This window comes from Mustela erminea, chromosome 3 (genome assembly GCF_009829155.1).
Source record: "Mustela erminea isolate mMusErm1 chromosome 3, mMusErm1.Pri, whole genome shotgun sequence".
In the NCBI taxonomy this organism is placed as follows: Eukaryota; Metazoa; Chordata; class Mammalia; order Carnivora; family Mustelidae; genus Mustela; species Mustela erminea.
Genome location: NC_045616.1, coordinates 122,532,586 through 122,651,102, shown reverse-complemented (window position 1 = coordinate 122,651,102; position 118,517 = coordinate 122,532,586). Strand labels below are relative to the sequence as shown.

General features: G+C 52.5%; 3 protein-coding genes and 2 long non-coding RNA genes across 16 annotated transcripts; 1 reads left to right on the top strand and 4 right to left on the bottom strand.

Moving 5' to 3' along the window:
- Positions 1-5,736: 5,736 nt before the first annotated feature.
- ARSI (arylsulfatase family member I) lies at positions 5,737-12,504 on the bottom strand. The gene is made up of 2 exons (XM_032337329.1): positions 11,614-12,504; positions 5,737-8,003 (listed from the first exon to the last, which is right to left on the bottom strand). Exons 1-2 carry the CDS (start codon positions 11,931-11,933, stop codon positions 6,596-6,598), a joined length of 1,728 nt encoding a protein of 575 aa, XP_032193220.1. The 5' UTR covers positions 11,934-12,504; the 3' UTR covers positions 5,737-6,595.
- Positions 12,505-55,165: 42,661 nt separating this feature from the next.
- On the bottom strand, positions 55,166-57,194 carry LOC116585642. The gene is made up of 3 exons (XR_004283740.1): positions 56,891-57,194; positions 56,372-56,468; positions 55,166-55,885 (listed from the first exon to the last, which is right to left on the bottom strand). It is a non-coding gene; the product is annotated as an uncharacterized LOC116585642 (long non-coding RNA).
- Positions 57,195-61,853: 4,659 nt separating this feature from the next.
- On the top strand, positions 61,854-99,538 carry TCOF1 (treacle ribosome biogenesis factor 1). 11 transcript variants are annotated; one of them, XM_032337319.1, is made up of 28 exons: positions 61,854-62,070; positions 64,445-64,500; positions 67,294-67,439; positions 69,515-69,588; positions 70,333-70,519; positions 71,125-71,198; positions 73,176-73,406; positions 74,607-74,819; positions 75,038-75,259; positions 75,424-75,588; positions 75,752-75,928; positions 76,086-76,337; positions 76,428-76,634; positions 80,992-81,129; positions 81,321-81,506; positions 81,589-81,774; positions 81,937-82,077; positions 84,234-84,341; positions 88,596-88,782; positions 90,285-90,418; positions 92,000-92,113; positions 92,418-92,640; positions 93,125-93,210; positions 93,709-93,889; positions 96,002-96,547; positions 97,483-97,580; positions 98,348-98,391; positions 99,056-99,538. In XM_032337319.1, exons 1-27 carry the CDS (start codon positions 61,963-61,965, stop codon positions 98,372-98,374), a joined length of 4,467 nt encoding a protein of 1,488 aa, XP_032193210.1. In that variant the 5' UTR covers positions 61,854-61,962; the 3' UTR covers positions 98,375-98,391; positions 99,056-99,538. The 11 variants fall into 11 exon arrangements, with proteins under 11 accessions (XP_032193210.1, XP_032193215.1, XP_032193214.1 ...); XM_032337318.1 differs by having other exon boundaries at positions 61,855-62,070; positions 84,231-84,341; positions 93,128-93,210; XM_032337320.1 differs by having other exon boundaries at positions 61,855-62,070; positions 84,231-84,341; positions 93,709-93,868.
- Positions 68,615-69,582, bottom strand: LOC116586851. Its single transcript, XR_004284172.1, has 2 exons — positions 69,482-69,582; positions 68,615-68,851 (listed from the first exon to the last, which is right to left on the bottom strand). It is a non-coding gene; the product is annotated as an uncharacterized LOC116586851 (long non-coding RNA).
- A 1,096-nt stretch (positions 99,539-100,634) lies between the features above and the next one.
- Positions 100,635-109,655, bottom strand: CD74 (CD74 molecule). 2 transcript variants are annotated; one of them, XM_032337326.1, is made up of 9 exons: positions 109,405-109,655; positions 105,026-105,198; positions 104,738-104,817; positions 104,200-104,262; positions 103,423-103,518; positions 103,013-103,097; positions 101,990-102,181; positions 101,488-101,550; positions 100,635-101,232 (listed from the first exon to the last, which is right to left on the bottom strand). In XM_032337326.1, exons 1-9 carry the CDS (start codon positions 109,479-109,481, stop codon positions 101,222-101,224), a joined length of 840 nt encoding a protein of 279 aa, XP_032193217.1. In that variant the 5' UTR covers positions 109,482-109,655; the 3' UTR covers positions 100,635-101,221. The 2 variants fall into 2 exon arrangements, with proteins under 2 accessions (XP_032193217.1, XP_032193218.1); XM_032337327.1 differs by lacking the exon at positions 101,990-102,181 and having other exon boundaries at positions 109,405-109,644.
- Positions 109,656-118,517: the final 8,862 nt, after the last annotated feature.

Here is a 118,517-nt window from a genome sequence, read left to right as displayed (position 1 = left end):
CCCCCAGAGGGACCATGGAGATCTGGTCTCCTGGGGCTCATGTCCCAGTTTCTGCTTGTGCTTCAAGTCAAGGTGAAAGAGGCGGAGGCGGCAGTGGGGAGGGAAACATGGCCTGGCATGGAGGGGAGTGGCCATGGGCCTGCCCTGAAATCCTCATTCTCTCTTTCTCATTCCCCTTTTTCCCTGCCAAGTTCAACTCTTCAGGGCAGCAGCCAGATCCATGGCCCCAAGATCTCACTCAAGCCTGGGGGTGGGGCAGGTGTGGTTTGGAAGAAAAATGGTTGGAGTTTAAGGATCTGAGTTCAACTCCAGTTCTGCCGTTTGTGAGCTGTGTGACCCTGGGAACGTCACTGCCCCTCTCTGATCCTCCGGCGTCCTTTTCTGCAAAACAGAACAAAGTTGCCACTGCAGAGGAAGGCTGTGAAGAGGGAGTGGGTTAAGGGCTGTGGAAGCCTTTGGGAAGTATGTAAACATGAGGCCTCTTTTTAGTTTCTGGAAGAGGAAAAGGAAGGTCTAAAGCGGGACCATGACCACCCCCATCACTCTCGCTTGGACTCAGAATTTCACACCCACCTCCTCCACTCAAGCTCATTTCACAGCCCACCAGGCTGAGGTCTCATGCCAGCATTTGCCCACAAGGAGCCCAGGTGAGATAAAAGGGTCCAAGATCCCAACCTTCTGAGCTGCTAACCCACCCCTCTGAACCTTCCAATTGCCTTACTGGTCACCTCACTTGCTGAACATATTGTCCACTTCTTGGTAATCCCCAACCCTAGCGGGTCCCTGACTCACTACCTTGGGTCCTGGGGCCCCTGGAGACGTCTGGGTACCCTCTCCCACAATTCTGCCCCTCTCCCTGGGCATCAGGGGTGGGAGAGAATGATGGGATTGGCTCTCCAACTCAGGACGTAGCCACTTCTTCCCAGGAGAGAAACAGGAGGGAGGCCGAGGGGAGGGAGAGGAGGCGAGCTAGGGAGGAGGGGTAATGGCTTAGCCACTAATTGCACCATTACCACCTTCAGAAAAAGGAAAAACCACTCCGTTTTGTTTCTGCGCACAATATGCTTCCTGCTCCTGCCGCCAACGTTGCAATTCAGAGGCAGAGAAGAGAGGCCTTTGCTCGGGGCCGCACAGCTGGTGGGAGCGGGCTGGGCATGGAAAGCTGAGGCTGCCAGGGGTGAGAGGCAGATGCAGGGGAAGTGGGGGAAGGGCCGCACGGCCACCATCCCGCCCAGACCCTCTAGCCCTTCCTGGGAGAGGAATCCATTCGTGAAGGTGTTGCAACAGACCTTAGTGACCTCTGAGGCCACCTCGGTCACTGTCCAGGGAAGAGGAGAGGGACTCCACCATTTATAGGCTGTGGGATTTTAGATGAGTTGCCTAACTTCTCTGTGCCTCAGTTTCCTCATCTGCAAAACAGAGTTACTAATATTCCCTACCTCCCGGGCTGTTAAGGAGGAAGGAGATGAGCAGATGAGCACAGCCACTGACACTGTAAATGCTCAGAGATGGGAAATTATTACTATTAAGAGACTCAGAAAGAAACCTTCTCTCCTCACTCTGCTCTGTCTGAATCGTGGAAGCACGTATCATGTCTTTGCTCCTAGCACTTTGCAGTCCCACTGGAGTTGAGTTCCTGGTTTAAGCATCACCTGGCCCCAGCCAGGTCCAAGCAATGCCTGTAGGACAAAGGGCAGGGGCTGGGATGAGAGGGCTCAGAGACCTCTTAGCTCACTTAATCATGCTTTAGAAGTTAATACATTAAACAAATGGCAAACGGGTCCCTGTGGCTATATGAATGGGAGTCTGAAGTTCCAGGTGAAAGTCCTGCTCAGCTGGGAGCTGGCCTGACCATCCGGTTCCTGGGCTCGGGGCCCCAGCCCCAGCCCCCCACTGGTGAAGAGAAGCAGGTAGAATGCAGAACACCTGTCTGAAGGTCTTGCCCTCAGGTCACTGGAAGATCTAGGGGGACAAGAGGGTCAGAGGCTCATGGCCAGCTCCCTCCCTGTTTCTGACAGCAACCATGGAGGTGACCTGTGTGACTTCAGAGAGCAAGGGCGACCTAGCCCTGTACCACTCCATCCCGCCCCCCACCCCTCTTGGTCGTCCTTTCCTACCTCTGTCTTCTTTTTCACTCCTCTTTTCCTCTCCTTTCTCTTTCCCACCTTTCCCCCACTTTCCTCCTTCCCCAAAGTGCTTTCTTCTCAATCCTCCCTATCCTTCCAGTGCCTTCCCCCGCCCCTTTATTTCTCCCTCTCTTCCTCCTGCCTCCTCTTGTCCTCCCCAGCCCAGACCCCGTGCAGGAAGGTGGGACACGGCACGACACGCAGGACCTGGTGCCAGAGAGATGGCTGGAGAGGAGGGAGAAGACCCAAAGGTCTCCTTGGCAAACTCTCTCTTACGCACACACCCACTTGGAATCTTGGAGAGCTTAGCTCAGGGTATGGGCACTGCCTTGGACGGGCCCTCCCGCCCCATCCTGGATTTGACTGTTGCCCCCCACAACAGCTAATTTACTGCCTCCCCTGTGCCCACAAGCCTGGCAGCTCTGCCTGGTGGTGGCGGGCAGTGAGGAGCCAGGCCTGCCTCTGGGATGTGGAGAGAATGAGCCGATTGCATGGGGGGGACCGTTCCTGCCAGACTGCCCACTCCCCAGGGCCATGGCAGGCATGCGAGCCAGCACGTGTGTGCCCATCTGCAACACGCCTGTGGTACTCGAGAGCTGGCCTGCCCGCCACAGGCTGGTGGCTGGGGGCGGGAGCCCCAGAGGTCGCTGAGCACAGCCCCAGCATGCTAAGAGAGGGAACGGGAACACAGCTATACCCCATGTCGATGGGATGGAAAGGAAAAGAACTAGGGCCAGGGCCAAGTTCCTGGGCCATGGCAGCGGTGGGGGGTGCAGGGGGAATCAGAGCTTGGGAAGCATTGTGCCAGCCCGCTCACATCCCACCTTGCCCAGCCCACATGTACACACTCGCACACACACACCCGAGTGCTTCAGGGTCCTACAGGGCCTGGGCAGGGTACCACAGAGAACATGCCATCGGAAGGTCCCCACGAGGCCTGTTCCACTAAGGGCAGTGAGCGTGGGGGGCAGAATCGGTGGAAAGTGGGCCAAGGGAGAAATGATCCTGCAGGGGGTCTGTCTAGGTGGAGGGCCATTTGGTTCATGAATGGCAGCAAGTAACGCCAGGCTTACACTTGGGAGAGAAGTCGGGGGGCAGGGGCCAGCACTGTCCCCTGCAGGGTCCCCCGTAGGAGGCACTGCTTGCAGAGCAGAGGGAAGCAGGGAGCCGGGGGACAGAGGGCCATGGCAGTTAGAAGACACAGCCTGCAGTTAGAGGACTCAAGTTCAAGTCCGACTGTTGGTTAGGAATACTTATGGCAGGTCTTTTTCCCACTGGGGCCTCCATTTCCTCCTAAGAAATATGGGGACAAGATGTTCCCTCGCTGACTCCAAAAATATGAAAAATAGTTATTTCTGTTTAGAGCCAGGCCCAGTGCTAAGCATACTGCACAATTTATGCCTCACAACACATATCTGTGGGATGGGTTCGGTCACCGCCTATTTTGCAGAGATGCGACAGGACTTGCCCGTGTAGGGTCTGGGTGACTTCTGCACCTCCGTCCTATGTTCTTTGGCCTGCATGAGGACTGGAGGGGCCCTGACAGAGCCCAGATGGAGACCAAGGCCCAGAGACAGGAAATGGCCCTCCCTCAGTAGCAGAAGTCAGGACCAGAGTCAGGACATAATCCAGAATTCCGAACTCCCGGAACAGTGCTCCTTCCCTTACCCTGCTCTGCCTACTCCCTTCCTGCTGCTGCCAGGCTGCTTGCCTGAGGCCCAGGGTAGCTAGTCGGTACCAAGTGAGAGGAAGAAACACTGCCAAGGTCCAGGGTGGGGCTCAGAGCCCTGCCCTCTAGCCATGTCCGGGGCTCCCTCCTGGTTCCTGGGGGACTGGTCATGTCTGCTCAAGACTCCACAGGCAGGGCCTAGCTAGGATAGGGCCATCCCTGGCTCTAACCTGGCTTGCTGGGAGATGTGCTGCCATCTGATCCAGCCAAGGGGGAAACCGAGGGTCTGTCTGGCATCTCTAGGCTCCATTCCCTCAGATCAGTGACCCAAGGGGCCAGAGCTGCCTCTGGTCCACCCTTCCTCCCACTCCTCCCTACCATAGGTGTATGAGCATCTGTTCAGCAGTAGCAGTCAGGGGCCTGATGCAGAGTCCAGAGCCAGGTGCTCTGCCTGGAGGAGAATCTCAGGGGCCATGGGAGACAGGAGGTGGGCAAAAGCCACACTGTCCGCTGGACAGAACAGAAACCACGACAAGGAGGCTGAGCCTTTCCTCCCAAGGCCCTAATCCTGGAGGCTCCTTATCCCAGTCCCTTCCCCCCGTCTCGGCCCTGGGTAGGCAGGCTTGGGGACAGCCGGACTGTGGACCAGGTTGCAGGCTGAAGCTTCAGTGGGGCTCCTGGGCTGTCTGCTGGGTTCTGGGTTATGCAGGACTCTGGGCCAGGCCAGCTCTAGGCTGGGTTTGAGATGCTGCAGAGCTTCCTCCCCGGGGCAGCCTCAAGGCCCAGCTGGACTCTGTTGAAGGCCAGGTTAGCCACAGGGGTTAGCTGTGGTGTCCAGGGAGGTGCAGAAAGGGTCTTTTATGGTCCTGCTCTCATGGCCCCAAAGGGTAGAGGCCCAGGGAGAGAAGCAGGGCTGCAGCTCAAAGTTAGGCCACCTAAGGGTAGTCTTAGGAGAGGCCTCCAGCGAACTGGTGGGAGCCGGGTGCTGCAGGAGAGCCCGGAGCCACACCATTCTGGAAGGGCACAGCCCTACAGCTGGGGAAGCACCCAGTGGAGCTGGTGTGTCCTGGAGAACGGGCAGACTCTGACCAACCCATCTGTGGGATATGCTGGGCCCAGGACAGCATCCCAGCGGACGACTTCTTCAGTCTCCCTCCTGAGCAGGCAGAAGCGCTGGCGGTGGCCGGAACCCAGAGGCCTCAGCCAGTCCCGGCCCCTGTGCTCTGTCCTGCACAGCGCAGGCATCGACCTCCTAGAGACAGAGAAAGATCCCGCTGGGGGCAGAGGAAGGGGCCCAGGCTATGGTCCGTCACCTCGGCCCTGCAGCCCCAGGCTAGACGCTCGCTGCTGGGCTCAGCTAGCTCTGCAGAGGGGATGCACTCTGGAACCTGTCCCCAAACCCCCTCCACTGCACCGCACCCAGCCCACCCCGCCCCGCCCGTCCTGCTCATCCACAAGCTGACGAGTCCTAACAGGCCTCCTTTGCCAGTGACAAAAATAACTATTTTCAAAATTCACAGCAGGGCTTTCGCCTACACACGCTGCACCGACTGGAACCTGAAGGGAGATATGCAGAACGCAATGTGCGGATAGAGGCACGCTCTGCAGCAAGCAGGCTCTGAGCCCCCTAGGCCCCTCCTCCCGCCACTCAGCCCATGCTCCCCACCACACACGTACAGGGGTCTCTGGAACGACCAAGTCGGAAGGGCTCTTAAATCATCCATTGTACACAGGGGGACACTGAGGCCCAGAGAGGCTCTGGGATTTGCCAGAGGTCGCCCGGTGGGCCTGTGGCAAGGCTGGGCCAAAACTCGTACATTCTGCTTCCCCACCAGCCTGTCTACCTCCTCTCCCACAGACTCGGTCAGTGGTGAGCTCCTACTTGCCCTCAGGAAGCACACACCCACACCGGTGCTCACAGACAGCCCTGCAGCCTTGGCGTCCATGTGACTGCATTTTAATCAAGTTCATGGGCTCCTCCACAACCATTACCTTGGCCGGTATATCTCTATAGCCCTGTGAGGTAGGCGGAGCTAGGGCTAACAACCCCATTTGCAGATGGGGAAATCAAGGCCCAAAGGGGAAAGGTTGGGTCCAAGGTCAAAGCAGCACCCAGTGTCCTGATTGTTAGTTCAGAGCTCTTTTCACAGCTGTTCCCATCACCCTTGATCCTGCTGTAGCTAACAGCCCAGTCTGTCCTCTGGGTGCTAGGGGCCAGAAGGAGAGCTTTCTCCCATAGCTCCCAGCACTTGTCTGGCCTCGAGATTGGCCCAAGCCATGGGAGGACCAGGAAAGTCAGCCCCTATCCCTCCACTTCTGCCCTCAGCACTCTGGCCCGACCACCATGCCTCAGCGAGGGTCCAGGCCTAGAGACGCCTCCATGTGGCCCCTCACCCAAGCAGTATCCCAGAGGTGCAGGCTTCAAGGGCAAGGTCCTCGAAGAGCTGGGAGGTGGCAAGGTCAACGGGAACTCCATCATGGCCCCAGGCGCCAGGTTCACTCCACGGAGCCACCAAGTCATTACAGCTCTTTCACCGAGCAAGACACGGAGGCCCTGAGAGCTCACGCAGGCCACTTGAGGTCACAGAGCAAGTCAATGGAGAGGTGGGACTGGAATCCAGGCAACCGTGTCTAGTTTATTCTCCCCCAGGCCAAGCTCCCCACCCTTCAATGGAGGATCTCTCTGCCCCATTTCCCTACAGGTGGGGATTTGACCTCAGGCCCCTTGGTGGGGTGGGGCAGGGCCAGGCCTGATTGGGTAAGTACATCTAGGGGGACAGAGATCATGACGTCCCCCCCATCAGATCCGCTGGGACATCAGCCTGGTGTTGAGTTTACGAAAAAAGGATCGAAGCTTGCAAATCTTGCATTTTTTCTTGCGGTGCCCTCGGGAGAAGCTTCGAGCCCTGCCTTCCTCTTCCTCCTCTTCCTCTTCTTCCTCATCACTGGCCCAGGGCCCCCAAGCACCCCCATTAAAGTCGGGATGGGCCCGCGGATTCTCAGCTGGGTAGCGCACAGGGATGGCTGTGCGGTTATAGTCCACCAGACGGGCCAGAAGGGCACGGACCACATCGGGCCGTTGGCCAGCCAGGTCCTCCCGTTCGTAGGGGTCAGCGCTGATGTTGAAGAGCCACACTGCCTGGCGGGCACTGGCCATGCGCTCGAGGTTCCACCAGCTGCCGGGAAAGGCGGCCAGCGTCTGCGGTGGGATCCAATCCCCATAGCCAGGGTCCCCTGTGAGCAGCTTCCACTCACCCACGCGGATGGCAGCCTGCACAGCCGTGTTCCAGATGCCAAAGCCAGCCTCCAGGGAGCCATGCCGGGCATGGTTGTAGAGGGGGTCGATATTGTGCAGGATCTCTGTGCGCGGCGAGGCCCGGCCCTCACTGATGGTGGGCCACACGTCATAGCCGTCTAGCCCATCCGCCGCCGAGGCAGTGCCACCTGCCAGACCCACCAGGGTCGGGTACCAGTCAGTGATGTGCACCAGCGCCCGGCTTGTCCGGCGCTTTCGCTTGAGCAGGGGGCTGTGGACGAAGCCGAGGCCACGCACACCCCCTTCCCAGTAAGTGCCCTTGCGTCCTCGCAGCGGCCAGTTGCTACCCCCGGAGAAGGTCTGGCCACCGTTGTCGCTAGAGAAGATGATGACACTGTTGTTGTAGAAACCGTAGCGCTTGAGGGCCCCGGTGATGTTGCGCACGGCCTCATCCATGCAGGTTACCATGGCCGCGTACTTGCGCCGGGCCACATTGCCCATGCCGCGGTAGCGGTACAGGTACTCGCGAGGGGACTGCAAGGGCGTGTGCACGGCCTGGAAGGCCACGTAGAGGAAGAGGGGCCGCCGGGGGCTGTGGCTAGCGAGGATGTGGCTGACCCGCTGGGCGTAGAGCATGGTGGAGTACTGGCCGCTGAGCCCCCAGGCCACGCTCTCGCCCTCGTGCAGGTCAAAGCCACACACCCCGGGCCCGTCACAGTTGTCGTAGGTGTAGTAGTCCACGTTGCCGGTGAGCGAGCCCAGGAAGGTGTCGAAGCCCCGGCGAGTGGGAAGGCACTCCTTCCGGTAGAAGCCCAGGTGCCACTTGCCCACCATGTGGGTGGAGTAGCCTGCCTCCTGCAGCTTCTGGGGCAGCGTCACCTGGTCCAGGGGCAGGCAGTTAGGCTGCCGAGGGCGGATGATGGAGTGTTGAAGTCCGGTGTGGATCTGGTACCTGGTGGGAAGAGGACAGCGTATGGAAGGCACAAGGAAGCTACAAACCACCACTCGGGCCAACCAAGCCCCCAGTGCCCTCCCTGAGGGGGGCTCTGCTCCCAGCACTTCCAGCAAATGCACAGTAATAGGCATGCAAAAAGCACTCCAAATGCGTTGTCTCAACAGAATCCTCAAAATCCTCAAAATCAATAGAAGCTGATTATTTATTGTTTGACAGATGAGGAGCCTGAAGCTTGGAATGGTTCAACCACTCATCCAGGATCACGCAGCCAGGAAGGTGGGGGAGTTAAGAGTCGAACCCAGGTTAATCATGACAAAAAAAAATAATAATAACTAATAACAAGTCCTCTCTCTGTGCTCGGCATTGTGCTAAGCCCTTTATACTAAGCATCTCACCAACTCCCCACTAACCTAGGGAGTGTATGCGTGTCATTATTATTCCCATTTTCCAAATAAGGAAACTGAGGCTCAGTAAGTTAAGTCATTTGCCAAGTGATTCAAACAATTAGTAACTGGAGTGGGGATCTAAATCCCAGGGGTCTTCAGAGACTTCAGAATTCCTAAGTTCTTTCAAAGAATGAGTCACTTTTGTTTCTGGGTTAACATTTAGTACACATGATCATCATCCTATGTGGCCATTGGGTTCTGCTTAGTTGTACGTGCTCGTGGGTCCAGTGGTATGTAATGGGGCTGTCCTTTACTCAACTTTGTATTCCCGGCATTCAGGTGATGTTTAAACAATCCTCAATTACGTCTGGAAGGAAAGAAGGAAGGAAGGAAGGCAGGCAGGCACTCAGGATTTTAGAGGCAGAAGGAACCGAAGTCAATTTCTAGTGTATTTATTCTGTCTTTAAAAACACAGGTCCAGGAGCACCTGGGTGGCTCAGTTGGTTAAGTGTCTGACTTTCACTCAGGTCATGATCTCAGGATCCAGGGATGGAGCGAGGAGTGGAGCCTTGCATCAGGCTCCGCACTCAGCAGGGGGTCTGCTAGTACCTCTCCTTCTCCCTCCGGCCCTCGCCGGTTCGTGCGCTCTCTCTCTCTCTCATAAATAAATAAAATCTTAAAAAAAAAAAAAAAAAGACAAACAAACAAACAGAAACCCCATGTCCAGAGGAGGGAAGGGCCTTGCTCAAGGTCACTCAGTGGTCAGGGGCAAAACCAGGACTTGAACATAAGTCCAAGCAGAGTCCAAACCCAGACTTGTCTCCAGCAAACTCAGCTGCCGTGTCTCTTCCCCCATGGTGGCCTCAGTGAGCTCACATAGACGGGTGAGCTGGGTAGGACGGCAGGTCTCTGAAAACCCTCCAGTTCCCAAATTTTATGAGACCAGTTCTCACGTGCCTGCCTATACATTCATGTGGCCCCTGGATCTGGGTCACTCACCCAGGCTGACGCTCTGAGGCAGGAGCAAATGGGTTAGCAGAATCCTGCATTCCTCATCTATTCATTCAAATCCCTTCTGCGGTCAAGGTCCCCATGTGATCTGCTTGTGGTGTCCAGCCTTTACTCAGGTCTTAAAAGCCCAGAGTAAATAAGAAGGCTAGAACTTCACAAGAGTCTTAGAATCCCACAGCTTTTTCTCACCCCAGAGGAATCCTAGTTAAGCCAAGACCTGACAACCTGACTCCTTTAACCCAGGCCTGGGGCGGGGGGAGGGGCTCTCCTATTTTTGGTTTCCTTAACTTAGAGCTCTCATCCTTAGTATCACTAGCTACTGTTGCCATTTTTATATTTGTCTCTACACCACATATATTATTTAATTTAAACTTCATTAAAAGCTACAGGGAAGACTATTATTATCCCCATTCCACAGCTAATGAAACTGAGGCTCTCAAAAGTACAGCACGGGCCCAACTGCAGACGGCTAGCCAGCAGGGGCTCCGAGCTTGGAACCCAGGTCTACACAGCTTGTGCTCAAATCCTCTCCGTGATGCTGGCTCTGCAGCCCCCAATCAAGCTAATGAATGATTCCATTTAATATGGGAAGTACCCCAGGGCCAAGCGGTGGCGGGGCCTCATCACAGGGCTGGGTACCTCAGAGGACCTGTTTGTAAAGTGGGCGGACCAGCTATGGGTCACCGAAGCCCGGCTGCAAGGGGGTAACATGAGAAACACTGACTCTCTCCAGCATCGCAGAGCACGACTGGATGCCTTAACAAACACTAATGAGAGTCGTCAGCATCAGTCAGATGGAGCCAGCTTGCAGGGGGCGGAGGGCAGACGCTGCCCAGCCACGCTCAGCTAACTTCCCAGATCAGGGGGTTGGAACCCAGCCCTGCCGGCTGCTCATTCCCCTGCTTCAACCGAAAGTCACCTCTCGAGAGAGAAATGCTAGCTTGTGCACAATTCTTGGAGATGCAGGTTCTTTTCCCCCTGCTGGAGGTTAGTCCACATTTGGCCCTCGCCAACACTACTGACGCCCCAACCCATAATACATACACCAGCCCCTCTTCCACACTTCCCCAGTTCTATCTCCCTCCCTCTCTGTTCCTGGAGCTGAATGCTGCGCTGCGAGCGGAGGAAGAAAAGGGACCTATTCGACTCCCAGCTCTGGGACCCCTGCCAACCACCTGGCCGCTCAGCCCCCTCTCCCACCGACCCCAAAGTTGGGCAGAGACATGAGTTGGCCCCCCACCCCCGACTCCATGCCTCAGTTTCTCCCACCCAGGGAAACAGGGAGAGCAAGGCTCTGGTTCCTGAGATCACGCTAATGGCTTTTGGGTAGAACTTTGGAGAAGGCATGACTTGGACCCTATCCAAGGAGGATTAGCTTCAGTCTTGCCAAAGGATTTTCTCCTAAGTGGCCAGAGTTTGCCTTCCACACCCCCACCTCCTGTTACCCTGCTCTTTTAATCCTGTAATCCAGCCGCCTTGCCTGTGGACAACTCCTTACGGAGAAAGCAGCACGTCTCCTGGGGGCTCCCAGCCAACTTAGGAGGATTTCGCAGATGAAAAAACAGAGGTTTGGAGAAGTGAAGGAACTAGTCACAGGTCAAAGCATCCTGTGTGTGTCTTTCTGCCCCCGCTACACGTTCCTTGGTTTCCTTTCCATGCAGCCCTCGGTTTGGGAACCCTGATCCCTCCGGTGACCTAGAAGCTCCCATTTATTATAGCCAAGCAGGATACATACAATTCATCTCATCCTAGCCTTCTTCAGGATAAACCCTGCCCTCCACTCTGTTTACGGACAGAGAAGGAAGCAGAGGCTTAGAGAAGCTGAATGATTTGCTCATGGCCTCCGGGTCTGTAATTAGAAGCAGGGTTAAAACCTAAGTGTCAGAGACTGCTGTGTGCCTCTCACAAAGGGATGCCCAGGTGTCTCCTTCGCATGGTGTACAGTGTGTGTCCTAGAACATCAGAAGGAGGAGACCTCAAAGATGATCCCATCCATTCAGTGTACAGTTGGAGAAACTGAGGCCCAGAGAGGGCAAAGGACTTAACTAATAATCACACAAGGCAACTGGAGATAGAATTGGCGGAGTCCTGGTTTCCCAGGTCCCAGAGGGGTTGGGGGTAGGGGGGCTTCTGGGAATGCAGAGGAAATCGACAGGCGGGATTTATTTGGGGCACACGGGGCCAGTCCCAGCAGCCTGGGGCATACCTACCTGCCAGTGAGAAGTTGGCTCCGCGAAGGCGTGCAGATGGGCTGAATATAATAATTCTCCAGCTTGACACCCTCGGCTGCCAGCCGGTCCAGTGTAGGGGTCTCGATATCGGAGCCGTGGTAGCCCACGTCGTGGTAGCCCTGGTCGTCGGTGAGGATGAAGATGATATGGGGAGGCTGGGGTGGAGCGGCCGTAGGCTGCTCCACACCGGCCTCCCCAGGCCCGTCAGCCACCAGACTCGGCTTGGCCCAGTCCCAGGACAGGTAGCCGAAGCTGAGCAGGCTGACCAGCGAGAAGCCAGTGAGGGCGTGCATCGCCATGCCGGCCCGCGCGTCCGGGCGCACAGGGTTCCCGGGGCCTCACCGCCTCGCGCGCCCAGGGCGCACGGCCCGCACAACGGCCGGCTGGCCCGCCTGGACGCTGCGAGATCGTTCAGCGGCCCCGGGGGCAGCCCAGAAGTTGGATCAGGACCGGAGGGGGGACCTGCGCGGCCGCAGCGGGGCGCTCTGGGGAGGTCAGGCCCGCGTAGAGCTGCCTCCCGCCGCCCGCGCGCCCGCCCTGCACCGCCCTCGCTCCCTCTTCCCCAGCTCAGCCGGGCCAGCCTGAGACTCGGCGTGGCTGCTTCCAAAAAGTGCTCTCCACCATCCTCTGACTCTCCCCTTCCTATTAGCCCTCGATTTCTCCCGCCTCCTAATTTCTCTCGCCTCTGCTTTCCTTTCCTCCTCCTCCCGACCCTCCAGCCCCCGGCCCTGCCTCTCGCCCCGCCCGAGTCCTGAGAACAGTCGGGCTCCCCGCAGGGAGGCGGGCAGGACCCCAGCGGGGAAGGGGAGGGAGGCACGGGTTGGGCGGGGCTGGGGGCGGGAGGGGACACCGCGGGAGAGAATGCGAAAAAGTTGTAACATCTGCCGGGGCAGAACCCCAGGTGGAGGGGCGGGACGGGGAGCAGCGGCTCCGCCCCCCGGGCGGGAAGCCCAGGCTCGGTCGGCCCTCTGGCTCCCTGGCTCCGGCCCCCTCCCGGACGTCCCGGGCGGAGAACAGGAGGGAGAGGGGCTGCTTGGAATTCAGTGGAACAGCTCCGGAATGGCCCGGTCAGACATTCCAAGATCTTGGAACCTTAGCACCTCTGTGTGCCAGCCCTGGAGGGGTCGCGCATCGTTTTCTATTCCAACCCGTTCGTTCTACAGTTGGAGAAACTGAAGCCCTGAGATAGGTAGAAACTGGTGTAAGTCACAGGGCATGTTAGTAACTTCTTCCCCGGGGGCTCGGTGGCTGCTAGAGTGGCAGTAGAGACCGCAGTGGAGAACAGGGACGCCTTTAGCAAGCGCCTGAGGCTGGAAATCAGGAAACAAGGTTCTTGACTTTGCCAGCTTCCCTCTCCCCATCCCGACCCCTCCCCCTCTTCATTCTGCCCTTCGGGGATAGAACGCCAGCGCTAAAATCCAGAGGGCTGGGGCTGTTGAATACATCTTGTATCCACAGGGTCCAGAAGTTAATCAGCACGTGTTGCATGAATGAATGGATGAGCGGGCCTCCCGCAGGAGTGCAGGCCAACTCTCACCCAAGGAAATCTCCCCAGCAGAGAAGGCAAGCTGGAGGACTTCTATGCCAGACAGGTATCATAAAGGGGTAAAGCAGGGGGATGGCTGTGTTGCCAGAGGGAAGGCAGGGGCTCCGGAGAGCCAAAGACAAGCCAAAGACCTCAGACTTGTGTCCTGCGGACCCTTGTCATGCAAGAGTGTGGGCCAGTGTTTCCAGATCTTCTGATTTTCCAAGAACACCCAAATCCGGATTATTATGAGAAATATCCCAACTGTTAAGTGCTAGCAACTAATGTAAAGCAAATTTAAGCACTGCACAGGCCAACTCAAACCTGAGGAATATGTTAGGCCGTCAGGTGCCTTTTGCCACTTCCGTTCTGCTTTATTGTTTTCCAAAGTTGTCCTAGGCTGCATTTTTAAATGGGAGAACTGAATTAAACAAAAGCAGTTAGGCTCCCTTACCACCAGCACTTCAGATGTTGGCTATGCTGAGCTCCAGGAGGGGAGCTGGTAAAGCTGTATTTTCCAATCTTATGTGGCCAAGGACCGTCCTTTCCACAGGGCTTCTAGAAGGGCCAGTGTCTGGGGAATTGAGGGGAACGAAGAGTGCCCAGGTGTGTCTTCTCTGCTAGCATCTTTCCCCTGCCAGTATGCTGTCATAATCTCTTCCCTCTTCCTTAAAACCACTGTGTGTGGGGAAAGAAACCAGACCTCCGGAATAGCAGCCGGAGTGAACCCACATTTTTTTGAAATGAGGGCTGCATGGAGCCAGCAGCTCCCGTTTACTCAGAGCCCCATAGTGAGGGTGACCAGATTTATCAGAAGGGAAAACTGAGCCTTTTGTTCTGGCCAAAAAAACGTTGAGGACAGACAGGAAAAATACAGCCTCCTGAGGGGAAATGCTGCTAAAACGGTGTTTCTGGAGGCTTCAGCCTGAAGGCTGTGCTGGAGGTCAAAGTGGGACAAGTCACGAGGGTCAGACGGACTTGGGTTTTGCAGTCTTCGCATTGTCCCAGACCTCGGTCAGGAGGAGTAGAAGTGGCCCAGGGAGAATGGCAAGGGAGGTGGGGTGGGGAGGGATGTAGCCTGGAAGGAAAGAGGCCTGGGGAGGTGGGGAGGGGAGATCACAGGCTGCAGATCTCGGGGTGGGGGTGGGGAGGGGGTGGGGTGTCAAAGGTACAATACAAGCTGAATTTCTAAGACTTCAAGACGGTGGGCTCTGACATCAAACTGCCTGTGTTCAAATCCTCCCTTTTATTTGGGATCAGGCCCTAGGGCAGATTATTTGGCCTCCCTCAGCCTCAATTTTTTCTTCTATAAAATGGGATGATAATATAAACGAGACACAGTACAGTGTTCAGGAAAGTGCTCAGCCCAGAGTAAGTACTCCGTGAAGGTGAATGATTATGATGGTTGTTCTCTGCGGTTCAGGAGGAGAAGACTAAGTCCTGTGGTTGAATGTTACCGGGAGGCAGATTTCAGGCCAATTTAAGGGATTACTTTTGTAGGAAATCTGGCGGTTTTCTTAATAAAAGGATGGCAGTGATGGGTGAATCAGCACATGGAGAGGAGTAGGTGGGACTCTGGGGCCCAGCTCATGTTCCCCAGCATTCTTGTTTAAGGGCCCCTTAGTACTCCCCCAAACCCATGGTGGTCTCAGGGGACATCTTTCCCCTCTAACGTTCTAGGCAAATGGACACTGGCCAGCAACTCTGAATGCCATTACACAGCCGGACCAGGCTGGAACACTTAGGCCGAACATTTCCAAAGGCTTAAGGATGCCGGGGCAGGGGAAGGGGGGCAGGGAATAAGCAAGGACTAACGTGAATCAAGTCGTATCGGTGTTAAGACGTGACTCACTCATCTTCCCTTTATGTTCCCTACAGGATGCCTACCTGCCTTCTTCCCTGAGACAATGTCCATCGGCCCTGTTGCCAACCAGATGGATTCAAGAACTCGAAAATGTCTCAAGTTCAGGCCCAAAATAAGTCTCAGAGAAACAGAAGTTCCCTCTTGAGCCAAGCTAGCCTTTGCAGTTTCTGTCTCAGGACCTACCTGTTTCCGAGGTGAATAACAGCAGAAACATCCATCCCCTACAGAGTGGGGAGATCTACCCCCTCCTTCACACAGGTGCACACTTCCCCATCACCCACAAAGAGCAGCTGCATTAAAACAGGACCAGAAACCTAACACCTGCTCACAGAACGCAGATCAGACAAGGTGGGGGTATAGCGCTGTTATTTCCCGCCGGACTTCAAAAAGCTCTGAGCTCCGTGTTACTAGCACAAGGCAAAAGGGGCAAAAAGTGCCCATCTGCCCAGAAGGGATAGAGATTCTGAACTGAAATGGGGAGCAAAACTGAAGGACTTTGAAAGTTCTTTCCAACTTGAAAATGTTATGATTTGGATTATTTACCCATAGAAAACTGTTTGGGATGCGGAGATCTAAAAGTGAAAAAGTGGGTGGGTCCGTTTTGTGGCTTTGTCTTTCATTGCTGTGTGTGTGGTGTAGGTGTAGGTGTGTGTGTATGTTTGGCCATTTTTGAGCTAAAATTAACTCAGTACAGATAATATTTTCTTCTGACTTAATTGACCTTGGCAAAGATCTTTTGCACAGATTATGCATGCTCTTGTCCTCTGGAGGTCAATTTGTGTAAACTGGGCCAAGTCAAGGACTGGAAAGATAACACAGAAGTCGTCTGGACAGTCAAAAATGTCTTAGAATTCAATTCCTTAATTCAGAGTAGAGCTCTTCAGCCTTTCCCCAGTCCAGGCCTACTGACTCTTGCTTTGTATGCAATAGTTACAAGACTAACGACTGTGTTTCCAATCTGAGAATATTGGAGAAAGTTCAGAGGGAATAAAGTAGACGGTGGCTCGAGGCACTTGCCTGTTTTGTAGTAATACAGATTCACAGTGAAAGTGTCAGGGAGAAACAAAAGAATAAACATAAAAATCAGACAAGTGAATTTCCCCAAAGCGGGGGAGATTAGGGCCATTTGGTGCCCAAGCAAAGAGCTATGTCCACGGGCACCACCAAATCATGGCCATGCCACAGAAGGGAATGTGGGGTCACCCTTCGGCACTTAAATTCTGTTCAAGATCCTCTTTTTAAGAAAGCTGGAGAAAGGGGCGCCTGGATGTCTCAGTGGGTTAAAGCCTCTGCCTTCGGCTCAGGTCATGATCCCAGGGTCCTCGGATCCAGCCTGGCATCAGCATCGATGGCATCAGCATCAGGCTCTCTGCTCAGCAGGGAGCCTGCTTCCCCACCCCCTCTCTCTCTGCCTACTTGTGATCTCTGTCGGTCAAATAAACAAAATCTTTAAAAGAAAGAAAGAAAGCTGGAGAAGGCATCCGCGATGTTTTAAGGTTTCTATCAAAACTGGTTACTTTGAGTGGTTCCTGCTGTAAGCCCAGGTTCAGCTTCAGCTGGAGAGCACCTTCCCCAAAGATTCAGGCTCAGGCAGCGGTTCTGCACTGAGGAGGATGCAGCTCTGCCCAGGTGCCGGAGGTCGGGCTCCCCAGCAGCAGGCCGGGCTCAACGGCCTCCTGCCTCTCCTCAGAGCCCTTGGAGGCCAGTATTCCATTCCTCGCACTTAAGCCCTGCAAGCTCCTGGGGCTTGAGAGGGCGTGGGGCGTGTGGGATGTGGCACTCAGCACACTGAGTGGGAGCCCAGAATTCGGCTCCTGGCATCCTTTCCAACAATCAGACCGTCTCCTCCTAATGAGCAGTTTCTCTATTTGCAAAATGCCTCCCCCAGAGAAAATTCCACAGGTTTCTTTCGCCCTCCAGTCTAGTGGCCACAGGTTCTCACTTTAACTCCCACGCTTGACTGGTGCCTCGTTAGTTACAATGAATGAACGATCCTAGGTGAGGTCAGAGGTGTTTTAGGAAGCCGTGCTGGGTGCAGCCCACAGACGACTGACCGCCCAGAGAAGCCACTCTCTCCGGGGGTAGGGGTGGGGGCAGGCTGAGGGGCATCCAAGACCCAGTCCTTGCTGGATATTATTTGGACAAAATGGTTCTAGGAGGAAGAGCATTTTCCCTCTTGATGGCGGTACACCTCCTTCTGTATTTCTGAGCAGGGAGACACACTCCCGACCCTTGCTTCCGGTCCTCTTGGTGGTCTCACCGAGTCCCCCTTGTTTTAGCATCAGGATCCCCGTATCAGACTTCTGAACCGCGAGTGCCAAGAGCCAGGGCACCCTGGTCCCTTGCCTTTAACCCTTCACGGGGCCCCAGTCCTGGGCATTTCAATGGCTCCTTTCTCTGGCGCTCAATGAAACATTCTTCCGAGCAGGTTATTGAAAGCAGAGCTCCGGGTCCACAATGGGCGCTCTGTGCTCACAGCCGCTGCCCAATCTGTTTGCCCAGCTCGACTGCGGCCTTGCCTCTCCGCACACTCCCCACCCTCCACCCACCCGACCCCGGCCCCACCTCGAGGCCAGCTCAAAGGGAGGCCGTATGAAAGGACTTGTTCTCCACCTTCTCAGAAGTTCCCGCCTGGCCTCTGCCAGCCTTGGGAGGAATTAGCCCAGCGGGACCCAGGCTTGCCTCCAGCCCGTCCATCCGGGGCTCTGCCCACTTTGATGTCCAGAGGTTTCCGTCCTCCCTGGTCAGCTGGCTTCTCTTTCACACGCTCACACCAGGTGGGACTTTCAGAGAAAGAGGTGAAGTCCCAGAGAGTGAGACTGAAAGTGAGGGGCCCTGAGATCCAGATAAGTGGAGGGGCTCGCAAAAGTGAGGCTGCCCGGCTGCCCACTAGCGTCCCCCCACCCCAGGTTCAGGGAAGGAAAGAGTGCCCGGTTGAGACCCCGGGAGCCAATGGCTGTGTTCCAGCCCAGCTCTGCCATTGGCTAGCTGTGTGACTTAGCTACCTGAGTCGACCTCTCGGTGCCCCGGTTTTCTTGTTTGTAAAACAGGAATAATTATAGTAGCTACTTCATAAGGTTGTTGTAAGGCTTACAGCAGACAAGGCATGAGCCTCTCTGAGCATGAAGACTGGTGCCTTATAAGCTCTCATGAAAAGATAGCTGTTGTTATTATTGTTACTATATTTAAATTCTATTGTTATAATACTTGGAGTTTATTCCTACAAGTCCATAGCCTCAGGGACAAAAATCTGCATTCCCTTGATCAAGCCCTTTTTCTCTTCCAGAATTTTCCATGGCTAGCTATACACAGTCTGTAGTAATAATGCTATAATAGCCTACATACTCACTATGTACCACATACCATGCGTGATGACATCATCTCACCGAATTCTCGTGGACACAGGTAAAATTATTACCATCACCTGCATCTTCCAGATAGAGAAACTGAGAAGCAGAGAAGGAGGAAGTAATTTGCCCAACCTCACACAGCTAGGAAGTGTCAGAGCAGGATTTGAACACAGGTCTGGGATCCAAGGGCTGTTGTACTGAATGTGCCACTATTCCCTCTCCTGTTAGAGACCCTCCAGCCTCTCACTGGGGTCTTCGCTTCCGGTTCCTCCAGTGCCCTTGGTGCTTGGACCCCAGCTCTCTCAGTGCACTGGAATCCCCTGGCACTCCCCAGGGGTCCTGAGAAGCAGCCTCATATGCTGGCATCTAGGATAGAGCTCCACCGCTTGGCCCCCAGTGTCCCTTGGCCTTGATCCCTGCCTTTTGCATCCCCTCCCTGAGGTCCCAGTGCCTGCTCCAGTAGCTTGGGGATATCCCCCGAAGTCCTTTGAGGCAGAGGCTTCCCCTGGCTGCCTGACTTCTCAGAAACAGATATCACCTGTCACCTCTGTCTCCCTGTGAAACAAGAGCCTGTCTCCCAGGGCAGCTGTATTGCAGGGCTTTTCTTCTAAGGGACAGTGCAGCCCAGCCCCCGCTGCCTCCTGGCCCTGGCTAGACAGCTCCAAGCCAGGGATGCTCACTAATGACGGGGAAGAGGCTTGCCTCGGTTTCCATGGGAACGGCTGCGCTCTGCTTAGTCAATCACTCTATGAATCTCCTGCTGGTCTGAGAGTTATTTTGCATAGACATGCTTCACTCTTACCCAGGAACTCTGCACTGGCTCTTCAGATCCTTCCAGATAGCTTATAAAGTTCATTTTCTCTTTCCTTCCTTGGTCGAAGTTCCTTTATCTTGAAAGCTCAGCTCAAATCCCACCTCTTCTAAGAGATCTTTCCAGGTCCCCTCCTCTCACCCCTCCCCAGGTGGAGTCAATCTCCTGCACCCCACTCTCCCCTGGGGCATGTTTATGGCTCTCTTAGATCACAGTCTGCCTGTTTCACAGTTATTTATGTGTCTCCCTCTGAGCACCCCGTGAGTGATCAGCCCATAGTAGGTGCTAAACAAACATTTGTTTGAATTTATTTGAGTTTCCCTTTCAGGGTTTTAAAAAATTACTATTATTAACAGTACAGACCCTTACTAATAATCCCTAAGCTTGTAAAATTATTTACAGTTTATATATAGCTTCGTGCTCGAGGGCTTTAAACTTTAAACCCCAGCTCCTCCTTTGCGAGCTCTGTGACAACGTATAAGCCCAGTGACTGTTCTCAGCTTGCTTCTCGTCCGTAAAATGGATTGTTGTAAATATTAAAATAAACGTGTAAAGAGTTTACTTAGCACAGGGCCAGATGCTCGCGATGCCTCAGTGAAATGTTAGTCATTATTCTAACCACAGTCTCATTCGGACCCCACCAGAGCTCTAGGATGAGAAGAAGGGCAGGGTTTTTGTCAATGTTGTTCTTGTTGCCCAGGACACGCGAGAAGGCTGAGGCTTGGAGACATGAAGATTGGCCTAAATGTTCAGACCTCTGCCGAGTGCTACGGTGGGTGCCCGTTGTCAGCCGTGGAGCCCTCTCCCCTTTCCTGGTGCTGGAAGCTGCATTTCCCTGTGCAGAGCCACTCCTTCCTCCTGGTGGGTCCACTCCGAGGCAGGCTTGGCTAATCAGAGCATCAGATGTCCCTGGCCACAGTGATTAGTGCAGGGACAGACGAGGGGACCCAGCTCAAAGGGAGTCCAATGAGACTCACTTCTGAGGTTTTGTTTGCATTTCTGAGAACGAGATTGTCTCTTTGCTGCTGGACTGAAAGCCTAACTCTAGGCTGACTCTAGGGGCCAACTCTAACAGAGAGGAAGGCCAAGTGCAGAGGTGAAGACAGATTCATCATATTGTCAGTTGAGCCGAGGAATTCCGAACAAACAACTCTCTGCGGACTTTGGCAATGGGAATGGGTACAGACCTTCTATCTTGCGCCAGGTTGCATTGGTGTCTGTCACCTACAACTGAACAAGTACCAGCTATTGCAAATATCCTGTCTCCTCCACACTGAGGTCAGGGGTCTCTCCATTGCGTTCGTTCACAGGACAAACACTGAGCACTTGCTATGTGCCATCTACTACTTCCCAGGGCTGAGACTGCAGGGATGGGCAAGACTAACCACCCAGCCCTTGGGGTGAGCTAATGGTCCACTGTCATCCCACTTGACATAGGAAGAGACTGAGACTCAGAGAGGGGGACATCGCCAAAGTACGTGTCCTTCAAATGAGTCAGGGTACCATAGTTCAGAATGAGGCTGGCCAAGAGCTGGGACAGGCAGCTGGGACTGGCTAGTCACTGTCAGGAAGGTATGGTTGGGGCATTCATGAGTTTCTGCTTATCCTAGGTCAAAGCAGGAAGGTTCTGGACCCAAGCAAGAAGTGGGACACAGAGGCTGAGACTCTAGACCCCCAGCTCTAGCACTCCCAACAGGGGATGTTTTCCTGGGAACAGTGTGGTCTGTTTTGGGGGTCTGATTTGGGGGATTTGGCTCCCATGCTCCAGGCTGAGTGGATAGCCTCTCCTTCTGGGCTAGAACTTGATTATTAAAGGCTCTCCAGCCTCAGGATTATCCCAAGAGGAGATGTCTTCTCCTGGGATCTCTCACTACACTTCTCAAAGTAAAAGGCCCACTTTCCAGCCCAAGCTGAGACAAGTTTTTCTCCTCCATCTGATGACTCAGCCCCTGGGAGAGACCAGTCTCTCCAGGGCTGGGCCCCTTGGGGAGGCTGTGATGTCTAGAAGTTGGATGTGCTCTCAGCTTGCTTTGTTTGTCTCTGCCTCATCTGGATCTAGAGTCTGACATATAATAGATGAGTGCGTTTTTCTCGAATGAATGTTTGTGGGTTTTGGTGTGCTTGTTTACTTGTGGGGGGTTTTCCGAAGGAGAGAGTGTGCCCATCCCGAGGCAAGCTGACTGTGAAGCTAGTATGGTTTAAGCATGCAGACCCTTCCCTGGCACTGACCCCTCTCTAAGCCCTGGGAAGGGACCCAGCCATGGTCACGTGCTTCTATAAGACTTACACAAGGCATTTGAACTGCAATCAGTTGAGATCACTCACTTTTTCCATGCTGCCCTCCTTACTGTCAGGTCTTCCTTTTGTCCAGTGCCTTGAGAGTAGCTGTGGAATTTGGGGGATCTGGCTAAGAAGAAGTGGAGTTGGTGATACCTTTAGTTTGCATCTGGCAGCCGTCTAGGTTTTGCATATAGTTCAGTCAGCTGTTTCAGGTTAGGAACGTCCTGAAGGACCCCTTGCTGTCTCCCGAGCCCACTCACCTGGCATAAAGACACAGAGATGAAGGCTCCGAGCTACATGGTGCCATGAACCTGTCCAAAACAGGTTCTGTCCACAACAGAATTGTGTGTGCTGGACAGGAGGGCTTGTTTGAAATCTAGGAAGCTGGAAGCGAGGCTATAGACAGTTCTTCCGATGATCAGGCCTCTACGATTGTAAGCAGATAAGCCTTCCCTTCTTTATTTGTGGCTTATGGTTGAACTGCATCCCTCTGAAAAGATCTGTTGTTGTCCTCATTGCCGGTACCTCAGAATGAGACCTTAGTTGGAAACAGGGTCTTCTTGGAGGTAGTCAAATTAAAATAAGACCCTTAGAAGGAGCCTTAATCTGATATAATTGTGGTGACCTTATAAAACGGGGGAGGTTTGGACACAGAGATGGACAGACAGGGAAACCCCAGGTAGAGATGAAAGCAGAAATCAGGGTGATGCTTCTAGAAGGCCAAGAACACCGAAGACTACCAGCAAACCCCTAGAAGCCATGACAGGGGCCTGGACCAGATTCTTTCTCACAGCCCCCGGAAGGAACCGATACTGCCAACACCTTGATCGCAGACCTCTAGCCTCTAGAACTGGGAGACAATACATTGCTGTGGTTTAAGCCCCACAGCATGGAACTTGGTTAAGGAAGTCCAAGTAAACAAATCCACATGGGGAACAGCAGTCATCAGAAGACCTGTGTGTGTGTGTCCCAAACCTGGGGCTACACCACACACAGTGAGAACAACCATGTGTGAAGTCCCATGTTTCGTGCATTCTAACTAACACAAATCAAAAGGAAAAATCCAGTTAATCCTGCAAGAAGGAGGAGCTGATTATCTTTCCATTTTCTTTCCAGGAGTATACCTTAGATGACACCGGTGCCCTGCCCCCCACCCTCCAAGAACTACACGGCTCCCACCATCTGGAACTTTCTCTCATTGTCTGCAGCTAGGACTTCCCTACCTCCACCAAAAGGGCCTCCTCCCATTATCTGTGTGTGCTCTCCCACATCATATTTAGAAAACAACCGGCTGGACTCTGCTTCTATGGGCCCAGATCTCAAATTGAAGATTCTAGAGGTTTTAAGGGGTAGAGTGACCTGAACCCTGTCCCCCAAACCACCCTTCCTCATCAGTTTCCATTCCTTCCCCCAGCCCAGAAAACCAAATCAGAGTTCTTTCCTCTCAGACCCTGAAGGAACATTGCCTTCATGTTTGGCCCCAGGCGAACATTCTCAATTACCCTGGAAAGGCCATCTAAACATTGGCGATTCTGCTGGGTTTTTCTTTCCACCTTTTCCTCCTCCTTCCCCTGGCCTGGCCTCCAGCCTCTCTTCCATATTCCCTGCCCCACGGTGTCCTCAGGGGAACTCAGCCCTCCCTCTTCCTCTGCAACCCACCTCCCACCTACACTTACCACCAGCCTCCTTTCTCTTATCAGATGACCGGCCACTCGGGTTGTTTTTCTTAGGCATCTGTCTGAGGCTCTTGGCTAAGGATGTGGGCAGAAGCAGAGGGAAACTACAGGGTGGTTCGTCTGTAGCAGCCAGGTAGGGATTCAGGGGCTCACCATGCGGAGGGTTCTAGAACAACCTCAAGTACAACTTGACTCATCAAGATTCTGGACTTGGCACTCAGAAAAGGGGATTGATCAGGACCCTTGGAGAGACAGAAACCCATCTTGCCTGCTTAATGCAAAAAAGGGGAGTTTTTTGACTGATGGAGCCATGAGGAAGAAGAAGGAGGGGGTGCCTGGGTGACTCAGTGGGTTAAAGCCTCTGCCTTCGGCTCATGACCTGAGGGACCCAGCCCAGGGTCCTGGGATCGAGCCCTGCATCGGGCTCTCTGCTCAGCAGGGAGCCTGCTTCCTTTCCTCTCTCCACCTGCCTCTCTGCCTACTTGTGGTATCTGTCCGTCAAATAAATAAATAAAATCTTAAAAAAGAAGAAGAAGAAGAAGAAGAATGGGGCTTCTGCGGGGACTTACATTCTCCCATTTTCACCTTTGCCCCCTCTGTAGCTGTCACTTTTATTTTTCCAGGCTCACCAGGAAAACACTCACAGACCCTTCCTTGGCCCAAGTTATAAAGTCCCAGAGAGCTCACACATTACTGGTGGGAATATTCAGAATGGTGCGGCCACTGTGAAAAACAAAAGTCAACGTGGAATTACCTTAAGACCCAGCAATTCCATACCTAACTGTATGCCCCCCAAAATTGAAAATAAGAACTCAAACATGTACTTGTACACAAATATTCATACAGCGCTATTCATGATAGCCAGAAGGTGGAAACAACTCAAACATCTTTCAGTGGATGAATGGGTAAACAACTTTTGGTAAACACATGCCATGGAATATCACTCAGCCATAAAAAAGGAATGGACTACTGAGACATGCTCAGTGTGAATGAGCCTCAAAACCAATATGCCAAGGGAAAGACGCCAGATGCCAAAGGTCGTGAATCGTCTGATTCCATCTGTGGGAAATAGCTAGAAGAGGACAATCCATAGAATGCAATTTGGTGGTTGTCAGAGGAATTGGAAAAAGGAAATGTGGAGCTTAATTGCTGTGGGGTTTCTTCTGGAGGTGATGAAAAGGTTTCTGAATGAAGCGGGGGTGGTCGTCCAATGTTGAATTGCTCCCTCACCTTTAGAAAGTTAATTTAAGGTCATACTCATTTCATGACCATAAAATGTAATAGTCCCTGAGAGCAGCTCTAGTTGGCTTAGCTTGGATCACGTGCCCACCCTGGCCAGTCAACAGGGATTAGGGGTGGGATCTACAAAGACAGGGCAGCTCGCCTTGGAGTCACATGGTTGCAGTTGGGGGAAGTTCCTTTCCTGAAGAGGTGGGAAACAGAGCCCTCTTCTGAGACAATGAAACCTTAGTTTCATAAAAGAATCACCAAACAGCAGGGCTAAAAGAAAATCTGGAACTACACCATCTGTTTGGTGGCTACTAGTTAAATATGGCCATTTATTTATTTTTTAGTATTTTATTTATTCATTTGAGAGAGAGAGACAGAGGATGAGCAGAGGAAGAGGCAAAGGGAGAGGAGAGGGAGAAGCAGACCCCCCACTGAGCCGGGATTCCATATCCCAGGACCCTGGGATCGTCACCTGAGCGGAAGGCAGACACTTAACCGACTGAACCACCCAGGCACCCCACGTATGGCCACGTAGACTTAAATTAATTTGGTTTCTAAATGGCATCAGCACCTTTCAACAGCTAGTGGCTACCATATCGGACAACAGAGATACATAGAACTTTTCCATTATTGTAGAAAGTTCTACTGGACAACACTAATTTAGGGATCATGAGTCCAAGCTCTTCATTTTTCAGGTGCGGGAAATGAGACCTAGAGGAGACGACTTACATCAATACACACAATATGGGGTGCCTGGGTGGCTCAGTGGATTAAGCCGCTGCCTTCGGCTCAGGTCATGATCTCAGTGTCCTGGGATCGAGCCCCGCATCGGGCTCTTTGCTCAGCGGGAGCCTGCTTCTCTCTCTCTCTCTGCCTGACTCTCCGCCGACTTGTGATCTCTCTCTCTGTCAAATAAATAAATAAAATCTTTAAAAAAAAAAATACACACAATATTTTAGGGCCATAGCCAGAACCAACACTCAGGCTTCTTGAGTCCTACTCCAACGACGGGCTTTCCCTACAGGGGCACCCGCTGCAGGTGCCGTCTCTCCTCAGGGGGCTCTCAGTTTCATGGGAGAGAAGACACGCCCACAAGAAATGACTGGGCAGCCTGTTTGATTCCATTCCCTGATCGTCTTGAGAGGCTCTGGGGGGCCAGGCACCCAGTCACGCCAGGAAATCAGTGCACGCCACAGAGAGGATGATTGGCAAAAGACCACACAGACATAGGGGAAGGGGAGATGAAGTTCTTAATCGGAATGAAGCTCTAATGTCTTTCTGTTTATAAAAGCAACATGCTCGTTGCATACAACTTAGAAAGCCTCGAAAAATATTAAGGAAAAATAAGTATCACCACAATCTTCATGACTCAGAGATTGTCATGGTTAACATTTTTATATATATCCTTCTAGGCCTTTTTTTCTCTCTGCATTTCCAATTATAGACACATATATATGGATCAAAATGCATTTTATACACTTTATTCTGTCTCCTGCTTTTTTCTGCTTAATATATTTTGTACAGTTTTTTGTGTAATCAAATGTAGATTCATGTCATCACTTTAACATCTGGGAGAGTTGGATTTTGAATAGGAGGTTCTGCAGGGCTCCTTGATAAAGCAGCGTTTGACCAGGCCCCTGAAGGATCAGGAGGCAGACAGTGGCCACGGATTCCTCAGCAGAGGGGATGATGTGGACGAAAGTCAAGTCAGTGTCAGTCCACTGTGCCCGCCGAGCTGGCCATCGATGGATGAGGTCATTGAGGCCCAGAGGCAGCAAGTGGTTCTACCTAGGTCACATGTGAGTTTGTGTTCAGGGTGAGACTTGAGCCGAGGACCCCCACTCTTCCTCCAGGGCATCAGTCCCCTCAAAGTCCAGCCCAGAGTCTCCCCCACCATGGGGCACTCAAGGCCCTGTACCTCCTGGTTCTTGTTCCCTTTCATTGTCTTAGTGGGAGATGACATCCCATCATGGATCATTCTGGGCCTCAGCTTTAGGCACCGACAGGGAAATCGAGGCCCACGGAGGGAAGGGCTGTCTGGGTCACCAAGCTCGAAGATGATGACTGCTCTCCTGGAGAGAGCCCTCACGCGTGTCAGGCCACGAGCAGGGGCCTGGCCTCCATTCCCACCCAGGAACCTCTCCTCCCCTCCCAAGGGCTGTGCCTGCGCCACGCTGAGTCACAGTCGGCCTGGCTGCCGTGAGTCAGCAGCATTCTTGGGGGCTGACAGCGCCGTGCTGTATCTGCAGGCCCTGCCTTGTGCCTCGGTGAGCCTGGCACCTTCTCCAGAGAGGCGAGACGCGACAGAGTCAGCCAGATGAGTGGCCTTGGGTCACGGCCTGACAGCCTGGGAGCTGACCTGTAGGGGCCTCAGGGATTCGGATGACTCAGAGAATCCCCAACTGCCTCTGTGCTGCCCAGGAGCTGGACGCTGACCCTACATGCTCTCTCCGGAGGAACCCCGGGTGAAAGGCCTCAGCCACTGTCCTGGCTGGGAGAGGCTGTGGGGGACGCAGTGAGAAGATTCCCTGATCTCCTCTCTGCCTCAATTCGGGCAAGTCACTCTCCACCACCGTGTGTAGGGGAGATGTTAAGAGCACAGGCGTGGCCATGAGACAAGCTTGGGTCAGGATTGGAGCCCCAACTTGGCCTCCTACCACTCGTGAACTTGGCCGGTTCCTTAACCCTACAGGGGAGCAACAGGATGAAGTGAGACGATGTATGTGCGGCACTTGGCACAGGGCAGGACACAGAGAGGACACTCAAGAATTGGGAGTGATCGTTAAGGTCGTAAATACTGTCCGGGGTCTTTTCTGGCTTTCCCCTTGTGTGCACTCACCCATTCACTCCTTCATTCATTTAACCAGTATTTACTGACCGCCTCCAGGTGGGGACAGAGCTGGGAACAGGGCTTTCCAGGGAGCGGAGGTCACCTGCTAGCTGACATTCATGGTAAAGGCCAAGAAAACACAGATGTCGACAGTCACGGTCCCTGCATCTTAGAACTTAACATTCTAGCGGGGAGAAGAGAGACCGCTCAAAGTTAAATGTATAATAAGAAAGACAATTGCAGCTGTACACTTGAGGGCGGCTGGGAGAGGGGGCTCACGTAGATGGGGTGGCCAGGTGGCATCTCTGGGGAGGGTGATGTTTGTGTAGAGACGTGAGGGCGGATCCGTGAGAAGAAACCAGCCTTGTGAGGAGGCAGGAGGAGGGCCTCCAGGCCAGGGTGAGAGTTAGGCTGAGGACAGGTGCCAGGAGACGGTCTGTTGGGGAAGGCACGTCAAGGAGGGGCGTGGTGCTGCTCTGAGAAGGGGAGCGGCTGAGATGAGGACAGGGAGTGTCACAGCCTTCCAAGCCATGTGAAAACATGTTCATTTTCTCCAAAACACGATTCCATGCTTCTGGAGGCCAGGGTTCCCTAGAGGGCAGGACACCCCAATGCCTGAATCAGGACTAAAGCTGGCAAGAGGCTGGCCATTTTCCCCAAGGGGGCAGCCTCAGTTCTGTCCCCACTGCTGTATCTCTGAGGCTTCCCAGCTCCAGCAGGGCCCGTGGAGGTGAGCCTCTCCTGGAACAGAGACACCATGGCAAAGCCACCTGGAGGCTATTTCTGGCGGGGGGCCGAGCCCTCCAGCTGCAATCCCGGAGCAAATCTGCCTTGATAGTTGGTCCTGAGGAATGCAGAGTCCACATCTACCCTAGACACAAGGAGCCTTTTCTTGCCCAGGCCCCTGGGGTGAGGGTTTCCAGGGATGGAGGTCACCCGACCTCTGCTGTTCACGGTGAAGACCTGGGCTGAGAAGAGAAAACACAGCTGTCAGCCAGAGGCCCAGCAGGTGTTGACCTGCAAGGAAGGACCTGGACAGGGGAGGGGAGGTGGCTGCCAGGCTCGCTGGGTCCTTCCTCACCTCCCAAAGTTCAGTCACACCGATGACCTGTATCTTCCTTGCCTATTCTAAGTAAGGTTGACAGCCTGCCCTACCATAGATCATCTCCTGAACCCACTTCAGAGACAGGGAAACTGAGGCCAGGGAGGGGAAGGGCCACCCAGCTAGATAACACCCAAACATTGAGAACTTGTCAGGGGTCAGGAGTGTGGTAACAGCTCGACCAACATTTCACAATAATCCTAGGATGCAGCCATTCACGGTACCGCCATTTTCCAGATGGGGAAACTGAGGCTTAGAGAGGTTCACTTACAGGCCCAAGGTCAAGGAACTACTAAGAGGAAAAAAATCTAGATTTGAACTCAGGCCTTCTGTGTGACTCTAAAGCTCATGCTAATTTTTTTTGTTGTGTTTTATTTACATAAATTAATTTTGTTCTCAAAGGAAACTTACTACTACTACTAATGAAAAACCCATCTTGGGCAAAGGCAAAAATAAATGCAACAAAAATCAAATAATGTCAGTAAATTCTAACTAAAGTCTAAAAATACTGTTGCTGTTCAAAGACCTGAACCTGAAAGGTGCTCTCAGTGGATGAGAGAGATAAACGCATGTCAGAAAGGGGCCAGTGATAGGCTAGTACCCAAGGGAGGTTCCTCCTTGAAAGAACCTCAAAGCTAAATGGGGTTGAAAGGAGACCAGCTCTTCACCACATGCTTTCTTGTCATTCGGGACAGCTTAGCTACGCGGTTCTCCTGCGTGCTGTCCACCAAGCATTTCTGGGTTTCTGCCTCCGGGGCATGAGGAAAGAGATGCTGCCCCGTCCCTTTGTGGTGAGATGGGACCACATGACCACAGCTGTTTCCAGAATGTACCATATTATGAGTTGGGACTTTGCACTGCTGTGCCCTCCAAAGCTCTCTTCTCCTGAGTGAGGGTCCCAGAGAGAAGGAGCCATAGTGTGTATGCAGCAGGAGTAAGAACTAAGCCCTGATGTTAAGAGCCATCAAGAGTTTTGGGTGCTCACTCACTGCTGCGGCATCTAAGTGTTCTGACTAACGTGGCAAACCACCCGAAATCATGGTGAAGATCCTGCCCCCCTTTGAAGAGCCCACAGCCTTATCCCCTGTGCTGTGTGGACACTGGCCAAGTCCAAGCCTTTGTGCTCCCGTAGAAGCCATGTCTTCTTCCCTGAGATCACTCTCTTGGAGAACCAACCATTTCCCCAAAATGCCCTTGACTTGCCCTCTCCTGGGGCTTTGCTTATGCATTTCCCTCTAGCAGCAATGATCTTCACCTCCATACTGGCCAAAGCCAACATCATGGTAAATACCTATTGCCTGGGTTTGGATCTGCGCTCTGCTTATTACCAGCTGTGTGATCCTAGGTTAGTCACTTTGCCTCTCTGGAATGGACTCATAGGAGTATTCAAGTACTCAAATGGAGACTGAGATAGGGCTCCACTCCTCACAGAACCCCTGGGAGGGTTCAGTGCGTTATCATCTGTAAAGCAATAGAACAGTGTCTGGCACATAGTGAGAAGTTGATAAGCATTAAATTATCAGGGTGATCCTTGCTTCCTGAAATCCTGCCTTGGCCTTGCTCCTGGCCTGTGCATTGAAGACCGGGGACCCTTCCCCTGATTCTGAGGGTCACTTTGCATACTGGCTGGAAAGATTGGAGACCAAGCATATTTCTTTGCCCATGCTCCCATAACAAAGTACCATAAACTGGGTGGATTAAAACAACAGAAAGGGATTCTCTCATACTTCTGGAGATTAGATGTCTAAAATAAGGTGTTGGCAGGGCCATCCTCCCTCTGACATGCTGGGTTGAATTTTCCTCGCCTCTTCCTAGCTTCTGATAGCCACTGTCCACCCTCGGTGTTCCTTGGCATGCAGACACAGGTGTCTGATCTCTGCCTCTCCCATGCTGTGTGGTCTTTTCCTTACGGGTCTGCCATATTGGATTATGAGTTCATCTGTAAGGCTTGATCTCCAAGTAAGGTCATGTTCACAGGTACTGGTGTTGGGACTTTTGGGGGGAACACAATTCAACCCATAATACTAGGAGTCAGAAGGCCTTTGGCTTCTGGTTTTTGCTGGCAGGTGGAAGGGGGCATAGAAATAGAGGGAGAAGGTGAATGGGAGCCTCTGATCCAGGTACCAGGACTCCTGGACTCTGCCAGCAGCTTCCAGGGTGACCTCAGACATTCCCCTTTCCTAGGCCTTATCATTCTTTATGGTAAGATGAGGAAAAACGTGCCCCACCCCTAACCAGATTTTCATGAGATCCAAATAGGGCAGGGAATAGGAAGGGGCTTTGCAGCTTGGAAACCCATAAACAAATGGGAAGACTTGCCCCTTAGCCTTTGACTTCCCTCTCAGCCCCTCACCTGAGCTGGGCAGCATTACCAAAATTGTGGTTTTTCCACCAACCCTGCTAATTAGACATGCATGAGGCTGGGCCCTCAGCCCCCCACCTGCTCCATTCCCAGGGTTTCTCATGAACTCATTCTTTCTCCTGTTCCTTAGTTCAGTTCCTTGGCTCTGAAAGTCTGTTTCCTCCCCTCTACAGTGGGGAGAAGGTTGCCACCACATATGGTTGTTGCAAGAATTAAATTTAGAGGCAATGCAGTTAAGTCAGCACGGTGCCTGATGCATGGTAAACTTGAATCAACGCTCATTAATATTGATTTGATTATCACCATAAGGAAATAGCCCCCACAACATACAGACACACAGTGCATTGCAACCATTGTGTCCCCCTCTTAGCTCTTGGGCCTTTGTTCCTGCCTTCATCCCCTAGCCTTAGATCTTTAGTGCTCCGTTAGACTCCAGAAAGGATGGGTCTGGTTTGTTGGGAGATCCCACTGGTTCTGCTCACGGTGTGGCTTGGGAATGGCCCCTGTCTTTCGGGTCCTTAGTCTCCTCCTCTGTACAATGAGGGTGTTCACCTGAGCAGTCTCTGGCAGGCCCCAGCACCTTTCTTGCTGTATGGTTCTAGCCCGCAGGGGGCTTTTAGGGCAATTTAGGCCCCGGATCTTGATGGGCTGAGCAAAGACACAATGGCTGGAGCTCAGACAAAGGCCAGGACTCCTGGTTCTGCTTCTTGCCCTGCTACTAACATGCCTGGGCAGTTCCTTTCCTTCTTTGTGGTTCTTCTCTCCATCACTAAGGAGGCTGGCCGGGACCAAAGCCCTTCCGGTCTGCTTGTCTATAGTTCAACAACCAGCCCTCTTTTGAAACAAGTCAAGGTTGTCTTCACCACCTGGCCTGAACGTCTACTGTGCCCTCCTCCAGAAGGCATGTCCCCCATGTCCTCCCCACCCCCACTCTGTCTGCATGGTGCTCCCCTTCACCTCAGTCTGCTTGTTAGCATTCGGCAAAGCCTGCCTTTTCCAGCCTATCGGAAACCACCAGCAGACACACAGCCCTGAGACTGCTTCTCCCTAAAACATTTATTACCAGAAATCATACTACACACTTATTTGTAGCTTACTTTTCCCCAGGCTCCCACACTAGAATATAAGCCCTCTAATCTCAGGGACCTTGTCTGTCTTTTTCAGCACAGCACTCTAGTGCCCAAGATAGGTCTGGGCACATAGTAGGTGCTTGATATGCTGTGGAAAGAAGAGAGGGAGGAGAGAAGGAGAGAGGGAAGGAAGGAAAAAGGAAATGCTACCTACGTCCGTGAATTCAGCCAAGATCACCTAAAATGCCTTTTCTTTTTCACCATTGCTGTTGCTAAGCGATATCTTTTTGTATTTATCTGTTCAACCAATATTTATTGCCAGCTGGCTCTGGCCCAGGCGTGGAGCCGAGCCCAGGGGATAGCGAGGCCATCTCCTCTGGGTCTTATATCCTCCAAGGAAGAGATAATTTAACATTTTACCCAAACAGTAAACCAGGCTTGTAGTCAGCACAGTGAAGGAGAGCAGGACACCATGTGACCCTGGAACAGGTCACAGGCTGGGGGGTGGGGAAGAATTAGGGAAGGCTTCTCTGAGGAAGTGACAAGGGACCTGAGTGGTCAATGAGGGGATGGGGAGAGGAGACTGGCTCCCTGGTGTGGACTGTGGCAGCCCCAGGGTCTGGCCTGCTTTCCTAAGAAGACTTGCTCCTTAGCTACCCAGCTGGACACCCTCCTCCAGTCAACCCAGGGCCTCTCCCTGCACACTTAGATGACAGATCCTTGCTCTCTGCCTTGCGGTGGGCTCGGCTGCCTGACCTCTCCATGGGCACTCCCTTGCTGGTCCCTTTAACTCTGGCCAGGGTTGGGGGGGCAGGCCCTGGATGGACTCCCCGACCCCTGCCCTGCCACAGCACGCAGCGGCTGCCCTCTCTCCCCTGCCTTTGCGGCAATGGCTCTCTGATTGTCCTCCGCCTGTGGCCGGGGCACCACCCCACGCTTCTCTACCAAGTCAGGACCTAGCTGACCCTAGGTGGTGTTGGAGGCCATCCAGGGAGGCCGCTGTCAGGCAGGCTCTATTTAACAGCAACGGCAACCACAACAATAATAATAACAACAACAATCGTTAAGAACAACCACAGCAGTAACAGGAGCAAGAACAGCAGGCCTACAGTGCCTCCCTCTGACACTTGTCTCAGGAGGTGGTCAAGCAGGGGCTCTGTGACAGGGGCGCGACACTGAAGCCTTCTGTAACTGGCCGAAGAGCCCATCCTTTCCACAGCCCCACGACCGGGCTTTCTGGGGCCAGTGACTGAGCCAAGGGCCTTCTCCTAATTCAGGGAATCCAGCTGTGCTCTGTCACGAGGGAGTGGGATAGTGTTGGGCGGTGTTGGGATAGCGTGGGATAGCGTTGGGAGTCAGAATCATGGACATTTAATTTATTTATTTAAGAGAGAACATGAGAAGGGGGAGGAGCAGAGGGAGAAGCAGACTCCCCGCTAGCAGGGACGCCGATGTGGGGACTCTATCCTGAGACTCCAGGATCATAACCTGAGCCAAAGGCAGTCACTTGACCAACTGAGCCACCCAGAAGCCCCAGAATCGTGGATCTTTTCAATGTTGGGCAGAACCCTGGAGAAGGGAATCAGAGGACCATCCTGCCCTCTGGACATTGCCATAAATGATAGTAATTACAACAGCTACCGTTTATTTAGTACTTACCATCCAGTGCCTGGTGCTGTTGTACACAATCACACATGCGGTCTGATCGCACAAAGCTGTTATCCCCACTTTGCAGATGAGTAAACCGAGGCAGGGAAAGTTACAGCGTCACAGCTGCTGAGCAATTGTGCGGCGGTAGAAGCCAGTAGGCTCCCGAGTCAAGCTCTTAAGCTCAACCGATAAAGCATCTCCGAGTCACTGAAATGGTCCCTGCACACAGACTCACTCGGGCTCACCCCTGCCCCCACAAGGAACACACAAAGGCAAAGGGACCTGTCATCCCAGCCCACATACTCTCCCGGCCCTTGTCCTCCAGACCAGCGGCCGTGTTCACGGTGATGGGTCTGGATGCCTTTTAGAAGAAAAATACAATTTTCTTTTCCACTCAACAAGCCCATGTTTCTCTCCCCTACCTCCAGCCCCAATGTTTATTTCAGCCAGGAAATGGCCTTTGAAGTCCTCACTTCTTGAAAGCTGAACGGGAAGGGAGGCACTACAAACATTTCGAAGCATGTCCACATTTTGGTGGGAACGTGGAATTTTTTTAAGGATTAATAACACTTTTTGGAATCCACCGACCCTGCTGTTATTTTCAAGGAGAAAAAAAAAATAACCCCTTGAAAATCACCGCTGTTGGGGTCTGGGGGGAGAAGCCTGAGAGCCCAGGGAGCTGTGCCAAGGACCTTCGTAAGCAGAACCAGGCAGAGACCGATGGGGAAGAGCTCCAAGTGGGCTCCGAGGGAGAGATTTCATAGACCGTGGCAAGGTGAGAGGAAGAACAGCCGAGCTCCTAAAGCTCCATTCACTCAGTTTAACTCAGGGGTTATGCCCTTCCTGGTTTGCTTGATGTCAAAAAGTACTCTCTTTAAGGAAATCGTCGCTATGATCAACGATAGCCTTCTTTAAAGTGTCTTTATCAAAAGAAAATAGTTGCCAATCCTGTTTTGGTCTCCTGATTTTTAATTTTTTTTTTTTTTTTTTTGGAATGTGTCTGGTTTTATGAGATCTCAGGTCTGAGAGTGTAGTTGGGGAGGAAGAAGGAGCTGGACCCAAGTTCTCTTTTTTTTTTTCTTTTTTTTTTCAAGTTTTTTTTTTCTTTTTTTAAATTTGTTTGCCAGAGAAAGAGAGAGAGTGTGCATGAGCAAAAGCAGGAGGAGCAGTAGGCAGTGGGAGAAGCCGACTCTCGAATGAGCAGGGAGCCTGATACGGGACTCAATCCCCAGACCCTGAAGATCATGACCCGAGTCGAAGGCAGACGCTTAACCCACTGAGCCACCCAAGCATCCCAGGACCCAAGTTATCTTAATCCAAAGTAGAAACGGGTCTCCTAAGACTCCAGCAACGTGCCAAAGGGGTTCAGGGAAGGTCTCTCCAGACACAGATCCTGGGAAAGGCTTCTTGGAGGAGGGGGCGCTGAATTAGTCCAGGAAGGGCAGGGACCACTGCTCCTCCTCCCCGCCCGCCACACAGGGCCAAGGTTGAACTCCAGCGAGAGGGAAGGAAATGAGCAAAGCCACAGAGGAAGAAGCAGAACGTGGCCTTAGGGGACACTTGTTTGCCCACAGGCTCCCTCAAGCTGATCTCACGGACTTCTCACAACAGGCTGGCAGGGTACCCCATTTATCACCTGGCTGCCACGCTAGGAAACAAAGTCATGGGCAGCGTCACACAACAAGCAGAGACGGAGATGTATTCTCACCTCAGCCATGCAGCGTGCCTGCTACTTAATTTGCAAGCCCCGCACACAGCAAAAACATGGGGCCGTGGGTTCAAACATTATTAAGAATTTTTAAACGGTGACTACAGGACATTCATCCAAGCACAGGGCCCTCCTAAGTGCAAGGCCCAGTGTGACTGCATAGGTCACACACCCAGGACAAGAGCCTGGCCACCTGGCCCAGAGGTCTAGCTCTTTCTATGCTGCTGTTTTCCAGTAGACGGGAGAGTTATGTTAAACAGACTCCAAATCAACAACACACCACATTGTTCCTCCATGGCTATGTTTGGGGGGTTAAGACAATAGCTGGATTTTTTCCTACTTTTCTATATAACTAACTTTTAATACAAGAGGAATTATGGAGTTTTCTGGTCATTTTCTGAGCTTCTTTTTCAGGATCACTTGGGTCTCCTTTGTCTGTCCTTCTCTCTGACTCTAAACCCCTACCCACCCCCTGTCAGAGCCCCAGCCTGGCCCTGGCCTATGGCTAACTATTAGGACCAGAGTAGGCTGTGATAATCCAGAGCATGTGGACCTACAGAGAGACCACAGCCTGGAGAGTAACTAGGTCTACTTCCTGCTCTGCCATGAATATACTGTGTGGCCTTAGGTAAGTCCTTTACCCTCTCTGGGCCTGATGTTATGGTAGGGCCCTTTCATAGAGAGCTCAGTTATTGCGGTGGACCAGGAGGCAACCCCACCACCAAGATCCTTTCTAAATGTCCTCCTTTTCCACTAAGAGCACAGAGGGAGTGAGTCGGGACAGCCTAGGGAAGAGGCAGCGCCAGGGGCAGAATGCTGAGCCTTCCATCAGGAATTCTAAGTTGGAGATTCTCTAGGTGGGTACTATCTGCACCTATTAGTACCTCTGTCTTCTCTGTTCCAAACTCTCCGTGGCTTCTAACTGCCCCCAGAATAAACCCTAAACACCTTAGCATGGCTCTACATGAGCTGTCTTACCGGCCTCACCTGCTCCCATCTCTGCCTCTTGCTCACACTCCTGTCCTGATAGCCTCTTGCCTTCCCCCCAAGCTCATTCACCATCAGGACCTTTGCACTGGCTGTTCCCTCTGCCTAGAACTCTCTTCCTCTGACCTTTACATGGCTGCTTCCTTCTTGCATTTGGAGCCCCAGCAACATTGTTACTCCTCAGAGAGGTTTCCCTGGCCCTCAGAACCATCCTGTGAGCTCATGTCTGCATCTCCACAGTCTTTTCCATCACCAGAACATTTCCTGCTTGTGTGTTTTGTTGTCTGTGTGTGTCTCCACTTCCCCTCCCTGTGGCCATCAGCAATCATACGAGCCAGACCTTCTGTCTGGTTCCCTACTGTGGGGCTCAATGCTTAAAGGTTCAGTAAATATTTGATGAAAGGGTTGATGGAGGATCTTCCATCCATTGATTCACCTATCAATGCAATGGGAGTGTAAGTATTACTCAGCTCTGGTCATAGATGACTTTTCAAATATAGCACAGTTTAGGAATCCCCTTCCTGAGAAAACACAGACACACAACATTTTTTTAAAATACTTTATTTATTTATTTATTTGACAGAAAGAGGCAACGAGAGAGGGAACATAGCAGGGGGAGTGGGAGAGGGAGAACCAGGCTCCCCACTGAGCAGGGCATCCGATGCAGGGCTCGATCCCAGGACATTAAGATCATGACCTGAAGGCAGACGCTTAACCACTGAGCCACCCAGGCGCCCCACACATTTTTATTTTAAGATTTATTTATTTACTGGGGTGGGGTGGGATGGGGGATGGAGTGGCAGAGGGAGAGAGAGAATGCCCAAGCAGACTCCCCGCTGAAGACAGAGCCTGACATAGAGCTCTATCCCAGAACCCTAAGATCATGACCTGAGCCGAAATCAAAAGTTGTCTCTTCAACCAACTGAGCCACCCAGGTGCCCCAGATATGCAACATTTTACATCAACTTTGGAGAGGGTATCCCCAGCCCCTTTGAAGCCTACACCTGACTCCCTGATCTTGCTCTGAGGTTTTCAGATTTGGGAACAGAAAACAATGAGATGGAGGGGCTGTTTCTTTGATTGCAAAAGGTGCTCAGGATTTGGCCTTCCCCTTTCATGAAATTTGCATTTCCTCATTTGGTGGCGAAGTGCCCCTCGGGGCCCCTCTCACTCCTGCACCTAACTCCGCAGACCCCTTGAAGTCTGGGCCCGTCTTTCTTGCTCCTTGGTAGGCCACCCTGGATCCTCCTGGCCCTGTCCCCTCCTCTTCCTGCTGCTGGGATCTTAAGATAGCAAACTCAGGCCCCCTGGAGAAATGGTCTCCCTTAACACCAACATAGTCCCCATCTATAAAAGCTTTCAACTTCATAAACTTGTAACTGCAGAAATCTGTCCAAACATTCCGGGGCGGTTGTAACTATTGGTGTTGGCTCGCAGGCCTGAGCCGAGCTGCCAGGGCTTTAATGAGGAAATACTTAACAGTCCCAGCTCAGGGTAACGGCCAGGGAGGGCGGGGAGCCCGCAGATGGGCGCCAAGGAGCCATGAGCTGGCCTCTGGGGCACCGTGGATAAGACATGCCAGGCAGCGTTTTCTCAGAAAAAAGTGAAATTGACTTAATCCTGTTACCCTTTGTGGGTGTGGGCGGAAGAGGCCAAGATGGGTCAGGACAGCTGTCAAGGGCAAGAGCTTAACCAGGGCTGAACTTTGGAGTTGAGAGCCGTGTAGCCAGACAGATGAGAAAGGCGCTTTCTCCCTCCCAGGCTCAGCGTGCTGGCTTTTCCATGATTAATGTGGAGAGAATGGTTTACACGCTTTGGAGGGCCGGCTGCGAGGAGAAGTGGTCCTTTTTTTCCCTCCTCCTCAGGCGCCTGTCTGGAGGGTGGTGGGCTGGGAAGGGTCAGCCGTGTTGGTGAGGTCTGCGGTGGGGTTGCCTGGAACTTGAGCGGGAATCCACATCACTGAACACCTGGCCCCCCCCCCCCCCCCCGCCACTGGCTCCCTGGGGGGGGGGGGGTGGCGGGAGGCTGCTGCCCCAGCCAGGCAACTAACTACATAGAAGCCCTTGGTATTTCCCCTCCCACAAGCCACATGAAACAGTTCTCAGGGGAGAGGGAAAGAACACACTTGAGAAGTGGGTGTGAAAATTTGAGCCTGGTAGATGAAGTACCATCCATGAAAAGGGGGCAACTGGGTGACCTTGGAGACTAGTCTGAAGGAGTCCCCTTTGGTCTGATCACCGGGAGAAAGGGCACCCTGGCTGTGTGGCAGGAGGAAACAGCTGCCTACTGCAGCCCTGGTAGAGGTCCCTTCCCTCTACACAGTGCCCTCAGGGCCTTTGCACCTGTGCCTGGTGGGCAATTCTAGAAGTTGATACCCAGAGGAACCAAGTCAGAATAGCATACCCAACTACCCCACTGGCCCAACCTGTTGCCATATCTTGGGGCTTCAGTTCCCCAAGGTAGTTGGCGCTGGGCCGCAGAGAGCCTATACATTCCAGATATATGGAGAAATGAAGGTCACTGTGGTAGGAGCTGAGGGATAAGATCTTTCCCAAGAGTGTGATGGATTTCTTCTCCATTCATCACATCAGTAACTCTTAAGACCTTGCCTTGCCTAAGGTCCTGTGCTCCACTGAGATTGTCTAAGAGCACTCCTGGATGGAGCCCTATTCTCTTCCCAGATAAGACCCCGGGAATTATGCTTGAAGCCCTGGGGGTCAGGAAGAGCATTGCTTAGGTTTCTGACTAAGGAAGGGAAAAGAACCAGAGGCCCTAGAAAAAAGCTGAGTTGGAATTATAAAATGGATTTTCCCTTGGTGGTCATCTGGCACCAGGCTGAATTTGCAGGTGGGACCTCTCCAGCTCAGAGAAGGGAGAGGACTAAATGTGCCTCGGACTCACTCCACCACATCACAGGGCTGCATGATTCCCTCTACCCTGGACTGCTGAACCTGGCCTCCCCTTTCCTTCCTTGGCTCCCATCTCTGGAGAGGGCCCGGCAGGCCATGCCCGTGCAGATGCTCCCGCAGCTCCCAGCAGAGGCTGGATTTGGGCAGGAGGAGCCTCAAGGACCTCATCAAAGCCGGTGGGGTGGGGGTGGGGGACTCATGGGCAGGAAAACGAGAGATGCAGGGACAGAAGTCAAGAAAACTGATTTCAGTCCTAGTTCTCTACTAGAAAGCTTGTGACTTTGAGGGGGCGCTCTTTCAAATATCCCTAATATTTGAAGAGCCCATTATGTTTGACAAAGCTCTTTCACATAAGTTACTTCATTCTACCCTGAATTCTCTTGGGACTTCAGTTTCCTCCCAGCAAAATGAGGGATTGGACTTTCAAGGCGTTCTCTCCCCACCATGCTAATATTTTGTGAGAGACTATGTTTTCTGGTATCTGACATATTTTATTATTTGTTTTAGGATTTAAGATGCTAGGAGTCTGCATTCTGGCATTCTAGAATCTTCAGCTTCTGCAATTCAATGGCCTTTGGTTCTGAGAATATATGACTTTTTTGTTCCATGACTGCATATGTCAATGTTGCCCAAGTTTCTATTGTACCCACATCACCTTCACCACCTAGGCGATGTCTGCATACCACCTGTATTAGTATTCATTTAGAATTTTTCTTTAAATAGACTCTTTTTAACTTAAATAAATGTCTTTAAAATGGAAACTTTATATCACTATGGCAAATGGAAAACCAGTCTCACCTGCCATAAATAGGACCTAAAAGTAAAAATAAATACAATAAAAACAATGTTATTAAATTCTAACTAGATACTGTTGCCTGCCAAAGGCTCAGAGCCCAAGGCCTGCTCTTAAAAAAAACTTTTTTTTTTTAGCACACACGCTTGCGCGCACGCGCACGCACACGCACACACACACACACACACTAGCAAGGCTTGGAGAGGTATTAAAGACATGTTAAGCATCAAATTAAAACAGTATAGTGAGGAGGACTGAAAATACCACTGAACTTTTCATCTCCTTCTCCCTAAGTGTTGGTATGTTGGTGCTGTTCCTGGATACCACCTACGTTCATTGCCAAGGGTGTCCCTTCACCATGCAAATCACCTCGCTCTCTTATACATAGGTAAAGGAACCTAGAATTCTTGCCTTCCGGGCCACACAGATTCTCCAGGGACAGTTGTCCACACTTTGTCCAGTTGGTTTCTTCTCATCCGAGGTTTGAGCTAGGTCTTCTTTGCCTTATTGTAAAACCAGGCTCTGGGATTCAGGCCTGGGCCTTCTCTTTACTTGTCTCCCTCTGGCTACAAAGAAGCTAGAATTACCATCGAAGCCTCCTACCTGGAGACTGTTGGGGACAGTGGCTCCAGAGACACCAGCAAGACTCAGTGCCCATCTGGCAACAGTTGGGCCTATGGTGATGCCTTCGTCTGCAGGACAGAAAGAGCAGACACAGCCCAGGCCATGCTTCACCCCCAGGGTTAGGGAGAGTGGGGCTGTAGAAAGAATCTGGGGAGGCCCAGCACACCCCTGCAGGTTCAAGGCTGTGTTCGCCCTCTACAGAGCTAGGGTGGCATCGGGATGCACTGTGTTCGCCTAGCTACAGAGCTAGGGTGGCATCGGGATGCACTGACCCGTAGGCAGGAGGACCCAAGTCCTAATCCCCCCTGCCACTGCTGGTCTAATGTGGGACCCTGAGCAAATCTCATTTTGTCTGCACAGCTACTTTCTCCCTGTGTGATTGGGTTGGATTCCCCTGGCTGTGACTAGCACATCTGATTACTTAGCGGGTCACACTCTATCTTAAGCATGTGTTCACATTCAAGTAAATGGCTGCCGCTATTACCGTTCAAACAGTCATAATTATTATTTGAGCCTCATGATTCTTCAGGGAAGGCTAGGGTGGGCAGTAATTTTCTCATCGACAGGGTCAATAATCTCAACGTTTTGGTACACAAAAACACTTCATAAATTTGATAATAATTCTGTTTCCCTCCTGCCAGCCCCCCTCCCACCCCCTCCCACCCCCACCCCCACCCACCCCCCGGTGCCAAAGAGCGGTATCAGTCCCTAGACTGAAGTCAGTTTCTGGAGCTGGCCACATGACAACTTCTCCGAGGTAGTGACCTTGACCCCGCATCCAAGGCAGCCTCTGTCTATCTGACTCCAGAGCAATTTAGGAAAAGCCAGAGCCATCTCACTCCCTGTTCCCTTCACCCTATGTGCATTCTCACCGCTTGGCCTCTGTCCTTGCTCTTGTCCTTCACCGGGATGCTCTTCTCTCTGCCTGGTTTGATCCACCCCTCAGGACCAGCTTCTGAGAGCCAGCTGATGGTCCTATGTGGACCCCTGGTTCTCTTCTTACTTTGGGTAAGTCCCATGGCTGCTTCAGGCCTTAGTTTCCATAGGAAGTAAAGCACTGAACCTCATGTCCTCCAAGTTCCTTCCAGTCCTTGCATTGGGAATGGCAGATGCTCCAGAGCCCAGTGCAAGAAGGATGTGATCCCAGCTACTAGGACTCCCTTTACTCACTGAAGACCTGTCCGACTTGCAGTCAGGAGAGTGGGGACACTGGGCTCTATGGCGTGGGATGGTTTAGAGACCTCTCTCTCTCTCTCTCTGTCAAATAAATAAATAAACAAATATCTTAAAAAAAAAGAAAGAAAAGAAAAGCAGTATGGTAATTGTTATTAGTAAAAACTGAGATTGGAATCTGATGCAATCAAGCTAGGTCTCCTTAACCTTAAGCTTCAGAAAGAGAAGCCCTCTGACCACCCCACCCCTTCCACTTGTGCTTTCCTCCAGTCTCAAATACGTGCATCAGCCCACTCTAGGGGTTGGGGTAGGGGGAAAGAATAAGATCTCATCAGCTGATTTTAACTAACTAGAGAAAACTTCACAAGTACAGGCATCTTTATCCCACCAATATTCATTCATTTATTTCAAAAACATTTCTTGAGAACATCTGTGCTGCTACAGAGAGGGTAGGGGGCATAGGCATGGGATCTGGTTCCTAATCCCAGCTCAGACTGGGTACTTTGTGTGTAACCTTAGTCACTTTGTTCTTTGTAGCCTACTCTCCTCATCTGTCAAGGGGGGGGAGTTGGATCTGGTAATATGGAAGGATTCTTTCCTTTTTTATTATCTGTAATCGAGCTGCAGATCTCTCTGCAGGGGAGGAGTAGAGATTTCCTTAAAGATCTGGGAAGCTGTCTGTACCTCAAACATTATCTGTAAACTAAATACATGAAATTATCACTCATCTCCTATCACGTGTGACGGAGTGGGATGGCTAATGCATTTTGCAAAAGGGACTCAAACTTCGAAAGGTAGCCCCTCCCCCCGGGAATAGCACTGGCTCAGTCCCGACTCAGATGGAGCTTGCAGTTTTGCAAAGAAAACAGAATCCAAGCAACTTGACTACAGGGTAAGAAACAGACATAGGTCCTGAACGTTCAGACGTGGATGAGACAAGTGAACTTTGAGGGGTCTCACCCCTCTGAGAATCTGAGAAAAGTACTATCTGTCCCTGGTCAGGAGGCCCTTGTGCCCCAGATTTCATGTACAATTACCTGGTCTCCCGGTTCATCTCACAGATTTCAGATTAAGATCTCTTGATTTAGGGCCACCTGGGTGGCTCAGTGAGTTAAGCCGCTGCCTTAGGCTCAGGTCATGATCTCAGGGTCCTGGGATCGAGCCCCGCATTGGGCTCTCTGCTCAGTGGGGAGCCTGCTTCCTCCTCTCTCTCTGCCTGCCTCTCTGCCTACTTGTGATCTCTCTCTGTCAAATAAATAAAATAAATAAAATCTTTAAAAAAAAAAAAAAGATCTCTTGATTTAGATAAACTCATAAACAGAAGTTAGGCAAGTCCGGAGCAAATGCCTAACTTGAATTCTTGAACAAAAGCACCACCTAAGTTATTCAGAGAGGCTAGGGACACACAAGGTCTGTGGCCCCAAGACCTGGGGGCACAGGGTGCTGATCAGGGAGAAAAGAGGGGATGGGGAAACTTGGGTAAAATAAACCATGAGGCAGTCTTTTTGTTCCTTTTGCTAGACAAAGCAATTCTTGAACCTGTTTTAAAAGACCGAACTCACAAGCTTTGCATAAACAAGCCGAGCCTCTTAAATCATTGGGGAATTGATTACGAATATAATTATTGGATTACATTGTCTGTTCACAATAAACAGAGACTGGGCTGAGAAACCCCCTGTCTCTGTGATTGGGTGGAGAAGGGCAGGGGATGGGGAAGAGCCCCTGTTGGGATGAGACCCCATCCAAAATGATCCTGTTCACAAGCAAGACCCCCAGCTAGAAAACTCTGCCTCTATTCTCATGAACATGTTCCCGGGGGTGCTAGAAACCTGACGGAGAAGCAGGATTTTAAAGTGAAATAGGCTTTTGATCCTTCACTGGTAATTTTGAAAATCACAGCCACAGCCGCCAGCACTAACAATTACACCCAGCAGTCTCGTGGCAAAGGACAAAGGACCCAACAGCCAAGTGCAGTTTGATTGAGGCTGCCTGGCAGCCGAGGGCTCAGAACCCCTGAGTGAGGGTGGGGGTGGACTGGCTGGGGTGGTGGGAGGAAGTTGGGGCCACTGAAAACAGGCTTCTCACATTTTGATGTACATCCGAACTGCTGAAGCCTCTTATTACAATGCAGGTTCCGATCCAATAGGTCTGGGCTGCCCCTGGCATACTGCCGTTCCAGCAAGCTCCCAGATAATGCTGTTGACACTGGTTCTCAGACCCTACTTTGGTGGTGAGCCTCAAGGTCATGGCCACGGCAGCAGAGCGTGGCTAAGCTCATGTACTTCGAAGTCAGATAGAACTGGGTTCAAATCCTGACTTGCCCATCCCACTAGCTAGCTAACCTCAGCTTCTTAGCCTCCTTGAGACTCAGCTCCTTACGTGTAAAATGTGAATTAGAGGCAGGATTATTTGCTCATTCTACAAAGACGTATATAGCGTCGACTCTGTGTCAGGCTTGTGGAAGGCCCCAGGGAAGCAGTGGTGAGCCAGTGCAGGCCCGGTGCCTGACAAGCCCAGAGATAATGGATGTGGAGTCATCAGCCCAGTGCCTGGTACATGGTAAGAACGCAACAAATGTTATCTATTTTTATTAGGAGGGGGAGGAGTTTCATCCATTTTAAGCACCCAGGGGAAAGAACTCTCCTGTTACATGCTGACGGCTTAGAGGATTTGGGATTCATTCTGCAAACCAGGGGGCCCGGATACGCAGATATGCCCAGGGTACGCAGTCCCTCTCCTTGAGGAGCTCCTGTTCTTAGCGGGAAAATGGCTCTGTGGCCTCTGTGGCCCCAGAATGCTGCCTGGCTCTCAGCAGCGGCACACGTCAACGTGATTTCTGTCTGTTCACACGTTTGGTCCTGGCCACCAGCCTCGGCTCACTTCTCCAAGCTGGCACTGCGTCTGGCTGGACTGTCCCAGCCCAACTTCACTTTTCTTACTCCGCCTCCCATCTATGTACCTTTCCCTTACCCCCTTTGACTTGAAAAATGCCCTCCCTGCGCACACACACACACACACCCGCCCGCCCGACCTCAGGAAAGATTGCTACACTGCCAGCCAGACAGCCTGGAGACCTCCCACTCCGAGCTGGGCACCACCCGAGGGGCCTCCCTCCCCTCCTGACCATGGGGCCCTACCAGTCAATCAATCCAGACACTGAGCAAACAATGATGTTGTGGCTCGATGCAGGGGAAAAAGTCAGAAAGACTTGGCCTGCTCTCCAAATTGACATACCATCCTCAAGCAAAGACCTAGCTGGGCCGGGATGGGCTTAATTCAGAGGCTGGAGTTCTCAGAAAAAAGAATGACAGCCTGCTTCCGGGTGGGCTTGGCCTTGACGCCTGGGTCTGGGCCTCCCTGTGCCTTTTTCCTGGTACAGGCTTTGCTGCAGTGGGGTCCTGAGTCAAGGCCAGAGAGAAGGCACAGATGTGGGGGGGTGTATTTCAAGGAACAGCTAACGACTGGAGACCCATAGGCAGCCCCAACCTTCAAGTGAACGGCAAGTGACAGGGGCTTCTTATGAAACCATCATGGACAGTGCTAGTCCTTGGGGACATGAGGATCAGGGCTGAGCCCCTGTCCTCAGGGAGCTTACAGTCTAGCAAAGAAAGCTGAAGTGTTGGCCTTCCGGTTCGGGGCAGTGGGCGCAGGTGGGCTCGGAGGTCAGCAGCCCTTTACCTGAGTCAGGACCTCAGCGGAGACCCACAAGAGAAGGAAGGCCAGGCAGGGAAGATGAAGGGCCAGAGTGTTCCAAGATGGATAAACAGCTCCCGTGAAGACCAGATCCAGAGGGCTGGTCTGTACGGTCAGAGCGGTAAGTGTGAAAATGGGCATGGTGAGGAACAAGGCCAAGGGCAGGCCAGGGAAGGCTGACGTCTCTAAGGGACTTGGGGGCTCTTCTGAGGGCAGTGGAGGGTTCTACGGTACAATGCAGTGGTACAGTGAATGATTAGTCCCCTTTTCTGGATGGGGAAACTGAGGCACTGAGGAGCCGTAGGTAACCAGTCTGAGGTCACACCACCACAAAGTGGCAGGGCCAGGATTCTGTCCCAGCAGCCTGAGGCCGAAGCTTACACTCTCCAGCACGTTGTTAAGTACATACACAGACACTAATATACATAACTTGAAATTAAAAAAAAAAAAAAAAAAAAGCTGCACCCCGGGCACCGGGCTCAGCCAGAGGCCGTACAGGCAAAGTCTATTTAAACCCATTTAACAAGGAGCCTCTTAATGATCTCATTAGCCCGGACAGGGCCCTTAGGAAACTTGAGGCAAGGCCTTGCTTTAAATGGGGCCCCTTTGAAGTGGCCACCACCTGAAGCAGCCACCTGAGAGGGCGGGAACAAAGCCAGCCTGTGAGCCCCGCACCCACTTGGGCGGGCGCCATGGGGCTGCTAGCGCGGTAAGACCCGGCCTCGGTGTGGCCCAGGGCGCCCTCCGGGTTTCCATTAGCTCCATCCCAGCCACCCTCTCCACAGGCGTGTACGGATGGGTGATTTGGCTGGCCACAAATGAGTTCATGCACCATGATGGCGGCAGCCAGGAGCCTGTGGCCTTCCTTAGGCCTCACCCTCTCAGGATTGGACTTGGGTCTCCCTCAAGCCCTGGTCTGGCTCTTGACCCTGACCCCAGACTTAACCTCCACCCTCTCTGTTCCTCATTTCCTTTCATCAGTCCTCTCATTTCTGGACTGACCAACCTGATCTCTCCATGACCTCCTTAAGGGCGAGTGCCTGATCTTGATGAGAGTGGCTGTGGAGACCCCAGCCAGACACTCCCCCATCCAGAGGGCATCTACCTCTCTGGCCAGCTCTGGGTCCAGCATGAAGGGGGAGGGTCAGCATCCTGACAGGGCTATGCCCCCTTCCGGGTTGCCCCAGGAAGGCTCAGGGCAAGTGACCTTCTGAGCAATAAGCACCTGGCCTATCGTCCTACCACAGGGTGAAAAACCCAGACAGGCAGAAGGAACTGATTCACCTTTCCAGATCTACATGCTGAGGCCCTCCCAGCAGGCTGCGGCTGAGGCCCCTGCCTATTAATAGTCAAGCAGCTGTTTGCCTCCCTGAATGAGACTCTTTATTTGCAAGCTGCGTTGACAAAACAGATCCCGCTCCTTCCTGCCGGGAATATTTGGGGCTGGAGGGGCCGCAGGGAGATGTTCCTTCCTTCCAGGGAAGTTGAGAAGGTCAGCGCAGGAAGAGATCTTAGTGGTGACCCCCCCCCCCCAACACTGGGGAGGACAAAGCTGAGCTCATTATCACCATCCTCTCTGCCCCCTCCCTCCCTCCTCCTCCCAAGTTCCCAGCTCCAGCCAAAGGCTCCATTCCTTCCCGAGTACTGCCTCCTTGACAGTCTCCCCTTCCTTTGTCCCAGCCCCAATCTAGAACCCTCGAGGTCAAGTCCTTGGGTGACTGCCCCTTGCTGACATCCAGGCCTCATCTTCTGTGCCCCCAGTCCTTCTATCCACTGTGTCTGTGCCAGCATGCCCTCCCTGAGATCCTGGCCTTGACCTATACTATTCCCTCTGCCTGGGGCTCCTTTCCACCCCTGCCTTCCCACATTAATCGTCCCTTACATCTTAGCCTTCAAGAGATCAGGAAGCCTTGCTCCCCACACCCACCTCAAAGTGCTTTCACACTCTGCTGAGTGTACCCCCTCATCTGAAGTTCTAGGAGGGTACAGTGACAACTTTTTTTCCCATTGTGTTTCTCCACCAGCCACAGGGACACTCTATGACATGGAACTAAAGCAAAGAAAGGGCATATGAATTTTTTTTCTCTTCCCCAGACCTCCATGATCTGATCAATCACCAAGTTCTGTTAACTCAAGCTGGTTCAGAACAGGAGATCTGGAGATGTCGGTTTGAATCATGGTTCTGCCACTTACCAGCAGAAAGACCTTGGGTAAATCACTTCATCTTGAAAAACCTCAGTTTCCCCACCTGTGAAACAGAGCCAACCATAGTGCCTACCTCGTAACATGGTCGTAAGAAGTCAACGAGATAATGCTTACAAAATGCATAGCCCGGTGCCTGACATATTCAGCAAATGTGAGCTGCAAAGATAACTTTCAACATTGTGATTCAAAAGAGAATCTCTCACCCGTCCCTGCCTCCCCATTAACCACTACCCATGATAGCTGTCTCTCCACAGCACCTGCTTTGAGAAACAGCTGTCTGGGCTAACGCCCCTGCTACTGGATGGATGGTAAGGCATGGAAGTCAGAAGAGTAGAGGAAGAAGCCATGAACCTAAGAGGTAGGCACTGTCATTCTCTGCTTATTGGCATGGGCTGGCCCTAGAGCCTGCCATGTCTGGCCTCCCAGGGAAAGACTAGTAACAAGGGGCTGGCTGTCTTCACATTAGAGCAGTCCAGGCACCTGCTTTGGGTTCCACTACCCCTCAGGGTGTCTAAGGCATGTTTTATCAGGAGTTAATGGACTTTGTTCCTTCTCTGCCTGATGAAGGTATAGAGGGGCCTGGAGAGGGTTGAGGAGGAAGGAGACATTCATTGGTGTTCTCTGCTTCCGGGAGCGTGGCTGGCTATTCCTGCTCCTCTGAGCTTCAAAGCCTTCTTAAATTGTCTTCAAAGAGTGAGTACTAATCTCTGCCTTGTACAGGACTTTTCAGTTCCCGAAGCATATTGACTTCCATGAGCTCACTTGGTCTCTTAGCTGCCCACCCTGTGGGCAGAGTAAGGCTCTTCCCAACTTGGCTGATGCTGAATTTGAGGCTTACTAGAGGCAAATGCCTTGCCCAAGGCTGCAGAGTGGGGGTGTAACCATGCTGAGGCTAGAGCCCGGGTCTCCTGGCTTCCCACCCGGCACCCTTACCTGGCTGGCATTCAAGGTGAGTAGCCAGAAGAATGTTCCCCATGCTCTGAGAGGACTAGACAATTTTTTTTTTAAAGAATTTATTTATTTCTTTGATAGAGATCACAAGTAGGTTGAGAGGCAGGCAGAGAGGGAGAAGAGGAAGCAGGCCCCTGCTGAGCAGAGAACCCGGTGCGGGGCTCGATCCCAGGACCCTGAGATCATGACCTGAGCCAAAGGCAGAGGCTTGAACCCACTGAGCCACCCAGGCACCCCTGGACTGGACAAGTTAAGCAAATAGCTCTAGGCCCCAAAACATATGAAAAGATGTTCAACCTCATGGAAATTCAGAGAGATACAAATTAAGACCATTATGAGATACCATTTTACGCCCACGAGATTGGCAAAAAGATAAGGAGCCTGACAATACCAAGTGCTGGCAAGAATATGGGTGCTGCTAACGGGAGTGTCTGCGGGGATAAGTGATTCAGAAAACCATCTGCTATTATCTTATAAAGTTGATCATTCACTTTCCCTACAACATAGCAGTTCCACTGGTGGGTATGTATATTTCCAGGTATGTATACACGAGTGCAGACCATTCGGACCACACTGGTTATGAAAACTTTGACTTAATTTCAGGCCTGTGGGTAAATAGCCACTACTTCATGTCTCTCTCCACCCAGCCCCTTCACCGTGTGACTCCCCTGTGCTCTGGCTGCTCCAGCTCCTCTTCTTGGGGCCCTTGCAACATTCCCAGGATCCAGCAACTGTAAGGTTAACACCTGGCCTCTCCTTGACCTCCCGGACCAGGTTCCAGCAGTATAGCATTCATTCCAATTCCTAAGGGCCCCTTACCTTTCCGGTTGTTTGTTGTTGTTAGTATGTACACCCTAGAGAAACCCTTGTTCACATGTACCAGGAGAAATGTACAAGTTTATTCATAGCATCAGTGTTATTAGTAGACACAACAGCGAGTGCAACAACCACAATAACAAATCAACTATAAATAACTCAACGTGCGCGGACGGAAGTTGCCCGTGTAAGCCGTCTCCTTCTGTTGGGTCAGAGAAGCTGCTCATGGGCTCTGGGCAGATGAAGGCCAGTCTTCCAGCGGGGGTCCAAGACCCATCAGATATCATGCTGGATAGCAAGTACTGAGCCCTCATTTCCGTGCCAGGTGCTACATTCGTTAGGCTAGTATCTTATTTCCCAGCGGAGGAGGCAATGACCGTGGTTCATCCCATTTCATAGGGAAGGAAGCTGAAAGGTAGAGACGTAAAGTGGCTTGCCCAAGGTCACACGTTGTAGAGCTAGAGTTTGAGGTCACATCTGGGATTCCCAAGCCCAGTATGGGAGACCTTCTTCACCACTGTGGGCTCTTTGCCACAGAGTAGAGGTTTCTGGGGTACAGGACCTTCTCTGCTCAGGATCCCCAGCTTCTAGCTCGGAGCCTGGGTTACAAGAGATGCTCAGCAAACGGAGACTTCATACCACAAAGTAGTCAATCAGCCTGTTGGGTCTGACTTCAGCCTCTAGACCGGCCTTACTCCTGCCTGGTCTCTGAAATCCAGGCCAGAAGGCCGTTTCTCCCCCCAATTCCTTTGCTTCCTGATGGCCTGATTTTGAACCTGGGCTTGTCAGACATGTCTCTGAGAGGCCGCTCCAAATCTTTAAACACAAAGAACGTGACTCTACTCACAAATTCCTTTATTCTCTAAACATCGATTGAGCACCTATCACATCAGGTGCAGAGCTCTGAGGGGGAGAAACAGCACGGACCAGAAATCGTCCTTGCTTTCAGAAGCCCTCTGCTGGCCTCAGGTGACCCCAACCCTGAAAACCACATCCTCCAGAAGAGTGGGTGCCGAAATAAAGCCCACGTGCTTGGCTCAGGGGCCCTTCAACTGGTCAAAGTGGTAAAAATGGCCGGACATTGCAGTGACATTGAATGTTCTGTCCTCGTGTGCCTCCTGTCTGACCTTCTGCCTGAGCAAGAATTTGTTTTTTCTGTGGAAAGTTCAACGTGCTCGTTTATTTGTTTGGTTTCTTAATTTAATCTCTTTTGCAAATAAAAATAAAGATAGTGTGTTTGCCCAAATAGTGACAGGCTCCACCTGAGATGTCATGAGGACACTCGGGGAATGAAAATCCCACCAGTGCAGCTAATGGCCTCGGTGCCCTGGACAGTGGGGGAAGTGCCAGGTGGGTTAGGATCCCAAGCACCCCAGCACAGCTCTGCCAGGAACTGATGTTGGAAAGGTCATTTGGCCTCTTCAGTCCTGTTTCCCTTTTTTAGGAAATGAGAGAGTCAAACATGTTTGTAAAGGTAGAACTTTCACATTCGCTACCTCATTTTGCCATCATGATACCCTGGGAGGAAGCCTTTTTGATCCCTATTTGATTGGCAGAGAAATGAAAGCAGAAGAGTCAGAAGAATCCAGGGGACTCAGCCACTCAGCACTGGAGATGGGACCTCAGTTCAGGCTCCCAGCCCCTGTCTGGAATGCTTTGGTCTTTCCCAAGGTTTCTCAAATTTGGGAGACAGACACATGCCTTAAAAAATTCTCACTGACCTGGGATCTTTGTGGTCTGCAAACACAAAATATAAGAACCTGCTCAGTTTGATCTTTTTGAACATCTTGGTTTGTTTAGGAGGCCGTGGAGTCCGTGATCATCCCAGCGCCGATGCGATCGTAATTACAAACAGACCAACACGGGTGCAGTCACGCGGCCGTGCAACATTATCAGGCAGACATCCCGACAATCCAAAAATATTATCTTTAATTGTTTTAGATTATCACTGGAATGAACACCAAAAAACTAAAGTCTAAAAGAACTTGTGGGGAACCCCACCCCCCAATCTGAGATTCTGTCAGGCTGCCTCCACATTGCCTGAAAACCCCTCCCAGTTCGAACATTCTTTGAGTTTCCCTGGTAACCATCTGCTGGTGGAAATGACAATTAAGCTGTTCAGCTGCCTGGTTCACTTAGTTCCCCCATTATGGCTCTGTGCCAGGGTCAAGAAGGCCTGAATGTACCCACCTGCAGTGACAGGCGAAAAGAAGAGGGAACCTCCCAAGGTCAGGGGTGAGTCTCTAAATACCAAGTCCAGAAAGCCTAAACCGGGATGAACTTCATTCATTTATCCACCACCCCATCCACGAACCCATCCTGTTCTTCAAATATTCACTCCTGCCCGTTATATTCTAGGTCCTAAATTTGGGACAGAGAAGATGGGGTGGAAAAAAATAAGCAAAGTTTACCCAAATGTGTATAATGTGCTACTCTCAATGTTATATAAATGCGTGTATGTATGTACCCTCCAGTAACAGCGCTTCCTCCTGGGAAGCTGGGGAGAAGGGTGGGAAGCGAGGAGACTTTTCTCCACACCCTTTTTACACCTCTCTGGTTTTCACATCACGTGTGTGTATTGCCTACTCCAGAAATAAGTTTCAGTTGTAAATAACGCTCCTGACCGCGGTCCCGGTGCTCCGGTCACTTGAGCAGGTGACCCCTCTGTGATGGTGGGAGGGGTGGAGGAGTGATCTAGGGTCAGCAGAGAGGACAGTAAGCATCTTTTGGTCCTCCTGTCCCTGGGCTCCATGGTCTGGTCCAAATGGCTGCTCACCCCAGAGGCCTCTGCCCACCTCCCCCCAGGCTTGATCCTGCTCCAACAGGGTGCTGTGCCCAGGATGCTGGGATGAATTGCTGGGAGGCAATGGGGGTAGCCCCCTGCTGTAGCCTCAAGAGACCTGTTTGTGTGGGCTGGCATGGGGTCACATGAGAGTGAAGGTGACCGGGCACGTCACTTTTCACTTTTCTTTCTTTCACTGACCTTCACTTTTCTTTCCCCAAATACTCTCCTTGGAGCCATCAGATGCCCCCATGGATGACTGACTTGCAGCTGTCATGGCATGCACCCTCCTAGCTCTCCTGCAAGATCAGGAATGTGACTCCCTACCCTTCCCTGCCTCCGGAGTCACCTAAATTTAGGGCTCAGGACCCAGGTCCTGAGTGGGAGAGGAGGGATGGTAAGGCTGGGTTCCACACATCCGGTTCCTCCAGAGACCTAGCCGTGTTCTGAGATGTGGTTAGATTCAAAGAGAATATATCCATCCCTTTGGACCAAACACCACTGGGCCATCCATGCTAGATGGGCCTCAGATGACAGCCTCTCTGGAGACTGGTCAGTGAGTCCTCCCCCACCTTCTGCCCTGCCCTCCTCCTTCCAGCCTCGCAGCATCCCTGGAGCTCCAGACTGTCCTGATCCCCGTTTTACAAGAGAGGAAGCTGGAACCAAGAGGTAAAACAAATTACTCCCAAGTTCACCTCACTTGTCCATCTCTCAGGAAGGACTCAGTCCAAGCTCGGGATCCCACTCTCAGCTCGGGAGCCCACGCTCTTCCCACTGCAGCGCCAGGCCTCCTACGGAGGGCGCTATGCCGGCGAAACGGCCTCTGCTTTCCGCAGACCGCAGCCACCCAGGCCACAGAGGGAGAGATTGACGCTGTAATTATACTAAAATGTAAAATCTTTGTGCATCAAAAGACGCCATAAATAAAGTACGAAGATAGGCCACCGACTGGCAGGAGGTAGTAGGAACAGGCCCAGGTTTTGAGCTCCCACAAATCAGGAAAAATAACCAGACAGTGCACTGGAACCATGGGCCAGGGATACAAAGGCAATTCGCAGGAGAGGAAATGCAAGCGACCAGACAAATGATGAAAACATTTCAGCCCCACTGATCAGAGACATACAAATTAAAAACACCAATGAGAGGCATTTGGCCCCCATCAGAGCGGCATAAATTCCAGTCTGACAACTGCCAGTGTGAGTCTGGATGGGGAGCGACAGAAACCAGCCAGCCCTTCAGATGCAGCCAGGCGATGGCAGGCTGGGAGACGCTCGTGTGCCCGGCGACCCCTTCCCAGGCACACACGGGAAACTTGTGCAAGGACCTTCCTGGCTGTGAGGCTTGGGTTGTGAAAAACGGCAACTAGCTCTGATGCCCACGGCTGTGAGAATAGATTAGTAAGTTGCAGCACACAGTTACGATGAAACGTATTAGAACAGTGGCAACACCTGTCCTGAGTTCCGTATACAAGGCAGATAAATTCCAAACAAAATGTTGAAAGGAAACGAGCAAGTTGCAGAAGGCTATGTGCAATGTTATAGTGCCGACAAAAACTTTAAAAATCTGCAGCGCAATACTTTACATGTTTTATGGATGTATACATATATAGCATAAACATAAAAATATGTACAAGAAAGATTCACGCCAACGTCAAGGAACACAGTGGTGACTGTCTCCGGGCAGGACGGAGGGAAATAGGCTGAGAGGCTGCTACTTATTTGTGATGTCTTATTTCACAACCTTGGCCCGGGAACATGGAAGCTGTATGCACGTGTTCCTATGTTTTTCATACATTGAATGTTTTATTTCTTTAAAAAAAGAAAAAAAAGCAGGGAACCAGACAACGGCTCCAAGGTCAATTGTCTCCCAGGTCACTGATCGCTATTGGAAAATTCTATCTGGAATTTACCCCCTAGTCAGGGCTCCTAATTCTGTTCCTTGAGGATCTTGTGTGACTGTGCAGGCTGGCAAAAGCAGAGAGGAGGCTGCATCGCCCAGCCACCCCCTCCATCGCCACCCTCTCCGCCCCTCGCCACCCCTTCCAGTCTTTAAAGCAGATGGCTCTTCACACAGCATGTTCTTTTCTGTGGAAAGTCCTTGAGAAGCCCAGACGCAAAGGAGGCTCAAAGAAATCCCACCACATTTGTCAGTGGAGCTCTCTCTGCTAACCAGGGACTAGGCTCAACAAGGGATGCTCAGTGAGAAGCACGGAGCAGGGTGTCAGGACATCTGCTGTTGATATGCTGGGTGACTCTGGGTAAGCGACAAACCTCTCTGAGCCCCGGTCTCTCCCCAGGTGCACCCATTAAAATGTGTGGTCCACCGTGGCGGTTCCGGACCTAGAAGCATCAGAATCAAGAGGCAAGGTTTTTAAAGGGTTGATGCTGGGGCTCCATAACCAGAATTGCCTGAGGTGGGACCCGAGAATCACATTTCTATTGAATTGCCAGGTGATCGCACTGCACGGCACATTTGGGGATCAGACGGTCATTCCAGGTCGGACATTCACATATGTCCGAGAACTCGGTCCACGTCACCTTCTTTTCTCTCCCCACCCCCAGTGCCTTCCTGAATCTTTGTTAATCATCACCCTGAAGAGCTGATGCCAAGCAGGGTGCTGGGTGAGAATGAGGGAGCAGATGAGCTTCCAGAATGCGGCCCCTCTCAGCCTCCCACTCCTTAGTAACCGCAGGGAAGCTGAGAAAGAAGGCGGGGAGGAGGAGCGGGCCCGTGCACCCCTCCACAGGTGGAGGAGGGTCTGGTGGTGGGGACATGGCCCATCTGCTGGATTCCTACCCCTCGGCTCTAAGGCCCAGTGCCCCAGCTCCTGGAGGCAGCACCTTCCTTCCGGCCCCCATCCTTGGCATGGATCACCACAAATCACAGAATTCTAGAACATCAAAAGCAGACCAATGTTTTCTCGACGGAAGCCATTCACCGCCGTCTTACCACCTGTACTATTATTTAATTGCTACTTTCTTTTACATTGACTCACTGTTTTTTTTTACTTGAATGCCTACTTTAGCCCCATCCTAAGCAATAATATCTGTGAAATAACAGGTTTGATGTGCTAGTTATTTTTTGTCTAATACATATTAAAATAAATACATAATGATTTCCATTTTAAAATGTCCCTCTATTTATCTCCTGAAGTCACTTTGTGCTTCACGGCGCTTTCAGAAACGCGGAGCTGGTCCAACCCTCTCTATTGAGAAATGCAAACTGAGGCGGGGTGGGGGCGCTGCCAAAGGCCACACCACTGGGGTGGAACCCCGTATTCCTACAGGCATGCACACTGGAGATGAGGGAGAGCACACCAAAGGGTTTGTGCCCGGCCTCTGGTCCCCTGGTGACCTTGACCTTTAGGGAGACCTTTCTTTGGTGGTGCACTGCCCCCTTCTGGTAGGCCCTTCTGTGATGTGGCTCCTTCTGGCAGGAGTGGCCAGAAGAGAGGGGCTGCTTGCAGAGCAGAGACTACTGTGCTCTGTTGAGAAGCTGAGGCAGTCAGGGAAGACACCACGGAAGAGGTGGTATTTGCATTTGGGTCTGAAGTGTGACTGGACAGGGCTGAGCTTGAATGCCTGTAAGGAAGCTGTGATTCGTTCTGGTCAGTGGTTGACTTCCGGGGGAGGTTTGATAAGCTGGGGAGAGAAGTTATGTGGAATGCGGTGTACAGGGGAGGAGAGAATGGGGCAGACACAGCTGGAAGGAAGGCAGGTGTGAGGCCGGAGGGCGCCTACCTCGGCCTTGAACTGGCTGGGACCTCACCAAGCTGATTCCTGCCTCTGATCGGAGCCTGCTTCCTTATCAGTGAGAAGAGAGAGAGCCAGGCTTCATGCTCTCCAAGGACACTTCCAGCTCTGAGAAATAAAACCACATAAATAGGAAATTATGCTGATGAAGTTGTGAATTGCTACACCCTTTTTGGCAGTTAATCCGGCTTTAGCTATTAACATAAACCAGAGCATCCCCTCTGGCCCACTTTCATTCCATTCTACAAAAATTAAAGCTCCAGTCCGCAAGGATGTATTTGCCAGGGCGTTGAGAGCAGCGCTGTCCTATTAGCCAGAAAAAAAGAAGTAAATAAGCTGTCCCAAGCTATCTTCCACCTCTGTCAGCAGGAGTATCCCCTCCTCGCACCACCCCTGCAGCTGGCCCTCAACCCCACTAGCTCAAAGCTCATGGCTTGGGGCCTTACCTCGCTGAGCTCGACTTCTTCCTCTATGAAAGGGGCAGAGAACCAGGGACATGCTCCATAGGGGGCTCTGAGGGCTAACACCGTAAACACTGGTTTGCCTCACAGCACAGCTGTGGAGGGCTCCTGGTAGATGAGCTGCCACGCTTACCGAGAAGGCTGCCGGGATCCCAACATCTGGAGAAAAGGCTCTGATCTGACCCTCGGTGAAAAAAGCCAGTTGCTGAGTGTGTGTTTAGGATGATCTCCTTTTGCAAAAAAGAAAGAAAAGAGAGATGAAAATAGGGAACTGGGAAGGGAGGATTAAAACTTTATAAAACCTGGTGCAGGTCCTCTGTGTCTATCTGAGTCCAGAGGGATGATGTGAAGGGACCTGACACCAAGCCCCCTAGGGGTTGCTGGGGGTGGAGGTGGGGGACTGGTGGTGCTGGAGGGTGGGGAAGGGAGCTGGGAGTGGATGACCTGGAGGGAAGGTCTAGCTTTATCTTTGTACATCCCTGAATTGTTTGACTGCTGACTGCCGTAATCACTTTTAAACCTTTTGTAAATCTTTAAAATCTCCAAGACTGAAGAGAAAAGAAAGCGAGAAATTATTATCCTGGGAGCGGGAAGGAGACTGTGGGAAACCTACAGGCCCAAGTGACTTGGCCCACGGAGAACCCATTGTTACAGTAGATGATGAGGCCATCTTCGGGTTCCAGGGGCAAAGGCAGCCTTTCCAGATGGGGCCCTCTCTAGAGTTCCAAGGCCAGAGGGGCTTTTGTCCAACCAGCAGAGGTGCTGAGGATCAGAGAGGTCAAGAGACTGGCCCAAGGTCATATAGCAAAGCCTGGCCAAAAAGCAGTTTCCTGACTCCTGGCTCAGTAACCTCTCCCCTATATCGTGCTACCTTCCAACTGTGTGCAGGAGTCCTCCTGCTGGGAAAAGAAGGGTATAGTGTCCCACCTGCTTAACTTCGTTCCCCTCTGCTGACAGTCCCTCCTTCTCTCATTTCCTGAGTGCCCTCACTGTGCCCTGCTTGAGAATTCAAGATGACTAAGGCCTGCTGCTTACCCGAGAGGCACTCACAGTCGAGTGGTCTGGAAGCTTCTGGCTTCTACCGCTAACAAAGACATCTTTTTCTAACTGTTAAAAAAAAAATTGCTCTGAGGCTAATTTTTTTTTAATGCACTGTTTTGTTTGCTGCTGTCTTAATTGTTGCCATGTTGTATTTTATCAGTTTAATGTTTTAATTTTGTGCTTGGGCCCTGAGGCAATTCAGTGAAGGGTATGATTTAGAAAATCAAGGAAATTAAAAAAAAAAAAAAAATGTCCACACAAGAGGCAGCCTCCCAGGAGCCAAGGACAAAGCATAAGTGCTTAAGTGCTTAAAATGAATTTTATTAGGAACAAAACAAAAACAACCTGTTGCCAGACAGAAGGTATTAGACCATCCTGGTTTTGTTTTGTTTTGTTTTTATCAGTTCTTCCTTTTTCCCAGGGTCAGCCAAAGACTCACGCCCTAGTATCCTCTCCAGTGACTTCTAGAAGCTTCCACATTTCTGCTTCTAGGCTTGTACTTACAACGTTTGCCCTGCCTGCTCTGCCCTCCTTTCTTCCTCAGGAGTCAGGCTATAACCACCCCTTCACTTACCAATATTTGTTGACTGGGGTTGGGGATATCATAGCCAACAAGACAACCCCAGATCAGCCCTCAGGAAATTTATATCTACAAAAGTGTTCACTCAGCGAGGATGATAATACCCCATGGGGGTGAAAATAAGAGCTTGGAGTAGTGAAAAAGAGCTTTGATTTGCCCAGAGATTTTATGCTCATCGGCCTATTGACTTAACTCAGTCAGTGGCCCATCCAGTCCCCGACCTTGCCCCCAGTCAGGAACCCGGGCATTGCCGTCAGGTGGAGTTGCCAACTGTCTTACAGCACAGGCTACTGGTTAATCATCCTCATGGTGGCCCAGTCCCCGGAGGCTTCCACTCTTTTCCTGAACATTGGCTCCCTCTGTCTCCACTTCCCTCCCTGCCCAGTGTAGATCCCAGAGCTCAGAGACTGAGCACCTCTCTTGCCAACACTTTAAATCCCTGTGCCTCTTTCCCTCACGCATCTGGCAAAACCCGAGGCCTCTAGATAAACCCCACTAAGTACTTTCCCCTGGCCTGCTCCTGGGTAGGTGAGCTACAAAGAGGGAAATCTCTCAGTGGGACGGGAAGGACACGCATAAATTAACGATCACCAGCCTCTAACTGGGTTGTCGACACTATCAGGCAATTGGGGATTTTGTGGGCAAGTTTGCTTCCCAAGTCGGAATGCTCATTCTCCTCCCTCCAGACTCCTCACCACCTCTTCCTCGCTCTCAGCAGAGGACCTTGCCTCCCACTTTGCAGAAAAAATAGAAGCTCAAGATGAAATCTCCCTTAACATCCCACTACAAACCTACATCTACATCTGCACCCATCCTCTCTTTGTTCCTTCTTTTGGTTCTAGAGAAGTCATCCCTCCTCCTCTCTGAGACCAACCCCTCCACCCACATGCCTGAACCCATTCCCTCTTGCATATGCTCCTGAACGTCACTTGCTGATTATCTCCCCTGTTCCCTACACCCCTAATTAAGCTCTCTCCCCTTGATCTGCCTTTAAACAAACCCAGCTCTCTTGCACCTTATAACACACCTCCCCCAGCACACACACCGACCCTGCCACACTGTCTCTCTCCTCCCCTTTGCACAGAAACTTCTCCAAAGACACACTGCCTCCTGCTTCCCTCCTTCATCGTCAGACCACGGCCACCTGACCTTCTCCATCACTCCACGGAAGTAGCGCTCCCAAAAGCCGTCAACAGTCGCCACAGCTGTCATTAAGCCAAAGCTCACGGTCCCATGCTCATCCCATCTGACTTCTTGGAGCATTCCCCATGGGCTCACTACACTTTCCTGAAGCTCGTCCCTTGCTTTCCTTCCCTACACCCACCCTCCTGGGTCTTCTCCTGCCTCTCTCTTCCCTCCTTCTCTGCCTTGCCAGGCACGTCCTCCTCTGTGCAGTTCTACCCTGTGGGTAAGCCTTAGGTCTCCCTGCTGGGCCACCTTCTCTCCTCTGTCTGTGTTCTGCTCCCCAGACAACCTGGCCCTCAGCCACAGCCTCAGTTATCATCTCTTCTGACAGCTTCCCATTTTCATGTGGGTCCAAACCTAGGCCCCCAAGTGCCTACCGGACACCTGCTCTCTGTGTCTCAAAGGCATTTCAAGCTCCAACCGCCTAAAGCAGAACTTGCACTTTTCATGGCCCACCTCGTCATCCTTCCTTTCCCACTCTGCCCCCATCCCTGTCATCTCCAGGCTTCCCTTTCTCAGGGAAAGTGCCTGCCTGCTGGGCTGCCCAGAAACCTCACAGTTCATCCTGACGCTCCCTTTGCCTTGCCCTCCATTCCAACACATCCCTATGATGATTTTACTTCTCGACAACCCTGGAATCTTCCAGCACTCTCCACCTCTGCTGCAACCAGCATTGTCCCATTATATTCTCCCTAAACGCCTGCCTGCACTCCTAAGCTTAACTTGTCATCTGGCATGGACACATACACACCCTACTCCACTCTCCACTGGGCATTCACACAGACCACATTAAAATGAAAAACTATCCTGTCCTTCTTGGGCCTACACTGTCAGTGGCTTCCTATCATGCTTAAGATGAAAACAAAGATTCCTTAATGTGGAATCTGTCTGTGCCCACCTTCCACATTCCCCAATCCCCTTGCTCTCCCCCTATGGCCTGCTCCCAAGGCCTTTTCTCATCTCTCCTCTCAGCTGCACCTTCTGCCTCAGGCCCTTTGCACAGGTTCTTCCCTCTTCCCAGGAATACCCCCCCACCCCATCCTCACCTACACACAGTTCAGATTTCCTCACAAACATCACTTTCTCAGGGGCTCCTTCCCTAACCCCCAGGAAAGCATAGATCCCTCCTTCCTGTTAAATGCTTTCACAATAATGGCTAACATACATCTAGGCACAGCCCTATTGCTAGAAGCTTCTGAGCATTTCTGCTTAGACCTCAGTTATTCCCCATGACGAGCCTGTGAAGTAGATATTACAATTATTTCTATTTTACAGATGAAGAAGCCAAGGCACAGAGAAGTTATGTATGTAACTTATCCAAGTTTCCTTAGTTAACAAGAAGCAAAGGCAGAATTTGAACCCTAGCTGTGTGCCTCCCACACGGTGTTTACTGTTCCATAAGAAAACTCTATTCTTTTCCTTTCTGCATGACCTCACTGTTTGTAACAAAGTGTTCGTATAACTTTTAGCATGTGTCTCCCCCTTTAGACTTCAAACTCTACTGGAGTGGACACTACTTTATCCCAATAGTAGGTACTCAATAAATGTTTCACTAAATAGCGGAATGCAGATTACTCTCCTCCCTCTTCCTCACTCGCTGCTTTCAGTCACCAGGTCCTATCCCTGTTTCTTCTGGAGCAGTAGTTCCTAACTCTAGGAGGTTCAGTTATGTGCTTATCCACGTCCTAAAATCAGTGTGAAACGTTATGCGTCTGTGCACATTCAAAATTTTCGGCAACAAAGTCTAGGTGGTTCATGCTATCTTCAGTTTCTCAATGGGTCCGTGAAGTTAAAAAGAGCTGATTCAAATATTCCCCAGCCTACCTCATCCTCTCCCTGCCAGCCTCCCTTCAACAAGTACAACAGCCTCACATCTAGTTTGCTCTCCACAAATCCGTCCTCCACATTCCGGTGATAGCAATCTCTTAAAAACACAAACCCAGGTCACCCTCCTACATAAAACAAGTCAGAGATTATCTATCACCCTTGCAACAAAGTGCAAGCTCTGCTCGGCAGGAGAGGGTGCTGCAGGGCCTGTTTATTTCTCCATCCTCCCGTGTCCTTACTCATCCCCTCTTTCCCACAACCACAGCCCACCAGCACAGACTGGGTTCTATGTTTGGGCTTCCCAGCTTATAGCGGTGGTTTCTCCTCTCTGTGTACAGGCAGTGTCCTCTGCCTGGAATGCCAGTCCTCTCTTCTGCACCTAGAAATTCCTGTTCCGTCTTTAAGCCTGAAATTAGACGTCTCTTTGGGGTTAGGCGCCCCTCCTCCCGGCTCCCATAGGCTGTGTCTGTCCCCGACAGTGCACTCAAGACCTTGAACCATCGTTGTTTGTTTACCAAATCTCCTTGTGAGCTTTGAGGGTAGCCACCGTTTCTTATCCATCTTTTTATCCCTCCATTCCGGGTGAGCACTAGCCTGAAGTATAGTGCTCAAAAAACTATTTAGGCAATGAATGAATAATGACAAATAGTCATGGGTCCTAAAAACTCTGTGAAGTGAATAAATGAGTGGGTAACTGGAAGTTCGGGACTAGAGACATGCAGATTAAGATGTACAGAGATGAGCAAAACGCTATCGCAGACGTCACAGCGAACAGGGAAGACAAATGCCGGCGGTGAGGAAGTCTGGAGGGTTTAAGGAGTCATTCAGAGCAAGGCCAGGAGGCGGGACTAGGTTTGACCACGCCCTCCCTGCCAATGGGAGGCCTCATTATCCTCCGAGCCTCCGCCCCTTTCACCCACCAGGGCGGAGCCGGCCACTCCAGGAAATAAGACTACATTTCCCGGCTCGCCGCGCGACGCGGGCCAAAGAGGAGCCGGAAGTGGGGCGCGCGAGGTCTAAGGGCACGAGGGAAGTGGCGGGCGGGGACTGAGGGGGGCGTGCAGGTGAGCGGACTGCCCGGTTTCGTCGGCATGGCCGAGGCCAGGAAACGCCGGGAGTTGCTTCCCCTGATCTACCAGCATCTGTTACAGGCGGGCTATGTGCGCGCGGCGCGGGAAGTGAAGGAGCAGAGTGGCCAGGTAAGCGTGCGCGGGCCGTGTGCCTGGGCCGCGTGCAACATTTGGAGAGCGACTGCCTGTGTCCCCTCCCCTAGCGGCCTGGCGGGCGCCTAGAGCCGGACCGTGCGGTGCTCTAGAAGGCGGCCGGGGCTAGTGAAGGAGCCACAGCCTCTGCCCTCGCTACGGCTCCCTGTCCTTCTGGGCCTCAGTTTCTCCAGCTGTGCAGTGGGCGGGCCCCGATGTGAGATCCGAGGCTCAGGGCTTTGTAATTCCCGCGCCCCTTACCTCCACCGCCTTCCCGGTAGTGGCGGTTTAAAGTTTCCGAAGTCTCGGGCCACGTGGCTCAGCGCGGCCCCGGAGGGCTAGAGGGTTGCTCAGAGTCTGAGGGGTGAATTGCGAGCAGACCCCGGGAAGGGTGAGGAGGACACAGAGCGCCGAGGAAAGGGGCTTGTGGCCCCTTACTTGAGGTGAAACTCTGGCCCTCGTCCCACCGGTACTGAGTCAGACAGCTTTGGAATGCGAGCTTGTGATGGAGTCATTGCTTACTTCATTCATTTTTTTTCAGCAACTCACTCTGGTACTCAGGGTGCTGTTGATAGAATGTTGAGCAAGGTCCCCCAGCCCTCCTAGGGTTTATAATCTAAATCTGGTAGGAGAGGTGGACATAAATCAAGAATCACAAAAGTAACACGTTAGGTGCCAAGAATGAGAGGTGTAGGGTGGTAAGACAGGGATGGCAAATTGCCAGTGTCAGGGACATTCAGGACTGCTTTCGCCGGGATGTGGAAGTTAATTTGAGACCTGAGAGAAGGGAGGTGGATATTCCAGGCTGAGGTGCTAATGCCCTGTGGTGGGAGGGAACTTTCTGCATTTGTACTGGCCTCTGGAAAGTCTGTTGTGGCTGTGAAGTACAAGGTGACAGAGGGGGTAGGGAGCTGGCTAGAGTCTTGCTCTAGTTGGTTTGGTCTTCATCTGAAGATCAGTGGTAAGTCACTGGAGGGTTTTAAGCTGGTAAAGTGGATATTGGCCTGATTAGTCTTGCCTTTGGCTGTGGTGTGGGCTCTGGTTCTGATGCTTGCTTCTGGGATCTCCCTAAAGGGTGATGGGCCAAGACTTTATCCAAGCTTTTCTCAACCCTCTTTGGACCTTGATTGCCTTTCTATTCCATGTAGATCACTTAACAGGTAAGTGGGGTTAGAGATAGTACCCATCTTCACTGGGGCATTTGTCTAGGCCAAAGTATCCTGAGCATACAATGTAGCTCAATGTAGCTCCATGTAGCAGGAGCAGACAGATGACAAATATTTGAAAAAAAAAAAAGTTAATGATACAGTGTGTTCAGTGATCATAGGTATTAACTATAAAAGTAAGGCAGGCAAGGAGGATAAGGAATGTCAGGGCTCAGTTATAAATAGGGTGATCAGGAAGCCCCACTGGGAAGGTGACATTTCACCTCTGAGAGGACAGAGACCTTAAGGAAGTGAGGGACTGAGCTATGTAGTTATCAGGAAAGAGGATTCCAGGCAGAAAGAATAGCAGCACTTTTGAGGGCCAGTAAGGAAACAAGTGTGCCTTGGGCAGAGCAGAGTGAAATTGACAATTGGAGTCTGTGTGTTACCAGCCCCTGTGCTGGACACTGACTAGAATATCTTGTTCAGGCCTGATAGCATCCTGCTAGGGGGGTTCTGCTCTTATCCCTGTGTTATAAAAAAGTAGCCCAGAGTCTGATGAGGTGAAGAGATTAGCTCAGCCAATTAGTGGAGGAGCTCTACCTGACTCTAGATGCAGCCTCTTGGCCATTCTGCCCGGATTCCTGATGCTTCCCTCACCTCACATTGCTCACTTGACCTCTCTGGGGCACTTGACACCCTGGGTTCTTGACATTTACAGAGTGGGCCATCTGGCCTTGGGCTCCGGAGGGCTGGATTCCACCCGGTTCCCTCTGCTTCTACCAAGGACTGGCATCAGTCTCTTCCCAGCAGAGGAGTGGACCGCGGAAATGCCACTGGACACCTTGGATGTCTGGGCTGTGGTTTGTACTGCCCTGGGAAGGTTGACCCACCTGGCCTTTCAGAGACTCTTGAAATGCTGGGGGTGGGAAAAATTCTGTCTTGTAACCTCTAAGCATGGAGAGTGCCTGGAAGGTTCAGGATAGATGCTAGCCTGGAACATTCTAACTCCAGTCTTTCAGAGGTACCTCTCGCTAACAACATTGTCTTAAGTTTTTAGCTGACTTGCCCTCCTTGTCTCTGAAAGGTTTGAGTGGTACTGACTAGGGCAAGCAGACATACTTCCCAGCACAAAAGGTCTCCCATGAGGTCGTGGAGAATTGGGCCCAAGGAGGACTCATATTGTTCTGGGAGTTAATTGCTGCTTTCTCTTTACTTCTCTGCAGAAAAGTTTCCTGACTCAGCCTGTAACCCTTATGGACATCTATACTCACTGGCAACAGTAAGTCTAACGGGGTGGAATAGTGGAGTAGGGACACCCCAAGCCATCAGCTTGAAATAAGCTAGGATTCTAATCTGATCTGTAGTCTGTCTGCATGGCTCACTGTGGACACTGGCTTTGCCCCTGAGAAGCCAGGTCACAGCTATGGGTGTCTGATAGTGAGAGAGGACATTGAGAGCTGTGTTCAGTGCTTCCAAGGACCACAGCTTCTCAGCAGCTTGTTACTCATTCAGTCACCAAACATTTATGGAGTACCTACCTGCTAAATGCCAGGTCCTGTTCTAAGTATGGAGATAACTGTTGTGAGTGAGACAGACATGGTTCCTTCTTTCCTGGGGCTGACACTGGAGTCATGTAGGCATGCCTCAAAGAATGAAACAAATAAATATAAAATTAAAATGGCAGTAACGATTATGAAAAAGGACCTGGTGCCAAGACCCCATAAACAGGTTAGCTGGGCCTCATTTAGGGGTTTCGGGGAGGTTTCCCTGTGATGACCTTTGGTGTAAGGGCTGCAGGGAGTGGGGGAGGGAATGAAGCAGTAGGTCTGGAGAGGCAGGTAGAGTGGGACTGGCAGAAGGAACTGCCTGGGCTGAGGCCTGTGGCTGCAGCCACAGGGCAGAGGAGGCTGGTTGGCTCGCAGAGTTGACCCATGCAAGGCCTCATCGTCCGTGGTGAGAAGTTGCGTCTTTGCCCCAAGAGCAGTGGGGGCCATGAAAGTGTGCAGTGGAGAGTGGTGAGATCACTCTGCAGGATGGCATGGCTGGTTGGGGCTGTAGACACCATCATCCAGGCAAGAGCTGATGGGGCTTGAGACAGGAATAACAGAGGGGGTGTAGAGTCAGACAGTCAGTTCCAGGAATATTAGGGGATGAGACCGAGAGCTGTGGATGGTCTGGAGGGGTGGGCTCGTTGACTCCCTGGTGCCTGGTCTGTGCACTTGCATGGAAAGTGGGCTTGAGCATGGAGCAAGAAGCAAGCCCAGTTTGGAGGGAGAGGGAGGACATGTTGCATGTGAAATGTCTGTGAAACATGCAGAAACAGGAAAGGCGAGGGGTAATCCAAAGGCATATCAACAGAGGAATGGTTTGAGAGGGAGGGAAGGGGTAATCATCCTCTCTGAACTGGCCTGACCACAGTCATCCAGGGGAGTGAAGGACCTGCAGTCATGTCCCATGTTGAATGAATAGAAAATACTGAACTGTCCAGGATGGACAAGAGATGGCAAAGGGGCAGGTGATAGGTGTGCACATCTCTGAGGACAAAGGGAGTGGGCTGTTGTCTGGGGTCCTGAGAGACTGAAGTGCGACCCAGAAGTACTGCTTTAGGGAGACAAGCTTCAGCTTCTGAATGGGCTATCCAGAAATGAGGTAGGCTACCTGTCATCAGAGGTGTGTAAGCAAGGGCGAGAATGATGTGGAAGAGATCCCAGCTTCCAGTGGAGAGCTAAGGTCTGTGAAGACCCTGTCAGCTCTCGGTTCTCAGCTACCCTCTGCTGTAAGGTAAGGTCAGAGTGCAGTTCCCTCCCTGCACTTCCTCTCCCTCGCCCCCTTCAGCATGTGCGGGTGTCTGGCACTTCCCTAGAGAACCGCTTCAGTGAGCCCCTTGTCACTGGTCCCTTCTGTGGGTGAGGGGTACTGAATGAGGACCTTACACCCACCAGAGGCAGCCTAGTCTAATGGTTCTCAGCAGAGTTCAAACCCAAGAACTAGCTATATGACCTTGGGCAAACTTGGCTTCCTTGAGTCTATGTCTTCATCTGTAAAATACAATAATAGTAAGTAAGGTGCCAAACCTGACCATTGGAGGTTTATCCTCCCCCATGCCCAGTATTTATTGAGTGGCAGCTACTGTGAGCCAGAACTGTTCTTAATATACCTGGGACAAACCAGAGAAGAATCCCCACCCTTATGAAACTTACATTCTGTTGGGGCAAGAGGAGCAGAATGAATTGATAAGTATAATAAGTGAGACTTGTATTTCAGGGGAGTCCCAACAAGTGGCCTTCCTGGGAACAGGGGACCACAAACTGTGACAGCACAGCTAGCCCAGCTGGAGAACACAGGGCACAGACAGTGACACTGTCGGGATGGGAGGGTGAGGTCAGAGGAGATGGTCCTTGTACACTGCAGGGGCTCAGCCATCTGGGTGCATGTCCTGCCCATGCCCCAGACTTCCAAAATTCCTCCTCTCTGACCCTGAGCAAGTCAGTTGTTCATTTTTTTAGCTGTAAGCTGACGTGCCGAAGATACATAGTGAGCCAGCAGAGGTTCCTGCCAGCACCCCCTTCCCGCCCCAGGGTTTGATGATGTAGCTGGGGAGTCAGGCAGGAAGTCAGGAGAATAGCAGGAGGGAGAAAAGTGCTCTGAAGAAAACGAAACAGGATGGCAGGGCAGAGACTGGCGGGGGTGGGCCTTTGAGGAGTCTATATTGGCGCTGAGGCCTGAAGCACAGGAAGGAGCTGAGCAGGGTCTTTCAGAAAGAGGGCAGTGCTGGTGCTGCAAGTTCTGGAGGAGTGGGGGAGTCTGGATGGTCCTAGGAACAGCCTACAGATGCTGGCCCATCATACTCAGTGATGGTTGGCCATTGTTATGTAATGTTATTGACCTTTCCTGGTTATTTTGAAGACTAATAGTTTATGAAATGTGTAAAAATGCAGAATACAAGTGTATTACACCATGTTCCTCAAACCCTCCGTGCACATTTCCTTGGGGAGCAGGGGGGTGGTGGGGCGGGGGCATGTCTTTCTTTTCAAATCTCCTGGTTGGTACAGCCAGTCACTTGGTCCTGCAGAACCTCAGAGGTTGGCCAGAAGCGGAAGGCGGAGGAGGATGCAGCGCTGCAGGCTAAGAAGACCCGAGTGTCAGACCCCATTAGCAGCTCTGAGAGCTCGGAAGAGGAGGAGGAGGAGGAGGCAGAAGCTGAAGCCGCCAAAGCCAGTAAGCACCCTGCCCTCTGGGAGAGCTCTGGCCAGTGTGTTTGTAGGGGCTCAGCCCAGGGCCCTGCAGCTTCGGGGGGCAGGCATTTGAATATTGGGTTGTTCTGGGGAGAGAGCCCACCTCCAGCTTCTCCTCCAGTGAGCCCTGGGAAGACCAGGACCTTTTAGAGAGAAGATTGGAAGCATCTCACATACCTCTTGCAGTATTTAGTTGAGCCCTTTCTCGTGCCAAACATCGTGTCCTGGATACTGGGAATCCAGTGGTGAACAAAAACTGAGCTGGGCCTTTACAGTCTGATTTGAGGTACAACAGCTACATTGTTGCAAGCCCCCACCCCCACCCCTGGGTGATTCTGATGAAGATGGAAAGAAGCCCACATTTGTAGAAGAGCTGCTGGAAGGATCTCAGAGGGCAGCTGACAGGCATCCCTTCTGTTTGGCCTGTGGGCTGCCAGGGGAGGGGCTGTGCTTCCTGTCATTCTGAAAGAGTACCAGGTAGCACAGGGAGGCTCTCCTGGGCACTCTGGTCTCAGAGCTTTCACGGGATGACCCCGTGAGGCCTGCCCAGCCCCTTCTCCCCAAGTCCTCAGGACGGTTCGTGCTTTAACCAACATAGCTGAACTCCACAGAGGAATCGTCCTTTTTCTCTGCAAGGTTATTGGGTTTTGCTTACAAAGAAGGTAATTTCTTGATTTTAGGTATATTTTCCGATTGTAAAAGAAATCCAGGATTCACTGTGGACTGTTTGTTATAGGATTTACGAAAATGGTTAGTTAAAAAGACGGGGAAAAAATTACCCATACTCTACCGCCTACAATTTGGCAAATTATTTTTCCATTTATTTTTCCTGAGCATGTTTTAAAAAATATTCAAGATCGTATTGAATATATCTTATATCTTTCTTAATCTTCTAAAATTATAAATGCAGAACAGGTTCACTTTGAATCATACAAAAGCATGTGGAAGGAAAATGAGTGGTTTTCTGATCTCCTATCCTGGTTCCCTTCTCCCCCATATGTATCCTAGCGGGTGGCTTTCCAGCTGTCCCCTTTGCATCTGAGCCTACAGAGAGCGGTCCGCATGTGCATACATCCATAGCTCCGTGCTGTGAAACACAAAAACTGGTCCATTTCATACTGACTTATATCTGATATTAATGAATTTTTATTTAGTGAGTCTTATTTAGTGATATTTTATTAATTTTCCTGTGATAATGGAATCGTAATCGAGTCCCCGTTGAGAGAAACATATGGAAATATTTGTGGGCAGCGTGGTACATGTCTGGCATTCTCTTCAGAATCATACTTGATGGGGAAGGGTGCCAGAGAGGCTGGTTGACATCACATTGGCCACAAGTTGGTAATGGTTGGTACTGTATGGTTCTCTCTACTTCCTCTCCACTTACAAATGCATCTAAAATTAAAAAGAGAGGGAGATGGAGTTAAATGCCAGGAAGGGAGTTAGACCATGCCATTTATCTCCGCAGTGTCCTCTCGCATTCACAGCATGCCCTAGAAATCTTGTCCTGTCTGTGCTCTAGGGAGACAGTCCCCTGGTGTAAGAGCACCAGGAATCTCTAAGTCTTAACATCTGACCAGTTCCTGGGCCCATGTTCAGCTGCCTTTCCACTAGAAACCCTTGAAATCCTGAGCAGCTTTCTGTGTGGCCCGAGGAAGGGTGGGCTGACCACCGTCCCTGTCCTGCTGAGTGACTCGGGTTACAGCATGGTCACCTGCGGGGCTGGCCCACCCTGAAGTGGGGCCTTGCCGTCGAGGGTAGTATGCAGCACGCCTGTGAGCCAGCCCTTTGCTCTGGGCGCTCCAGTGTCTCATGCCAGCCAGGGCTCCCTGGGGGACGCAGATCCGTGGCTTTCATGTCCCCCTGCCCTCTTGCTCCTTCTGGCTGTGGCTCCTGCACCCCAGAGCTCTTTCCCACAAGTCTGGGCTCAGCCTCAGGTCCTCGTGCCAGCACCAGGCAGCCATACCAGTTGAACCATCTGGTGAGCTGAGACCTATTGTCTGTTCTCAATGAGAAAAAGCTCACCTGGCTCAGCCGGAGGGTGTTTCTGTCTTGCAGCCCCAAGACTAGCGGCTACCAACTCCTCAACGGCGGGGTCGGTTTTGCCTTCGGGCACAAAGGAGAAAGCCAAGGTGAGTAGGACCACCTTTGAAGCTGTGGCCTGTGGGAGTGAAGTGCCCTACAGGGGGACAGTCCCCTGTGTCAGGGAAGGATAGGGTTGTGGATAACAGTCTGACTTGGATTCAGATGTCAGCCTTTATCACTAGTCGTGTGACCCTAGCACGTCCCTTCACCTGTATGGGCCTCAGTTTCCTTTCCTGTAAGGTGGAAACATTGCACACTGCTCCAGGCCGCTGGGCACAGCATGCACCTGTAACAGCTTCTTTCCCCGTCATATCTGCAGTTGCCTGTTCAGCCAACAACTTGTGACCCATCCAGTTATTTTCCAGGCACCGTGGAAGGCAGTGGGGGGCACCACAGTGAATGAGACGCCTGTGGTTCTGAAAGCACAAAGCTCATTTTCTAGACTGAAACCACTCAGAGTGGAAGACCATGCGCTGGTAGCGGAGGAGGCAGCGTTAGAGAACCAAGGACGCGTCCCCGACTGCCGGGTGCGCTCTCAGCCATGCCAAGTAGTGCTAGGAACCACAGCAGACCACTCAGTACCGCTTAGCAAGTAATTCCTGTGTCCCAGGAACTGCCACTGGGCATTTTCCAAGCCTCCATGAGGGCGGGTACCACTGTCAGCCCCACCTTAGAGATGAAGTAACAGATGGAGAGAGGGAATTTGCCCAAAGTCGCATGGCTGGGAAGAGGTCTGGGCTCGTCATTAGACCAGGCTGTACCCAGCGTGTCTGTCACCCCGTCCTTTGTAGGCGAAGACCAAGAAAGCCAGCAAGATGATGAACTCCACACCACATCCGGCCTCTGGAAAGGCAGTGGCCCACCTTCTATCTGGGAGGTCCCCCAGGAAGTCAGCAGAGCCCTCGGCAAATACCGTTCTGGTTTCAGAAACTGAAGAGGAGGGTGGCGTCCCAGCCCTCGGAACCACAGCCAAGCCTGGTGAGCGGTGCTGACCTCTAGACACCAAGCCCCCCCTGAGTTTGGGCTGGGGAGGTAGGCCCCGGGCACTGCTTTATCAGGCTGTGGGACCTTCTGGAATTTAAAGGTGTGTCTCCGAGGCTCCACACCTCGATGAGCGAGGGTCTGCTGCAGGGTTAGGTCAGGCTTTGCCAAGGGAGTTGGAGCAGCCCTGGGTGGTGATGGAGCATTTTCTGGTTTACTGTTCTCAGGTGGGTCCGGGGCCCACTGTAGAGGTTGAGACTCAAGTGAGAGCCTGGATTTGCCCAAGTCTCTCATGTCAAATAGGCATTTGCCTGCCTGCCTCAGTGTGATGATGGCAGGAGATCTCCGAGCCATCAGACCCTGGCGTGTGTGTAGTAGGACCTGGTCTCTGACCCTTCCCAGGGCCACAGTATGTGGGAACACAGGGAGATAGGTGGCCCGCGCCTCAGCTGTGGGGCTTCAGGATAGGTGGGGCTGAAGCTCCGCACGCAAGAAGCGAGCACAGGGCCCCTGCCTCTCATTGGCTGACGTGGCAGAGCGCTGGCGAGGGGAGGGCGGTCTGGAAGGGCAGTTCCTCAGTCCTCTCCCTCTTCCTCCTTCAGGAATGGCCTCAGCTAACCAGGTTGACAGCTCCAGCGAGGAGACCTCCAGCTCGAGCGATGAGACCTATGTGGAGGTAATTGCCACTGTCCTCAGGAGCTGCTGTCTAACCTCTAACATTCCCAGCAGCCTGGCCGGAGCTTCACACACCAGTGGGGCCAAATCAGTTCTAGTGTTTCAGGCAGACTGGGAGCTGGAAAGGCCGAGGCCTGGGGAGGGGAGCCAGGTGCTGCTTGTCATACGTTGGGCATGAGAGAGGTCTCAAATTGGCAGGGAGAGACGCCAACCTGTCTGTGAGACAAGGGAAGGCTTCCTGAGAGAGGTGGCACTGGAGCAGAGCCTTGATGCGTAGGGGACTCACCAGGAAGGGATGTGGGGGAGGAAAGAGTGTTTCAGCAGGAAGAGCTGCACGAGCCAAGGGCCGGGGTAGGAGGGCGGCCGTCAGGTGAGTTGGGTGAGGGGTTCTGGGCCTGCTGGTGAATGCCAGGCCTAGGTGCGTGGTCAGTGATGGTCAGGTGTTGGTCTGTGGCGTTAACCCCTCTCGTAGCTGTGACCAGCGAGTCACTCTTGATGGGGCATCCACACCTTGGGGATATAGGGGCAGGCAGGAGAGACGTGGAGAGGACATGGAGGCATTCTGGGACGTTTGACTACAGTGTCGCAGGTCGCTAGGGGAAACAGAGAGAGCCGTGAGGGGCAGCAACAAGGCTGTGACACTGTGGATGAGGTGCAAGGGACAGAAGAGGGGTCAGAGTAGGCGGGGTCACAGTCCGCTGCCAGGCCAGGAGGATGGGCAGGAGGAGGTTGGGTTGTACTCTGGGCTCTGTGAGAAGCCATTGCAAGGTTTCAGGAGTGGAGGTAAGATGGTCTGATTTATGTTGGAGGGAGGTTGCTGGTTGTGGCCTGGGTTGGAGGACAGGGCAGAGGGAAAGCAGCAAGACTGTTGAAGCAGCTGGTGAACTTGTGAGGCTGATGGCAGGCCCCAGGGTACCTACTAGAAAAGGCGTGTGGAGGGAGAACCAGCAGGATTTTGGGCGGGGGGAGTTGGTTTGGTGCCCAGAGTACTTCTCCCTTGTCTCCCGCCTCACCCAGAGAAGGTGGAGACCTTCTTCCTATCTACTCCAGGCCTGGCCGAAGGCCGCTTCCCACATCCCATTGCCACCCGGATACAGCCATCAGGGCTCCTCAGGCTCCCATCCCTCCCAGCCCTGCCATGGGAAAAGGGACCACTTCTGGCCCTGGAAAGCCAGCAGCCAGACTCACAGCTTTGGTAGGCTAGAGGCCATGGCAACTTGAGGAGATGGCTGCCCCAGGAACCCAAGGTCAGGTGAAATCTGATGACAGAGGTGGAGGTAGGGCACTGTCTGCCTTGGAAATGTCAGGGTTTTAGAAGTATAAGAAAGCCCATAGTGGAGGGGCGCCTGGGTGGCTCAGTGGATTAAGCCACTGCCTTCGGCTCAGGTCATGATCTCAGGGTCCTGGGATCGAGCTCCGCATCGGGCTCTCTGCTCAGCAGGAGCCTGCTTCCCTCTCTCTCTCTGTCTGCCTCTCAGCCTACTTGTGATCTCTCTCTCTGTCAAATAAATAAATAAAAATCTTTTAAAAAAAAAAAAAAAAAAAAAAAGAAAGCCCATAGTGGAAAGAAACGTGCCCCAGGAAGCGAGTAGCAAGACCAGAGTTCAAATCCTAGGCTCCTGGCCCTTGGGATGGCCACCATGATCAGATCCTGCAGTCGAAGGGGGGACGGGGTAAGCCTCTCGGTGGAGAGAGACTGCCCCTCTGGGCTGGGTGGACTGTGCATGCCAGGCAGCAGGGGAGCATAGTGTTAGAGGGTTCTGCCCCCAAGGCCGCACAGTCATGGTTCTAGTCATGATTTTGCCCTTCATTTTGGTCCTGAATGACTTAACCTCCCTGAGCTTCTTGTCCTTTTCTGGAACGTGAGTGTAAAGATGGCATCTGTCTCAGGGAGTTGAGAATCAGAGGATACGAGCCTCTCCTACCCCTCAGAGGCAAAGAGGAGTAATTTCTCCCTAATTGCATTTTCTTGTTCCAGATGAAACCTTCAGTAAAACCACCCCAGGTCAAAGCCTCACCAGTGCCTGCCAAGGACTCTCTCGGAAGAGGAACAGCCCCAACACCTGGGAAGGCAGGGGATGTGACCCCCCAAGTCAGAGGAGGTGCCCTGACCCCAGCCAACAAGGCCAAGGTGCCAGAAGAGGACTCCGAGAGCAGCGAAGAGGAGTCTGAGAGTGAGGAGGGCGCCCCTGCAGAGCCGCCCTGCCAGGTGAGGCCTGGGGCGGACTACCCCTCGGCATCCCGGGCCCCCCTGCAGCCAGAGACTCTTCCATGGCCCCCAGAGGCTGGCCAGACGGCTGCATACCAGCCCCTCCACCAAATGAGCCTCACCTTGGTGTTTGGGGGGCAGGAGATGGGGATGTGAAAATTGAGGGTCAAGGACAGTTGGGCTTGCTTCAGCCAGCCGTGGAAATTGCCCTTCTTGCCCGAGTGGCAGCTTAGAAGGGCTGCTTCCCAGGGGGTGGTCCTAAACCCCGCTCTATCAGTAACTCCCCTTTACCTCAGTTTCCCTATCTAATGAATGAATGTGGCCAGCTGGTCTTGTTGTGAAGGGATTTAAGTTTTAATTGCTTGGTCATCTGGTTTTTCTGGCCAAATCACGGTTTGTTAGCTAACAGGAATCCTATTAACTTCCATCTGCTGGGATCCCCTCCCCTGGGCAGGTGGACACGGGCTCCTGGATTGTCTGAAGGAAAGCAGGGGGGGCTGGGAGGCTGATGGGGTTGGAGTGCCAGGAGGAGGAAGCATCAGACAGTGGTGAGAAAAGGCCCCGCAGCCCTGGGCTGGCCAGGTGAGGCCCAGGAGGGGAGGTCCCGGGCCCCACGCAGGTCTGGGGAGATGCAGTAAATAAGGTTCACTTTGCTGGGTGTTTAAGAGGAGGGTGAGGTGGGCTGTGCTGTAGGAATGGCAATTAAAATAGAGTCCTCGGGGAAAGCCTTACAGAGACTTCGAGGACCTGAAGCAGAGCGGGGGCAGGGGCATACACATGGACATTTAGACAGAAGTCATTCTGGTGGGCCTGAGGCAGCAGTGGGAGTGAGAATTGTTACACACAGGGTGCAGCAGTGGGCCAGGCCAGACCTGGTGCCTGTGCTCCCAGAGCTCTCCCGCTGACGGAGGAGTCCAGCCGAGGGCAGCTCTGACCCCTGTGTGGGCATCAGAGAGGACTGCCGAAGGAACTGGTGTCTGTCTCAGACCCAGAGGTGGAGGCAGTGGTGGCCAAGTGGGACGGTCAGGGCTGGGAAGGCCCCAGAAGTGAGAGTGAAGCTGATAGGCCAGGCCTGAGCACCAGTCAAGGTAGAGAGTGAGGGGGCGTCTTCTGAGCCCCAGCTAAGGCCTCCACTTTGTCCTGAGGTCCCCACCAGAGGGTGAGGAGGAGAGGAACAAACCATCCCTTCTCTTTTACTAGGCGAAGGCCTCAAACACAGTTGTCCAAGTCAGAGCTGCGTCGGGTCCTGTCAAGGGGACCTCTGGGAAAGGGGCCGCGCCAGCACCCCCAGGGAAGGCAGGGCCTGCAGCTGCACAGGCCACGGCCGGGAAGCCAGAGGAGGACTCAGACAGCAGCAGTGAGGAGGAGTCTGACAGCGAGGAGGAAGCGCCGGCTGCCAAGACACCACTTCAGGTGAGGCCTGGGAGGGGAGGGTCCATGCAGCCCGAGCCCCTCCCCTGAAGGCCCTCTGAGGACTTGCTCTGCCATCTGCAAGAGCCCTAGACATGCTCAGAGCCCCACCCCAGCTCACCTCAGGTTTGTGTGGCGTCCTCTGCCCTGTCTGGTCTCTTGTTTCTCCTCCTCATGTCCACTCTCGGCTCCCTTCCCTGATTCCATTTGTCTCCCTCCAGGCGAAGTCTTCAGGGAAGACCCCCCAGGTCAAAGGTGCCTCAGCTTCTGCCAAGGAGTCCCCTAGGAAAGTGGCCCCTGCACTGCCCCCTGGCAAGGCAGGGCCTGTAGCCGCCCAGGTGGGGAAGGGGAAGGGGGAAGACAACGCAGAGAGTAGCACTGAGGAGTCTGACAGCGAGGAGGAGGCCCCAGCAGCTGTGCCCCCAGCCAAGAGCCCTGCTCAGGTGAGGAGACAGGTGCCGCTGCTCGGAGAGCCCATCCATTGGCTTGTCCTCCCCCTCCTTGCCTGGGGCCCTGCGTCCTGCATTTGCCTTCCTCTCCTCCTGTCTCCCCTCACTCACAGTCCCCTGTGGGCCCCTGCCCTGATCTCGTCTTTTGTTACTCCCAGGCAAAACCTTTGGGGCAAAACTCCCAAGTCAGAGCTGCCTCAGGTCCTGTCAAGGGGCCCCCTCAGAAGCTGGGGCCGGCAGCCACCCCAGTAGGGAAACAGGAGGAGGACTCAGAGAGCAGCAGCGAGGAGGAATCAGACAGCGAGGCAGAGGCGCCGGCCCAGGTGAGGCGCCTGCCTATAAGGCTCTTCTCTCCTGCTCAGGGCCAGGAGCCATCTTCCCCAGACCACATACACACACACTGACTCTGCTTGCCCTTTCGGTCTGTGTCTTTGCACATAGCCATGCTGTCCACCCCCTCCCCTGATCTTGTGTGTCTCACTGCAGGCAAAATCCTCTGGGAAGATCCAGGTCAGACCTGCCTCAGGTCCTGCCAAGGGGCCCCCTCAGAAGGCAGGGTCTGTGACCACCCAGGGCAAGGCCAAGGTGTCCAAGGATGACTCGGAGAGCAGTGAGGAGTCAGACAGTGACGAGAAGGTGCCTGCAGCCCCGGCTCCAGCCCAGGTGGGGCTCAGGAGAGGCCTGGGTGCAGCCCGACCACCCCCACCAGTCAGCTCCCCAGGGAGCAGAGGGGAAGGATGGCAGGGGGCTCCACCCCAGAGCAGATGGGGCCTCTGAATTCATGCTCCTTCTCTAGCTTCTGACTTCTGCTTCCTCTCAGGCAAAACCAGCTGTGAAAACACCCCAGATCAAGGCCTCCCCAAGGAAGGGCACCCCCATTACCCCAGCAACTGCCAAGGCCCCCCCAGTGCGAGTGGGCACGCCAGCTCCTTGGAAGGTGGGAGCAGCAACTTCTCCAGCCTGTGCCTCATCCCCAGCTATGGCCAGGGGCGTCCAGGGGCCAGAGGACTCTTCAAGCAGTGAGGAGTCCGACAGTGAGGAGGACCTCGCTCCTGCCCCAGCCGTGGGACAGGTGAGGCCAAGTTTATTCAGCTGACTCAGGGCCAGTCCTCACGTGGCCCCTGGGGCACCTGTGACCCGCTTCTGTCCCCTGTCATTCCAGGCAAAGCCTGTGGGGAAAGGTGTCACCGTGAAAACTGCCTCTACACCCACCAAAGGGCCCTCAGGCCAAGGGACTGCCGCAGCACCCCCTGGGAAGGCAGGGCTCCCAGTGGCCCCAGTCAAAGTCAAAGCTGAGCTGCCGGAAGACTCCTCGGAGAGCAGTGAGGAGGACTCTGACAGTGAGGAGGCGGCCAAAGCTCCCACCCAGGTGAGGCCAAGGAAGAGCCAGGCCATCCCACCCACACTAGAACCTGGGGCAGGGCTGAGGAGAGGCTTTTCTGGGCTGTTCTTGCCCCCACCCCCGCCCCCTGCGTGTGCAGAAACCTCAAGGGCAGCCTCAGCCCAGCCTCCTTCCCCACTTTTCACTCTGTCTCCTCCACCTGTCAAAGGCAGCAGGGTCTTGCCCATGGCCTTTTGAGCTCCTGTTGAGAGTCCTTATGCCTTCCACAAGCTCTGTTGAGCAGCCCATCTGCCAGACACTACCCTGTCTCCCTTCGGGAGTTCCCAGTATAGGTGGGGGCATGGACGTGTGCCCAGGTTACTCCAGCATGGTGTGCCAAGGTTGAGAGTAGAGCTTGTACGTGGGCTAACAGCATGGCACTTGATGGCATCTAGGGGTTTCCAGGAAGGAGGGCCTCCTGGAGGAAGTGGCATTGGGAGCTGTGGGCTGAAAGAGCCGGCCGGGTGAAGCGGAGTGTTCTAGACAAAGAAACTAGCCTGTATGAAGGCCCAGAGGGTGGGAGGGCACTTGGCCTGACTGAACTGCCCCAAGCAGAGCATTTGGTGGGATCCCTGAGGGAGCAGGTAGGGCAGGGGCAGACGGCAGGGGGTTTGGAGCCAGACTGCCTGGGTTCAGGTCCTAGCAACATGTCCTAGCAAGTGAGGAATCCACGCAGGACCTTGGTTTTACTCATCTGTAAATTGGAAATCAGCCTTCGCAGGATTGAGAAGGTAATGGGGTCTCACCTGCACACAGCAGGGGGCCTGCGCACTGTAGGCTCGGTCATTGGCCCTGGGAGGGGGCCAGGCTGATGGGGAGCAGACTCAGTATTCCCTCCCAGCCTGGAAGAGAGAAGTTGGGGAAAGTGAAGATCACTCATGCCCTGTTCTCACTCACCTTCTTATTATTTGTAATTGTCGCTCTTTAGTCATTTCTTTTTTTTCCCTATATCAAAGCACACATTTTCTATAATTTTTGTTCGTTTGTTTGTTTCCCTCTCCCTTTTGCTTTGTGGGACGCAGGTTCCTGTGATTCCGCTAGTGAGGTTTTGACCTGTGTGCAGGCCCTGTTGGAGTCCTAGCCCAACAGCTCCTATCCAGTTTGTAAGCTACAGACACGTCCCAGTGCCTGAAAAGTTTCGTTGTGCTCATTGCTTCAGTATCTGAGCCTCCCACCAGTACCATTAGACGGGTGTTCGCTCTCTTTGGTTTCTGGAGGAGGAAATTAGAGCTTAGAAGAGTTGGCTGCTGACCTGCTTCAGCCCAGCCAGGGAGGGTCCAAGCTGGGCCTAGGCCCCAGCGTGCCTGCCTCAAAAGCCTTTGACTTTCATACATCCTTCTACTGCATCTTGGCCCAGACTTTTCCAACCACAGACATGATTATGCTCTGGGGCCTTACTTTCTTCCAATGCACAAAATAAAACGGCTAATCCCTCTCTAGGGGCCCAGCTTTATAGCCTGACGCCCTGTCAGAAGATGGTGCCTTACCCCTAGCTTCAGGAGGCCTGCCTTGCCTGTGCTGAGACAGGCAGCTCTGATAGGAGTCTTGTCTGAAGGATAAGGATAATCAAGCCTCTGTTGCAGGGTTCTGGTGGGGATGAACTGAGACTCCTTGTATGGCTTCCCTCGCAGAATGCCATCTGTGCACACCGAGTGCGTCCCGCACGCTCAGTACTGCTGGGGTCAAGTGAGTCACACAGTCTCTGGTCTGCTCAGAGACCCTAGCCAGCTCAAAGGAAGCTGTCCATGTGAGAGCTGAGGTTCAGAACAAAGTAACAAAGATAGGAGTGGCTCTGGAAAACCAGATGTGTCAGAGACAGAGAAGGAGGTGATTCTCCCTTGAAATGCCATAGGAAGAGAGCCCTTGTGTGAAAGGGGTGGGAGAAATGGCCAGCTGGGCTGTGATGATTGGCTGAATAAGTGAGAGGATGCCTTTAGGGCCTGATCTTGTGTTGTATGTTGACTGTACATCTTTTTCTTCTTTCCTTTTTTTTTTTTTTTTAAGATTTTATTTATTTATTCATCAGCACAAGCAGGGGGAGCAGCAGACAGAGGGAGAAGCAGGCTTCCCCACTAAGCAAGGAGCCTGATGTGGGACTCGATCCCAGGACCCTGGGATCCTGACCTGAACTGAAGGCAGTCACTTAACCAACTAAGTCACGCAGGCATCCTTGTTGATACTACATCTTTCGACATTACATTTGCTTACCTGTTTTCTTGGCTTTTGTAGATTCCTTGGGATTTTCTATATACAAAGTATGTTGTCTGTGAACAAGGGCAGTTTTACTTTTTCCTCTTTAGACAGCGTGTATTTCTTTTTCTTGCCTTACTGCCCTGGCTAGACCCTCAGGTACAATGTTGAATAGCAATGGTGGGAACCGCCAGCCTGGCCCTTTTTCTCATTTAGGGTATAGCATTCAGTGTTTTCACTGGTTAGTATGATTTTAGCTTTTTAGCTCCAAGTTTTTCAGAGATGCCCTTTATCAGGATGAGGAAGTGCTTTTTTCTTTCCTTTTTAAGATTTTATTTTTTAGTACATTCTACACCCAACGTGGGGCTTAAACTCACAACCACAAGATCGAGAGTCCCATGCTCCACTGACTGAGCCAGCCAGGTGCCCCCAAGGAAGTTCTTTTCTGCTCTTAGTTTGTTGAGTTTTTATTATGAGGTTTGGAGTTGAATTTTTGTCAAATGCTTTTCTTCTCTTGAAGTGATCTTACTGTTTTGTTTTGTTTTGTTTTCCTGTCTTTAATGTGATATTTAAATGTGATTTTTAGGTATTAAATCAACCCTTCGTTCTTGCAATAAATCCCACTGGGACATGCTGTCTGCTCCTTTTTTGATGTTGGATTTGGTTTGCTACAGTTTTTGCATCTATATCCGTCAGGAATATTAGTCCGTAGTTTTTGTGTGATGTGTTGGCCTGGGTTTGGTATTCGGGTGACACTGGCCTCGTGAAATGGGTTTGGTAGTATTCTGTCCTTTGTTTCCTGAGGGTTTATGTTGGATTGGTATTACTTCTTCTTAGTAGAATTCACCGAGAAGGATACGTGGGCCTGGATTTTTTGTGTGTGGAAGATTTTTTAATTATTAAGTCAATATCAAAAACTATTATGGGTCTATTCAGGTTTTTTTTTTTTTTTTTTTTTTTTTGCTTCTTGAGTCATATTTCGTACTGTATTAACACTTGTGAGGTCACCTTAGTGCTGGTGTCTGTATGCTTAAGTGAATGTAAAAGACCTTGCTCTTCTCTGGAGGACTTTTCTATGCTGATGAGTACCTTGACCTTTGCCAGACATAGTCTGTGCTTGAGAGGGCTTTCTTTCTTGAAGTACTGATTCTTAGTTTCACTTGGTCTCGTGTGGATGGGGAAGTCACTGATCAGATGACATCTCTGAATGAGTCAGGGGCCTAGAGACACTTAGATTCCTCATTCTACCTCACATTAGCACAGTTTGCTTTCACAGTCCTGTCCTGTCTTTGTTGCCCTCATCTTTCTAGGTCTGTGTTTGCTTGGATACCCCGAGAGAGTTTGGGGGGATCCCTTGGATATCAGTTAAGATTAGGTTAAACTGAAGAAAACCTCAGACGGCCATGGTTTTCTATCTTCTTCTGCCATCTTGAGTACCTGGCTCCTGCCTCATATGCTATTATGGCTGCTAGAGCTCCAGCTGTTACCTCAGCATTTCTTCCAGCTGGAAGGAAGAAGACCATGTTTTCGGGGTGCTGGGTGTCTCAGTGGGTTAAGGCCTCTGCCTTTGGCTCGGGTCGTGATCCCAGAGTCCTGGGATCAAGCCCCACATCGGGCTCTCTGCTCAGCAGAGGGCCTGCTTCCTCCTTTCTCTCTCTGCCTGCCCCTCCACCTACTTGTGATATCTCTCTCTGTCAAATAAATAAATAAAATCTTAAGAAGAAGAAGACCATGTTTTCAACTGTGTAAGAAAGTTGAATTGTATACTTGACTTCTATTCTGTTAGCCAGAAGTTAAACTCACGGCCAACTAGCTGAAAAGGGAGCCTGGAAAAGTACATCTGCTCTGGGTAGGCTCATGCTTAGCTAACACTAAGAAAAGTGCTCACAATAACCAGTTTATGTGCCAGGAACCATGCTAAACACTGTGACTCTCCCACTTAATCCTCATGGTAACCTTGTGGGTGGGCATTGTTGTTAGCCCCATTTTACAGAGGAGGAAGCTGAGGCCACAGAGGTTAGTGATTTGCCCAGGTTCGCACAGCTATTAAATGGAGGAGCAAGAATCCAAAGTCCAGCATCTGACTCCAGAATCAGAGTTCTTGGTTAACTGCATCTCATCTTCTCCCTTCTGTAATTCTTGTTTCTCTTTCCAGATGAAGGCCTCTGTAAAAACTCCTCAAAACAAAGCCAACCCAGCTCCCACCAGAGCAGCTTCAGCCAAAGGGGCAGCATCAGCTCCAGGAAAAGGGGTCATGGCAGCTGCTCAAGCCAAGCAGGAGTCCCCAGCCAAGGCAAGTGGGTCCAGAAGCCCAGGAGGCGCCAGAGGTGGGGTGGAAAGGAGGACCACACAGTTGGCTCAGCCTAGCCAGGGCTCTGCACAGGCGGGACAGACTTCTGCACAGTCACACCGTGAGTGGGCTAACCTAAACGGAGCTGTGCTGTGTGCTTCCTTCCCTAATGCCGTTACCTTCTCACGATGCAGGTAAAGCCACCAGCGAGGACTCCCCAGAGCAATGCTGTCTCAGGCAGGAGCCAGGGGTCCATGCCAGCTGTGGGAAAGACAGTGGCCACAGCAGCCCTGGCACAGCCAGGGCCAGTCAAGAGCCCACAGGAGGAGGACTCCGAGAGCAGCGAGGAGTCGGACAGTGATGGAGAGGTCCCCACTCAGGTGAGGCCCGGGGAGAGTAGAGAGCAGCTCTTGCAATTCCTTTGGCTCTTTCCCCTAATTGTTTCTCTCACTCCTGGTGAAGCCTGCAGGGAAGAGCCCCCAGGTCAGAACTGCCTCAGCCCCCAGCAAGGAGCTCTCCGGGAAAGGGGCTGCAGTGGCCCCTCCCAAGAAGACAGGAGCCATAGCCACCCAGGCAGGGAAGCCGGAGGAGGACTCGGAAAGCAGCAGTGAGGAGGAGTCTGACAGCGAGGAGGAGGCGCCAGCCCAGGTGAGGCCTAACGAGGAAGCCGCTGCAACACCAGGCCTCTGAGCTGCCACCGCCCTCTCCGCACTCAGGACTTGGGTTCAGGGCCAGGTGAGGAAAGAAGACCAGATGAAAGCCATGACTCCCGAACCCTTACCCCAGCAGCCGTCCTCTGTGTCTCTTTAGGCAAAACCTGCTATAAAGCACCCTCAAACCAAGGCCTCCCCGATGAAAGGTGTCCCAGGCACTCCTGTACCCATTGAGGCCTCCGTAGCCCGAGGAGACACGCCAGCCCCACAAAAGGCGAGACCAGCAATTCCTGCCAAGGTAAATGAGCCTGAGAATACCAGGATGTCACAGGGCATCTTGAGGCTTGGGCTGTGATGCAAGTACCAGGAGGCACCAGGGAGCTAGAGGAGTCCCCTCCCTCACCTGGGATCCCAGGGAAAGTTTAGCCGGTTGAAGCCTGGGGAGTGGGGAGAGGGAGGGAATGAGGAACCGACTTTGCTGTGGATGGTTACCCTTCTGTCTGTGCAGAAGGCAGCAGGAGTAGCCTCGTCCTGCCAAAGTTCAGGGAAACAGACTCCAGGACAGAGAGGGCTCGTGCGTGTGATGGCCTCGTAGCCGACATTGAGTGTTGGTGTCCGAAGAGGCAGTAGAAGGCGGTGGCAGATAGGCAAACTGGAGAGCTCTGGTCCCAACTAGAAAGATGGTCCCTGTCAACTCCAGCAGCCGATTATGACCTTGTGGAAATGTACCTCTGTGTGGCCACATCTCTGTTTCTTAAGGGAAGCTAGAAATCCTTGTGCCAGGCCGAGCTCCTCCTCTCTTAGGTTTCTGGGTTTGTTTGGTTTTTTTTTTTTTTTCAGGAGCTAAACAAGCACCAAAAAGTCTGTTAAATGCTTCTAGCACTGACCACTGTCTTCAGTGCATCAGACCAACTACGAACACTCTTTCTCACTGGCAGAGATAAAGGGATGAAAGGTGTTGGCCCTGCCCTCATGGGGCCTATAGTCAGTGGGGCAAGATGAAGTAGCTGGATTATTGGAGAATATTCTGGTAGTGCTCTGTCCAATGGAGCTGGGAGAACAGGCATCTAGCGGCTGGAAGAGATGATTGAGCAGAGCTTGAAGGAAGACCAGGGGTTCACCAGACAAAAAAGTAGAGCCAGGCACTCCAGGGTAGGGGTTTGCCAAGGGGAGGCAATGTGAAGCCAGGCAGGATCCACCAGGGCCAGCCGTCCTGTAGGCAGTAGTCACTTCTAGTTGCTTGTCACGTCTATGGGGGCCTAAGTGCCAGACTGAGACACAAGGGTCCCAGGCCTGTTCAAACACGGCAGTATTTTGGTTTGTTTTTAAAGTTTTAAGTGGGCTCCTGAATCAGGACATCCTAATTTGGGAGAGAAAACCTAATTCCAAGAGCTTAAAGGGGATTGGTTACCTCACAGAGCACAAGGCTTTGGGGGAAAGCTGCTCCAGAGGTGGTTCCTTCAGTTCGGCCTCATGGGTGACCCAGATTTCTTCCACCTTCCACTCGCTGTCATGGCAGGGCCGCAGCGTCCCCAGAAAAGCTAGGACGTCCACTAGCTGACCTCCCTTCCCCTCACCCCCTTGTCCAGATCTAAGGCATGGGCTTCCCCTGCTCAGTGACGAGGGGCCTATGGTTCTGCGATTGGCTGGGAGAGGGGGCCACCAGCCCTAGCAGAGCGGAGTTGGGTTTCTGATAGCGAGGAAGGCATGGGGCACAGCTGTTGCTGTGTGCGGTGTTGCCGACCCATTTAAAAAGTAGGAGATGACACAATTCAGGATCTCATAGCTGCTCTTGAGAAACCGGACTCGGACAGTGTAGGTGGCTCTGCTGCTTTGCCTGGCCAGACTGAGTAGCGAAGCGGGTGGGGGACTCTGGCCCCTGCCCTGGGATCCCCTGAGCTGGTCACCGCTGGTGCCTGCTGCTCCGTGCTCTCCTCCTCTGGCCCCCCCACTGTGGCTCCTGCCCAGCCAGCCCCTCTCCTTAATGCCTGGTCTGGCAGGAGGGGGTGGAGCCTCGGGACACTTCTGGCTGGCTCCTGCTTTTTTTTTTACCTGGGGGTGTTACAGACAGATAGAACATGCTGGGACCACTGGCTCACCTCTGCAACCTTGTCCTGGACTGCTGTCTCCTCTCCTCTGGACACCTGGCCAATAGCACTCCAGTCCTCGGGTCTTAGTGGGGTCTGACTCCTACGTCCCTTTCAAGTTCCGAGTCAGCCTTGGAGGGGGCATCGGCAGAGTGCAGGCCTGGGTTTCCAGGGGCCTCAGGGCATGCCGAGCCAGCCGCTATCCTCCCGTGCATGTAGTAGGGGGGCCATGCTGCCACCCGTGGACAGCCAGCATATGGGAAAGTCCTTGCTCCCTGGCCGGGGTTTCCCCACCCCAGTCCCTCAGTCGCATTCCCCATCGGCTAACACCCGCTCTCCCCTGCCTGTGTGCTTGTTCCCCCAGAAGGAGGGCATCTCCAAAGCTGCCAGAAGCAAGCCCCTGGCACCAGTAGCCCCAGAGAAGAATGCAGAGGGGTCCTCGGAGAGCAGTGACGAGGAGTTGCCGTCCAGCCAGGTAGGCCCTTCCTTCGCTTTGGACACCACAGACTCAGGGCAGCAGGCGCTGGGGGTGGGGGGAGAGTGAGGGCAGACCTTTGCCATTTAAACAGCACCTCACAGTCTCCTGGTTGATCTGTTCATCTTCATGGTGACCCCGGGAGGTAGGCCGCAGAACATCATTGAACATCCAGGCTTCAGAGCCAAAGCGGGCTGGCTTTCCTAGCTGCCAATTCCATGACCCCAGGCACACCCTCCCCGTCTGAGGCCAAGGTGTCTGCCCTGGCAGCAGGCAGGGTGGCGGACCTCCCTTCTGCGTCCATGCACAGCGTGCTGCCTGATGGGGCATGCCGGTTCCAGGAGGGCCTATGCTGTGGCCCACTTGAGCCATCAGGACTCAGAGCCCAGTGAGGTGAAATCCGTTCCCCCATGATCTGTAAGAAGCCAGGGCAGGGGCGATGCTGGCCCCCTGCTCCCTGTATATCCCTGCTTGCTCCTTGGAATTGAAAGCCTTCACCATGGGGCTTGTTGGAAACCGATGGGCACATCTGGGATCTCACTCCGGTGCCCGTGGTACACATTCACATTCTCTGCTGCACCCGCCAGCTTCCCCAGACTCACCACCAAAGGTTGGGACCAGGCCCACCTTGTCTCCCCAGCTTGCTGAGTCCAGGCCTCTGTGTAAGCCCAGCCTTCCCAGAGGATGGCAGTGCCCTTGTCCTTTAGCCCCAGCTGCCTGGACGCCTCCACCAGGTCCCCTCAGGGTCCCTGGAGTCCTACAGTTACCAGACCCTCTCCTCAACCACTCCCTCGTACACCTGCCGTACCATGTGCTGATTGGCCCACCGGGGAGGTCAGATGCCACGTGCCACCCCCAGTGACAGGGTGGGGTGCTCGCTGCTGTTCCCTGCTCTGTAGCACAGGTGACAGGAATCCTGATGAACAGCTACACCTGCCATTACCGGTCACTTTCTGGGGGCCAAACCCCATCCTCTGTTATCCTGCTCGGTCCCCACCGCAGCCTTTTGAGGGTAGTCCTTTTATTCCTGTTTGAAGGAGGAAGGAGTGAGGCTCAGAGAAGTTGAGTGACCTACCCCGGTGTCCCATGGCCAGAACAAGTGGACAGACCTGGCGTTTGAATCCAGGCCATCCATACTGTGCCCAGGGCCGCCGGGCCTTACTGTCCGGCAGTCCCGGCACCCTTAGGAGGCCACCTCCTTCTCTGAGCAGATCCGGGACAGCTGGGAGGAGGGGGCTGCTGCGCCCTGCAATGCGGGGGCCAACACAATTAAAATGAACATCATGCTTAAGCTCAACCATTTAATTGGTGTGTTAGTCCTGAAGGTTCTGGAGTCCCTGTTAAAAAAGAAGCAGGAAAAAAGTTGGCATTTCATGTGTTTCCCTCGGAGGATTCAGGGCAGACGGCACAGCCTGAGGAAGCTGCAGCCTCTCCTCCCTGCCGGGGGCTGCTTAGCTCCTTCATCCCCAGCTCGCAGAGCATGATTAGTCTCACTGTTATGCATTTGTCAGGTACTTCTCCATTGACACGTTTCCCTCTATTTTTGTTACTGTCCTGTCTGGAGAAAAGGGACCAGTGTCCATGGAGGGCAGAGCCTCAGGCTGGGAGGCGGGCGATTGTGGCTCCATTCCCAGGCTCCCTCACTGTGCCCAGTCTCCCCACCTGCACTGATGGACCCCAGCCTCTTTTTCTGAGAGAGACCTCAGAGGGGAAGGTCTGTGGCTCCGCCCTCTTCGGCTGGCATAATGAACCCCAGGCCAGGGTCTGTGCTAGGGTATGTACCATATTAAAAAGACCTGAGCTCTTCCCTCAACATTTTGGGTCGAGTCTGAGATAAAGACCGTAAAAAATTGAATTAGAGTGTTAAGTCGGAGCCTCAGCATGGTTGGTCCCAGAAGGAGTTCCTGTCTGGTGCTCCAGGACTTCCAGTGTAGCTCTGGCAGAGTTTGCTGGTCACCCTGGGTGAGGCCACTTGCCCTCTCTTGAGCTTCAGCCTTCTCATCCCGTGGGGTGACATTCCCTGGGGGCTGGAGAACCACGGGGCTCCAGGCCCATCCCTGGAGACTGGGATTTCCCAGCCCTTTCATGTGGGGCTGGCCCAGGACCTGCTGACTAGCCCCCGGGCAGTTCTATGAGGGGCTCTTGGGTGCCTTCTCAGCTCTGTCCCTTATTCCCATAGTTAACAGCCGGGGCTGGTCGGCCCCCCCAACCCCAGTCGGCCCCAGACTGGAATGAGGGCACAGCTGGTGAGCCCAGCTGTGACAAAAGGCCCCAACTTTGGTTCTGTGGTAGGAAGGGAGTCCCTGCCTCCCCTGGAGGCCCTTGCTACCCGGCACCTGCAGGGAGGCTCAGCCAGTGTCTGGCTGCATCAGCTTCCCGTGAATCTGTCACCTCTGTGTGCTGTGCTGTGCAGTTTCAAAGCACATCAGAGCCCCTCTGGTGAGCGAGCCCAGCCTGGGATTACTAATAGCCCTGTTAACAGGTGGGAAACTGAGGCCCTCAATGCTCAGGGGCCTCCGCACATGATGAGGTCCAGCAGAGGTGGGATCAGAGACGGGTTTCCTCAATTCCCTGGGTCCCACGGCCCACCTTTCGAACGGTGCGCTGGCACTGCACTGCTGTCGGGTCCTGGGCTCAGCCCCCGACCCCTCGTGTCCCTGCCCTCCAGCGCCACGCCCCCTGCTCCGCCCACGGCGCCAAGGCCGTGTGGGCAGGTGCAACAGGGAGGAGGAGGCTTTGCTGCTGAGCTGCTTTTAACATCCCAGACGCTATTGTTTGCCTCGGTGGGTTCGGTGCCTCTCTTCGTCCCCGACAATCTGTTCCTCTGTCTTCTCACATATATATAGATCCCCCCTCCCTCAACTGTAAGCCTTCTCCCACTTTCCATCCTTCTCTCTTTCATCATGTGGGAAGGCAGGCTCTGGAAGTGGCAGATCAGAGCAGCCGCGGGGGAGGCTGTTTGGCAAGGGTGGGAAGGGCCCCAGCCCAGCAGAACTCCCACCCTCGGGCGGGCCCCTCTCTGCTTGACTTTTCATGGTGCCTCTCCCACCGCACCCTGGGCCCCAAAGGTAATGGGTGAGATGGGGTCCCAGACCTTGGCCTTGGGCAGCTTCCTCCGGCTGCCTTGTGTTTTCCCCCAGGCCAAAGAGGGCATGGAATTCAGACAGACTCTGATCTCTGGGGATGGAAGGTGTGGGCTCATCCGGCTCGCTGGCTCCAAATATGTGAAGTGACTTTGCATGCCGTGGGCATATCCACTGGAGCTGTGACCTTCGCCTGGTCACAGGATCCCAGGGAGCAGCCTCTTTCTCTCTCTTATGCTGCCTTGCTGAAAGCTGTAAAGCCTGCCCAAAGATAGAACAGCGTGAAGAACCCCCACGAGCCTTCCCCAGCCTTAGCAGGGCTGCCCTCGTGATCAGGCCCACTTTGTGCAAACCCTCCACTCCTTCCCCAGCACCCCCAGGTTCCTTTCTTTGAGAGGACAGCTGCCGTACATACAACATCACCCCAAGAAACTGGCCTGCGTGCTGGGCATCCCCGCTTCCCAGAGTGTCTCACGAACAGCGGTCTTTATCTCTGGTGTGTTCGGATAAGAGTTCACACAGGGCCGCACATGGTGTTCAGTCCCTTAATATCTTCGCCTTGGCTTTTCCTCTGTGCAGTTGGTTTGCCGAAGATGTGGGCTCAGAGTGGATGGCTTGTGGCACCCCGGGCCACAACTTAGTGGGCCGCTCCAGTGTCCCTGGGGCAGGGGCAGCTTGGTTGTGCGCAGCTCCACAGGGGCATCTTGGATGACAGCCAGGCTGCTGGGGGCATGCTGCTTAGAGCACCCGGCTTGGCCAGCGTCTGGCCCTGGAGTCAGCCAGAGGAAGGCAGGCTGAATTGGCTCTTCTGCGCTTGGCTCTAGTTCAGGGAAGGTGTGCAGCCTTGGGCAACTCTTCTCTCCTCTCTGGACTTCTAGTTCTCCCAGCTGTGCAGTAGAGCTAGCACTGCTGACACCTCAGGGGCTCCAGGTCTGTGGGCTCAGGGGCTCAGGCTCAGCCCCTCAGCGGCTGTGAGGTGCTGTGTTGGTCTTAGCAGGTGCATGGGCCGGGGGCGTGCAAAGAATGCTATGGGCGGCTGGGGTGGCCTCTGCCTGCCCGGTGGCCCTGAGTGCTCTGGACCCCTTGCATTGGCAGCCCCCCACCTGCCCTCCCCTTTGCCTGGCCAAGCCTTTAATCACTGGGGGGATATGTTTTGTTTTTGTTTTTCAAGGTGATTAAACCCCCTCTGATTTTTGTCGACCCTAACCGTAGTCCAGCTGGCCCAGCTGCTACCGCCACGCACGCCCCAGCTATAAACACCCCAAGGAAGGCCCGGGCCTCGGAGAGCACTGCCAGGAGCTCCTCCTCTGGGAGTGAGGATGAGGATGTGATCCCCGCGACGCAGTGTTCCACTCCTGGTGAGCACAGGCCTGCCGTGCAGGACTGAGTCCCATGCAGGGCTGGGTTGTGTGCTGCGGCCGCCAGGCTCACCCAACAGGAGCTGCCGGCGCATGCATGCACGCACACACGCACACGTGTGCACACATGCAGCACACGCACAGACCTCACCACGGCCGGAAAGGGGAGGCTGCTGGCTGAGTCACACGGCACACAGCTGTGGGTCCAGAGGGGCCTCAGGCCAGGTCTCTGCACCCGACATTGGTTCGTCCTGATCTCTGTTTCCAGAGACAGTTTGCCGGCACTTCTCTGTACCAGCTCCAAGGGCTAGAACCCACGCCAGTGGCCAGAAGCTGCAGGTAGCTGATTTCTACGTAATGGAGGAAAAGCTTCATAACGACTGACTGCGTGAACGGGGAGAGGGCTGTGAGGTGGTAGTGAGCCTCCCAGTCCTGGTGGCATGTACAAAGGGTTAGGTAATCCCAAAGGAGACATCGTAGGCAAAGATCCCATCTCTCGGTGGGAGACAGGACCCTGTCTGAGGTTTCTATGACTGAGAATCTGTGATACTCCCGATGCCATCAGGGAAAATGGCTAATGTTGTTATTATGACACTCCACAAGGATGATAAGAAGACTTGGTTTTGGTAGGCTCATTAAGTACAGAATAGCTCCGAGGAAAAGATGTCACTATAATTCCACTGTCTGGAATAATTACTGCCATTTTAGAACTGTTCATTTTACAGGAACCGCGGCTGTATCTGTGTTTTTAGTGAGCTCCTACTGTGCATGCATGCGCCATAGTTTTTACCTGACCGACGGTGACATTACGCGTTTACCATGTGATTCCTGCTGGCCATAGAGCTGTCCTTTGGGTGGGCAGTGCCATGCTGGAGGAAGCTATGGGCTTCGTGCGTGGGCTTTGGGGCATACACGGAGCGCTAGAACACACAGAACTGAGCCTTTGTAGATCACCAAGATATTCTTACGGAGACTCTTCTAAATGCAGAGTCCCACTCCGTAGCAGTGCTCCCCAGCATTGCTCAGAGTGGTGGCCCGGCCAGCTGAGGGGCGGTGGCGTGGAGGACTGAAGGGTGGGAAGAGCCGGGGTGAAGTCCTGGGGTCACTGCCACAGCTGATTCCCCTGAGCTTGCAGCACGGAGCTAGCGATGGCTCCTGCCTGTGAGGCTCAGGGAGGGAGCTTTTTTTTTTTTCTTTTTTTATTTATTTTTGTGAGAGAAAGAGAGAACATGAGCAGGGGAATCTGGGGACAGAGGGAGGAGCAGACTCCCCACCAAGCAGGGAGCCCAATGCAGGACTTGATCTTAGGACTCCAGGATTGTAACCTGAGCCTTAGGCAGACGTTTAACGTACTGAACCACCCAGGCGCCCCCAGGGGGAGGGCATTGGACAGGCTTCTGCTGCAGGTGCCGTGAGCACTGGGCCGTGTCCCCAGGAAGGGCTGATAATTGGGGATTATGACTTGTGTACCCTGACTTGCACCCCGCCCCGCTCTGTTTCAGCCAGTAGAACCAGCACAAGTGTGCTCACGGCCCAGCCAAGGCCAGCCGTCAGAGCCAACGCCGTGGGGACCGGCAGTGGCGCGGTGTCTGGTCGGATGTCAGAAGGCAAGAAACAGGAGACACCCATTGCTCAGGTACCGGGTGGGCAGGGGTGGGCCGTGCGAGCTGGCAGGGGCGAGGGGGGCTCCCTCGCTTCACGGGTACTGCTGGGTCGGACTGCCGTTGCTCTCCTCCAGCCCTGCGCGAGGAGCCGCCTCCTCGCCACCAGCATCTTCCCCGGCTTGGCTGCAGTGCCAACTGGGCTCCTGGAGACCCCTGGGCTGAGGAGGAGTAGCAGCATGGGAGCATGGCCTCCAGGCAGAGCCAGGGTGCAGCTCACGCCCCGCGGCAGCCCTTCCAGCACCCTTGCACTTCTGGTTTGTTTTCTTTTTCCCTCCCGGTTTGGAAGTGCTGTGAACAAATCTTGCCTGTTCTTAGTGGGCATAACAGTGATCTCCTGGCCTTCACCATTTGCGGTGCGTTTCTTTTGGGTCTTGGCCTGAACCTGCCGCCTGAGCAGGGTGGATTTAGCGGCTCGTGGCGCACGAGCTGAGGGCTGCCCCTCAACAGGACCGCAGAGGCCCGTACAGGATGAGGCAGGGCCCGGGCCCAGGCCTCTTCACTCCTCACTGCACTCCTGGGCCTTGCGGGTCAGCTTTCCCAGCCCATTGCATGTCACCCCCCAAAGAGGACAGGAAGGAGCTGGGCACCCTTAGCCCAGAGGGGCTCATCTCAAGCTCCGGCCCAAGAGAGGCTTCCTGGGAACATGGGAGCTGGGTAGCTGCACACCGGTCACTGGTCACTGCAGCCGGAAAGCCCACCGCCGTTCAGCCAGCGGGGTTGCCGAGTGCGTCTGCACGCCGGGCACTGGAGACACCATGGTGGGGACAGCAATGGGGGAAAGTCCCTTCCTTCATGGGCCGGGCCAGGAAACAAGGAAGCCAGAAAGTAAAGCACTCGCCAACTAGTGGGTACTTTAAGAGAAATTGGGTATAAACTAGAGAATAAGGCGGTGAGTGGCTTTAGGAAGGACAGGGGGAGCAGCCTCCCTGAGGCAGCAATATCGACGCTAGAGAAGCAGCCAGGCCAGGGCAAGCCAGTACTCCAGGCGGGGAACCTGGGCTGGGGCCCCCTGGGGAAGCGCGTGGGCAGGGAGAGCTGGAGGAAGCAGTAAGGCGAGCGGGGCCAGGCCAGACAGGCCATGGTGCGGGCCGTGTGGGCCACGCAGCAGCAGAGATGTGGGGGTGGGGCTGGAAGTTTCCACGGTGGGGAGAGCCCACCCAGCTCCTTTCCAGCCCGTCTCCCTGAGGAGGGGTCTGTGTGTGGGCAGGAGGGCCCCCGGGAGGCCTGTGGGGAGGCTGCAGCCACCAGGCTGGGGACTGTTCCCCAGTGCGAGCGCAGATTGAGTTGGGGGCTTCGGGTAGGACCCGGGCTGCTTCCCTCCCCTGGGGGGATCCCCTGAGAACGGTATGATCAGCTGATAACTGAAGCCTGGCCCCGTTTCCTGCCCCCATGGTGGCATCAGTCTTGACTATCCCTCAGTCTCGTCCTCCAGCCCCACAGCTCTTTGTGCAAGTACAGGTCCCCTCCTCCCCCAGCCAGGATCTGACCTGGGCCTAGCACAGATGGCATCCTGGGGACTAGCAAGTCTCAGGGCTGCCTGTGGCTGTCCACAGGTGACAAAGAGGAGCCCTGCTCACCTCCCGCTGACCCAGGCTGCCCTGAAAGTCCTTGCCCAGAAAGCCAGTGAGGCCCAGCCTCCTGCTGCCAGGACCCTGTCTTCCAGTGGGGTGAGCTGGGAGCCTGGTGGTGGTGGTGGGACCAGGCGTCACCCTGGATGACAGAGCACAGAAGGGAGGGCACAGACAGGGGCCCGAATCCCAGCAGCAGCACTTACCCGTCCTGTGATTAGCACACACATCCTGACCTCTGCTGCCAAGCTGAGCGTTTGTGGGAAGGGTGCTAAGTGAGGCCTTGGTGCAAAGCAGCTAACAGGCGCCTATGTCGGAGGTAACTGGGGTGTTCAGTAGGCACCGAGTTTATTTCCCTTCAGTTTATCTTCTGTTTCCTTTTTTTTTTTTCTTACCAAATCAGGTTGATAATGCTCTGGGAACACTCCCTGTGCCAGCCAAGGGGACCAACAAGGTCAGAAAGCCTGAGGTCCCTGCGCTCCAGCGTGCCACAGCTACTCCCACTGGACGCACCAAAGCCAAGGCCTCTGACACCTCCAGTGACAGCAATGACAGCAGCGGCAGCTCCTCAGGGAGCGAGGAGGATGCTGACAGGCCCCGGACGGCTCCCTCGGCCCCCAGGCTAGGTGAGGGACCCAGGAGAAGGCTAGGTGGGCCCAGAGCAGGGGAGTGGTGGCGTGGTGGAGTACAAGGCTCAGGTCTCAGCTCTGTATCTCCAGCTGTTCTGTGGCCTGGCCCTGTCATCCCCATGCTGGGCCTCAGTTTCCCCACCTATACAGCCACACGAGGTGGTTGGTCCAGATGATACCAGAGACTTTCCAGCCCTACTGTTGGACTGCTGCCAGCTTTTTACCATCAGGCTCCCATAGCTGGCCCCCTAAAATCCCAGGATTATGCTTCCCCCACGGAAAAGCAGGGAAGCATAAGTTGGGCGTTGGGAATTAGAACAGAAGGTTTTGGCATTCAGAAGTCTTGCTTAAAAGGCTGCAAATAGCCATTGACCTTGGAGGGAGTCATAGGAGCAGGTAAAGCCTGGGCAGGAGGGCAAGGGACCAGTGGAAGGCTCAGGCCATCCCAGGTCCTCCCAACAGGTGGCCTGTGCTCCCCCAGTAGGTCCAGCCCCCTCCACGACCGAGACCTTGGTGGAGGAGACCACAGCAGAGTCCAGCGAGGACGAGGTGGTGGCACCCTCTCAGGTAATGGTGAGGGAGGGGACTGGCCCCTTGGGGGCCTGGGGGCGGGCGCTGAAGGCCACCTGCTACAGTGTGAGGCCGAGGCCGTCCCCCACAGTGGGGCCCTCTCTCTCCCCCAAGGCTCTGTTTTAGCATGCCATGAGGGGTGGACTCCGAGAACCTGTGGAAAAGGCTTGCCTTGATTTTAGCTGAGTCCCAGAAAAAAAGACATTTCAGAACAGATGGAATTTCTTTAAGGTTATCTTCTGTACACGGCAAGCAGTAGTGATTTTCCATTCTCGTTAGTAGTAAGAGATTGTCTTCTTAAATGTACCCGATGAAAGTCTGTATTAATTAAAATAGTGCAGGAGGTACATTCAAAGGGCTAACACGCCCCCTCACTGGGCCTGAGAGCCAGCCTGATCTTCAGGGCTCCTGGGATGGCTTCCGCACGGCAGGCTCTGCCCTCAAGGGTGGAGCAGGGTTCTGCCTCGTTCAGTCGTTCAAACTGGGTTTCTTCAGTCTCTCCTCTCAGGTTATGTGACCCCTGGGCCGACTCTGGCCAATTCCCAAGCTTCAAAGGCCACTCCTAAGCCAGACCTCAACCCTTCGGCTTCTTCTACTTCTGCCACCAAAGATGCCCAAGACGGCAAGCAGGAAGTGGAACCCCAACATGTAGCAGGTGCCGTATCCCCTAAAACAAGTGAGTCAAGGGCCACAGGAGAGACAGAGTGGGACCCGGAGGGACAAGGCAGTGGGCCCCTTCTTTCCCTGCCTTAGGAACAGGCCTACCGATAAGGTCCTGTCTGTCGCAGGGGCATCTCCAACCAAGGCCTGGTGCCCCACACCCAGGTGTCTGGCTTCTATGATATGGAACGGCCTGGAAGTCAGGTTTTCCATCTCTGTGGGATTCTGGTTTAGCCGTAGGGTGACCCTTGCCCTAAGTGGTCTTGGTTCTCTGTCTCCATTAACTTTGCTTCCTAACAAAGGGGCTTGTGGTATGGGGGCTAGGAACTCAGGGCAGCTCAGACAGAAGGCAAGAGCCACTTTTGGAGAAGTCTCTAGCACATGGCAGAGACCTCTGGTGATGGGCTGACTTCTTGTGAAGCCTTGGACAGGACCTTGGCCACACTGGACCTCTGTGTCTAGTCACACAGGGCACAGTAGAGCCATCCAGGGAGTGTCAAAGCATGGCACACAGAATCGTCACATAGTGTTGAGAGGGCAGACCGGAGTTGCTGAGGTCCCCCAGCCAGGGACTTCAGCCAGCTCTGACTTTGCCAGCGCTGAGAAACAGGTAGCTGTGATGGGCATGCCTGCAGCAGCCCTGGGCATTCCCCAGCTTGGGTGTTCTGCGGTGTTTGCAGACAGGCAGCTGAGAAGTGGGCTGCGGGGAAGGAGGTTGCCAGCGCGAACCGTGCCCTCCTCAGCTTCCCTCTCCCCGCACCCCCTGTCCTTGCCAAAAAGCACTAAACAACTGAATCGGGCCTCTGTCTGCCTTGGGGACCCTTCCGCCTCCTGCCGTCTTCGCCTCCCCTAGCCCACCACAGCCCTGGGGCCAGAGCTGCGTGAGCTCCCGATGGGGGCCCACTGTCTGCTGCTGGGAACAGCCCCCAGCCCCCAGCCCCGTGACGGGGAGCCGGGCCGAGCCCCTGGGCACAGCCCCCGGGCGTCTTTCAGAGCCTGCATGTAGGCACTCTTGTGTCTGTGAGGCCCAGAAGGAGCAGAAACCTGCTGAGGTACCTGGGGAGGTAGGGGCAGCAGTGGGACACCGCTCATGTCGCCCTGCACCCACTGCCCCAGCCTTGGCTTTAGCCGCAGCTCGCCGCTGCTGGGTCAGCAGAAGAGTCATTGCTCACTTTCTTCCCCAGCCTTCTTGGTGAGAGGCGGGTGCTACAGGGAGACATTTTAGAGGGGGCTGTGGTCGGTTTTTTTCACACGTGTAGTCAGCACACAATTATCAAAGGAGAGCAGAGGCGTGGAAAATTCTAAACAAAGGCTGCACCAGAAGTCACTCTGGCAGGCAGCAAACCTGCTTAGTCAGCTGCCACGTGTGTATACACCATGCCCCTCACCCCCTAAGCTGCCTTGTCCTCTGACCAGCTTTCACCATGAATCTGTGACTTGGAACAGAGGCCTCACTGTTCATCTAAGCCCTTATCTTATAAATGGGGACACCGAGGCTGTGGGAGGAGCATGGTTCCCCAGCGCACTGGTGATAGGCAAACCTGGAATCCAAGTCCCTTGTCTCCCATCTCTGGACTTCTGACTGGACAATACCGTCTCCCTCCTATCTGAGCTTTCATTTTGTTAATAGAGTTCACACCCCCTCCTTAAGATTCTGGAGTCCTTTTCCATCTCCAGCCTGACTTGAATGCAAGGAGACGAAAGAGCTAAGTTAAAAAAGCTAAGTTAGGGGTGCCTGGGTGGCTCAGTGGGTTAAAGCCTCTGCCTTCGGCTCGGGTCATGGTCCCAGGGTCCTGGGATCGAGCCCCACATCGGGCTCTCTGCTCAGTGGGGAGCCTGCTTCCTCCTCTCTCTCTCTGCCTGCCTCTCTGCCTTCTTGTGATCTCTATCTGTCAAATAAATAAATAAAATCTTAAAAAAAAAAAAAAAAAAAAAAAAAAGCTAAGTTAGAGGCTGCTGGAAAGGTGTGAGGCCAGAGGTTGGGCAGAGTGACTGCTGGGCCGCCCTTTCCCTGTCTGTACCATCGTCAGAGGAGGTGGACTGTGTCCCTAGATCCCCTCCTTGGCCCTTGTACGGTAGCCTGTTTCCTGGCTCTCCCTGATGGTGACCCCATGTCCTTTCTCCACAGGCAGAAAAGAGGCTAATCCCACGTCTCAGAAGCCCCGGAAGCCCAAGAAGGAGGCCGGGAACCCCCAGGCCTCAGTGCTGGCACTGCAGAGTGACATCAGCCGGCGCCTCCTGAGTGAACCCTGGCCCCTGAATGAGGCCCAGGTGCAGGCCTCGGTGGTGAAGGTCCTGACAGAGCTGCTGGAGCAGGAGAGGAAGAAGGCTGCGGACACTGCCAAGGAGACCGGCAGGAAGGGCCGGGTGGGCCGCAAGAGGAAGCTGTCGGGGGACCAGACGGCCGCCAGAGCCCCCAAGAACAAGAAGAAGAAGCAGCTGGTGGCTGGGGAAGGTGGGGAGGGTGCTGGCTCGCCAGAAAAGGCCCTCAGGACTCCCAAGGGGAAAGCCAAGAAAGATGGAGCAAGTGGTAACACCAAGGAGAAGGAGAAAGAGGCTCCCGGCTCCCGAGGAGCCAAGGAGAAGCCAGAAGGGGAGCCAGGGACACTGAAGGTTGAGGTTGGAGACCAAGGCAACCCAAAGAGCAAGAAGGAGAAGAAGAAATCTGACAAGAGTAAGTGGCTGGCCAGCCGCAGCCCGGAGCAAACTCCTGGGCCTCCAGTCAGCACACCGTGGGCGGGGGGCAGGGGCGCAGTGGGCACCGAAGGGAAAGACTGCCGACTGGTTTGTGTGCGGCCAGGGGATGGTAGTGGCAGAGCCAGAGCTGGATCTTGGAGCTCCTGGGCTGGCCTGCCCGGAGACTCAGAGAGGCAGCCACAGGGCACGGCCTACTTGCAGACCCCCAGTGCTCGCTTGCCGTGCGCTTCTGCTTCCTGCTTCCGTGGCCCAGGCACCTGGATAGCAGGTTCCCCTTGGAAGTCACGGTCACCGGCCCTTCCTGAGCTCCGCGCTAGACCCTGTGTGCTGTGGAACCTCCTTTCATCCAGCCTTGTCTCTTCCATAGGTGATATTCCCGTTACGGTAGAATGTCACTTCTTAAAGTAAATGTGTACAAGTTTTAAAACGTGAGTAAAAGAAAAATAGTAATAGTCCAGGTGGTCCGTGTATGGGGCCGAAAACCATAAGGCAGGCCCATGGCCACTTGGACCAGTGTAGGTGGTTGCAGGCCTGGGGCCTGTGTTTTTTGTTTTTTTTTTTTTAAAGGTTTTATTTATTTATTTGACAGAAATCACAAGTAGATGGAGAGGCAGGCAGAGGGGGGGGGGGGGGAGCAGGCTCCCTGCTGAGCAGAGAGCCCGATGCGGGACTCGATCCCAGGACCCCGAGATCATGACCGATCAAGCCGAAGGCAGCGGCTTAACCCACTGAGCCACCCAGGTGCCCCCTGGGGCCTGTGTTTTGATGGGTCCCCAGAGTGTGGGCAGCACTGAGGACCTGGCATTGGAAAGAGTGGTTCTAGGATCCCTTGAGACCAGCCCTATCTCTTGACATTGACCTCCCCCACCACCAATGCTTCTGTTACTTAGGGGGTTTACTTTGTTTCTTCAGAAAAGAAAGACAAGGAAAAAAAGGAAAAGAAGAAGAAAGTAAAAAAGGCCTCAACCAAAGACCCTGACTCGCCATTCCAGAAGAAAAAGAAGAAAAAGGTAGCGTGAGTTCTTGAGCAGTCTCTAGCCGGGAGAAGGACCCAGACCTAGTCCCCAGGGTGAATGTGATCAGCCCCATCTCGTGTATGCCAGACCTGGTCCCCATCCCATGCCCGTTCTCAGGGTCCAGGGGTTGGGGGCTTGTGAATTGTGACACACTGAAGATGGGTGGAAGGCTGGTGCCACCCTGAGGGGAAGGGACTTGTGTGTGTGTGTGTGTGTGTGTGTGTGTGTGTGTGTGTGTGTGTGTGTGTAGAAGCCAAGGGACTGACCCCCGTCTTTTTCTGTGAGGTAGAAGGATGTTCTTGGGACAGATAAAGAAAGGAGAGCCTCGAGGTCGGGGGCAGGGAGGCCAGCCAGGTAGGCTGAGGGGAGAGGAGACATTCCCCAGGATTTGTGTACCCCAGCCAGGGTTGTGTCCCCCAGCCAGGATCGTGTCCCCACTGCAGAAATACACCTCTCCGCTTTATGGGTTCCAAAGGCTGATCACCGGAATAGAGGGCCCTCCACACCTCACACGGGTCCGTTCTCGCTGTGGCCAGTGGAGCCTCAGCTGTGTTCAGAAAAGCTGAGCATTTGTTGGCTTCAGCCTCCTGGGCAAATGGGGCCCCATCCCTGCCCTTGGGGACCCCTGTATACGCAGTATCTTGTTCTGGGGAGAGCTGTGAGTCCTCAAGAAAGAACCATCACATATGCTTCTGGGGTGGGCAGGGGTGGACAGCGTACGGGTTCAGGCACAGGAGCCTCTCATGCTTGTCTCCCCACAGAAGAAGACGGCAGAGCAGACAGTCTGAGGGGCCCACGGCGACAGGTATGCTTTGGGGTCCAGGGATCCCTGCCGACCTCCCATCTTGGTGAGGGTGGGAGCGTAGCTTTAGCATCTGGCCTGGTCGCAGGGCCCAGGCAGAGGGAAGGAGCGGGGACCTCAAGGTCAGTGGGGCCACTGAGGCGGTGCCAGGAATCAGAGCTGCAGAATCAGAAGGATCCAGAATAGTGATGGCAGCAAGCAACACAACCCTCCCTGGGTATGGGCACTGGGGTAGTGCTGCTTTGCAGAGGAGGGTGAGGCTTGAGGTCAAGTACAGCTCGGAATCTCCCCACCACTGTTCACTTCCTCTTCCTTGTGTTCTTGTCATTTGAGAGCATTCCTTGTTGGGAGGAAGACGGTTTCCTCAGGATAAGCCATTCCGATGGAGCTGTGCTTCCAGGTGGTGGGGAATGGGCTGATGGGACCCCAGCAGCCACCAGCCTCCCGGAAATGGCAGGGACCCAGAGCCCGCCTGGCTGGCAGTGAGGATTGAGTGAGGCGGGGCACCAGAGCGCTTGGCTGCATTTCTGGGACCCAGTCTGTGCAAGTGTCCGCTGTGGCTCAGGCTTCTCCCCTGCATCAGAGACCCCAGGTTTTGATTTTATTTTTTTCTCTTTGGAGAAAATGGTCGGGAAATCTCACGTCTGGATGTGTTTCCTTCACCCAGGGATTTCCTAGCCAAGTGGCGACCAGCCCTGTGCCTCAGCCCTCTGCCCACCATGGGCTGGAACTGAATCTTTAACTCCCCTTCCTCCCCAGAAGAAGCCCGCCAGCCACTGTGTCCGCGCTGGCCGAGCAGTGAGCCCTGAGGGGAGGCTCGTCCGAGGGGGTGGCGGCCAAGCGTCCAGCTCTGGGGACTTGCACTCACTGACTCCACGTCTGACTTCTGTCCTGACACAGATTGCTTCCTAGAGATGTGTACAGTATATATATATTTTTTTAAGTGACCTGCCCCTCTCCCTTCAAACCCAACAGGCCCAGAGGCCTTGGACTTTCCACCTCTGGGCCCTGCAGACTTAGCAAGGCCCAGCCTACAGCTCCTTCCACGTCTCTGGTCTCTGGCTGATGCAGAGGCTTTGTCCTCTATCAGTTTTCCTTGTTTGTTTGTGGTTTTTTGTAACAACTCAGAAAATAAAAGGCTTAAAGGAAAGGTGTGAGTTCCTAGTGCATGCGCGACATCTGTTTTGCAGTTGACTTACTCCTAGAAGGGAGAGTCTGGCTGACACTTGGAGGTGAACAAACCACAGCACAGGGTTGGCTCTGGGACGCTGGGGTGAGTGGAATGGACAGGTCGCCAGAGAACGAGACTCCAAAGTGGCCTCTCCGCTGAGGGGGACTTTGCACGTTGTCACGGTTGTTGGGTTAGGGGCAGGCCAAGATCCAGAGGCAGGAAGTAGAAGAGGGGCAGTGGGGGGTGACCACCTTTGGAAGTTCGGGTGTGAGCTGGAGGCAGGTCCCCAGAGGTAGGACCGTGGGCAGAGTAGGAGCAGGTAAACCAGTTAGGATTGAGTCGCCTTCGTGTTCAGATAACGAAGGTTCTAGAATGACAAAGGCAAGAAATGTATGAACTCCATAGCTACATCAGGGTGACACGTCTCCAGGATGTGGTGAGGGCAGCAGTGCCGTTGCCCAGAGCAGTGTGGAGCCCCAGGGGACAGGGAGCTTTCTCTCCAGGGCTTTGAGCCTTCTGCCAATGAGAGTAAGAAGATATGCAGGAGAGGAGAGAGCTGGGCAGAGATCTTAGAGACCTGGGTTGGCATCCGTCTGCACCCTTCTTTCAGGGCCCTGCCCCGTATTAGCTTCTCTCCCCTGCTAAGTGTGTTGGCCTAGAACAGGGGTCTGGTCTACGTAGGGCATGAGCTCCTGGTTCCCCACAGCCCCTTCTTCCTGGCAGCCTGTGTCACTGCCGTCCATCCTCACTCACGTGGTCCTTAGTAGGGAAGTGGAAACAGAGCTGGGGAAAAATGGAAGCTGGACCAAGAGGAACTTGAACTTAAACAACTCTGGGTAAGAGCCTATTTTTTTTGGGGGGGGGGGGGGGGAGTAGGGTATGCCTGTGTGTTACCATGGAAACCAAGAGTGTCTGTGTCCAAAGTGCATGCCCGCAGCCTGGCCAGGCCCCACAGGCATCTGGGGTTGGGCTCCCTGGGCTGTGCCCTCCCATCCAGACCACTGGATTCAAGGTCTCGGATACCTCCTTGGGGTCCATGAGCCAGATCCCAACAACAATCAGGAGCCAGAAGTGCCCTACTTACTACCTTTTATTCTCAGAGCTGTGGCCCTGAGGGCCAGTGATAAGCTTGGCTGCACACAGGGAAGGGCTAGGCAGGGTGGGGGTGTTGTAAAGAGGCTGGTTCTTCTGGGTGTGCTGCTGGAGAGGGGAAGGGTGGCTCTTTCCCCCAGGTAAACAGGCTAGAAAGGCAAGGTCAAAAGGGCAGACATGTTGGGTGTGGGGGAGCACTGTCTCTTCTCCGTGCACCCTCCGTGTCATCTGTGGCCTGGATCTTGGGGCTCCCATGTTGGAGGCTGAAGCTCCCATAGCACGTACCTCCTAGTCTACCGCCTTGGGCCACACGTTCCTGCTGATCGATGGGGGGTCGGGCCACAGGGCCCTCCTGCATCATTAAATCTGTGTTCCCTGACGTGACTGGTATCTAAGGATGATGGAGAGCCAGGAGCCAGGGTGTCCCGGAAGGCGGCGCAGAGTGGGAGACAGTGAGTGTGGGAGCAGTGTGGGAGAGAAGGAGAGGGGCTAGGGTTGGGGGATGGAGGGGAGCAAGGAGGCAGTGGCCATGCAGGGCGGGCTGTGTGCTGGCGTCAGCGTCTGCTCTTCTCACACGGCCACTACAGAGAAGAAGCAGCAGGTTAGGTTTGGGGTCCCCTGTCGTCCCTGCCCCTTCCCAGCATCCTGGGATCTCAGAGGTGAGGAGTCTCCACCCCTACAGGCCTTAACGGTGGTCGTCAGGTGTGAAAAGGATGTCCCGGGGAGGTTGGCGGACAGCCCAGGGTCGTGCTCTGCCCGGCGCGCCGGCCCTGAGGGATTCGGCCTCCCGGGGGATAAGCTGCTGGAGCCCGGGTGACCCCTGCAGGGGCCCTCACCTTGACCCAGGTCCTGCTTGGTCATACCCAGCCCGGATGACAGATCTTCCATATCCAGTGGCTCTGCAAGGGAGCAGCAAGGCCGTGTGTCAATTGACAGTCCAGCCTCCCACACCCATTGGCGAGGGGCCAGGGTCCTCCTTCCCAGCCTTGGCCACCGGCCTCGTGCCTGGTGGAGCAGGACTGTTGCTGGGTGTGCTCAGGGCAGGCCCAGGGAGGGAGTGATGACATGAGATGGGTAGACCTGTAGGACCCCTGGGTGCACCATGGGCCATGGCCAGCTGTGTGACGTTCACAGAAGGACAGAAGGACAGGTGAGTGAGTAGATGAGTGGATGTAAGGAAAGGAAGGACCAGTGGACAAACAGATGGGGAGTGCATGGTAGGTGGATAAGAGGGCAGCTGGGGGCCTGTCCCAGGTGTGCTAGGAGGCCCTTCTCACGCTCAGCCTTCTCGGCCCTTCTGCTCCTTGGGCACGCCCTGGCTGAGTGGGCACTGCTTACCCCTGCAGTTACGGTGCCCACGGCTCCTGGTGTGGGGGACCTCGGTGCCGTTGGGGAAGACGCACCAGCAGTAGCCGGTGCTCCCATAGCACTGGAGCGGCTTATAGTTGCCGTTCTCGTCGCACTGGGGCCTGAATGTGCCAGGGTGGACGGCGGGGACGCGGCTGACCTCCTCCTGGCACTGGGTCAGTGCTGAAGCGACAGGCATGGTGAAGACATAGTGAGTGAGCAGACCCTGGGCCAGAGTCTCAGCAGAATCCACATACCACTGCTGTGGGCCTAATGCCTTCTGCCCAGGTGGCTGTGCTCACTCTACCCCTGGCACCGATGGGGGAAACTGAGGCCTGAACCAACAGGTGTGAGATCGAAGAGGGTGTGAATGGCCACGTGGCACACTTATCCTAGAACTTGGTGATTTCTTCGGACACTCAATGACTATTAAAGTTAGGAATTGCTCCTGTGATTCTTATTTCTGAGAAAAGCAATGGGCATCTCGGGAAGTCTGAGCCTCTGTTACTGAGTTATCCAAGTGCAAATGGGGCTTTCTTTGAGCACATTGTAGAGGGCTTCAGACACCAGCTGAGAATTGGTCACAATGGCATCAAAGTGCCTTCTACAAATCTAGGTTTAGAAAATCGTCCGGCCCATACTGGCTGTGTGAGCTCAGGGAGGTCCCTCTGCAGCTGGGCTCGAGCCCTGCCCCAGCCCCCTCACGAGAGCCTGTGCAGGGTCGAGTGGAGAAGGTCACTGTGATGATATGTGATGGGATGTGTCGGGTCCTTTTGCTCCAGGCCCATGTGTGCAGTGCCATCCCCCACGACGGAGGTCATCCTCTAAGGGGAGTGCAGAGAAGCAGCCAAGCCCAGAAGGAACAGGCAGAAGAGACAGGAGGGAGAGTTAGAGGCTGGGAGAGTGCCAGGGCTTGGATCTGGGAGTGCTCTAGGTCCTAACCTCTGCAGCTCCCAGAGAGCCCCGAGGGAGCTTCCAGAAGCCCTGGCATCCCAAGGCTCACGCTCCGCATACCTTTTAGTGGAACCTCGGGCTTATTCTCCAGGGAGTTCTTGCTCATTTCGAACAGGAGCCACTGATACATCCAGCTCTCAAAGACCTGACAGGATTGAGGCAAGGGGTCAAGCTCCATAGCTTCCTCCAACCCTGCCCGACTTTGCCCCTGGGGACAGATGTGGAGGGTCCGAGAGGGACCCAGCAGCCGAGTCCAGCTGTAGCTGAGTTCCTGCTTAGAGACCCATGGAGTTTGGTCGAGGTGGTTCCTCAGCTCCAAGCCCTCTTCATGGCTATGGCTTTGTTGGTGCTGGCGCCCCACCTCTAGCTTCTAAGGTTGGCCTCCCCGGCCCAGCCCTCGTGAAGCCTCTCCCAGCCCTGTCCTAGATGTCAGGGATGAGAGGGAGCCAGCGCAGGGGGTGGCTGCTGACCTTCCATTCCAGGGGCCCCATGGTGTTCTTAAGGTGTTTCAGGTTCTCTGGGAAGCTCCCCTTCAGCTTCGGGTACACCTTCAGGGGGTCGGTCTCCTGTGGGGTAGCAAGACAGGAAGGAAGGTCTAAAAAGCTCTCTGGCAGACAAGGTGAAATGTGCCACCCACCTTCCTTTGGACCTCTGCTATAATGGAGCCAAGGACAGGGGAGGCAGCAAGGGCCTTCCAGCTGCACAGCTGTACGAGCCCAGGGCTGGGAGTTCAGAGACCCAGATTCCAGGCCTGGTCTTACCCATAACCCCCAGTCTTCCACTCCTTGCAGACCCCTACCCATCCTCCAGGTCTCCCTTCCTCAACACCCCCTCCACTACCCCCACTTATTTGGGTCCTCTGCTGCTTTCTCCTGCCTGTCCCTTATCACCTAGTCACTTGTCTATCTCCCATGTTAGCCTGGGACCCCAGTGGGCTCGAAAGCAGAGTCTGATTTCTTCCCAGTGTGAGCCCAGAGCCTTGCACAGTGCCTGGTACAGAGTAGACATGCAGCAGAAACTTGGGAAGGAAAAACGGGCATCTTGAGCAAGTCACTTCCGGGCTTTGGGCCTCAGATCCTCCATCTCAAACACTCAAAAAAGTGGGCGGCAGGGCTAGACTACAGATGATGCTGAAGGGCCACACTGGCGTTCTTTCGCTAATCCAGTGAGTCCAGAATGGTGCAGGCCCTGGAGCACAGTGTCAGGGGAACCTGGGTGGGGAGGCAGGGCCATGGCCAGGCACTCACCAGAAGCACATGCATCACGTGGTCCTGTGTCATATTGCCATACTTGGTGGCATTCTGCAAGGGCTGTGGAAGGAAAGAAAAGGGGGTCACCAGTACTGACCCACAGAGGAGGGGCCCTGGAACAGAGCCAACGCTCCAGGTCTGGGTAAGAGGCGGGAGTTCCAGGTGCCCCACAGGAACAGGCCTGTCTCCACCACCCCGCGAGTAGGAGCCCAAGTAGGAGAGCTCAAGCAAGTCACTTCACTGCATCAACGTCCTTAGTGGTCAGATCTGCATAAGCTTTTCTGCCCAGGGCACTGTGGGCAGCGGATTTTTTCGTGACAGAAACATCACCCACTTATGACAAAAGGGAGGCGGCTGTGAGATGCGCTGGGAAACGAGAAGCCTTTCGTAAACATCCCAGGGATGGACTGATGAGGCTCTTTCCTCCCCCTTGACTGGGCTTTTGCTGCTCAGCTGTCGTCCCCTGTCCCTCAGCACCTGCCCTCCCCATGCTAGATGACACCTCCCTGTTCTACTGCCCTAAGGTCGTCCTTACCTCCTGGAGCAGGTCTGGCATGGGCAGCGCCTGCATCAGCATGGGGGTGGCAGCCCTCATCTTGTGCAAAGGCTTGGGAGCTGTGGGGACAGGAGGTAGAGTGTGGGTGTGGTCCCGGTGCCCAGGGAAGAGAGTACTCATCTTGGGAACCGAGATTTCCAACCTAGTGAGAAGGTGCTGGAATCCCAGACCCGAAGGAGAAGAGAGTGGGCCCAGGTGGGGGCAGGGATGGGGTCTTGAGGGAAGGATGGTGGGTGGGAGAGGTCAGGATGGAGGTGGCGCACGCACGTTTGGGAAGCTTCATGCGCAGATTCTCCAGCTGCAGGTTCTGTGATGTGACGGTCAGCTTGTCCAGCCGGCCCTGCTGCTGGTACAGGAAGTAGGCGGTGGTGGCCTGGCCAGCCAGGAGCAGAGCCACCAGGACAGAAAAGCCTGTGTACAGAGCTCCTCGGCTGCACTTGCTGTTGGGGGGAAGGAGATAGGTCAGGGCAGGGTCCACAGAGGTGGCTGGCCCAAGGACTGACTGAGAGCAGGGGAATGCCCCCCATTTCCATCAGCTCCGCCACCCCCGCAGCTACCCCTAACACATGTTAAGCACAAACAACAAGTGCCTATGGACACTTGTCCAGCTTGAAGACATGCCCTGGCCCCACAGTTCCAACCTTTGCTCCTCCTACAGCCCTGCAGAAATCCTAGCACTGCCCCTGGACCAAGGATGACTGGGGAAGAACCAGAGGCAAGTGCCTTGTCCTTTCTGGGCCTCGGTCCCACCTGTGCAACGAGGGCTTACCATAGAGGGTCTCCCTGGGTTCTTTCTGAGGGGGTCTCCTGACAATCAGGACTGCCCTCAAGGGGAAGGGGGTTTTCATCCCCCTACCTACCCAACCCCTGCAGTGAAATCAGAGAAAAGGGAAGGAAGTGGGCCTTGGACAGCAGAGCATGTGGCCCACCTGAAAACGAGAAGTGAAGCCTTGACATTTTATTTATTTATTTAAAGATTTTTTTATTATTTATTTGACAGAGAGAGATCACAAGTAGGCAGAGAGGCAGGCCCAGAGAGAGAGGAGGAAGCAGGCTCCCTGCTGAGCAGAGAGCCCGATGTGGGGCTCCATCGCAAGACCCTGAGACCATGACCTGAGCTGAAGGCAGTGGCTTAACCCACTGAGCCACCCAGGCGCCCCCCGAAGCCTTGACATTTTAGGAGCAGGCTGGGGCCAGTGGAGGAAGTCAGACAGGAGCAGAGTCAGACCACCCCCTCTGGGGACACATCCTCTGCCCCACACTCTCCTTGGCTTTGAGCAAGTCTCTGCCATTGTCTGGGCTTGCCGTGTGGGTGCCTCTCACCTGCACAATTCTAGGATTTGGTGGTTTCTTCTTTGAGGTAAGATCTGTGACCACCTACGTATTTCAGATGGCACTATCCACCAGGGTAGATTTCAGTAGGAGTACGGTGCCTGAGCCTGTGTGACTGGGAGAGTGTCTCACATTCTCTAAACGAATTGGCTGCACAGGGCTGGGTGGCCAGACCTCAGATAGTCCTTGGAGCTGTTGGGCTTGGTTTTGGGAGCACATGAACATGTCACAGTTTAGGGAATGTAAGGATTCTGCCTCAGGACCCTGAGAGCTCCTGGCCCATTTTCTCCCACCTCACTTGGGGTGGGACTACCAGAACCCCACTAGAAACTGTCAGTCTGTCACTGTACCCTGCTTACTCTGGGAACCAACAAGGACAGTTTAGGAAACTCCAGGAGACCCTTCTGCCTAGTAACTCATGACATCACATATATAGTTCATTTTCATTGGCTCTTTGCTTGCCAGTCCTCTGCATGTTCTGGGCCAAGGTCCAGCCCAAAAGATTGCTGTTCTGTTAGGAGAAAGCAAAAACCCCATGTGGGGAAAAGGAGGAAACCAGACAGGAGTGGAAAACAAGTACTGCTTCTTGGCCTTTTCCAGAAACAGGGGTGGCCTGGCTTCTGTGAACGTCCACCCAAGGATGGGTCTTGCCTGGTTCAAGATCTCCAGCTCGTCTCCATGCTCACCCCTTCCACAACCCCACACGCAATCCAGTCCCAGTTCTTCCTTCCACTGTACCTTCTCTGAACCCCAGTTTCTCAGAAGGCCAAAGAATCTACAGGGTCATGTTGGAGATGAGACCTGGCGTGGAATCCTGGCTCTGCCACCCCCTTAGTTCAGGGAGCAGGGGCAAGGTCTGGCCTCCTTGTAGAGGCAGGACTTGCAGAGAGGGCTGGGAGGGCCACGCAGTAAGTTGCAGACCTTGTGCAAGCTCAGTGTACAGAGAGGGTGCCCCCTCCTCAAATCCTTGCCTGGTTTCCCTTTCCTTCAGGGACTGCTTCTAAAAATGGCCCCAGTCCTGTGTGCTAGGTCCATTCCAGCTTGAGCCTGTTCCTCAGACCCCTTTGTGAACTCAACCCCTCTGAGGAACTTGAGGTAGGAATAGCTACTTAAAGAATTGCTACATAAAATAAGATCATGAGAGTAGGAGCGCCTGGGTGGCTCAGCAGGTTAAGGCTCTGTCTTTGGCTCAGGTCATGATCCCAGGGTAGTGGGATTGAGTCCCATGTTGTCGTAGGTTCCCTGAGCCTGCTCTCCTTTTCTCTCTGTCACGCACTCTCTCTCTCTCAAATAAATAAAGTCTCAAGACAAAAAAAAAAAAAAAAAATGAGAGTAAAGCTCTTGGCTCCATACCTAGGGACAATTAGCACTGAGTATTCTCAGAGGAGTTAATAGTTAACTTTAGCATCTGGTTTTCTTCCTCTTTTTGCCTCTTGAATGTGGATACCCTGGTTCTGGCTGACTGCCAACTCTTGCCACCACTCTCTTCATTTCCTTCTTTCCATTGCCTCCTTCTTGAATGAAAAATAATAATAATAATTGGCTGAAGTCAGGAGCCAAGCAGAGCTAGCAGGAACCATGATACAAATGTTGCGAGGCAGAAGAGTTCACAAAGGGGTCTGAGGAACAGGCTCAAGCTGGAATGGACCTAGCACACAGGACTGGGGCCATTTTTAGAAGCAGTCCCTGAAGGAAAGGGAAACCAGGCAAGGATTTGAGGAGGGGGCACCCTCTCTGTACACTGAGCTTGCACAAGGTCTGCAACTTACTGGGTGGCCCTCCCAGCAAGTCCTGCCTCTACAAGGAGGCCAGACAGTAGAGCCAGCTCACACTTTGAAATCAGGCTAGTCCTGGATTCAAATTCTGACTCCAATACTCACTAGCTGTCATAACTCGGTAAGCTGCTAACTAATAAAGCCTAACAACGTCTCAATTTTCTCTTACGTAAAAAGGGGCTAATAAAAGTACTGGACTTATAAGAGTTAGGGTTGGATTTAGCATGTAACTCATTATAGAAATTACCCTGGCTGAGGACTGGGGACAGGTGGTCAGTGAAAGGGAACTATTAGCATGTCTAGTATCATCATTGCTTTTATTATTACTGAGACCCAATGAGAAGTAGCAATTTGTCTAAGTCACATATGACAACAGCAGATCTTAGACCAGAATCTAGCCCTCACAGGAGAGTCAGCCCTCCTAGCCCTGGGATTCTTTGGGATTTTCACAGGCATGCTCTATGGTCTATATCTGGTCACCCCTGTCCCCTAGAATGCAGTTCCTCATGATATCTCTGAGTGTCTCTCCCAAAGCCCTTTCTGCCTGGCAACAGCTGACATCACAGCTCTGAGTCCCTATAATTTGTAAACTACTTTTTTTTTTTTTTTAAGATGTTGAAGTCATCTCTACATCCAACATGGGGCTCAAACTCACAACCCTGAGATTAAGAGTCATACTCTACAGACTGAGACAGCCAATCGCCCCAATTTGCAAATTACTTTTTGAAGACTGGGGAGAGTAGGGCTATGGGGTAGCTGCATTCTAACTTTCTTTTCTTTTCTTTTCTTTCTTTCTTCTTTCTTCTTTTCTTCCTTCCTTTCTTTCTTTTTCAGGGAAACACCTGGATGAAACAATGCTGGGGCTGGGAAAGGGGTCCTGGGGTCCCCTGGATGGTTGCGCTGGCCCCTTGCTACAAGGGAGAGGGACACAGGCAGGGCATGACCCATGTCAACCTTCAGTCCCTTCTAAAAATTTAGCCAGAACCCCTCCCCCACCCTTGTCTTTTCCTGCCTCCTCCCAGCATCTTTCCGGTAATGGCAGACATGTCCATCTACTCTACAAACACCGGCAACTACACTTCCCTGATACAAACGCATACACCTATCCGTGGTGATTAGGGAGAAACTCCACTGTGATGAGCAGCTTCTACCATCCTCTTTGAGAAACTCTGGATCCATAACATTTTCCAAATCTAGTCCAAGGTTTCAAACCCAGGATTCACAGTTCACTTTCAGGCGGTTTGTGAAGCCGCTGATACTGTGTGATAGTCTAGGGGGAGAATTTGCGGCTGTCTTGAGATTTTGAGAACAAAAGTGTATCATGCAAAGAAATTTAAAACCCCTGCCCTGGAGAAGCGCCCCCATTTTACAGAAGGGAGGACAGAAGCCCAGAGCAGGCCAGAGACTTGCTGAAAACCACCCAGAGTCAGGGCCTGGACCCATCCCCCCATGGCTCCCTGTCCAGTGCTCCCCCTGCAGCACCCAGGCCTGTCTGTGTGGTCCAGGATTTGTGTGCTCTCTCCTGCAGCTCACACGTACCTCTCTGGGGCACTGGGGCGCTGGCCCAGCATGGGCAGCTGCTCATGGTTGGAGATGAGGTCGCGCTGGTCTTCCATGGTTCTGGCCTCTGGACTTCCCCACACTTCCTGCTGCTCTTGCTGCTGCTGCTGCTGCCTCCGCCGGTGCCTGGGTGTCTGGGACCCTGAATGCCTAGCTTACCTCTTGAAGCTGGAGCTGAGGAGGAATCTGATTTGTCCACCGGAGGCTACTCCGCCCACCTGGTAAAAGTGGAAGTGAAAACCACAAAGCTGGAAATACCCCCCACTTGGGCAAAGCTGCCTTAAACAGGGCAGGATGGGGAGGCGGGGGCTCCCCAGACAGGTAGAAAGGCCAGCATACTTCCATTGGCTGCTCAGGGCCCTCATCACTTGTTTCTGGGCAGACCTGTGGATTCACAAGGCACTTTGGATATTGTGAGAAATAGGCAAACATTCACTCCCTAGACAGGAAATCACTTTGAAACAGAAAATGCCTTTGTCTCCCCTGCTCCCCCACTGATGAGTGGGTGCAGAAGTGTGGGGGGGTGACGGGCTCCATGTTCCCCATGCTCCCTTCTAACTTGAGGATTTTATGAACCCACGTCCACGGTTCTAAGGCTCTGGTACTGACATTTGCTGCCACATACTAAACTTTCCTTTGTGCCAGGCACCATATTAATTGTTTTACATGGTTTGTTTCATTGAATCTCTACAGCGACCCTTTGAGGCCTGTTATATTTTATATATAGGTAGGGACATTTATAGGTAGGGATACTGCGACTTTGAGAGGCTCTGTGCTTGCTCAGGATCAGGCATCCAAGAAGTGGGGAATCCCTGGTTTTAACCACTCTACTCTTACGCATGAAGTCCAAACCATGTGGTTCAAATTCAGGGCAGTGGGGGCCTCTACAGAGGGCCCGGGAAGCGTACCCAAGGGAGATTTAACTACGTTGGCAAGGTTTCATTTCTTACTATCTTGTGGCTTACCTACCATATTTGTTTTATTAATCTTTATGTCTTTTGTGTATTTCAAAATTTACATTAAGTTTTTTTAGTAATTTATAGTAGTTTTTAATTTAAAAACGTTGTGGTCTGGGCACCTGGGTGGCTCAGTTGGTTGGGCATCTGCGTTCAGCTCGGGTGGTGGCCCCAGGGTCCTGGGATTGAGTCCTGCATCAGGCTCCTGCTGCAAGAGGAGTCTGCTTCTCTCTCTGCCTCTGCCTCTCTCTTTCTGTCTCTCGTGAATGAGTAAATTAAATCTTTTTCAAAAATTTTTTTAAAAAAAGCTTTGTGGTTTGAAGATTCAATGAGTCTTAGATTTCAAGAATAAAGGGAGATAGTGTACATATTTTGAGGGGAGGGGGAAAAAGCAGACATGTCCTTCAAAGCACCAGACCCGAGCTCAAATCCCAAGTCAGAAAGACCCTAGACCCATGACCTGAACCAGCCCCTTGACCTGTTATAGTCTTTGGAAAGGAAGGACTATTAACACTAACCTTGCAGAGATGTTAGATTAAATAAGCATTTAGCCCAGAGCCTGGTACTACCAGAGATGCTCAAGAAATGAAACTGTTACTCAAATATTTAGCAGGTATTTTCTAGATAACCAAGACCAGTGAAATCATGTATCCAAACAAACTTCAGCACAAATGTTCATAACAGCCCCCAACTGGAAACAACCCAAATGTCCATCCATAGGTGACTAGATAAACTGTGGTTTATCCATACAATGGAATACTGCTTAGCAATAAGAAGGAATGAACTATTGATACTCATACTACCTGGATGAATCTCAAAATAATTGTGCTATACAAAAGAAGCCAGAACAGAAGAGTATATACTATGTGATCCCATTTAGATAAAATTCTAGGAAATGCAAACTAATATACAGTAAGAAAAGAGATGAGGATGGAGGTCAGATGGCACAGGAAGGGACAAAAAGGAAGGAGGACTAAGGGGCAGAAAGAAACGGTGGGGTATTATCTTGATTGTAGAGCTATTTTCATGATGTATGCATATGTCAAAGCTTGCCAGATTGCGCACACTAATATGTAAAATTTAGTACATGTCAATTATAACTCAATAAAGCTATTTTTAAAGTAAGACTTTTGAAAGACATTTCTTTTTTTTATTTTCTTTTTTTAAAATTTAAAAAAAAAATTTTTTATAAACACATAATATATTTTTATCCCCAGAGGTACAGGTCTGTGAATCGCCAGGTTTATACACTTCACAGCACTCACCATAGCACATACCCTCCCCAATGTCCATAACCCCATCCCCCTCTCCCTCCTCCGCCCCCAGCAACCCTCAGTTTGTTTTGTGAGATTAAGAGTTACTTACAGTTTTTCTCCCTCCAGATCCCATCTTGTTTCATTTCTTTTTTTTTTTAAGATTTTATTTATTTTTTAGAGAAATGGAGAGAGAGCACAAGTAGGCAGAGCAGCAGGCAGAGGGAGAGGGAGAAGCAGGCTCCCCGCTGAGCAGAGAGCCCGATGCGGTGATCTATCCCAGGACTCTGAGATCATGACCTGAGCTGAAGGCAGCTGCTTAACCTACTGAGCCACCCAGGCGCCCCTCCAAAGATGTTTCTTAAAAGACAAGTGCCAAAGAAAAATAGTGTGTGTGCTTCAAATATCACTATTAAGAAAGTGAAAAGTCAGCACATAAAATAGGAGAAAATACTTACAAGTTATATATCTGATAAGGATCTAATGTCCAGAATATAGAAAGAGGTGTTAGAACTCAAGAGTCACAAGACAACCTAATTCCAAATGGGCCAAGGATTTCAGATTTTTCTCCAAAGATGTGGAAATGGTCAATAAGTGCGTGGGAAGATGCTCCCCATTGCTAGTCACCAGGAAAAAGCAAATCAAGGCTTCAGTGAAGGGCCACTTCATACCCACTATGATGGCTATCATCAAAAAGATAATAACACGTATTACCAAGATGTGGAAAAAGTGGAACTGTCATTATTGCTGGTGGGAATGTAAAATGGTGCAGCCGAGTGCCTGGCTGGTTCAGTCCGTAGAGCATGATACTCTTGATCTCAGGGCCGTGAGTTCGAGCACCATGCTGGGGACAGAGTTCACTTTAAAAAAATAATATAGTTCAACAACTTTGAAAAACAATTTGATAATTCCTCAAAAAGGTAAACACTGAGTTACCATGTGAGCCACTAATTCTGCTCCTAGATATCTACACAAGAGAAATGAAAACATACACCCCCACACAAAAACTTGTAATACAAATGTTCATAGCGCCATTATTCCTGGTAGCCCTGAAGTTAAAACAGCCCAATAGCCATCAGCTGATGACTGAGTGAATAAAATGTGGCATGTCCACAAAATAGAATATTACTTAGCCATAAAGAGGAGTGAAAAATCTCAACAGAACTGTTGTTTTTTAAAAACAATGAAGTACTGATTCATGCCACAAAATGTTTGAATTTGGAAAACATTATGCTAAATGAAATAAGCCAGACATAAAAGGCTACATATTGTATGATTCTATTTCTGCGAAATGTCTAGAATAGGCAAATCCATAGAGACAGAAAGGAGATTAGTAGCTGCCAGGGGCTGGGGGTGGGGAGGGGGCAGGGGAGGGGGTATAGAGAATGCTTGTTAACGGGTACAGGGTTTCCTTTTGGGGTGATGAAAATATTCTGGAATTAGATAGTGTTGATGGTTATACAACTTTGTGAATATATGGAAAACCACTGAGTTGTACAATTTTATAAGCTTGAATATTGTGGTGTGTGAATTATAGCTCAATTTAAAAAAAGATTTCTTGGTAAGGATGGCTAGAACACACATATAGCTTTGCTTCCTCTCTCAAATGACTTTTTTTTATGTAAACTATAAGGACAAAGAGGACAGAAGAGAAAACAGCAGCAGAATTTTGGAAGCTGTAGAGCATATAGACTAGCGGTAGATCCCACAGCAGACCCCAGAAAGCTAAATCCTAAAGCCACAGCTAGAAAAGCCGAGAAGCTACCTATTTACATGGCAGAACAGGCTCAGGAACTGGGTTATTAGGCAACTGGGTGGGCGTAAAGGTGGGGCTAAAAAGAAGAGGATTGGTTGCAGGTCGGTTTGTGAAACAGTTGGATATTCCCACTTCCTCTCCCTCCCCAAGTACACCTCCCTCTCTGAGAGGACTGGAAGTTTATCCCCAGGCAGAGTAAAGGGCATGGGCTGGTACTAAAGCTGAGAGTCCCAACCTTCTCTCCCTCCCAGTTCCCAGAATGCTAGAAGGTAGGGTCTTTCCCTCAAGATAATACATAGAAAGATCCTTCTTTGGGGAACATGACCACACCAGGAGGAATGATCTAAATATACTAACATTGGGGGTTCCCCACTGGACAGATAATGCTACAGGGAAGCCCTCGATAAGCCCTACTCATGGATCACAGCTTCCATTTGGTTTTTTAGACAATCAAAGATCATGGAACATCTGAAGAAAGCCTCCAGCATAAAAGAGAATGAACTAAACAAATAACCAGACCTCAAAAAAGCACCATGGAGGAAAGCAAATGGGCATGAATAGCCTTAGGGATATAAAAGACGCTCCTGCTCCTGTACCCAGGAAACAAGAATAGGATGCTATAAAGATATAGGTGCTGTTAGAAGAGAAACACAGCTATTGAAGATTAAAAGTACAAAGGAAGACACTAAAGTCAGTAGACGGAAGATAACGTTTTTTTTAATATCTCAGAAAGATAAATTTCCCACAAGGATAAAAAGAAAAATCTAAAAGAAAAGAAAAGAGAATTAAAACCGATCTGGGAAGCCCAACAGCCAAATATCAGAGTTTAAGAAACAGAGAACAGAGAAAATCAGGGGGAAGAAATCATCAGTGAAATAACTCAGTGCCATTTCCAGAACTCAAGGACATACATTTCCAAACTGAAAGGGCCCAATGAGTACCAAGGAAAAGGCATAAAATAGTTTCAAACCAGGGGATATCATGGTTGAGGTTTCAGAAAAATAAAGACAAGGATTCCACAAATTCCAAATTTCCAAAAAGGAAAAAAAAAAAAAAAATACAGAAACCCAGGAATCACAGTGACTTTGGACTTCTTAGCAGCAACCCCAGAAACCAGAAGATAATGGAGCAATGCCCTCAAAAGTCTATGGGAAAATGATTTCCACCCTAGAATCTTTACTAAGCCAAATTATCAAATACAGGAGGGTGTTGTTAAGATATTCTCAGACATTCAATATCTCAAAAATGTTCCTTTCTCAGAAAGCTTCAGGAAGTAATGTTCTACCAAACTGAAGTTCACTAAAAATAAGAGAAGACCTGGGACAGGGGAAACTGAAAATCAGTTCGTGAGAGGGAACCAGGATTGCCAGGAGGGTAGCGCACAGAAACTCTAGGAGTTAAACAAAACATTTACATTGGATCAGGCCCAAAAGTTCTGAAAGACAACTCCACAAGACAAACTTGATAGATATCTAATATGCCTGGATGTACTGAGAGGCAATTTAGATCATTTTTGGAGAGTATAAGATTAAATTATGATAATTTCATTGAAAATTAAGTAAATGAAGGAACGAACACTCATGTACCATTTGTGGGAACGTGAACTGGTGTAGCCATTCTGGAAAACTGCATGGAGTTTCCTCAAAAAGTTAAAGATAGAACTAACCTAAAATTCAGCAGTTGCACTACTCAACTACGTATTTACTCAAAAAAGGCAAAAACACTAATTCAAAGGGATACAAGCAACTTTGTTTATTGCACCATTATTTACAGTAGCCAAACTATAGAAGGGGACCAAGTGTCCATCAAAAGGTGATGGATAAGAAGATGGAATGGAACACAAAGGAATATTGTTCAGCCATAAAAAAACCTGAAGTCTTGCCATTTGCAACAACATGAATGGAGCTAGAGAGCATATAATACTAAGCAAATAAGTCAATCAGAGAAAAGCAAATATATGATTTCACTCTGGGTAAAATTTAAGAAACCTATGAAAATGAGCAAAGGCAAAGAAAAAAGAGAGAAAGAGAGAGGGAGACAAACCAAGAAACAGACCCCTAACTCTTGAACAAACTGACGGTTACCAGAGGGGAGGTGGGTGGGGGATGGGTGAAAGAGGCTATGGGGATTAAAGAGTACCCCACCATGATGAGCCCTGAGTGATGTACAGAATTATTGAACCACTATATGTACCACTGGAACTACTATAATACTGCATGTTAACCATACTGTAATTAAAATAAAAAACCTAATTTTAAAAAAAGAAAGAAAATTAAAGTGAAAAATCAAGACAACTATTAAGTCTTGGGAAAACAAAAGTTATATAGGAAATGTAGAGTGATCCTCGTACACTGTGTGGTTCAAATTGAACGGTACACACACAGTCATAATACGGTGAACACTGAAAGTTGATCATACATAACCATCCACACCACGGAGCCGTAAGGGAGGAGGAGAGGACAGAAAGAGTGACACGGAGGGACAGAAGAGGAAAGAGGGCTCAATCGTCCTCTTCCACTGTGAAAAACTAACCAGATATTGTATAAAATTGAAAAATCGGGAAGTAATACCAGAAGTTATTCAGAGATACAGAGATAAATACCAAAGGAACTGGCTAAAAAAGTTTGAAGCAGTATAAAGAGGAAGGTGAGGAAATGTTATTTTTCACAGCAAGCCTTATAGAAGTATTTGATTCTTTAAATATGTAAATTTGTAGCTTGGATACAAAGTAAAACTAAATTTTAAAATCAAGAAAAAAAAATGCATCAAAGTCGATTGATTCTAAGCTGATTGTGACAGCAAAATGGCAGCCTAAACACTTGCCCTTGTGAAACCACCTTAGGTCAAGCGGAGGATGACCCCAAAGGTCAACCTAGCCTTGCCCAGAAGAGGCTGTAGACTAATTCCAGCCAGGAGGGTGGACCCCAAGACCCAGTTTCCCCAGGATGGGTGGGAGAGGGCTCCCTGCATCTTCTCTAAAGGAAGAAGTCCCAAATGTCACAAAGGCCCCACTGCCCAGTACAGTTCTGTGTCACCCGTCTCTCCTTGCATGGGGAAGGAGACAAAGTAATAGAAAGTAGAAAGGCTGGGTATCTAACACATCCTTAGAGAGATACAGGGTTAAGGTAGGATTTGGCTCCCCCATTTTTCATATGGAGAAATTCTGGCTCAGAAAGGGGAAAGGAACTGGCCCAAGGTCACATAGCAAGGTCAGTGCTGAGACTGGCCCCTGCAGTTAAACAAAAGAGCTCTGGGGCATACTTCCTGCATTCACATCCAAGTTCCCATAGCTGGATCACAGGGCAGAGGAAAAGAAAATACAGGTAGGTGTGTTGGAGACATCTTTTTTTCCAGAAAGCAAGGAAGTGCTCGGACTACTGGGATTTGTCAGAAGGATTCAGGAGCTGGGGCAACTGTGTGGCTCAGTTGAGAGTCTGACTCTTGATTTCAGCTCAGGTCATGATCTCAGGGTCATAAGATTGAGCCGAGTCAGGCTCCACACACAGTGCAGAATCTGCTTGAGATTCTCTCTCTCCCTACCCCCTGCCCTTCCCTGATGCTCATGCTCTCTGTCTAAATAAAAAAAAAAAAATTTTTAATGGAACTCCTTTAAAAAAGAGGAAAAAGAAGGATCCAGGATCCAACTTGAATGGGCACCTGCCACCCAAATATGGAACAATTCCAGAACCAATTAAAATAATTTACCTTGCCTCTTTGGAAGAAACTATTGTTCAATCCTAATCGATAAAGAAAAATTCTTCTTTACAGAAGAATGTCAGAAAACTAACAGAAAAGAAAAGATAGAATTAGAAAATCACCTTTTTCTAAGCCCAGTGTAATAGCTGGTTCAGGCAAGGGTCACCAATGGATGCCAAAACCATGAGATGAAAGATTGGAGAGTGACAGGATATCCACACACTGCAGTATCATCCCAAAGGTCCCTGCTGGTCGCAGAGAGGGAAAGGCACTTTACTGCTGTCACTACCAAGTGATCAAACTTAGTATTGCCAACAGTGGGGCAACCTGACGTTATGTTTCCTAATGGGGTATAAAACTCAGCATCAGCTGGGAAATATCTTTTCTAAAATTCATTAACCTGAATCTACCTTTAAAACTAAGTTCCAGGGGCGCCTGGGTGGCTCAGTGGGTTAAAGCCTCTGCCTTCGGCTCAGGTCATGATCCCAGCGTTCTGGGATCGAGCCCCGCATCGGCTCTCTGCTCTGTGGAAAGCCTGCTTCCTCCTCTCTCTGCCTGCCTCTCTGCCTACTTGTGATCACTCCCTCTCTCTGTCAAATAAATAAAATCTTTAAAAAAAACAAAAAACCCCTAAGTTCCAGTTTACAGTAATTAAAGGAGTAGAAGAACAAGTGAAATGACAGCATGAGGAAATAATCCAGGGACAGTCTGCAAGACAGTGACTGTTACCATCAAATGGCCAATGCCATGAAAAAGATATGTGTGTAGACAGGGTTTTATATTTTAAAAGATTGAAGAAATGTAGGGGTGGAGCACCTAGGTGGTTCAGTCGGCCAAGTGTCTCCCTTCACTCAGGTCATGCTCCCAGGGTCCTGGAACTGTGCCCTGCATCAGGCTTCCCGCTCAGTGGGGAGCCTGGAACTCCCTCTCCCTCCCTCCCCCTGCTCATGTCCTTGCTCACTCTGTTCTCTCTTAAATAAATAAATAATCTTTAAAAAACAAAGAAAGAAATGTAGGGGAGCCTGGCTGGCTCAGTCAATGGAGCATAGGACTCTTGATCTCAGAGTTGGGAATTGAAGCCCAATGTTGGGTGTAGAGATTATAGAAAAATAAAATCTTTTTTAAAAAGATTGAAGAAATGTAATAACAAGATGCAATTTGTGAATCTTTTTTTTTTTTTTTTTAAGATTTTATTTCTTTGTCAGAGAGAAAGGGAGCACAAGCAGGGGGAGCAGCAGGCAGAGGGAGAAGCAGGCCCCCTGCTGAACAAGGAGTCCAATGCAGCACTTGACCCCAGGACCCCGGGGTCATGACCTGAGCTAAAGGCAGCCGCTTAACCAACCGACTGAGCCACCAAGGCATCCTTGCAATTTGTGGATCTTGACAAGATTCTGGTTTGAAAAGAAAAGCTACAAAAGGTATTTTTGAGAA

Bases quoted from the DNA above. Each gene is read 5' to 3' on its own strand.
- CD74 (XM_032337326.1), bottom strand. From the start codon at position 109,481: ATGGAAGACCAGCGCGACCTCATCTCCAACCATGAGCAGCTGCCCATG. The intron at 105,199-109,404 runs GTACGTGTGAGC...TCCCCCCAACAG, and splicing joins CGCCCCAGTGCCCCAGAGAG to CAAGTGCAGCCGAGGAGCTC. The intron at 103,519-104,199 runs GTGAGTGCCTGG...GCTACCCCACAG, and splicing joins ACGTGATGCATGTGCTTCTG to GAGACCGACCCCCTGAAGGT.
- TCOF1 (XM_032337316.1), top strand. From the start codon at position 61,963: ATGGCCGAGGCCAGGAAACGCCGGGAGTTGCTTCCCCTGATCTACCAG. The intron at 76,635-80,991 runs GTGAGGCCAAGG...TTCTCTTTCCAG, and splicing joins CGGCCAAAGCTCCCACCCAG to ATGAAGGCCTCTGTAAAAAC. The intron at 81,507-81,588 runs GTGAGGCCCGGG...CTCCTGGTGAAG, and splicing joins ATGGAGAGGTCCCCACTCAG to CCTGCAGGGAAGAGCCCCCA.
- ARSI (XM_032337329.1), bottom strand. From the start codon at position 11,933: ATGGCGATGCACGCCCTCACTGGCTTCTCGCTGGTCAGCCTGCTCAGC. The intron at 8,004-11,613 runs GTAGGTATGCCC...TCTTCCCACCAG, and splicing joins AGCCAACTTCTCACTGGCAG to GTACCAGATCCACACCGGAC.